This window comes from Amia ocellicauda, chromosome 5 (genome assembly GCF_036373705.1).
Source record: "Amia ocellicauda isolate fAmiCal2 chromosome 5, fAmiCal2.hap1, whole genome shotgun sequence".
Taxonomy (NCBI): Eukaryota; Metazoa; Chordata; class Actinopteri; order Amiiformes; family Amiidae; genus Amia; species Amia ocellicauda.
The window spans coordinates 12,817,257-12,933,487 of NC_089854.1; the positions used below are offsets into that span (position 1 = coordinate 12,817,257).

A 116,231-nucleotide genomic window follows, 5' to 3' on the forward strand; every position below is an offset into this window, starting at 1 on the left:
GAATACACTGATAATCTCGTTATCATGGCACCTGTCAGTGGGTGGGATATATTAGGCAGCAAGTGAACATTTTGTCCTCAAAGTGGATGTGTTAGAAGCAGGAAAAATGGGCAAGTGTAAGGATCTGAGTGACTTTGACAAGGGCCAAATTGTGATGGATAGACCACTGGGTCAGAGCATCTCCAAAACTGCAGCTCTTGTGGGGTGTTCCCGGTCTGCAGTGGTCAGTACCTATCAAAAGTGGTCCAAGGAAGGAAAAGCAGTGAACCAGCGACAGGGTCATGGGCGGCCAAGGCTCATTGATGAACATGGGGAGCGAAGGCTGGCCCGTGTGGTCCGATCCAACAGACGAGCTACTGTAGCTCAAATTGCTGAAAAAGTTAATGCTGGTTCTGATAGAAAGGTGTCAGAACACACAGTGCATCGCAGTTTGTTGCGTATGGGGCTGCGTAGCCGCAGACCAGTCAGGGTGCCCATGCTGACCCCTGTCCACTGCCGAAAGCACCTACAATGGGCACGTGAGCATCAGAACTGGACCATGGAGCAATGGAGGAAGGTGGCCTGGTCTGATGAATCACGAGTTCAAGGTATTGACTTGGCCTCCAAATTCCCCAAATCTCAATCAACAATCGAGCATCTGTGGGATGTGCTGGACAAACAAGTCCGATCCATGGAGGCCCCACCTCACAACTTACAGGACTTAAAGGATCTGCTGCTAACGTCTTGGTGCCAGATACCACAGCACACCTTCAGAGGTCTAGTGGAGTCCATGCCTCAACGGGTCAGGGCTGTTTTGGCAGCAAAAGCTGGACCTACACAATACTAGGCAGGTGGTCATAATGTTATGGCTGATCGGTGTGTATATATATATGTATGTGTATGTATATATAATGCTGCAAATAATGAATAATATATGTGCGTATTGACACCTAACAGGTGGCAAATCAAGAAGCTGATTAAACAGCACAATCATTACACAGGTGCTCCTTATCCTGGAGTCAATTAAAGGCCACTTTTGGCTTTTTATTTTGTCACACAACACAATGCCACAGATGTCTCAAGTTTTGAGGGAGTGCAATTGGCATGCTGACTGCAGGAATGTTGACCAGAGCTGTTGTCAGAGAATCTAATGTTCATTTCTCTACCATAAGCCTCCTCCAATGCCATTTTAGAAAATGTAGCAGTCCAAAATTGTTTTTGCACAAACTGTCAGAAACCATGTCAATGCTCTTCTGTGTGCTCCTTGTCTTCACCAGGCTCTTGCCTGACTGCAGCTCTGGTGGACATTCCTCCAGACAGCATGCCAATTGTATACGCCTTCAAAACTTATTGGAATCTTGAAGTCTTGAAATCCATAGATAAGGGCGTAATGAATTTATTCCAATGTACTGATTTCCTTATATGAACTGTAACTCAGTAAAGCTTTGAAATTGTTGCATGTTGCGTTTATGTTGTGTAGATTTGGAGAGAAAGACAGAGAAAATACTAAAGAAAAGGTAGGTATAGGTAGACTCTCTTGCACATGCACACACACGTGTAATTCAGTCCCCCTCACCCACACAGCTAATCTCCCTCCTGACATTTACAGGGAGCTATGTGCACTTGAGAGTGCGAGGGTGGGGGATATCTGTGCGTCTCTCCAGTCCTGTGCGTGTTGGTTCTCTGAGCAAAGACATTCAGTTTGTGCCACTTGAAAGGTTTTGTAAATTATTAGGGCAAATTATGCCCATTGTTTTACCTAGGAAACCCTATTTGCATTATTTGCGAATAAGATAATTCAGGTGTGATTTCAGGTGGAAATAATCATAAATAACAAACAAAACAACCAACAAAACAAAGAAACAAACAAAACAAAATCCCTTATTTGCAGATTATTAATTTGCAAGCTATGCAAATACAAGGAAGGTCAATAGTGTGTTAGGCAAGTTTTTTGGGGCATGAAAAAATAATAATTCGGAAGTAAAATGTTATTGTAAGATTCAGAGGTTGACTACTTCCTTGTGAAAGACAGCCATGTCTGAGCTGTGTGCTGATATGGACACATATACCCTACACAGCATGTACCCACAGAATAAGAGAGCGTATCAAAGTTCCTCATACTGCAAAGAACTTCTGCTTCTCACAACTAGCATATGTAGCCACACAATACATCTGTGCTTTTGAGCTTGCCAACAGTGCAAAGGAGTGTCTAACACTGTCCCTGTTGTGGGAAAACTTGCTCAGTATGTGGCCCTGCAGTTCCTCAAGTGCAGCACAGTTTTAACAAGTCTATTTAATTAGTCTTATTAAGGGAATAATATACACACAGCTGTGTTCCTATTTGAGCGAATCCTGGATTGGATCATGCTTACCACAGGTTGTACATTTTCCTCTTAGTAACTCTATTCCTCTACACTCACAAGTCCAAGACACAACACCAAAGTACAACATGGAGCAATCTCAAAGACATAACATATCTTTATCTTCGTTCTTTGTTCTGTGGATTTGCATTATTTTATTTATTTTTAATTCCCTCAATATGTTCATGTTATAAATCAAGGCTAGACACTCAATATACAATAGATCAGACTGACAAACATGAATATACTGCTGCAAACATCTTACTGCAATACATCCAGGGCCTGAGGCAGACCCTCATGAAGAAGAGGTGACTCCAAGGCACACTGAAGTGCTGTGAGAAAACACACCTGAACTTTGGTTACCATAGAAAAGTAAGTCTGCTACCTTGACCATCACTTTTGTTCAGCATAACCATCCAGGGATTGCATAAATTGATTAAAATTACAAAAATTTGGAAAATGTATTATAAGTTACAGCAGCCACCTGTCACTAGAGTTGAAAGTTAGATTTAATTAAAATGCCATCACACACCATGACACTTTCCCAGGCTAACAGGAAAAACAAACAAACAAAAATAAAACAGACTTGTTTGAGAACTTTGATAGTTGATTTTACATCAGAGTACCACTTGACATTTCAAGTCGTTATTTCCCGACGAAGGTTTAATATTGCACGTCTGGGTCTTCGTCTACACCTTGTGTTGCACATGGGCTATTTTCCATTATTCACCTCAGGATTAAGGATATGGGATGAAGTTTTAAACTGACTTTCAAGGGGATTAAAGTTGAAGCATTTATAGATTTTTGAAAATTCTACACTGAAAAGTATGCTGTCTGCGAGACACACATCCTCTTGAGTCTGAGGATTTTAACTACATACTGTACATGTAAATTGCACTTACAATAGCTACAGCGCCGAATGGAAAGCTTAGGATGCTTATCTCTTATAAAGGGACTTTACATTTCCCAATCTTACCATGATGCGTTGGAAGCTCTGGAGCTGTTTTCTAAACATGTACACTGGTGCATTAATCTTTGAAACCAAGCAGATCTCTCTGATAAAAGACGCCTGTATAATAATATAGACCAGTGGTTCTCAAACCTGTCCTGGAGTACCACCTGTCCTGCTGGTTTTTGTTCCAACTGAGCTCTCAATTACTTAATTGAACCCTTAATTTAAGTAATTTGATTACATTTGACTCTTTAAATTGTGTAACGGATAAAAAGTTGGCTCCTTAATAATTTCCTTGTACAATTTTATACTTAACTTAAAACCCCTACTATTAAAAATGATTAAAAGGCTCTGATTTAGGAAATTATTAAGGGTTCAATTAAGTAATTGAGAGCTCGGTTGGAACAAAAACCAGCAGGACAGGTGGTACTCCAGGACAGGTTTGAGAACCACTGATATAGACTATTTTGAAATGCGAAAAACTAAAATAATTTCTCCCTTTTTGCCATATAAAAAAACACCACATGAAAAACAACATCAAATGTGTATCTTGATTACAAACAGTTGCCCCCCCACCCTCATTGCAATAAATATATTTTAAAATGGCACCATTAATTGGCATGTACAGGAATATTTTGTTAACTAACCAACTAACTAAATAATGCATGTGTAAAAAATATAGTTCTGACACACATAAGCAACTCCAATACACCATGCTTCACTGTCCCTTTAACTCAAACTACACTATTTGATCTGATCCACTTATAGTCTCCGGAGGCGCACGTCTAATTCAGAGGGAAACGTAAGCACTGCTTTACTTTGCCTAATGGAGTGTTGCGCTTCTTCTTGTTGCCATGCCGACGGATGATTGAGCCATGCAATTTTCTTCCCATAGAGCCGATTATCCTCCAGCCTCGTTTTATACTTCATTTGGTCCCCAGAAAAATGCATGGGGGCATTACACCTACCAGCTTGTTATCAGGGGGGCAACCAGATCCTTATCTTGAAATGTTATTACAATTAATAAAAATTAAATACATGTATGTCAAGATAAACTTTACTTAGCAACAATCAAGTGTGCAGGATACCGTTACAGGTTTACAACCTAATTTTAGGTATGAGGCTAGGGGCTGTTAAGTGTTCGCAATGGAAACAGTACTCTCTCCCTCATAATTACACTTGTCATTTCACATCCATAAGTAAACATACAAAGCAAACATTTAAGGAAACAAAATGATTTCGGTTTCAATCACTCCTATTCAAATTGCATTTACTTTTCTGTGCTGTTGTTAGAAAGCATTAAAAATGACAATTAAAAAAAAACACTCATTACACTGTGGAACTGGGAGAGGATACTGACACGCTTTCATTTTTATGCTTTCTTGAGCAGATTTTCCATCAAAACCAAGCGCAAGTAAACAAATGAAAGCCCACGTTCACACATGCTCCAAGTGAAGTACACTATCAATGTTATAGGACTGACTTAACAAAAACAATATCCTAAAGCAGAGAAGATCATTTTAAAATCTCCCTACAAAAAATGCATGTTACAGAGGCTGTATATCAGTGGTGCAGTGCCATCCAATTTGTGTTCCACCTCAACTCTTAATAACTTAATTCAACCAATAATTTGCTAAATTGAACCAATTAACCCATCTTTGTAGGTGTAAGCAAATGTAAAGAGAATAGAAAACCTACAGGCCTAAACTGCAGCCTACTCGGATACTGGCTTATCCACTACTGCTGGTAATTGTATGGATGCCCCCCACTCCTGCTGGCTAGAAAGTGCCAAAGCAGGTGTGCCTATGTTTAAAAGCCATTGTAAAAACTGGCATCCTAATTTTCATAAGATCAGTGTTGCAGATGGTGCATTGGAGCTCATTATTGGTGATTATGGATTAATTATTTATTTCATTACCTACATTGGCATATTTTGGGTTGTTTATTTTGTTTTGGGGTGTTTTATGTTTTTATGCACTACCTATTTATTTATTATCACTATTGTAATATCTTTTTTTGTTTCATTACCTTAATTAGTTAATTGATTTACACAGGTTTTTCTGTTACACTGTTATGAGCCCCTGAGCCCGAATGTAGCGCATTTGTCGCACTGGGCGCTGGCTCCTGACTGACCAATCTGTGCACCATTTTCCTTTCCTCCTCACCTCTCTGCAGCAAGGACGTGGACTTTAAAAAGCCATGTCCACGTCCTTTTTTTTTTTTGTCATCTTGTCTCGTCTCTTGACTTGTGAGAGAGACAGGAGGGGAGGAATGAGGCTGAAGAGTGACAGCAGAAGCTAAGTGAACTTGTATTAGGAATTTATACCCTCATTGAGATGTAGATGTATTGATTGGTTGGAAGGTGTTGCTGCAGTGGACCTGCTCTCTTCCTTTCTTGAAGCCTCCTCCACTCTCACCTACTCCTGTAGAAAAGGAAAGATTACTCGGTCCGAGAGGAACTTGCATATGACCAGTGACCCGTATGATCTAGACCTTTTTGGACAAGTGGAGTTGGGATCCCTTGTAAGACAACTGTTGGCCTGCTGAAGACGGACCTGTGGGGCAAGAAATGTGATTAAAGAGGCAGAAATGGAAGTAGAATGGAGGAGAAATGAATCGGTCGTCATTCAGTGTGCAGAAGTGATTCAACTAGCTTCTCTGTGTCTTCTGTGCTCCTGATTCTCTTCTGCATTTTCTCTCACCATCTCCTCACCATCATCAGCTGTTGGAGTGAAGACCGAGTGGGGAGCCATATACCAAGAGGGGGGTCCATTCCACCTATTTTGAACAGGGGGGGGGGGGAAACAGCCCTGGCTTGAGTTTCCCTTGCCAGTAGGCATTCGAGGACAACAACTGTGATCGGACAAGGAGGAAGGCAACACGGAGTATGGAGTGATGCGAGACGGTCTTCTGGCTAGGGCAGGATGGGGGAGAATTTGGCTTGGACAGTTGGTCTCTGGTACCGGGCACTTAGAGTCTGGGCTAGAGCTGGCCTGAGTTTGTTTTCTCTAGTTATTTATTTGGGCTGGTTTTATAATTGGGGAAAACTCAATTGCCCATAGTTATATTATCTTGTCTTTAATCTAGGGGCAATGAAAATAGTTTGTTCTGTTTTTAGGATAGCCCCTTCTAGGCTTTTGGCCCTCCTAAAATACTTTTACTGCATACTGCAATTTATTATTATTTTTTTTTTTTTTAAAACACTTGCTGCTCCTGGTGTGTGTGTGTGTGTGTGTGTGTGTGTGTGTGTGTCTGAGATTCAAGCCGAGCCTGTGCGGGGAGAGGGATTGGGAGGCCCCCCTCCTCACCATAATTAAAGGGGGGAGGGGGGTGTATGCAACATCATTTACAAGTTAATGTGATGTGTGGTTACTTTGAGATAAACAGCCATATTGGGCAGACAATATTGAAGAGCACTGTTATCCACACATCCTCCAAAAGTGGGACAAACTCACTACACCAAAATATCAATTCCAAAACAAGTGGGTGGTTTACACTCAATAACCAATAACCTCCCTGTAACAGTCTTATGTATTCTACGAGACATGTTTCACAAATACAAAACAGTCAAAACCATATTTTCTCAGATGATGAAGCCAATACACCCAAGTCAGACGAATATCCAAGTCCTATCAGAAGGGCTTTCAAGTTTATTCAACTACTACATTCAAAATGCTGCCTTGGCTGCCTAAATCAGTGTGAAGGGAATTGGTTGATCTCTGCAGCTTTGATATGTAATTTTGAATACACGGTAAAAGCCAAAAAGCGATTCATTAGCGTTTGCTGTTTAAAGATAAAGATAATTTGCATTCCCTGTTTCACAATGACAGCAAACATAGCAACCCGCCCCCCCCCAACTAAAGCCCTGCAAAATCATTAAAAAGGCAAAGATCAAAGAATTGTTATGCCCTTGATGCAAAAATTGCTTTCAAATTAAAATGTTGCGGTTCCGTTTTTGAAAAAAATAACAAACTCATTATTGTGGTCCCTCTTTTTATGAAGGTGAGGGCACAATAGAAAAAGGAAACCATGATTAAAGGCTGCAACCTTGTTAAATGTTCAAATACAGTTAAAAACATTAGAAAAACAAGATTATCTCACAGTAATGTTCAATTCAGTTATTTCTTTGTCTTTTTATTTTTATAGCTTTTGCAATGGTCTACCTACAATGAATCAAGACATTCTGGCATAAAATGTCTTCTGTTTTCCAACACATTGTGGCCATGAGGATGGTTGGAATTCTACTGTACAAATCATAAAGTGGCAATTCCTGTCTTAGTTCCTTCATAGCCTAATAAACTAAATTTTACTTCATAGAATATGGATACATATTCAGATTCTCTTCAGATACATATTGATTTATTTTAAGAATTAAAAAACACCCAATCATCTCCTCTGAGTGTAGGAGGAATGTTATTCTTGGCTCTGTTCTTAGAAAGGACGTGGCCTGAGGGGAATCTGATGGTTGAAGGGTTACGAGTGGCTGCTGCAGACTGAGAAATGGGGTCCAACATTAAAAGGTCACACACACCAGAAAAAGAGAACAAAATTTTCTATACTTTCATGTTTTGACTTTGTGTCAAAAGCCTTTCGAAGAGAAAATATTATTAGCACTCTTGCGGTTCATTTGAGAAAACTACAACGTAAGTAAAACATTTAATCACATTGAGATTGTGAAAACATACACTACTTCAATACACTACAACATAACAGCTATCTTGTTATCTGATACCTTAACAGATATAGTAAAAGATTATTTCACTGTGTGCCAGGTTGATGAGTACAACATTTAGCAAAAGCACTAAAAATTATAAAGGTACCCATGGCAGACAAGTTTATCAAGCGAACAGGTATATCTGTATTCAAGGTCCAATTTCGTGATTGCAAGTATCAAAGTTCAGCTGCCACAGGGGTCCTCGCATGCGCACTAGCACACAAGTCCAAGCTTCATAATATGCATTTATTAAATTAGGCCTTTATAACACGGCTATATCAAATCTTATTATCTCGTTGTGAATTATTATAACAAGTAAATCTAACGCACTTGCATATTGTTTCACAACTGAAGCATTTTAAATAAAATTACAATAATATTATTTTGCTAACATAAAATAACAAGTAATTTAGTGTTATTTTTAACTATTTTATTTATAAGTAGTAGGGAAGTGTTCTCCTATCTGCTCCACTGATGTAAAGTGTTTGTCTGCACCCACCCCCCCATCTTAAACACACACCGCCGCAGTGCATGTCGGAACTTGAGCCGGTCGAGCGTTTACACTGCCAGGATCAAATGCTACCGATGCATTTGATCCAGATCTGTACCATCTCCCTGAGAGAAACATTTGATCCGATTGCTGATCGTTTACACTGCCATTTCTGATCCTGAACAAATGCTACCGATGCATTTTATCCAGATCAGAAATGGCAGTGTAAATGTACCTATTAAAAACGCATGCTGTGAAGTGATATTGAGCTGTAATGCAGGGAGTAGATAAAGCCCAGACATTCCCCAGTACAAATTCATATTGTGTGAATTCAAAACTCGATAAAGAGAGAAAAAGGAAAAAAAAGTAAGCCAAGAGAGAAGAAAAGCATGACCCATAGGAGGCTTCAAACTTGGATTAAAACTGAATGTCGATCTTATTTTTCTCAGTTAAAAATAGAATCGTTTGAAGTGCAGTTAGGCCCATTACATTAAAAGGAGTACCTCTTGAAATATGTTGCCTATATTTCTCTTAGTCTTTTTCCATCCATGCTTCCAATGTTATAAATGGCACAATTGTACACAAAAGGAAATCTGTTCTGTGCTTGATCCTTTGTCACAGTTCATATCTCCTTATAAAGGCTGTATGGCTTAATTTAATAGAGCAGGGCTCTTTACTTAAATATATTGTCTATATATAAAGTCTAAGGACTTTACACCAGCAGAAAACCTGGTATGAACCCCATTAATTATTGAACTTACTTTTGCTCCGTCCTAAGTTTGAAATCTCAAACTCTAGGCCTGTTGTAATGGTTTCCTCAAGCAAATGTTGATGCATCTATCCCAACAGACTCTATGTTTTAATAAAACAAGAAACATATCTGGTAAATTAGGCCTACTTATTATAATGAAATAATGTATACAAGTGCTACTTCAGAACAGCAGTACCCAACATAAGAAAAACACAACTCTGTAACAGTACTGCCCATTCAAATGTACAATAATAAACTTTCCCACTTTTTCTAAAGGTATAATTTATTTTAATATAAATATGCAACACATATCGAAGCAGTCGAAGGAACAAACAACAAAACACATTGATAATTACAGACAAACACTGAAATGCAAAATGTTCTAAGTTGAATTGACTAAAGGACTGCGCCAAAGAATGCCAGAGATTTTTTTTTTTTTTTTTTGTGCGAGTAATAGGAAAGCACAGAATTGCATGTAGATGCATCACGTTCATTCAGAGAAGGCTGAAAGTTTATTTTATCTTATGGACAAAGGCACAAATCCATAGTAAACTGCATGGAGATGTTTTTCAGACTTTGCTTCTGCCTATTTTTTTTTTGGCTTCATAGAGATTTGGTAGATGTTGTGACATTCCAGCAGAAACGTGAAACAATGGCCTGAGCCCAACCGCCCTGAGAAAATTCTGAGATCTCACAAACTAGACTGCAGGTGGATTTCCATTAAATTAGCAGCTTTCTTAGGAAAAAACTTTACATTTGTAGGTCTTGGAGCGACCCAGCAATGGACAATTCAAACAGAATATGTCTTAGCTCTGTTTCGCAACGCCAGGATTTAATTCAGATCGGCACCTATTAATTAATTTTGAAGCCTACCATTCTTTACATCATGGGAATACCACTGAAGTGTCCCAATTTATACTCAAAGCTGGGATAAGTTAGTATATGGATGTTTGGAAAAATCCCCTGGGGAAAAAAGAGGATAGTTCTGACTTGTTTGTATTATAGCAAGCATGAGTGCTGAGCTCCCTTACTTTGCATTTCTGAAATTTGGTGATGCATTTGTCAATGTGCACAGAAGACATCCACAATTATTATTATAAATGTTATTATTATTATTTTTACGACAGGACACAGACATATTCATTTCTTATATATAAAAACATTAACATCTCAGTTTAGCCTGAAATAAAAGTTCATATTACAGACGCGTCAGACACTTAGCTTAAAATACCTCCATACATTGTGCAAGTTAGGAAACAGCATTAAGTGCCAGACACACGCACACGCACACGCACACACACACACACACACACACACACACACACACACACACACAAACACACTTCATAAATAAGAGTCAGTGCAATGGTTTGCACGTCAAGCCAAGATGGGATTGTTCTCCCTCAAATAGACAAAACACAGAATTTGGTTCTTCACATCGTGAGGAGGATACACATAGTTTAAACAAATAAAATATATATGTGAACTGAATGCAAACATATTTGGTTTCATTCAGAGTGTGGATTTATGCTTTAGTCTCTCTTTAAAACTTAGAACCCCTTCGTACTGGAGTGTAGAACAAAAAGATGAAAAGGAAAATTCATGGAGTCTGCTGCTGCCATCCATCAAAGCCGTTTGCAGTTCTGAGATATTAGAACATTACACCCGGTAATGCTGACCCGTCTCTTGCTCTGCGTTTCAGAAACAGGCACGAGAGTCTGGGTCAGGCTGACCTGCGCGTTGCTGAACGCCGTGATCCTTCCGCTGCCTGCGATCTGCAGGTTGACCGTGGTGGCATAGCTCGTTTTCAGCGGCCCCTTGCCGCGAGTCTGTGCAGAATCTCCTTGCTCGCCATCTGAGCAAGGGCTGGGAATTTCTGGAGGCGGGGAACAGGGCTGGGAAGCAGAAGCGCTGTTCACATAGGCGCAGATGATGCTGCTCCTAAAACTGGCGTCACTCAGATCTGCGTCACCCAACCCAGCTGAGGAAAATGCATCCTGGCCAACACTTTGAGAGCAGTCCCTGTTGTCAGATACATCGTATTTGGTCAATAGTTCCTGCACAGCTGGCCAGGTGATGCTGGTGTACTCTTGTGTGCTCAGGCTGTTCTTGCGAGATCTGGGCTTGCTGGGAGACAGGGTGCCCGGGCTGAGACAGGTAGGAGGGCTGTTATAAGCCCCACTGGGGCTAGGCAGTTCCGAATCATGGTTGAGGCTCATGGATCTCTGAGCCAGGTTTCCGCTGCCTCCCCACGACTTCCTAGAGAATGGTGTGGCAGGGCTGGGAGGTCTGTCTGTCAGACTGATGAAAGGCAGGCTGTTGCCTCGGGGTCTCCTCAGGCTCAGAGGTTGGGGAATGGCAGCCCACGTGTTTGGTGGCACCCCTATAGGGGGGGGCGAGGTGATTCCCGGGCTCGTGCAAGGAGGCGAGGAGCACACAGAAGACGCCCCCGAGCGGTTCTGAGAGAGGCATAGAGGCGTGAAGGAACGAGAGCCTCTGGGGTTAGCAGGGTGAGGGGGCTTGGCTTTTAGGCTTGGGTAGTCTGGCGCTGTTTGCGTCAGCTGGGCGGGGGGCGGGGAGCAGATCCTGGTGCATGAAGGCAAAGGGGACTGGACTCGAGAGCTTGGCTCGGAGGCTGAAGAAAACGGCCTGGCTACTTGATTGTGTGAGCTTATAGACACTCTTGCAGCCTGACCGTGACTGGCTAAAGATGACAGCCGAGCTGTGTTGTAGATACTGCCATTGTTGCTGTTGTTATTGTTGTTGTTGTTGTTGTTGTTATTGGAGTTACTGTGCTGAGAAAGCTCTAAGGCGAGTGCTCTGGATTGCACTGGAGAGGGAGTCTGCTGGAGGCTGACTGGCTGTGAGGGCGAGATGGACCTCTGGCTGCGGAAGTGTGGAGGAGGCAGCATTCGAGAAGGACTTGTGTGGGATGATGAATGGGAGCTCTCAAAACGTGCTGGGGCAGTGTCCCCTGGACAAGTTCTATCAGTCTTGGTCAGAACTGTGCAACGGGAGCTCTGAAGGGAACCCAAAGACAGGTTGGGCGAGGGGGATCTTAACCTCAGACCAGTTCCAGAAGGAGGAGGAGGTAGGGAGACAGAGGGATTTTGGGGACTTGAGTTGGATGGGAGTGTGGGCTGCAAGCGTGCATTCCTTTTGGCCAGGCTTATGGTCTGGCTGATGCAGGAAGCTGCCAGTGATTTGGTCAAAGTGGTGGAACTGGGAGAAGTGCACGGAGACTGGAATCTGCCACTGGGAGACGGGGACCGGAGACGAAGTCCAGGAGTAAAGGTGGGTGGTTTGCTCTCATGGCTGTCGCAGGATGGAATATTTAATGGCTTTTCCCAGGAGGTACTGGAGTTTTGGATTGAGTTTGATCTTCTAGTTGGAGTTTGTCCTGCGTTGCCAGGGGATGCATCTAGAAAGGCACCATCTCTGCATCGAAGGGGGGTAGATGGCAACCTGCAACAGCAAAGAAAGACAGTGTGTTCCCAACCTCTAGGAATGGACCAGGGCTGCATCAATTTTTTCTGCTTACTCACCCAGAGTCATACGAATCAGTGGAAACTTTTTTTAAATTCTGTGCGTCGTTTGAAGAATTTTTTTGTTTTTGTTTTGTTAGCTTAGCACGATTGCTAAAACTGGCTAATAGACTTTTTAAATATTCAAAAGTTTGGCCGTTTGTCATTTGTAGTTTTACACTACTATAAATAGTAAATTAATAGTTAATTTACTGGTAATCATAAGAAATTAATTTCCACATACTTCCTTATTGACGGACTACTTTCGGTTATGCCTGTGCTCTCTGTGTTTACAATCGTGCACAGCGAGCATATCCTTGCACCGACCTCATCACAGCTGATTTTGTACAGACTTGTATAGAATACTTAATGTACAAATGTGCCATCCACCCAGCTTTTGATTATTTAAAAGGTCTATTAGCCATTTTATGAGAGTCTGCATTTTGTGACCATTGACTTACAGCAATCATGCTAAGCTAACAAAACAAAAAAATATATATTTTTTTCAAACTGGATGCACAGAATTAAAAAAGGTTTCCATTGATTTGTATAACTCTGGGTGAGTAAGCAATCAGGCTAAAATGTCAAAATACCAAAGTATCCCTTTAAAGGCACAAAAGAAAATATCAACAAACGTTAAGTACAAAAATAGTTAGTCGGCCCAGATATTTCTGTGTGAAAATGTTCCTTCTCATAACCCTTTGTTTTGATGTTAGTTTTCTTTCACAGTATATTTAGTATTGCATTTTCCATATTTAATTCAGATAAGGATCGAAATGGACTATCAAACAGGTTTCCCTGAAAGTCAACCTCTATAGCTGTATTTCTATCACTTACAACACAAAGAAAACCAGAAACGAAGGTAACCATTAAGGTATAGGATAATGCATTAAAATCCAACAGGACTTAACCTGCGAATATAGCAAATCCTCAAAAGCAAAGGCAGATGCATTTCAGTGCTTATAATTTGCTTCTCATTTGTGTAATAGTACTACAAAACTGCATAAATCAAAGAACAAACCTTGGACTGAGGAATGGCAATCCTTGTCCTTCCATTGTCACTGGTAGGCTCCTTCTACCTCTTGTGGTGGGTAAGTGAGGTGGTCTTTGGCTCGTGAACTTTGGCAGATGGTCTGAAGAAAAATGTGAAGCTGGCCTGTCTGCTAGTTCAGTCAGTTGAGTAGCTAAGCTCTGGTTCCGACACAAACTGTCACCTTCAACAAGGTTAGGATCTATAGCTTCTCTCACATCAGGGGCCAAAGTCTCTTTTGTAGGACATGTTGTAGGTGAAGGGCCAGTTGGAGTTGCCAATGGAGACACCTCTATGGCATCCTCAAACATTGGTGTATGTTGTGGAGAAATGGAGGACACATCAACTTGTCCCATGTGATCGACTTTCAGCTTCAAGGAAGATTGTGCAGCAAGATTTCCTTCACAAGGCCCTTCATCTAACGTGTTTGCTGTGTTCAAAACATTCTCAGAGTTCTCAGTAGCAGAAGAAAGGCAGATGGATGAGGTGGGGGCAGGGCATTGTCTGTTGTTGCAGTCTGTGGGTATTCCAGGAACTTCAGAACTTTCTTCAGCCACCTGCTCAGAAGGGGAAGTCCCAATGTTGTTTACCTGTTCCTGTTCAATGTTGAGCATGCCCATCGTTGTTTCATTCTCATACTCTGGTTCACCGAAGGAGTGCTGTGAATAGTTATCCATTTCATCTTCAGAATGGAACATGCATCCCTTTTCTTCAGTGTCTGTGGAGGGCTCATCTGCCTCCCTTTGCTGCATATCGATACATTCATTTTGGAGCTGGCCCATTTTAGAGGAGGATGGCAGGGGTTCTTCTCGGACTGATGTGTACTCTGCTGTTTCAGTGTCCTTTTCAATAGGTGCTACATCCAGAAAGTGCCTTGAAAGGGGGTCTTCAGTTTCAGAACCTGAAGTACAGTGGACTTTCTTTTCTGATAGGTTATGACTGGCATCCAAGGACTTGGCTGCAACCTGTAGAGGATTGTCGGTGTTTCCCAAAAAAGATTTAGAGCCTGATGAATTTGTCAAAGTTTCACTCTTCAAAACCGATTCACTACGGTGGCCTTTCACTGATTTGTTGTCTGCTGAAGTCCCCAAGGAGGTAGTCTCCAGGTTAGGAAATTCTGCAGGAGAGTGCATGTCAAGGGGATGTGGCGCTTGTTGGTCATCATCAGGGAGATCCTTCTCAGTTTTGTAATCCAGTCCGGATGTTTCCTCTGTCTCTGCAAGTCCTTCGGATTGGTTTGCAGGAGGAGGGGATGGAGGAGGAGAAGGAGTTGGGCAGATGCCCTCCAGCTCTGAGGCGCTCTCCCTGGGAATGGTGATGATACATCTGCTTTCTTGGAGGTAAGTTGGGGACAACTGCTCTCGGATCAGGACATGTCCATACAGCTGTGGTTCCCTGGGCACCACAGGAACACCTGAGAGAACAACAGAAAAGGATCAAATTATAACAAAAACACATAAGGTTATATATCAGTGGAGACGGCTTGCTCCATCTTGCTTATTTGGTTTCACATCTCAGAACTTAATCTAGCCATTTCCCAAACCCTGTCAATTACCTTCTACTCCATGAAAAATAAAAAATATACACACACAAAATTCTGTGAATTAGTAATATACCCCGTTGCTTATATCTAGTACATTCATTTGACAAAGTACAAAAATAAAATGTGTAAATAAATGTAAATATAAGTATTAAAGCGCTTTTAGCCCACATTTAATTGTTTTAAATTTGTTAAATATTATTGTAGGCATATAGATAAACATAATAGAAACTTTCAAGCATTTTCATGTCTTATTAGATTCAAGTCTTTACCACTTCCCTTTATCATTGTACACTGTTCATAATCAATGTTGCAAAATGAGGGCAAAAAGGAATGAAGAATTCATGGCAGGAGGGGTGTGGGGGTCCTCCCCCAGAAGACTTTGAAATTTAGAGACCTGAAATATGCGATTCTGAGTCATTTTGAAGTCGAAACACTTAATGAAATACATTAAATCAGGCAGATTTGGACTCAAACATACCATTGCTTCACAACCAGCAAAAATCACCAGCGAAAAATCACATATCAACCAAGATTATACATGCAAACTAGACACGGTTTCTGGTGCTTATCAATCACCGAAATCTATTTTGGTGGAGCTATGTAATTGTAACGGGTGAGGATGTACAATTTTCTATTTGTGCACCTGCTAGAAATATGCATCTTCATTGGAAATAATCTGTTTCCACCACTGATGTAAGAGTTTCTAGGTGAATACAAGCTATGGCACCGTGAGCTCCCCCCTCCCCGGTCGTCTGTGCACTTCTATATTTTGGAGGTTGAAATATGTCCACACGTCAAACAATCCGCAGTTTAGCTGTTTATTTATAGAAATCAGGAAAACAAACCGAATACCTGTGCTTTGACAAGTACAAAGTGATGCTCTTGCCCCAGTCCAGAATGTGTATAGAGACACCGAACCAGGAATCTAGATTCCACACAATAACAAGCACAGAGTGCAACAAACCTCCTAAACAATACATTAAAAAATAAAAAATAAATCACGATAATAATTTAATTTAAATTATTCTTGCGTTCCATTCAAAATCTTCTGGCGGTATGGATTTGGCCCGCGGTCCACCTATTGACTACTGTTGTAGAGCTTGAGGTGTTACACTTCACACAGCAGAAACAGTGTGGAGAATCATAATATACCTACAAGTTCTCTGCATGTGGCTTACAGACATACAAATAATTACAATTATTTTGGGGGGCATAATGTAAGAAGATACATTATACATTATGATAAGATAAGTGATTATACATTTTGGACAAAACAATTACTATTTAATGACTACTTCCAACTGAATTTTCTGTTATACAATGGGACATTACCCATACTCAAACCTCAGTTTTCTGCATTTTGGATTAACATTGTACAAACATTTTTTTTATCAGTGTAGGCTATTACCAATGCCTATTACCGCTACCTGCATAGGGGTATTGCACATCACAGAACACAGAATAGTTTTCAGTCCCAAAATATGTCATGAGCAAATATTTGCACCTTGATGTTGCTATAGAAGAGAAATTAAAAAAAAATACTGTGGAGAAGGTGGGGAAAAAAAATACTTTCTAGATGACATAGTCCTCTGCAGTATCCAGTCACCTGATGCTGTAATTGTAGTGCTATAGTTATTTCCATATGGATTTCATTATTCTCCTTCACTTGCATCAATGCCTGTGCTCTACATTTCCATCTATATGCCTGTTTTACCTTAATTGCTATTCCTCATTTTCAGAGCATGATTGTTCTATGCAACAGATAAATGCATCAGTGGGGAATTAAATATGGTTGAACACACTCATTGCATACACACTCATGGTTACATTGCAAGTTCTCTAAAAGCAGATCAATGTGCTATCTGCAGGCCTTACATCAAGGAACAGTGGAAAGCCAGGCATTGGCCCCTTTCATTTCTTCATAAGATATTAAGATTAAAAAGCACTGGTAATGAATTGACTCGGAACAATGGCAAGCCTAGCAGTCACAAGCCCAATGGTCAAAGCAATAACGTAACGTAATGTAATAAGGTAACGCAACCCCCCCTAGGTGGCATTTTTAACCAGAATTTGTGTGTAATACAAGTTTGTAGTTTACCCTTGACACACAAGAAATTAAATATCACCCAGGACACACTTGAATCTGTAATTCTCTTCCCCCAAGAGTACTTGAAATGCAATGTTTCAAGTGTAGAGGGAGAACAGCTAAAATGGTGTTTCAAAATGGAGATAAATTCTTAATTTGTGCACAGATTAAATGATATTAAACGTAGAAGATTTGGAAACCTCTGTACCATACCATTGTAATTCAATAAAGATTAGATGCATACTTCTATGACATCTTTACTCATTTCAAATTGAACACTGATTCAGCAACTATAAACAATTACTGGTACAACCAGATTGGATGCTTCTCAGTAGTGATACACTTTAAATGTAATCCTTTTATTTAGTGGTTTAGAAGCAAAAATGCTAAATTTTGCAAAAGAGAAATATAACAGGAAAATTTAAATAAGGCAGGTTTCAAGATTTTAATCTCAAACCAACTGAAGATGATTTAAAATCAATCATACATTGATACAAATTGTATTTACTTTCATGTCCTTGCTGTCCTTTTCTACTAAGCTGCAAGTTGTACATTCTCACCTGTTGGAGTTTGGCTGGGCGCCCTTCTCCCCTGCTGCTGTGGCACTATCTCTCTGTGCTCCCCTCTGCTCCCCGAATGCCCCCTGCCTTCCAATGCTTTCTTGTGAAGCGGTGTCTTCATGCGCCCGATCTTGGCGCTGTACATGCGGGCCAGCATCTGCACCTTGTTCAGGATCTTCTCTGAGTTTTCCAAAAGACAGATATCCCCTCCCTCGTATAAGGAGATCCCGGTGACGTCTGGGGCTGTGCTGTAGAGAGTCCTGTCATTTGGCCCCAGTGGCAGTACCTTCTTGAGCTTTGGGTGAAACACTGCCTTTCCGTGAGCTGTGGTGTCCTCCAGATCCTGACTAAGAACAGTTTTGAGATCACTGGCGTTGTTCTCAGATGGGGATGAAGGCAGTGTTTCTGGATTCTCTGAGCCATTCCCTGTCATGTTCTGGCACTCTTGTCTGGGGGCAGCCTTTGTGCTGGCAGCCTTTGTATCCAGCTTATCAATGATCACTAATGGCCCATTGGTGTGTTTGGGCCTGTGGTCACTGGAGCCTTCTCCATCCTCAGCCCTCTTTGTCCTGAAGTGGTGATGCTTTCCTTCTTCGCCAGGGGAAGTGCTCCCTTTCTTCTCTTTCTCCTTCCAGACTTTCATCAGTTCAGTACAGGACTGGAACTTGCACTCGGGTTCACACTTGTCATCATCTTCCTCGCAGTTTCTTGGTGACTCCTGGTCTTCTAATTCCTTCTCGGCAGGGGCAAAAGCTGCAGGGTTATGCAGCCCAGGCCTCAGTCTTAGCTCGGTGCCATCACTAGCCTGCAGGTCCACTCGAGAGACAGGGTTGGCATCGATCTCGCCCTCCTCTGACCGGCCACTTTCCGACTCGCAGAGGCTGTCCTGCTGAACAAAAACATCGAACCGGGTAACAGAGTCTTTGACCAGGCCGGTGGGGATGTGGGAGATGCTGTTCCTCCTCTTCAGGTGGGCTCCAGACACCTCTGCTGTCTCATAGTAGTTCCTAATCTTCTCGATGATCATACGGTCATTCTTGGTCAGGTTGGCCTCCCTTTTAGATAGGGGCACTCCTCCCACCAATGTGTCAGCGTATTTCAGAGGTTTCTGGTCGGGGGACCCACCAGGTCCAAGGATGCTCTCTGGCTGCTCCTCGACGGAGGTTGTGTGAGGGCCATCACTGCTTGGAACTGGAGACGAGTGCAGGAGGGGCTTTTTGGGCTGATGCTCTTGCATGGCCTCACACCTAGGTTGGTCCATCTCCCTGTGCAGTTCAGTGAGGGTTACAGCATTCCCTGCCAAGGCTGCAGTCTCTTCTGCTACCCCAAGTTCTTCTAGCATATGCAAAGGAGAAGGCCCGGACTCCACCTTTCCATGGTCCTCCTCTTCTGAAGACTCATTGGCTGGAAGAAGTGGTTCTACCGTCTCTGCTTTAGATTCCTCTCCTGTCAGTGGCGGCACAACGGTTTCCCCTTTGTCGACATTTTCTGCACTATCGTTGTCCTCATTAACCCCAACAATCTCCAGTACTGGACAAAGTTCCTCTTCATTCTTCTCTTGCGCTATGGAACCCACTTCTTCCACAGCTGACTTGTCATTCACTGGCTCCCTCTCGGATAAAATCTGCAGAAAAACATAGGTTCCAAAACCTTGTTGTTTAAAAAATGTATAATTAAGAAGCAGAATTACATTTTCATTACATATTTTTCCTTGCTAACTACCTATTCTGCTTCAGAAAAGAATGACATGTAAGCCCAAGTCCAATCGTTCTTGGAAGCATGTGTATTTTAATGATTGAAACAGAAAGTCAGGATTTCTCTTCAGGATTTCTCTTTTTTAAAATCTTTGTATCCTTGCTATGTCCCTAACAAGCTTGACAGACAAATTTATCTTCCCTGATTTTTTGCTCTACAGTAATCTCTCGAATTTGTGTGTGTGTACCTCTTCAACCTGGCAGTCCACAAGGCTCTCCCGGACTTGGCTTTGACTGATGAGCTGCAGGATCTCTTCAGTGATGGACAGGGTGGGGGGGCTCATGTCCCCCTCCAGCCCCAGCCCCAGCCCCAGCCCCAGGCCCATGTCATCCTGCCCAGCCTCCACCTCGATGACTGAGGAGGCCAACGTACTTGCACTGCTCGAGGAGCCGATCCCATCTGCAGAGGGGCACAGCTCGCCCTCACTACATGCCTGCAAGACACAAACAGGAAAAAAGATCTCACACTGGTATGGACAACAATCATCAGATATATTAGCGAGATGTATTGTACTTAATTGCACTATGTGTAATATAAAATGTTTTTAGATAAGTATCTGTAAGTGACTTTGGTTAAAGGCGTCTGCTAAGAAAAACATAACAAGCCATGTTGACTCCCGGAGATATATTTATAAATAAGTAAACAAAGGCTAATGAAGTTGAATAATGAAGCAGAACGTTGTGTGTTGCACACATTAAATCCACCCAGGCTGATCAAGGCAACAGGCTGCATTTAACATTTTTTCAGAAGCTGTGTGTCTGACCAAGAGAAATCTTCATTTACTGATAATTTATCTGCAGGGCTGTGTCTGCACCAATAGGTGTCAGTATCACAGGTTTAGGTTTATAGCCATGCTCCTTTGTGTGTAACCATTAGCCAAGAAAAGTGGTACTCATTAATACAGTACTATTTAAATTCAACATGAGTAAAGAACAGATTAAAACAAAACTTGGACCCATTTTCTCAATTACAAATTACTCTCTATCTGTTCTTGGAAGTCTCTGGAAGAAAATAGTATTCACTGTGCACTTATTGGCAGGTGGGGGGGATTCTTGATCTAATCCAGGTTTAATTATATCAGGATGGGTTGTATTGCACACAAATGGTCCCAACAATCCCAACAGAAGACAAATGAGACTGCTCACCTTCAGCTTCACTGTCATCCATAAGCACACAGCCAGCAGGAATGATGAGACAAAAGAGAACACAGACAGATTAGATTGGAGGATCTGGATTTGTTAAAAATACTACAGCCGGACATTAATAGAGACGTTGAGCATTTAAGGCATATTAGCAAGAATTTTATAAACACTGTTTTTTATGAAAGACTAACTTTTTTTTTCTTCCCTCATATGAAATCAGTAGTTGCATTTAATGTCCATTGGCAGTTTAAAAGACAAAATTCTTAAAAAATATGAACATGGCACTTGAGTGGTGCTTTGTGAATGAACAGCATTCCTATCTATAAGGAGCTTCATAAAAGAAGAAAATATATGCTGTTGCATGAGGAGTAGTGGATCAAATTCACAAACCAGTGGAGGACACACACACTTTCCCCCCCCCCCAGCTGACCACACCTGTGCATACTGCATCTGAATATCTGACAATCTGCCCTCTGACCACTATTGACTGTTGCTAATACATTCGCCCATGCAGGCATGCATACTTTAATATGTATTGGACTTCTACATCTCAGTACACTTTTTATTGCACTGTGAATCACACTTTTTTTGACTTTGATTTCTTTGACTTACACAATTTACCTGCATAAATCTCATTGTAATTTGGATCAATAAGGTGCTCACAGCAGATACGGTTATAATGCTAGGAAAGGTAAAGATACATACCACTCTGCTGAAATGCTGTCTCGATGTCTTTCGCAGGGGCTGAGAAAGACAAAGTTGCTGAGATTTAAAAATAAGGAGAAAAGGTATCATTTCCAAGCATATTCATAAAAGATGCTAGACCAATAGGCATATTTTTTTGTTTACTTCTCAGGAAACACACATTTTTCACAATTGTTTTCACTTTTTTCACATAACAAAATGCCATTATCCTAAAGGGGTTTAATACATTACAGGACTGAGTCTAACCCCAGGATGGCAAAGTCCAAATAAAGGCACCCTTTTTGATATATAAAATGAGAAATGGCCACAGTCCAACCTTCTCACTCAACCAGTAATTTATCAGTTAGATTTTTTTGTGTGCTCCTGGTTTCTGTATTCCATTTACAAAACAGCTGTGTTTGGTTTAAGTGCTGAAAAAGTTCTGTTGTCTGCCAGTGTAATCTTGAAAACAACCAGTCAATTTTTCATCAGTCTCATAACTCACCTGACTGTCTCCTGCCTCTGCGATATTGTAAATTCCCCTCCAAGAGCAGGGGGAAGCTCTTCTTGGCCTTCTCAGGGGTATATATGAACTCTGGAGGCTCTGCAAAAGCAACATTCAGGGGTTATGGGTGGTAGGCCTAGGTCCTGCTATACTAGACTTGGACAACACCTTGACTGGCAACAGTATGCTTTTTCAGGTAGTATTGCTGAACCCTTACAAGCACATGAAATGATAAATGACAGTAATATTATAGTCTGAGCCAAGACCTTTCGGCACAATAGACTGATACCAAGACAAAACTGTTATGAGTGTACCCCCATCACCCCCTTAAAACCACTTGACTTGAATCAATCAAGGCGAGCAAACCTGATTGACGCCGGCCTCGGTGGTAACCCCGGCAATCGTCCAATCGCGGGGAGGGGGCGGACTTCTTAGCCGGCTCCTGGGTGAACTGCAGAGCAGGTGGGACTGTCGATCGGATGTAACAAAGAGACGCAAATCGATGACTCGCATGCCACTCACAGCGTTACCACAGAGATTTAAAGGATTTACAGGTCCCTCAAAAACACCCTTAAAATTATTTTGGATGAAACATGGCCAAATACACTAATTGCAATTAAAAAGGGGAGCAGTGGTTATACTCACATTGACTGTAGCTGTCCCCCAGCACCTGTCTGGCCTGCAAAGACACAAAATTAGAAAGAACTGAGTTCCAATGCAAAAATCCAGCACTGCCACTGACAGTGCAGTCTGAGCAATGCAGTTGTGTTTTAACTAACATCTTCATCACCTGTAGTTCTTGCAGTTCATCTCTCTGCTTTGCGAACTATACACTATTATCACATGTCCAGTGCTTACTACAGATCAGGTTACAGATCAAAGCAGTTTAGTTTAAATTTCACTTCTACATGCAACCTACTAAATAATGCCACATTCTTACACCACGTTTTCTATATTTGCCATTTTCCCATTGTGTATTTTGCTCCACTCTACAACATATGTATTTTGACATATTTCTTAAAATACCGCTGAACAAAATTGAACTTTAACAGCTCCTTGTGAGAAAAAATTAAATGCAATTAACGGTTAGTAAAGGTACCACAACTGTTACTACTATTACTGCTATTTCTTGTAGTATTCATCATCAGCACATCAGCAATTGAGGTTGCAGTGGTCAATCTATCCAAATCAGTCAGTTTATATTTGTATTGGTCAGGAGTATAAAGGGAAATAGTTCAGATGGGATAAAAACACAAATCACCAAGAGAACCAACTCCAGCGTAGTGACAGTGTTTGGCCATTAGGTTGCAGCACGTCACCAGAATGAAGGTTTGCAAAGACAAGGAAAAGGGGAGGGGGGTATGGGGGAATGTCAAGTAAAGAAACAGAGAAGCACAGACCGAATGAGAGCCAACCATAATGGAGTTTATTTAACCTGCAATTGCCTGTTATTTCCTGCCTTTCCTGATACCTGCCTTGTTAGTATGGTTCCGTGATTTCTGTGCAATTAAGTAAGCCATACTCCTGCAGAAGCAAACAGCTGCTGCAAAGACATTCTGACTTTGCATGCAAAGGGAGAGGCATGACACACATGAAGATCTGTGTAACACTGTAAGCACTGAGACTGCAGGGGAAGGGCAGGGGGTGGGTGTGGGTGGGATGTTAAATCAGTTTTATATTGAAGAATCTTTTGTTTTGCACTTTAATGCAATCCTCATTTAATGGACTGCCTTTAAACATATATTGAGGGGATGCTGATGATGGATAAAAAATTCCTTCTTTATATGAAGACATCTTCTCAACTAAGCTTGATACCACTTCTAGGGGTTTATAGGGTGAATGAAAAGCTTTGATGCCACTGTTCTTCTGCAGACCTTCTGAGGCAGCGAGGCTGGGTGATTCTCCACAATCAGTCTCTTGAGGTAGTGGAGCCAAAGCCGCTTCTCCTCCTGGTTCTTCGCCTGTGGAAAGAAGAGAGCCCTTTAGGAACAGCAGCATGGTAGCTGGGAAAGGACCAACCTAAACATGCTGGCTTCCAAGGCTGCTGGGCCAGGTCAACACTTTACACTGCAGTTCCCCACTGGGAACAAGGCAACAGGTTGGGTTGAGGGTCAGCTCAAAAAGCAACAAATACCTACAACTGCGATGATTTCACTAGCCCTAACAATAACCAGAAGCCTAACCCTAGCCAACACCAAAATCTCACATTTTGCCTGGCCTGGAGTTGGTTTGGGTGGTTCCTGGTGGGAATGTCAGGGCATTTAAACTTGTATTTGATGCGATTCTTGGATTTTACAATATCGATCAATAGGTTCATAGCTATCAAAGAAGCATGATGGGTCCAATGACAGTTATAAACTTCCTGATGTTCTCATGCTCTAAACATAGACATACACAGAAAAATAGGAACACTCATCTCACCTGCACAATATGCTGCTGTTTTGGAATTGTCTGGTCTGACACCTTGAAGCTTAAAGGATCCTTTAGGTTTTCTGACAGAAGCAGGTTACAGCACTGTGTGCAGAAGGGAGAGATTCACAGCATCTCAGGAAAGGATCCCACATACTTCTCAAAAAGCCAAGAAGTGTATGAAGGACTGCAAATGTTGAGGATAGACTGTTCAGATGTACTATTGAACTGTACCATAATATAAATAATACAGAAATTAAATTAAATGAAAGGTGGTTGGTAGACATCTACTTGATTTCAGTTACTTACTGAGGAATACACTTTCAGGAGTTTGGTTTTCAAGTCTCAAGTTTTGAGGGAGCGTGCATTTGGCATGCAGACTGCAGGAATGTCCACCAGAACTGCAGTCAGGTCAAAACCGGTGAGGATGATGTACTGCAGATGAGCTTCCCTAAGACGGTTTCTGACAGTTTGTGCAGAAATTCTTTGGTTGTGCAAACCCACAGTTTCATGTGTGCTTACAGGTGTGAAGCCGGTTGGACATACTGCCAAATTCTCTAAAACTACATTGGAGGTGGCTTATGTTTTGTAAGTCGCCCTGGATAAGGGCATCTGCCAAGAAATAAATAATAAATAATAATAATGGTAGAGAAATGAACATTCAATTCTCTGGTAACAGCTCTGGTGGACATTCCTGCAGTCAGCATAACAATTGCACTCCCTCACAACCTGAGACATCTGTGGCATTGTGTTGTGTGACCAAACAAAAATGCCAAAAGTGACCGCAGCACAAGGTGCACCTGTGTAATGACCGTGCTGTTTAATCAGCTTCTTGATCTGCCACACCTGTCAGGTGGATGGATTATCTTGGCAAAAGATCACTAACGGCTGTAAAGAAATGTGTGCACAGAATTTTTGAGAAATAAGCTTTGTGTGTATGGAACATTTCTGGGATCTTTCATTTCAGCTCCTGAAACATGGAACCAACACTTCACACGTTGCGTTTATATTTTTGTTTAGTATATTTTAACCTGCATCTCGGTACTCAGAAGATAAAACAAAAACAAAATGTCTTTCTTTGGGAAAAATAACTTAGTATTGTGTGAGTCAATCACTCGACCGACTGTGTGCAAGTCTTAGCAGTTCTGTCTTGTCACTGTGCACTGCCAAAACACTTTGGTGATGGGGCTCTTACGAAGATGTGGGTGCTGTAGACGAAGTTCTCCGCCTTCTTCTTGGCAATGAGGAGCATCTTGTCAAAGAGAAAGAAGGCCCTCTCTTTCTTGACCCGCTGGACTCGGAAAGAACCCTCGAGAACCAGCTCCCCAAAGCCGCTGAGGTCTGGCCCGGCCCAGTTGAGCAGCAGGTTCTCAATCTCCTGAGAGCCAACGAGTGCAAAACCGAGTAGAGTGCGTCAGTCGTGATGTGGCAAAGAAAAAAAAGTAAAAGAGATACACACAAATCTCACTCTGAGAGCTGAAGAGAGAGTAGTAATCCTAATCCAAGTCACTATTAAGAGCTCAGTAGTCAGACACTGAGCGGTCACCAAGAAAGTCCACCCTTCTTCCTTGCCACTGCGGTGCCCCTAACCTTCCTCAATATTCCCAGTTTCGGGTAAACTCTCTGCACTCAACTACTGTTCAACTAACTGGTCAAGTTAAATGTACAAACCATCTTTGTTTTAAAAGATGAGAAACAAATGCCCAATTTTACAAAAAACTAAAAAGAAAAATAAGATTCTGTTAGCTCTTAGGTAAGCACTCAGATTTATGTGATGCCTCCCCACACCTTTGTCTTTTTTATTTTTTCCCTCGTTAGCAAGAATGGGTGTTAACATATCATGATGGTTAACTTTTTTTGAATATAGCCCTGTGTGCTAGTGATTGCTAAACCAAGTCACCTTGGATAAAGCCACATGATAAATAACTTCATTATCATAATAATAATTCTGGGATCCCAGAGATCTGATCAGGGGGGGTCTACCTGCAGTCTGACCGCATGCTCCTGCTTCCTCTTCATGTCATTGATGTACCATGCCACCGCCGTCATGGTAATGATGGCGTCTTCCACAACTTCGTACCCTGGCTCACTCTTGTCGAAGTGCTTCGAGAGCTCCTACCAGGAAAGGAAAGATCCATTTGTTACTCAAGCCAAAACAGATGTAGTTCCTTTCCCTGCCCAACTGCCTGCAGCAACAAAACATTCAGTTCTCCCAAAATCTCTTTGATTTAATTCTCATTCTCTCGATTGAAGTCTCGGATTGGGACAAAAACATGACATATATATGTGGAACAATAGAGTAGCTCTTGTTTGTACTAAAAATGAGAGTGGCGCCTACTGTATATTATGCTTTTCATTTCAACTTAGGTCTACACTCCTCCCATCACCCCCTGGCACTAGACATTGCATCTATGCAATAGCTACTACTACATCTACTAAGACTGTACAATACACTAGTTAGACCTCGTCTGGAATACTGTGTGCAGTTCTGGGCTCCACACTTCAAGAAGGATATTGCTGCTCTAGAGGCAGTTCAGAGGAGAGCAACCAGACTTATTCCAGGTCTGAAGGGAATGTCCTACTGAGAGACTGAGGGACCTGAACCTTTTCACCCTGGAACGGAAGAGACTACGTGGGGACTTGATCCCAGTCTTCAAAATCATGAAAGGCATCGACCACATCAAACCAGAGGAGTTTTTCCAGATCAGCAGGGACACACACACCCGGGGACACAAATGGAAATTGGGCTTCAATGCATTCAAAACAGAAAACAGGAGACACTTCTTCACACAGAGAGTTGTCATAACCTGGAACAAACTCCCCAGTGATGTGGTTGAAGCTGAAAATTGGGGAACATTTAAAGTGAGACTGAATAGGATCCTTGGATCACTCAGTTATTAATGGAGCACAATGGGTTGAATGGCCTCCTCTCAATTGTAAACTTTCTTATGTTCTTCTTATGTACTAATGCTGCTAATGCTGCTACCACTGGCTACAGTGAGCTTGAACCAATGAAGAATCAAAACAAAGAATCTCTTATGCTCTGTGGCAAGGCAGGTTTCTCCTACAAGGCTGACCTGCAGTAGGAGATGGTACTTGAGGATCCTCTGCACGGGCTTTAGCAGGTATGTCTCCAGAGGTAGTGAGTGACAGAGCGTTGCCCGTCGCTCCTGGAAGAAACGCACCAGGCTGTCATTCTTCATGCAGTCCCGGAGGATAGCCACCGAACTGGACGAGTCGAAGAGCAGGAACGGGAGGAGGAGGGTAAAGAAAAAAAAAAGGGAGATGTGAAGTCCACACAGAGAGATGCAGACACGCATGGCAGCACATGCACAGACGGACACAAACGATTCCAAATTCAGCCCTTTTTTCAGCCGAAGTCTTTAGTTTGACCTAAATCAGAGAATGTTCCAGGACCCACTGAGAAAAAACAGAGTCCTTTAAATAAGGAAGAAGTAAAAGTCTAAAATAATAATGAATACTATACAATACAATCTATACAATACAAATGCGGTGAGAGTGAAAAGAATGGGGTCACATGGATAGTGTTACTTTAATGCCACCAGCAAGTGGAGGATGAAAATGTGAGAGCTCCTAACTTTCAGAGTACTGTGGAACTGCAACAGTAACTGTTTTTGTAAATAGTGAGCCTACTGAACTAAAGGCGAGGGAGACTTACTTTGGGTAATTCATACAGTAGAGAGTATAAATGTCAAAGGCTTCACTCTGCAACGGGAAGCAGAAGAGAGGCAGACATTAGCAACGTAAATAGACACTGAAGAAAAGGATAAACACATCTTTCCTGGGGAAACGAATGGGTTGCAGAAGGTGTCTCGCTGAGTGGCCCGGCTGGCACAGGAAAGAAAGGAGGCGCGTAAACATCAACCAGACTAAATGCGGCATCAGGGAAATCGTGTTTAAAGTCTAAACATGGGGCTGTCAAAACTGCCATGGAGACATCTGGCTCTTTCCCACCTGAGACCAAACTCAGACTCTTGATGGCTGCAAATCTAACAGTAAAAAAATATATAAATAATTTTTTCCAGGATCTCTGTCGTTTTGTTTAGATTTTTAGATTGTGAGGTCCATATTTCAGTTTTACCGTTTTAAAACAGACAGTTAAACAGATCAATTTCCAAAGATAAGCAACGATTTCATTTTGGCCTCAAAGACAGGTAACCCATTCAATGAAGCCATTACAAAAAACATCTGGAATTTAAAGAGTAATCATGCAGCATTCCAGATCCAGATTGGGCCACTCCTGACTGAACACATCACAGAGCCAACACACCCTGGTCCAAACATGCATTCCTGATATGAAGGAAAACTACTCTTCAGATTAACTGTATGGACAACAGATTTTCTTTGTCAAAGAAAGGCTACACAGAGGTTCTTGTAATAGTCAAACTATACTTGGGAGAACCTAAAATACACCCCCACAGCTTAATTGAATCTACTGCACTTTGAAAGGTTAATTTATGCCCCATTTTCTTATTTGAAAACAACACTGGTACCATTCATATGAAGGGACATGCCACAAACCAAAGAGGATAGTTAGCCCTTCCAGGTCTTTTCATGCACAAGCACGAAATGTGTGTCTGATCAACATCTGCATACTTTGTTCTGTCCTGCCACCTCTGCTTCTAAGAGCAATGTAATATATAAAACATGAAGGTCCTGCTTGTCGAAGAAGTGTAATGCATGAATTGATTCCTCTCATAAAAGGAAGGAAACAGTCTAATGTTCCCTGCATCATATGATAAATGTGGATTGTTATTATATATATTTTTAACATATTGGAAAAGACAGAAACTATCCATAAAGAGTACAGTGGATTCAGTTAAACACTTAAATGGGGAGGAGGTATTGTGAGGTTTCCCAAGTATAGTTAGAACATTAAGAGAGCTCTCTCTTTGTTACCCTATTGTCACGTGGTGCTTTCTAAGCACCACGCATTTCTGCATTTAGAAAAGCCAGCTGATAAAACTGCTACTGACGAAAGGTCAGCCAATACACGCTGATGGGGCCCCATATGGTGAGCAGTGTGGGAGGCTTCTTTGCCGTGTCCGGAGATGCCACTGTGCTGTGGCAAGTTCGGTTTTAGACTGGCATTTAAAGTCAAGCAATTTGCCAGCCAGGCTTCCGCTCTCCTCCCAGAACACCCACCCGTTCCACAAAGCACTCTGCAATGGCTGCCGCATGGCTACATCGCTCCAGGTCTTCCAACAGGTCACTGCAAAACAAACCAGACCAGACATTTCAAATTTCAACCCCAGAGAGACACAGACTGACATTTAGGCCATAATTTAATGGAAAAATTGGGCGTTTACTCCAAATAAGGAAGCAGAGGTTATTAAGGTATAATAGCAAATTGTAACTATTAGATTTACCATAGGCTAGGCTATACCTTCAGTATACACACCCTCATTGTTCATGTTTTTAGATCCAACTGGCCCCTGATCATTGATTGTAACATCTAAACTACTTTGCATTGTGTATAAATTGTGAAAAAGTGAAAAATCCAGGGCACATATTTAATATGTAGGCTAAAACAGTAGACTTGATATAAAAAAAAACGACTGCAGATGTCTCAGAAAAAAAAAGTTTTGCAAAGTACTATATGCAGAGACATACCTGCTCTGTTCCTGTGGAGCTAGACTCCTGAAGGGTCTTTAGGTTACTCTAAATCTTCAGTGTCTAAATACCTGGAACAAACTGCAATTTCAACCAATTAACCTCATAACCAAGTCCACTTAGTTATTTAGGGCTTAGATAAAACACAAGCCTGCAGGCGCAACGGAGCTCAAGAAACAACGCTGGCAACCCCTGCTATTGATGCTGCCAAAGAAACTACAATGGCTCCAGTGCGCATTTGTGCTCCAGGTGTACAAACAAACACTTAGAGGTACTGCTGCAAAATGAGGGACCTTAAAAAAATATGATGGGGAAGCCATGCAAGTCCAAACACCATGCTGTGTACATCTATAATGGCACAGAGGAATGGAGATGATTTGATAGGTTTTCTACAAGCACATGCTGTGTCTGGCAGTACAGTTTGAGTTATTGTAGGTTCTAGTGAAGATCTGCATTACAAGAGGGGCGGAAAACAAAACAAAACGATGTGCCCCGATTGAATGGGCCACCCTTAAGTGAAACAGAGGGTCAATTTCAACCTTGTTAGAACTTCAACTAAACAACAAGCACAAATAGAGAAGAAAAACAACATTGTCACAATCAGAAATGGCTGGCTTTGTGCATCGTGCAGGGCCCATGGGAGACACTTGTGCAAAAGGGTGATCTTATTTCTAGGGCCCTGACTTTTGAGAGATTTGCCATATCAATTATATGGACAGATCACACAAAACACAGCGCCCTACCTATCACCAAGGGATTGGGTTTGGCTTATAACTCCACAAGATCCATAAATAGCAGTCAAACCCTGACAAAGGTGAAAGTGGTGTCACTTCTCTCTCAGCCACACTACTCAGATTAAGATCGTTGTTTGCCCACAGCAGCACATTCACGTTGATTCTTAAGTGCAAGAAAGCAATGCATGTTTTTTGTATCCCTTTAAAAGTGAGAGATAGACAAAGACAGACAGAGTCTTATTCCCCCATCTCATCAGGAACCGAGAGAGAGAGAGACACAGAGAGAGAGAGAGAGCCTGGGTATGTCCCAACTTCCACAAAGCCTGTGTTTGTTACTTTTGCTCAGATCAGAGCCAACAGTCTCTTAAATGAATACAGATGGGATTCATCTAGGTCTGGCTCCACATCAAACCTCCTACTAGTATCCCCCCCCCCCGTTCCTCAAACTCCTTCAACTCTTCTGTCTAAATGGGTCGTCTGTCTGTCAAATAATCACCAGCACCGACATTGACCCCCCCACCTCTCTTCATGAAACACACGCAAGCTGAAAGGGATCTGTAAAATTTGATTACAAAAAAAGTGTGTGTGTGTGTGTTTTTGCTGCAATCCTTGGGAGGGGGTAGTTGGAATCTTATTTCAAAACCTGAATGAATTAAAATGAACTGTGCTGGATGTTACTGTAGAGTTGGCGAGAGAGAGAGAGTAGAAGAAGAGTGAAATACCTTTTCCCAAACGTCTGAATGTAGTAAGAGTGTGTGAATTGGGGGTGTAAAATCAAGGTTAGGGGTTAAGGAAGGGTCAGGATCTGGGTTCTAAGCTGACCAATAAAATACAAGTTTGGGACTTTAGCTTTTATAAAGACAGTCAAAGGATTTATACACTACATCGACAGATCATTAACAAACTTAAAAAGCTTCTGCAAACAGTCACTTGGGCTGTGTTTAAAGTGGCTGATTATGAGGGGAGGGTTAAAAATGCTTTCCACTCCTTTATCTCAGATATTTCTCTTATCCATATAGTATATGGGGTTTCCAAGGACTTTATAAATCAATCAAATCAATCAATGCATATGACACAAAATGACAATACCTTTTCAAGACTTTCAGCATGACATGCAAATGTAGTTGCAGTCAGTTTATGTCATATTGTATTGTGACTGACATGGATTAGCCCTGTTTATGAATTAGATTAATTATCCCTTCAACCATAATTGGAGTCAGTCTGTGTGTTCATGATAAACGTTTGCAGGTTGTGGTTAATGTTCCCAGCAAGCATTCATTGAGCATTGAAACACCATGTCTTCTAGTCTGTGGGAGTGATACATGGAGTTTGCTAGCTTTGCGAGCTGGTATCTCTTTCTGCTTGATAAGATAGCTCTTTACCAGTGGGAATCCTGAAAAAATACAGAAAACAGAAAAGTACCCAAAAATGAGGATCTGTAACCTGTGTTTAGGAACAAAGATTGAGCTAGGATTGACACATGATGCATTTTATTCTAAAAAATCCACCATGTTGAAGACTTGGAAAAAAGGGGACCTATTACCTCAACATTATAAGTAGGAATTTTGGATCTTCCTGAATAAATAATTAGTCATCAGATCCTCTAACACCTTGACATAGCCTGGTATCTAAGAAAGGTGTTGTGTTCATTTTCTGAATAAAAATAAATAAAATTAATTGGGAGTGGGTAGGAGAACTTTAAAAGAAATATTAAATCAGGTCCTCTCAAGCATGTATTTTTGCATTGTAGTTCAGCACAAAAGAGGTAATCCGAGGTCGGTCGCATGTACAAGCTGATTTTGTGATTGAAGCTCTGGAAACACTTTTCTACTTGATTTGCTGACCTGGCTTTAATTTCAGATTATGCTACTTTGGTATGTTAACAACCTTGTTATTTACCCCTCATATCATTGATAAAAATATATTATGTATATATAAAAAATATAATAATATTAGTTTTGATTTAACTGTGTTAACTGGCATCTCCAGACTTTTGGCATCAGGAAACAGGCTTTATAGATGGAGAGCAAAACAGTAATCCATCAAACCAAGACACTGTTTAAACTACTGTGTGCAAAATACATGCTGTGCTTTATACAGATCTTTATATGAGGAAATTAATCAATCATTTAAAATGCTCTTGCCCAGATTGTCTATTCAAGGTATCATACCAGGTTAAGGCACATGTTGAAATGTAAACATGTATACACAGACAGCTGTCATATTAATGAGAAGCAGCCAAGAGCATGGAGATAATATATCTACAACAAAATACAAAGAATGATGGGGAGGGTGAAGAAGAAACTGATAATTTATACACAAGTTGTGGGAAAATGGTCTCCATCATTTTGGGAACGGGGCATCTTAAAATAAATACCCAGCTGTCCGAGATGTCTTTTTCAAAGATGGAAATGGCAACAGCGGAGCTTTGATGCCAACTGGAAGAGAGACACTCATCTCCTAGTGATGACCTCTGTTAAAGCGGGAAAATTAAGAGGTCCTCTGACAAACATAGACCTGTGCATCCACCAGGTAACTACGCTCCCCCCAAACCCCAGTGATGCCTGGAGACTCCTGGATACTGAATAAAGCTGTATTCCAACTAAAGATCTCCAGGCTGTATGAAACAATCAGGAGGACAGCCTGAGTCTCTTAAATGAGAACCAGTCCCACAACCGATCAGACGGACTGGGGACAGCAGCTTTTTTCTCAAAATGTTCTGATTCATCCCACACTCGCACATAGAACAAAAGCCGCCTGTAGTGTTCAGAACGTCATACATTTACTGCTCTGATAATTTTAAACTGGCAGGTGTCTGGAACAGTAGAAAAGCTCTCCGCCTGCAACAGCCCCTTCAATAAGTTGCCCAGCTGACTGCTCCTTCTCATTTTTACAGCCCATGTGTGGATTACACACAATGGGAGAATCAACTACTCCATGTCTTGGCAGGGGTGGACAATAAATGACATCCGTATGTTGCAAGCTAGTTTGCCAACACCATAAAGTAGACATAATAAGATCGGTGTGAACGCTGAGGGCTACATTCTTCAGCAGTTCGAGGGTGGAAGGAAGGTTGTTTTTTTATCAAAACTTCAGATTTCGACCTGGATTCTATTCGGGCATGGTTTAAAAAAAAGAAAAGAAAAAAGCAACTGAAGAACAGAAGGTTTCAACTCAAATGGCCTCGTGCACATGCAATTATAATTACTTGGAAGTCACACCCAGTAAAGCTAATGTTAGAGCAGAATTCATGCAGGGAGGCTTCTAAAGACATGAGAAAGTATCACATCTATGTTATTACATGCACTAAGTTATACCATAAAAACTGTGTTGTATACTGTGTTATGAAGAAAAAAAAAAAAAAACGTATTTAAAAGAAATGTAAAACCGAAGGCAGCTCCTACAGATGCCGAAATCTGAGTCATAGAGGGAGAGGGTGACTTACGGCTGTAAGTCGAAAAGTCTGCCGATGTTAAGACAGTTTTTTCGGATTCGGGATGCTACATCAAGCGGCTTTAGAGTTTGTGGGGGAGAGCACAATTACTTGTCACACTCGGGGGGGTGGTGGTTTCATGAAATGCACTCACAAGGTCACTCTTGTCACCAAATCTAATAACAAGTGTAACCAAAGTAGTGCTGTGGGATGTCCCACATCTGTGAACCTGATTAGTATTATCTCAACTTTAAGGCACTCCCTTAAAATCAATGAGGATTTTTATTCCCTTCAATTGCAAAACAAGGGGGAATTTTTTCATCAAAAAAAATGAAAGCTGATTCTCAACAGGGAAAAAATTGAAATGACTGCCTGGAATACAGCAAAAGGAGGGATGTGGAGTGATGTGTTAAAGGCAATATTCTTTTGTTCTTCCCTGGGTTATTAAACTCAAGTCTACACTGCTTGTATTCTCATCTCTTCAAAGCGGAAAAACCAGCGTACTGCACTTTGGGTCATAAGGCTACGAGAAGGTATGTGAAACGAGAGATTGGAAGGCAGAACAAATTAACAAGCCAAAGCAACAGATAATGTTGTCTGTGCAAACACTTAGGGAAGATTTCACATTTGTAAGCCTGTTTCAGTAGTTTCAGCAAAAAAGGCAGTGATACCAAACAAAAACAAAATAGTAAGGCAAAGAAGAGCCACAGCACCAAATTGACGATGGCCCTGTGTTCTGGTTCATGGCAATTGAATAAAAATGATTGTTTGTAAGGCTTAACCCAGGTGGGGGATTTTGCAAGCCCATGTTAAAACATACTAGGCACTCAAAGGTCTTTACATGACCACTGGCAAAGTTTGGGAATTGATATGAAAAAGTAAAAACCGCAAAACAACACCAACACAACACCCATGGACAACTGTTACGCTAGATGCTTAGGAAATTAATTATTAAAACAATATTTTATTAATCAAATGGCAACAAGACTCAAATGAAAAAATAAATCTCAGATAACATTTAGGATAAATATGGACTGGACTGTCAAGATCGAAACCGGGTTTCGAGTTTCAGATCTATTGACGTTATATAAAGAAACCTGGTTCGACACTTTTCAAGGTAAAACAGACAGGTCATTACCGAGTGCCTTTACAAATGCATGTGATGAAGTGTAGCCCACATTCCCCGTCAAGTTACAGCACGTTTTTACAGTGGGGGAATAATAAATGTGCTGCCAACTAGCTGGGATCTGGAGAGCGTCTGCATCACCCTTGCTCTCTGCTAAGCGTCTCTGCACAGCTCTACAGTGGAGCCACCCAGGTTACTGCACGCAAACAAGACATCCACAGTATTTGACAGCCAACGTCAGTAGAGGAGCTGGCTGGCAGGCTAATGGTGTCCTTCAGAACAGTCACTCTAACAATCAAGGTTCTGAGTGGATTTAAATGCTCACCCACTCCACAGGAACACAGAGACTGTTTTCCTTACTGTAAATAAGCCTTCATGGTCAATAACAGTGACACAATCGGAAGCCATAGCATTATTTTATGTTCAAATACATTTGATACCCATCCTTTATTCAAAGCACTACTTGGAAGATACAATGATATCGGTCTCCCTTACTTATCATCACTACCAGGATTTTACAGATTTTGCACTGATTTCAGACACAGTCTCTGGCTGGAGCTGGGTGGGAAAACAGCGCTCAGAATTCCAGCACGAGTCATAGTCTGATACTTTTGCTTAACACTAGAATTAGACACCACTCTCATGCAGTACATAGCTGCACCAGCTGAATCAGCTAATTGTAATCATTCAAACATGTTCTGCAGATTTTTCTTGTATGGCACACAATGCAAAGCTGCTGGCGAAACTCATTTCTTGTTTGTTCAAGAACTTACCACTAAGAGCTGGAGAGCCTCACCAACACCCCCCCCTCCTTCTTATCCCTCCATCTCTTCCACAAACCCCAAAAGTGTTTTACACTCCAAGCAGGACAACACAAAAAAGGCTTGGTTTTCCTGCCGAACTCCAGACCGCAAGACATTCCTCCCTGTCCACAGTGAAGCATTTCATATAATTACATGTCACCACCTGCATGCAAAACAACACTTACAGTCCCGATATGTCAACCCACCCTGCCAATCACTACTTACGAAACCCAGTGGTTGGGATGGTGGTTTTGTATGGTGTGGAACAGAGAGGATTAAAAAAACTCTGGTAACCAAAAAGCCACCATCTAATTCTGGATTATATACTTTGGGTTTAGTGTGAGGGTTGATGTTTCGATTTAATCTCAGCCCTACATACATTGTGATAAACTGATGCTGGGAACCTCATCATGATCTTTATCAGACACATCCAGTACATTGTTATTGTGAATGTTATTATTCATGTATATAGCCTATGTCTTTATCCAAGATGACTTCCATCATTTACAGTCACTCACAATATACAAAATATCAAGGTAACAAAATCACTGTGCAAATTCATCCACACGTGACAGTGAGTATAATTTAGATATACTAGAAGATTGGAAAGGTCTACAGGTGATAATCTAAGCATGCATCTTAAGAGGGCCACTGTGCACTTCTAATGCTCATTCCACCAGTGTGGGGAGGGAGACTCTAAGCAGATGGACACATGAGGAATGGCATGACTAACTAACCAGTAGAAAATGAATGGAGGGGGCCAAAGGGGATATAGGAGGAGACAAAACCCTGGAGATAGGATAGCTCATGTATGGATGCAATAGTGCTGCAACCGTCATCACAAAGTAATTGCAGACTAGGCTGCTGGCAGGACAGAAGACTGGGTTTAATTTTAGGGTCTGTATTGAACAGGAAAGGGAGCCCACTTACCTGTTGAACTCGTAGATGTCCTCAATGTTGCAGAAGAGACTGCCGACCTCCTCAGGCTTGAGTGGCAAATCCCCACAGTCTATGATGCATCCCAAGTAATCCTGGGCAAAGTACAAATGAAGGGTCACTGACAACCACCCTGTAGCAGGACTGGAGACAACATCCTTAGCACACCCAAGGTTACAATCTCATTTCTCATGGAGTTTTGAACTTGCTCCCAAATCTCCAGCTAAACTAAGGCCTAGACCAAACCAATTGACCTACCTGCAAATCACAAATTACAAGCCCGGTCGTGTTTTTTTTTTCTTTTTCAGAAGCCACCTTCCCCTTCTTATTCATTCAAAAGTGTTAGGGTACAAGTTTATATTTTGCAATTCATGGATAGGTAAAAATTTTGAATAGGTCTAGTCCCAAGTAAAATGTATTTCTGTGTTGCCTTGTGGCAGATCTTAAGACTGAACATTTTATGTTGTATGAAAATATTTTGTTTTGTTTTGCACTACTTGCTATATGTTCTGTGACATGTGTATATTTTGTGACAAGTTGCCCTGGGTAAGGGTGTCTAATGTAATTATAATGTATAATTCCTTTCAGTTTATGGAAAAAATATTTTGTCCTGGATAGTTGAAGCCAACCTTTAAAAACCCCCGAACATGCACACAAACTGCAGCCTTCATAAGGACTGGATAGTTCATTCACCCCAAGGATTGTGGAAGACTGTGTAGTGTACCTCACCCTATGACCGTGGATACAGAAAACCCACCCTCCCCGACACAAACACACACACACTTGGCATAGAGATGTTTAGATATTTCTGTTACTTCCATAATCAAATTAGCTTCCCCTCGTGAGAAGTATATGAAACTACTCTTCACTCAGATCCATGAAATAAACACACAGTTTGACCCAAGAAAGCAAACTCTGCAACTGATACTACAAATGCAAAAGAGGCCTCCCTCTCATGCAATATTTGTCTTTTATTTCCCCCCCTTGACTTGGGAAATGCACCTCCCTATTAGTCTCATGAGAAAACATTTTCTTGACTCAGCGCTCTCCAAAGGCAACCCCAGGCTGACACAACCAGCAAACCCTTCGAGGGGCTTCCAACCTGGGCTTTTAATCACAGACCGGACATCTGGGTGTCGGTTACAAGCTCAAAATAAAGTTACGAAACATTTTGGGACAGTCTTGGTTTGGACCCAAGAACCCTTAGTTACAAAGTAATGATTCCTAATTTGCTTGGAAAATACTAAACATACTTTATTTTAGTTGAAAAAGGAAAATAATGTTCCAAATTTAGGCCCAGACTAAATAAAAAGAAAACTTGAGCAACTCTCAACAGAAAAAGATAGACCTACATATTTGTGGTTGGTTTTCATTAAAACTAAACTGTTATCAAGCGTTGGGTTTGTAATATCCAAATAGCAAGTACATAGGTCAGCATTTTTATTTAATTCTACCTTATATATATATATAACGTTTACAATGGGATATGGAACTACCCCCTTCCACCGCACTTGCAAATGTCTGCTTTCCAGTGTTTAAGGCATTATGAGTTACGCAATTTCCTATGAAGGTGATAACTCATATGAAGTAATTGCTAACCCCTAAACCCTAAACATCTTTATGAGCAAATGTTTCAGTCACATCCAATAAATAAGAAAGAGGTTTGTGAGAATGTTCTTCAGACACGTAACAGGTATGAAAAACCTGATGTTGAAGACATTAAATATAGCATGCATTCCTAAATTAGGCTTGAAATATTAGGTAGGCAGCAAAACAAAAAATATTCTCCTTTGAAATTAACTGCGCTGCTTTTCATTCCAGCATTTCTAATCAACATAAAATATCGGACTTTGTCTATAACTGATTAATAACACAAAGCTGAAACAGCAACGCATTACAAGGGTAAGGAAGGGAAATAAATTATGCACACTTCCCAGAGCAACTTGATATAATGTAACATGATAGAATACATTTCACTCTGAAGTGCTTTAGTCCCTCTGTAAGAACTTTACAAGGAGAAGTGCCAGTGTGAGGCTGTCACTCGGTGCAGCTGCAAAGCACATTTTTAAATTCAGCTGGAAGAGCTGAAAGATTTATGGGCAAAAAACTACCAGACGTTTCAAAAAACATACCGAACGGTTTTTCTATAGACACCCAAATGTATGTGCTCTTATTTAATGACTGCAAAACTTCACAATTTAACTAGTCGCTTATTTATTATTATTATTTTTTTTACAGCATCACAGGGCCAGCTTTGTCTTTTAAGGCAATGTTTAGGAGCTGGTAGGAATTCAGAGCCTGCCAAGATCATGATTTCTAAGTTGTTAAAGGCTACACAGTAATTTTCTTTGAATGGCAATACTCTGTCTTTGCAGTAAAAATGTCATAAATGTTATCCAGGATTTTCAGCAAATGCTTATCTGAGATTTTTCAGCTCCATTTACACCAAATTGCTGGACTTCTGCTCCATTTCCAAGTGCCTAACACGTGTGTCTGATAAACGTCTTTGGCATCAGAGGACGGATGTTTCCAGGCACCCAGTGAACGAGGAAACAAAGAAATGTAGGTGGTGCTTTTTAGGTGCACATTGGGAGTCTGTGGTCATATCCTGACCGAGTTTCCAGAGTGAAAGAAATCAGTCGATCTCCAGTCAGCCCTTTTGAAAAATACATCGGAGTGAATTAACAAATAAACAAAGTATGTGTGGGGGGGGGGGGGGGATCTGGGGTGATGAAGAAAAGTCCAAAGTGAGGGATTGTGGGACTGACAGGGCATGGTGCAATTGAGAATGGCGTTTTTTAGCACGTTCCTTCCAGCAAAACATTCCTAAGATCTTTCAAGAGCAATCAGCACTCCCGAGAAGTCAAACAAACACTCGCCCCAACGTACTCAACTGTTAAGTAAGGGCCGGGTTTTGAAACTCATGATCAGAGCTTTAAAGGCTGCAAAATACTACATCTCTGGAATCAAATGGACATTCTTCCACAGATGACAGGAACAACACCAGGCCCCTCTTCACCCCCCCACCCTCCACCACCCACCTCAAGGAAAAGGGCAGAATGCAGAACTGTTTTCAGCTCATGAAGACAAAGAAATAAATGAAAGAGTGAATAAAAAAGGATAACGAAAAAACACAAAAAGTGTGAAAGAAACAAGAAAACAGCTGAAAGAGTAAAAAAAGAAGGAAGCAATGTAGAGGGACTTATTTAGGGACTTTAGGGGAGTCGACAATCAGAAAGTAGGTCAGAGTTTCTAGGAACAGCTGCCTTGTCAGATCCCCCTTGATGTGAAATATGAGGGCCTCTCACCCCCCTTGTTCCCCCCTTTCCCAAGAGCTTTCCAACAGGGGTTACAGCCAAAACCCTTGCTCCCCCCCCCAGTTTCCTGTCCTATTTGGCAGCGATTCAGGGGAAGGGGGCTTCTCTTGCGCTCTCTCTCTCTCAAACTAACCCCCCTGTAGACTCCCCTGTCATGGTTGGTTTTCATTACCACCAACATTTACATCATTCTTAGCCGAGTCCTCAATTAAAACCAGGCTGCTTCAAGTGATATACGCTTTAAAGTAAGCCTGGTGTACAGCAGCACTAGATACACAACGCACACATTGTTGGCCACTGCTCTTCAATATTAGGTCTCCAGTTGCACATTACAGAAGATCTACCTCAGTGAGTCTCTTGTCCTGTACCCCTCTGCTTCCCTTTTTTTCCTTTTCTCCCAGGTTTTGAACTCTTGAAGGCCTATTGTGGATCAATCTGTATGTTTGTGTTACTGGCTCTTAAAAACGTCCACAGGCCCCGTACGTGTCCTTTGAGGCTACTCGGTTCTATAAAGCCAAGCATGAAAAATGCAGCATAATGACCGTTCGAACTTGCAAATATGAAACCCAAGACAACTACTGAACCACTGGATACATCACACACATTTACACGTGCACACATACACACGCGCTGCATTAAGTGTTAACTTGTCTCATGTGGGGCCGATTGAGAGCTGTCAGGCAACTCCAGTATGACACTTGTTGAATGTGTTCCCCCCCACCACACTTTGGATTAGAACCGCTGTCTCAGGCATACCTCTGGGTGCCTGAGCCTCACCAGCAGAGCGACAAAACTGTTATGCCAAAGACAGGTCTCCTGACACAAGAGGGGGGCTGGAACACTCTTCCAAGTTCACAGGGATGATGTCACCGTTAACTGGCTCAAAACTCTATGAGCCCTGTTATACTCTGCCAAACAGGATAGATCAAGTCTGAGCTCTCTTCCACTGCGACTGGGTCATCTGTCGTACGTACCCTTAAATGGGGGTTTTAGACAACATGTAGGTCAAATTCTCCCACTGAGATCTGAGTAGCCTTTGAGCATGCTCTGTATGTCTGCTGTTACAGGGCTCGTTGAGAACAGAGCACTAGTGGAAAAGAAACAAGAAATAAAACCTCATCTAATTTTCCTCTTTCATAACACCCTTTTGTGCCCCCACCCCATTTAACCTCCTTTCTTCCTCAAAGTACGCCACTTCCTTTTTCAACTTAATAAACATGTTGAAAGCAAGACCCATATACACCCACCGCCAAAATCCCCAGCCCCTTGTCTCCATTACCAGTAATTCTATTAATTACTCACACTTTAGTGCCAGGGTAAGTCAAGTCAACAACTGCTTCAATGTAGCGTTAAGCTTCACCCCAGAGCAGAAACCACACACATTCTCCTCAGGTGACATGGGAATCTGGGACAGTCTCAGTTCCCAGTCTACCTGCTGTCATTCCCTCAACGATTGTCTTCAGAAAGCCACCGTTAGCCAAAATTAAGTCAAGGTTTGAAGTTAAAGACGGAAATTTAATTAGGCCCTTTCAACTCACCTCGGTATTGTTCTTATTACTTTTTCTATACCATTATTAGCACACTGCTATACCCTAAAACTGACTCAAAAGAAGTCAAGTATACATCATGTATACTGATATGAACTTCACAAGGGACACAAATGGAAATTGGGCTTCAAGGAATTCAAGACAGAAAACAGGAGACACTTCTTCACACAGAGAGGCATCACAATCTGGAACAAACTCCCCAGTGATGTGGTTGAAGCTGAAAATTTGGGAACATTTAAAAACAGACTGGATAGGATCCTTCGATCACTTTGATACTAATGGACACCAACCGAGCACGATGGGTTGAATGGCCTCCTCTCATTTGTAAACTTTCTTATGTTCTATTGTGAAGGGCGCTCCACTAAGATTGATTGATTGAAGGATAAGAAAGGAAAGAATATGGCAGGGCTACCATTTGTCCAAATGGTGTTGCTGCTTTTTATCTCTAAGACTTACCTCCACGATGCTCTTCAGGTCCCGCACGTAGGCCTGCTCCGTCTCCACGATCTCCAACACCACGCGGTCCAGACGGGACAGCTTGCCCCTCCCCCCCTCTCCACCAGCGGCTGAGGGCAGAGCTTTGAGGAAGGTAGCTACCGATTGCCCCCTCTCCTCCAGCTGGGAGAAAGGTGTGAGGTCCAGGCTGATGTCGCTGCCATTCCGCTTGGGCAGGGGGTACTGGGGTGTGCTTCCGTAAGGTAGGGATCCACCGCCACCAATGCCACCCCCCCCACCTCCACCACTACCCCCGCCCCCACCCCCACCAAAAGACGAGTGGCCGTCCTGCAGGGAGGCGGAGGAGGCGGAGGAACTCAGACTGGCTGTGCGGTCACTGTCAGAGCACACAGTGTTGACAGACGTGCAGCTGCCCCGACTTGCTGGCTCAGAGGACGCCATCCGGCCTACGATGCCGCTCAACGACGACACGGAGGAGGGCCGCTTGGCAGCTGTGGGGAGAGGAGAGGAGAGGAGCCTGGGTCAGGTGTCCAGTTTTGTGTAAAAGAACTTATGTGAATGTGAAGTTTCCACTCGTTAGTTTTGTCCACTTCTGAATACCATATTCATAAAATTATTGAGAAAAACAAACAAATAAAAAATGCTAAGTAGGGAGGTGTCACAAACAGGATTGGGAGCTAATTTAAGTTTTGAAAAGGAACTGGTTTTGATTGATTGATTTTTGCAATATGTAAGGGTAGCTGGGGATTTTCCTATAGCTGCTTTAAGAATCTTAAAAAACACATCTCTAAATGTGAATCCCAACCACCATATCACAGTCAGCTAGTCTGAACATGATAAGGCCCCGGCTCAAGCAAATCATGTATTTTTTTATTAATCTGGGACTCCCAATGATCCTAATCCCTGAACCAACCAACAATGCACATTGTTTTACATTCTGTATAACCGCTGTGTGTCCTAGTATGGATATGGACACTCCATTATGGGCAGAATCCAGTTGTGGGTTTAGACATGCAGAGGTTAGAGTGCTTGCCATGTGTCTTTTCTGCTACAGCCTTTGCCTTCCAATTACTTCGGTCTCTCGTATGATGCAGACGGTCTATGATGCCACATCCTAGTACTGATTTTATGAATTTATTTGAGCCTCTGTCTCCCTGTGCCCTTTCCCTCCTCAGGTTCACCTGATATTACTAGATCTTCTATCCCTTCCCCCAACATGATGTCAGAGAAACTGTATTTGTCTATTCTTTGTTACATTTATCATTGATCTCTTGCCATTTATATGTTGGCTGAAAAGAGGTGATTTCATCTACTTATTTTACAGGGAAGATTATCCCATGACGGGCCAGCTCCGTTGGATCTCTCTCTAAATACACAACCACTAAACACCTGGAACATTTTGCCAAATTATGCCCACTAATTCAGTCAGTTAAAATGTAATTTGAACTTTCTTTTTCAAGGGTTAGGGTAAACACCAATTTCTGCAAGCATCAAGTGTAACAAAGTCAGTAACACCTCTGAATGGCCATAGCTGTGGAATTCTGAAGCCAACAAGCCTGTGTCAACACCTGAAAGGTTTTTATTTTTATTTTTTACACTTCACTGCAAATGCAATTGTTCAGCAGGAAGCAAAGCACAACCACAAAGGTGTGAGAATATATAGTGTTTTATGATATTTAATTCTTACAGAAAAACCACACAGACCAACTGGCAACTCAGCTCCCACCAGCCAGCTATTACTGTAATAAAAATAACTGCACCAAAAAACACTACCACTTGTGCAAATTGTTATGCACTGGAAAAAAAATATGAAAAAAATGATCATGTTGTACAAAATTGCAGGGGTGGCTTCATTTGCATAGGCTTTAATTCCTCTAATGAACAAAAAGATCTACCGACAATGTGCATGAATCTAAGACTTTTGCAGACACAGCATCAACCTCCATCCTGTTTTCATGTGTCAACGCGTGTTCTAGTTTTCATTGTCAAACATCCCCGCATGCGTTTGACTCGTTCTTACACAAAGGAAGAAAAAAAGATGCTGAAATTGGCTGGGCGTTGAGAACAAATGTTTCAAGAAAAAAAGCAAAATGTTAACATTCCCATTTCCCATCCCCCTTTTAGACAGCATCTGTGCTTCATTTGGCATGTGAAGTAAAGTATTGAAGAACAAAAGGCCAAACAAATTAAATCCTACTAAAAAAAGTAGAAAGCTTTAAAAGTGGTAACCTTTAGATCCTTCACTAAAACAAACACGTTGCAAAGTTGTCCCTGGCCACAACTTTACCCTTTCGATAGCAGTTACCCATGGAAAGTCCACAAGGCAATTTCGCACTTTTTTCACTCATTTAGTAAATGGACAATTAAGGTTTTGTAGTATAATGCAGTAACATACAAGTTAATGCATGGTCAAACCACAAGAAACTGGACTGAAAATAAAGTAAGTTTATGAAATTTAAACATAGAGCATAAGAATGTGTGGCAAAAATGTGATCCAAATTTACACTGTGAACAGGGTGCAGGGGATTACTGTCTTTCAGTCGGTCTTTGAGGTGTAAACCAAAGCAAAGTGAAGGAAAAGTCTAGATGTGGTTCAAAACAAATCTGACTTCTCCATTGAATCAGCCTTAAAATTGATTAAGTTGGACATGATTTAAAGTTGCATCTCTTTAGGGTCATTTCTAAAACACCATGGAAAGAGGGATTTTCCTGAATGCTCATGCTCTGACTATTCTAGAAGCCCAAGTGGTCTATCACGTTTGGACAAGTCAGCGTAGTACAGTAGGGGTTCGTGGGAGCATTTTTGAAACTGGAACAACAAAACCAAAAAAGGTCTTCTTACATGACCGAGGCATGATCTGAAAAAGGAATTGATTATCGCAGGCCAACTTCTCTCTGAAGCCAACCAAGTTCCAGTTATATCCAAAGCCTCTTTGGAGGTACAGTGTCTAAAGTAATAAATCTGTCAGTGAGACCAGTCCTATTTTCCTATAAATCTCTGATATTGCATTTGAATGCAGGAAAGAAACAAAAGATGTTCTCTCTCTCTCTCACTCTCTCTCTAAAGTGCCTACGCAAGCAGCTTGTAAAAATAAATCAAAAACTTTGTCCTGTAACATTTTTTTATTTTTAACAAACATTCCATTGTAGATTCGGTCAGTTATTCTGACAAACAGAAACTGTTGGGATCCAGATGTTGGGGGCAAATATATGGTCTTATACAGTCTTCTTTAAATGTGCCCTGTAGATGTCTCCATTTGTGTTGCTTCCTAATAGTATCTGACACCTGAAGCTCATAATGGATCTTTTTCATCTTGGTTCGCCATGCGTCACACTGTGCTGCAGAACAAAATTACTTTAAATTCTTCCAATAACTTTCCCTACATCATTACTCCCCCATCTTAGCTGTATATACAGATTGTCTCATCTTTTGAATTGACTTGATAAATGAACTTCTCACATGCTGGAGTCATGCAGACTATAATAATAACAATCTTTCCTCCAGGAACCCTAATCCGAACCCCAGAACTCCTCTTTTTTTGTTCTTACTGCTTATGCCTAAACCTCAAAACCATATTTCTCCTCTGCCTGCTCTTTTGCAATCCAAACCTTTCATATGTTGCACCTCATTATTACTTTTAATGCATCTGGCATTAAATCCTCGTGACAGTTTTTGTTTATTTTATTTTACTGGTTGTGCACCATGGGATTGACTGAATGTATATTAAATACAAATTAAAAACTCACTTATTTGTGGCAGGAGATTCAATACAAAAACAATTAAAAAGACAACCAGAAATACAGGAGAGCAAAGGCAAATGTGGCAAAATGCTGTTAAGACTCGTGACCAATCGGCAACATGCATTAACGTGGTTGCGTTTTCTTGCAGAATGTGAAAGGTGGCGGAAACTGAGGCGCTGCAAAGCAACATGGCAGCAGACAGGGCATGTGCAGCCACACAAAAACAAAACAGTCAGCTGCTTCCTTTTAAAGCAACTTCCTGCACCACCTTTAGCTTGCTCAGTGAGCCATTCTGATCTTCAACAGCACAGAAAACACCACCTCCAAGTTTAGAAGAAGATGTAGGTCCTGAAAATGGCCCCTAATGGCCAGAGAGCAAGGCCATATAGAAGTACACTGACTGTTGTCAGCAGTTACTAACCTACACATTTTGTCTTTCTTCTTCACGGATAATATATATTTTTACATTGTACTGCAGCCCTTCTCTAAAACACCATAACAGTTCACATTTACATTACTAGTGCTATTGATAGATACTATGAACATACATTGCTCCATACTGCACAGAATTCCAAAGCCTACACAACTGTTAAACAGTGGATGAGCTCAAACTGGAGAAAACACCCAAAGAGTATTATTTTTTACCAATATTGTACCGGGTACAGATTAAGAAATTATCAAATTGCTTGAAAGTGCAATATTTTTACAATACTCAGAACTCCATGAATAAAACAACTTGTGACATGACTATCAAACCCAACATAGAAACACTTGCTTCATGTCAGTCTTACTGAATTTCTCAGATCATAGCAGTTCTAGTTTTGAAAAGTAATTTTCGGTTTCATCGAGTTACATTATGTCTGAAACATTTAATCCAGACTAATCTGAAATATGCAAAAGCCAAAGGCATGGGTTTAATCATGTGTGCAGTGAAGACAAAAAATACCTATTCACGAATCTGGAACAATTCAGTTAATCAAATCAAATCCCTTATCCACTAAATCTACAGATCTATCATTTATCTGACATAAGCACATTGTATAAACATTTGCCAACTTGTCTCCAATCCCCTAAATTACAGTTTCTCCAAGACTACAGGACATATGAGATAAGGCCAGGATTATGCTGGTTAAGTCTCAGCCTGAGAAACTTATAACTGCTTCAGCCAGTGACTAATCAACACCACATTTAACTGCTGCTATGCTGTCCCTTGAGATGTCTCCAGCACGGCTCAAACTCCAAAACCCAGAGAATTTCCTTTCAGAGCCAACCACAGCAAAACGTCAAGCACACACTTACATAGGCTGCATTTTCAAAAACAAACTAACTCAATAAAATAGAAGTATTATGATTATTTATTCACCTCTGTTCACTTGGACAAGCCGTGACCTGATGCTGTTTTGCCGTTGTGTGTGTGTGTCCAAGTCATCCTGAGTGAAGGTGTGCCCTTTTGCCAGTCACAGGGAGAGAGTGAGCAAGATGAGAAACCGAGTGAGTGAAAGGGAGGGAGAGAAAGAGAGTGAAAGAAGTACCTTGGAACCTGCCCTTTTTTTTTTTTTAAACAGTTTCCTGTTTTATATAAAAAAAAAATGTTTGTATTCAGTAAAAGTGTGTGCCTGTTCCTCTTTGAATGAATCAGCACAGAAAAAGAGGGAGGGAGGGAGAGACAAAGAGAGAGAGTAAGCTAGCGTTGTTTTGTGTGAGAGAGTGACTAATGATGCATTTCTTTGGACTAGAATTAAAAAAAAAAAAAAAAGAGACAAAACAAGTATACAAAAATAATAAAAACATTTACTGCCTGGGGAATTTGACAGAAATGTCAGCTTCACTTTTTGGACTTTATCTCTTCAAATCTTCTTGTTCACATTACTGTATTTGCATTGCATTTCATATGGTTGTGTATTTTTTTGTCTTATTGAAAACCAAGTAACAGAGTCTGCAAATGAATGAATCTGTACCTGAGGATGTCACAGTAGGATGTGGCCTTGAATTCAGCCTCCACTTTCAACTAAAAAAAAAAACTTGTGGTCGCTAGGCGACATGATTAAAGGGGGAGAAGGAGTTGGCTGAAAAAAGGTTGCTGTGATGGCTGTATAGTAAGCTGGCCTTTATGAGGGCCTTTGAAGATCTATTCAAATTATGAAAACAACACACTTACATACATATACACACAAACCCTGAAGAAAAACAGACACTCTTGGACAGAAATAGTGTAGTTCACAACATAGCAGCTTTGTTGTCTCATTATCTGTTGCTCTCCTAAAATTGTTTTACCTGAAATAGCCAGGCTTCTGTCTGGATACGTGTAAACAACAACAAAAACAACAACAACAGAACAGGCATACTGTCTAAATGAGATTTAAATTAATATTCAATAAATGTTCTTAGAATTGGTATGACTTGAGTTGTGAGGGAAACAAATTTACAATACATAACGAATGGGAAGAGGGGCTTAAGATTTCCCAAAACATCTCATATAGCTCTTGTCCACAGTCTGACTTGAAAACCTTGGTTAAAAGAGCAACTATGTAGAAATAAAAATTGAAGTTTTTCCATGATTCCTTCCTAAATAAAACTACATAAGAGATATAGTGAGTGCAGATTGAGATGTGGAAGCGTTGAACTCTGACCTTGCTTGCTGGGCTTTTTCTGGCTGCCACGGCGCGCCCCCTCAGGCATGGTGTGATGCGGTCACAAGAAGTCGAAACCTGCAGATGAGGAGGTTAAAAATAAGCAGCTGCCCAGGACCTCAAAGTGAACAAGCAATCACAACAACAAGACAAAAGAAAAAACATAAACTTGTACTATTACAGAAAAGACTGCTGTCCTTGGGATTCCCATTCTACTTATTTTGGCTGTGAAAGGTACCAATAACATCGGCCAGGGTTTGCATCCAGTCACACATGCGAAAAACAACATGATAAATGAAGAATAAACTTATTCATGTCAATTCAATAATTTCCAGAACTGAACAAACATTTGCATACCAAAACATTTTAATTTAAGCAGGGGTTTCTTATTGCATTACATTGAGGTTATCTCCCTACCATAAACAATAATTGACCTGGCACCTAAAGAATCAACAGAATGAATGGTGATACTGCATTGCAATACAGAAAAGAGAGACACGACACTGTAAATAATTGTTTTACATCAACAGATTACTTGCCGCCAAACATCAGCCCAAACCCAAACCTTAGCTAACACCAAATAAATAAGCAAGACCTATATAAATCCACACCTGATTTACTTATGTCAGTAGAAAAGGAAATTCCCAATGCCCCAGGATGACTTCAGCTGACGCAAGTAAATTTAGAGAACCCAAAAAAAGACCAATTGAATAACAAAACAAACCACAAGTTGTCCCCTAGGTAGGAACACAAATTGTACAACCCTGATCCAAAAGGAAATGTAGAATAATTATTAGCTATTGTCACTGACAGCGATGGTTAACACATCATCCTCATTGAGACCATCATTGCCAAGTTTATTGGCTTCTTCGACTCTTCATTACTTACATGCTGTTTCTGCAGATCGTTTGAATACCCAAAGTTTGAAACCCCAGTCACAGAGGGCTGGATTCCTGCTCGATTTGAATGTACCTTTCAATTAGCAAAGGATTGAGACCTTGGAAAGCTCAGATGGGATTGGTGGTTATCAGAACCATGAATAGCATGAAGTTATTAAGATGTGAAGTAAAACCCATACCACTGCTTTAGGCAGTCCACCCCTACTCAGATAATAAAGATCAACAGAATAGAGGTATTTCTCTGTAAACCTCATCATGTTGCACACATTTTTATTATATGGCTATTTCAGTAGTGTTCCCTACATTTAAGATTTGCCATAGTATACCATGGTAAAACAGAAGTAAAATGTAGACAGGCAAAGGACAAGTATGTTAAACAAAGCGGTATACTAAATCATGGAAACTTACTCACAAAACCTTGTTAAAACTGACAATATATTGTGCACATTGACTAAAGTTAAGCTTCACTGGGGTTTCTGGCACGAGAGTAGAATGAAACTCACGAGTTGTCTGACACTTAAAACCAAATAACAGCTCAAATAATTTGTTTTGCATCATCTGGGAAGAAAAGTGGGAAAGTGACTCACTTGGGGAGAGAGTAGAAGAATTCTTCACACGACCGCGAGTTTGTGGTTTGTCTGTGGGTCCCGATTAAATCCCCCCAAAATAATGTTCTGAAATGCAATACTAATTTTCCACTTGATGTTTCATGACAAAACAAATCCATAAAATGACTGCAACATGGATGTGTGGGTTCTTAAATTTGAAAAAGATTTCGTCATATTCTGAAACACACACAAACGCAGACAAATATGTAGGCCTATATAAGTAATCTATTAGTACCTGCATTGCAGCTCCATTCCATTCACATAATGTACAGTGTCAAACTATTTACTTACCATATTTGGAGTTTTTACAGTCACTGCCAGAATGTTGACACCCAATGGAATTCAGAAAGAAGTGAGATAATCCAGTCCCTAACCGGACATTACTCGTACAGATATAGGCTGCATTTTATTATTTTTATTTCCACAATGACTGGAACTCAAAAGCAATTATAAAAAAAAAAAAAGTGTTAAAACACCGTTTATTCAATCAAACAGGAAAACATAAAACCTTCATTAGTTACAGCAGATAGCCAAGACCATTCAAACTCCAACTCCGATAAAGTGCACGACCACAGAGACAAAAGCAAACTGATGAAGGGTCAGTTTTTGGTATCAGTAGCTCTCACTTCCACTGTGTGTTCGTTGGATGTCCCCACCCATGTCCTCACTCCCTCCAGCATAGGCTAAACCCAGTGGGGATTTCTTTTTAGCCTTAACATAAACTTCAAGAAAACCCATAAGGCTTAAACAAACAATCCTAGAAGTGGAAGTATTTGTTTATAATATTTAGATAGCCCCCTTCATCTGCCAAGCCCTGCTAGCCATTAAGCTTCAGGGACATTTGACTGTTCACATCACGTGTTGTCTTGAGTAATCCAGTTCCTTTGCAAACACTCAAACAGCTGAGAAAGGCAATAAGTACTATGAAGAGCTGCCTGTCAGGGCCTCATTTATATCCTTGCAAAATGAGATCGAAAGGAAGTTATTCAGCTGGGGAGAGAATACCAAGCTGACAGTACTGAAAAGGAAAATATACTAAAGGCAATTGCAAGATATCCAATTTCTAAAACTAAAAATTAAACAATTATAACACAATGGAGATTTTTGTGTGTGCTTTTTTTATGGTAATCCCACATTCTTCGTTTTTTGCTTTTCCCCCTTGAGGGGGCTGATTCAAGCACAGCCCAGCCCCCATTTACTAGAGCATCAATCCAATTCCATTTTAACGGAGTGGACAGCATGTGCGTTTACCGTTTATGCAAATGCAATTGTCATTTGTTCCGAGACATTTCCAAATTCACCTTAATGGCGGAGACAGACGCTCCAGGCTTCCATTCTGCAGCATGAAAAAAGACTATGGCCTTTTGCCCTGGACCACTGTTAATGGTAAACAAACCGGATCCTGCGGCCATTCCTGATTACTTCCTCCAACAATTCCCCCACTTTCTCCCCAATAAACAGGTCTTCTCTGATGTCAGGAAGAGTCTGTTTCCAGTTTGTCTAGCTTAATGAAGTATTATCTCTTTTGATTATGAAAACATCAGACGCATAACTCGGGGGTCCTGGCCCACATGTGCTTCTTTGGCTCCGGAGCCAATTTGTGGGAAATTCCCAGAATTCCAGAATGGGAATTGTGGCCAGCACTTGCCCAACATTACCCCCTCCACCCTCCCCTTCCATAATCTGTGGTTTCCCAGAACACGAGGGAGGGGATGGAGGGTTTGGGAGAATGGAAATGGTGTAGCATCTGGCAAGAAAATTCAAAGGTGAAACTGAGGTCAGTGGGATTTACCCTCCTCCAAACCAATTCCCGTTATCCTCCACGAAATTGGTCGGCCTTAATTGTTTTAAGGTCTGATGACACTCTATGACACTCTAGGCACTGAAGTGGCATTTTTTCCTCCACTCCGTCTCTGACCTAAGATGACACAGCTATATCCACCAAGATTTAAGATTGATCGATTGCAGTCTGATCCATGACAGGACAAGGTGCTCTACCAAGCCAGTTCAGCAGTAGTGATGGACACTCAATGACACGTGATTATGGACATCAAATTGCATACAGACTAAAGGTTATTTTGAAACTTTTCAGGCAGTAAAAGTGGACCGTCTAGGTTCTGCAGTCAGTTTTACAAAGCTGCACCTTTCTGCACCAAAAGATCTCAGGACAAGATCATGGTTGTTGAGGACATGGGAGCATGTCCTTGCATGTTGCTGCCTCAACGGCAGATGTAGACAAGCATGTTGAACAGCAGTTGGCATCTACAGATTGGGGTGTGAAAAACAGAGCTGTGCTATAGATTTAAAAAAAAAAAAAAAAAAAGTAGGAATTTGTACATCAGCCTTTTGAAAGAATCTCAGACTCAGTACCTGCATGATCCCCAAGGTGAGTCTGTGGGATGCGGTCGATTACCTTTTCCCTTCAACAGATTTGTTGAAGCTTAGTAAACTGAACGTGCAGAGTGCTCATTGTAGTAAGGCAGGGCACCGTCAATTTAACATTTCGGAAACACAAAAATTAAAGAGGATCCCAAACATCCTCTTATGTTTCACGTCCTGCCTTCTTCAGAATCATAATAATTTGTATAATTACAATTTTACAAAACCACAATTGCAACATATGAGGGCCTGTAACAAGTCATGTATTGGAAAGAAGTCAGACGGAGATGCTAAACAGAGATAGGTATGGGTGGCTTTTTTGTGTGTCAATGAAAGATAATTTGTTTTTGGTTTTTGTGTCAGAGCATTTCAAACAGAGCCTGAAGAGTGAGGGGCAGGAGGGGCGGGGGGGAGAAGGGGGCAAACCCAGTTAATGGCAATGAAGCGGGACAATGTTGGGCAGGGAGAGGTGAGGCTCTGACAATGAGGCCGGCCTAGTGGAGACGCCAGGGTAACAGCAGCAGCAGCTAAATTTGAAAGGCCTCCATTGTTCCCATTCCAACTGACCTTCACACTTCCTCTAGGGCAGCCACCAGCCACCCATACGGTCCATTTGAAAAGGGAGGGCTTTTCGTGTGTGCTTTTTAACAAAAAAAAGAGAAAAGACAACATTTTTCTGTAAGGACAACAAAGGCAGCCCATTGTGTTTGGAGCTGTGGTGATGAGAACCTGTAACAATGGAGCATTTGCAGCTTTGTTTTGCCAAAACGCAATATATATATATATATATATATATATATATATATATATATATATATATATATATATCTTCAAATCATGCCAGAGGGTTACAACTAAAGCATGCCAGACATAACAGACCCTTAAGGGCAAGGGCTGTCCTGCTGGAGTTGGGGACATCTGTGTGTGTGTTTTGTTAAAGTAATTAATAATTTTACATTAAAACACTAGTAAACCAGTTTGGGTTGCATGAAGGAAGATGCAGGAAAATAAGCTGGGTCCTTATCAAGCCCAGCAGAGGCAGAGAGACAGGGGTGGGAGGGAGGCAGGGAGGCAGCAACGCTTACAGTCAGCACTAAGACAATGGGGGAACCTCAAGCCCCGTTTTGAGATGGATATTTCTACTATGAATCCATTCATAAAAGGTCACATTATCTCGAGACTAATGTATTTGGGGAAAAAACAAGGCAAAAATGACTAAATGACTTATTTGCTCTGTTTACATGACAACCCAGTCGAAGGTCTGATACAACTTCACTGTATGCTAACATAAATCCTGTTCCACAAAAGAGAGCACACCGACTTTTTTAGGCCAAGTAAAAATGTATGTCAGTTTACATATTTGCAGTAGGCTACCAGAATGTTTATTTTATTTATTTCTGAGAAATGCATGTTAACATGACAGCAAATATGTTTTTTTTTCAGTACTGTCAGGAACCTTGAGGTGGTGTTTTTTATTAAACTGACTATCGGATTTATTTTTCTAAATGTCAGTTTGGATATCAGAACTGATTTGCAGAAAACTGTCCTTGGACAAATTGAAGTTCTAATAGTCAAGGTTGTTGTACACATGGGATTTCTGCCTTGTAAGACTCCATCAATCAATCCATCCATCTTCGAAACCGCTTATCCTGGTGAGGGTCGTGGGGAAGCCGGTGCCGATCCCGGTAGGCATAGGGAGCAAGGCAGGAATACACCTAGGACGGGACGCCAGTCCATCACTGCACAACACACACAGACACAGACACACAGGGCAATTTAGAGAGACCAATCAACCTAACTCGCATGTCTTTGGACAGTGGGAGGAAACCGGAGTGCCCGGAGAAAACCCATGTGGACACGGAGAGAACATGCAAACTCCACACAGACAGGCCCCCCAAGCTGGGACCCCGGAGCTGTGAGGCAGCAGCGCTAACCACCGCGCCACCGTGCCGCCCCCTTTTAAGACTCATCAGACTCAAAAACTAAGTGTCTCGGGAACTGCTGAAGCTGAAAGATTCTTAATACTTTCACTTGCTGGGTGGCTGAAAACAGATGGGCTTTTCCTCCAGATCTCAATGCTTCTCTGAAGAAAAAGTGCTGTCTTTCAGATGTGTGGAAACCTGCCCATTTTCCTTGGCGGTTGATCTTGTTATCATCAAGCAATTCCCAAATTAAACCATACAATGTTAACATGGCTTAGAGGAGGACTTATGACAACAGTGGCCAGTCTAGTCTAGGTGTTTTCAGTTTTTATTGTTGTTGGGGATTAACAACTGATGGCTTTGAGACTCCCAAAAGTCCTGCTAAATTGGAGCTTCACAGGGAGTTAGTTGTCCACTCCTGATATTAGGCTGCATTTTGAGAAACAGAAGATGAGGAGGTAGTGATTCACAATTAGCGTGACCAATGGATTTTGAGTTAGTGTCCAGGGCCTGGAAGGGAGAAGAGGAGTTTGCACATGTGAGAAAAGCAGCAGCACCACCACAAAAAAAGCAAAAGAGAAAAAAAAGTTTTGGCATCAGGATGTTTGTAAAATGTCCACAAAGGAAAGGAAAGACAAAAAAAATAATCTCTGATGCCCAGTGAGAAGAGAAGAAAATAATACATTTTTTTTAGAAATATGCAACACCCACATCTTGGAATCTCACAGCCATGCGAAGACAGCAGGACCTTTCTCAATAAGTCGTGGGCTATATTTATAAAACATTTCCCTGTCTCCATCTAATTATAGAAACGCAGCTTGCCCCTAATCAGAGGTAATAAAATGCATGAAACATAGCAAGTATTTGTTTTTTTAAAAGGAAGCACTTAACAGAAGAAGGACCGAGAGGGAGGAAGTTTGGTTTTGTGATTAGCTGAGGGACAGGGAGGGAGAAAATGAGTTAAGAATAACTGACTGTCACCGGGAAAGACAGAGACAGGCTAGACGTTGTAGCTGGTAAACGTGGAGATGGAGATAGACTAACGGTAAATGCTGATAGATTGGGAGAAAGGGCGAGGAGGGGCTCATGGGTAGAGGTAAGAGTCTGGGAGGGAGAGAGTGATTGAAGACAGTGTGGTCTAGGAGACAGGGAGCAGGGCAGATGTGTGGGAGGCAGAGAGGAAGAAAAAGCAAGATTGAGCTTGGGGGATCCATAGTTACTTTGGTTTCTGATGCAATCCTGAGATGGCTCAGCTGCCTTACCTCTTGTCACACATAAAAGATACTCATCCTAGACTTGTTCTGAGATGCCATCAAAGGATTTGCTTCTTTTTATTTCCTCCATTTATACAATAAAGCTTTTAACATAACATAATCTGCCACACTAGCTGCCTCTCACGACTGAAACTCTTCCAAGCTGAGCTCTTGAAATGCTTCACGCACAGGGCTCGAAGAGAGACAGGAAATACTGTGGTCTTGTGATGAAAGAAAGGAAAGAAACGTGATCTTTTGCTGTGCTGGGATGTTGCTGGGGTTTTTTTTTAGGAGGTGGGAGGGTTAGGACATCAGAGAAGTGTCCCTGAGGTCAGAAAAATATTAAGCGGGAAGTTGCAAAATTGTGCGTCTGTGGTTCCAATAAAGCTGTCTGTGAACACTAACAAACAATAGGAGACACAGACAAGCCCTATGAGGTGACGCTGCTGTATGGTTAGGTTGTCTCGTCTGTCTTGTGTGTCTGTAATTACAAGATCCTTGTCATTTTATAGGGGAGATTAAAACAACAACAAAAAATTGGTTTTAGAATTATAAAGCATATTAGTCTATAATGAACCACAATCTCTTTGTTACGTACTTCAACTCAATATTTATTCAGATCTTCTTGGAAACTCACAAATAATTTGATAGCAAATGGACACAGCTGCCACTGTTCAGCATTCCAATGGAATTCTTTACAGACTGTGGCCGATTAATTAAAACATGGTGCAGCGCTCCTATACCTAAAAGATGCTGTTCAGAGAAGTCCCTGAATGAAAAGTAGACAGAATTGGTCAGGATGGGACATTTGTACTAAGGATGATGCACAAGAATTTGATTGGACTCTTGGAAACAAGCAATAGCCAAGCAAAACATATGACAGCATAGTAAAAGCTAGATAGTTTTGAGGAAAAGTTCAGCAAATAAATTAAATCTGAAATCCCATAGTGCACCTTTAAGGAATGAACCTAGGGTGACAGCTTGAGATATCCTCCCATAAGAAAGTGCTGCCTCCCATCAGGGTCTGTCTTCAGAAACTGCAAGACTTAAATTTTGCCAGACGCACGCTGGAATTCCCCAGTAGCCTATCTAGTCTCTGTGGTGCTGACGTCTGATTTCAGAAACAGAAGTCCACAATGCAAGAGCTGGGGAAACTATCAGTGTTTCTCCTGACACTGGGAGATGTATGACACAAAGAGGTGGGGAGGGGAGGCTGATGGGTGAGGGTCCAGTCAATGCCATTACTTCATTCTGCAGACGTGCTTGACGGAACCATTTATATATATATATAAACACATATGCAAAATAACACAAAAAACATTTGCTGTGACACTATTGTTTTAAACACAATGGTCTTTGGTCTACATCAGTAGGTTACAGTTTGTTAAAAAAAAAAAAAAAAGACTCATTATAACTAAAATGGATCTGCGTGAGTCCAGCTCCGAAACCTTCAAAATGGGGATCTCAAAGGCAACTTTATATGTTTCTTTTAGCATTACCTCCACTGGTTGGAATTCCCCTTGTGTAAACAGCATTACATGAGGTTTAGCATCACCTTGAGATTTGTTGCATAAACACAGAGAGCTATGTTCCTGTATAGAAAAAAGTTGCGTGGGGGGGGGCATAGCCTCAGAATCTTTTCCGACGACCTACTCATGACACAATGCAAGTCTGTGCTGTTGCCGGCCAAATTTCAACCTGTCCCTGCTCTGGTTCACATCGGCTTCCCAACTGCCTGCTCTCACTCATTCATTTAAGTGAGAGGGACGTCTCTATCGCTTACATTGCAAGTGAGCCATGTAAGAAAAGAAAAAGAAAGACAAAGGATGATGGACAGAAGTAGAAAGAAAATGATAAAGGAATAATGAAAGACGGATAGAAGATAAAATTAAAATTAAATGGAGGACGTGGTTGTTTCCATCCCATCAACCACCTTTCTTGATATGATCCTTCTATCAATCTCATAAACTCACCTTACCCAAAATGCTTTTGATAAGGTTCCACACAAGACTGATCCTCAAAGTGGAAGCTGTATCATTCAGAGTAATGTACAGTGAGGGAAAAAAGTATTTGATCCCCTGCTGATTTTGTACGTTTGCCCACTGACAAAGAAATGATCAGTCTATAATTTTAATGGTAGGTGTATTTTAACAGTGAGAGACAGAATAACAACAAAAACATCCAGAAAAACGCATTTCAAAAAAGTTATACATTGATTTGCATGTTAATGAGGGAAATAAGTATCTGATCCCCTATCAATCAGCAAGATTTCTGGCTCCCAGGTGTCTTTTATACAGGTAATGAGCTGAGATTAGGAGCACTCTCTTAAAGGGAACTCTCCGAAATCCTGCAGCGCCCGCAAGGTCCGCCTGCTCAAGAAAGCACATGTACAGGCCCGTCTGAAGTTTGCCAATGAACATCTGAATGATTCAGAGGAGAACTGGGTGAAAGTGTTGTGGTCAGATGAGACCAAAATCGAGCTCTTTGGCCTCAACTCAACTCGCCGTGTTTGGAGGAGGAGGAATGACCCCAAGAACAGCATCCCCACCGTCAAACATGGAGGTGGAAACGTTATGCTTTGGGGGTGTTTTTCTGCTAAGGGGACAGGACAACTGCACCACATCAAAGGGACGATGGACAGGGCCATGTACCATCAAATCTTGGGTGAGAACCTCCTTCCCTCAGCCAGGGCATTGAAAATGGGTCCAGCATGACAATGACCCAAAACACACAGCCAAGGCAACAAAGGAGTGGCTCAAGAAGAAGCACATTAAGGTCCTGGAGTGGCCTAGCCAGTCTCCAGACCTTAATCCCATAGAAAATCTGTGGAAGGAGCTGAAGGTTCAAGTTGCCAAATGTCAGCCTCGAAACCTTAATGATTTGGAGAGGATCTGCAAAGAGGAGTGGGACAAAATCCCTCCTGAGATGTGTGCAAACCTGGTGGCCAACTACAAGAAATGTCTGACCTCTGTAATTGCCAACAAGGGTTTTGCCACCAAGTACTAAATCGAAGGGGTTAAATACTTATTTCACTCATTAACATGCAAATCAATTTATAACTCTTTTGAAATGCGTTTTTTTCTGGATTTTTTTGTTGTTATTCTGTCTCTCACTGTTAAAATACACCTACCATTACAATTATAGACTGATCATTTCTTTGTCAGTGGGCAAATGTACAAAATCAGCAGGGGATCAAATACTTTTTTTCCCTCACTGTAAGTAGATGGATTATGAACTGCTTGATGTCTAGGAAACAGAGGGTGTCGATTAGAGGAGTCGCTTCTAACTGGAGTGAGGTTGTTAGTGGAGTTCCACAGGGATCAGTACTAGGGCCTTTGCTTTTTCTAATCTATATTAATGAGCTGGACTCTGGGATAGTTAGTAAACTTGTCAAATTTGCAGATGATACTAAAATAGGTGGATCATCAGATACAATCTTGGCAGCACAGGCTATTCAAAGGAACTTAGATAATATTCAGTTGTGGGCCGACACCTGGCAGATGAAATTCAATGTGGACAAGTGCAAGGTATTACATGCAGGTACCAGAAATGTCCACTATAATTACACTATGGGAGGTACAGATCTAGATGAAGAAACGCATGAGAAAGACCTAGGAGTCTATGTGGACTCCTCACTTTCTCCATCCAGACAATGTGGGGAAGCAATAAAAAAGGCAAACACAATGTTAGGGTATATTGTCAAAAGTGTAGAATTGAGAACAAGGGCAGTGATGTTCAGACTGTACAATGCACTAGTTAGAGCTCATCTGGATACTGTGTACAGTTCTGGGCTCCACACTTCAAGAAAGATATCGCTGCTCTAGAGGCAGTTCAGAGGAGAGCAACCAGACTTATTCCAGGTCTGAAGGGAATGTCCTACTGAGAGACTGAGGAACTGAACCTTTTCACCCTGGAACAGAGGAGACTATGTGGGGACTTGATTCAAGTCTTCAAAATCATGAAAGGCATCAACCACATCAAACCAGAGGAGCTTTTCCAGATCAGCAGGGACACACGCACCCGGGGACACAAAAGGAAATTGGGCTTCAAGACGGAAAACGGGAGACACTTCTTCACACAGAGAGTAGTCACAATCTGGAACAAACTCCCCAGTGATGTGGCTGAAGCTGAACATTTGGGAACATTTAAAATCAGACTGGACAGTATCCTTGGATCACTTAGTTATTAATGGAATGGCCTCCTCTCGTTTGTAAACTTTCTTATGTTCTTATGTTCTTACCCAACTGACATGCCAGCATGCAGCTCAGTTCAATCACAATACCAAACCTTCAATACATCAACACAACCATGATGCCACCGCTAAGCCACACAGCTCCCAACTGCAACCGAAGCACAACAACAGAGCAACTCCTGTTGCAAACAAGATTATCCTGCTGGTTTCCAAGATAAACTCTGCAAGTCTCCATTCACAAGGGATCTTCAGCAGTCTTTTGCACGAAAATGAATACCCAACATGTCCGACCATATTCAGAGAGAATAATGTTCACAATGATCCATGTTGTTGGTATCTATGACATGGCACGACCTCAGGGTGGTGACACAAACCAGACAGTTTATGTGCACATAAAATGGAATCCTAAAAAAATGTAATGAAGATGTGCATGACAAAAAAAGAACACGCACAAACATCGAATGGATATAGATAGTATATGTGATGCTAATGACCTGATAAGTCTTGAATGACCAGTAATGTATAATTTTGTATACTTTTCATTCCATGACTGAAAGTTAATGCCACATGCATTTACAAAATGGTATATATAAATGGGAGATATAAACTATGAATAAATTGAACCTAACGCACCCAGCTACACTGAGTCATTAATGGTTATCCCAAAACAGGTGCAGGTGGGGTGGGGCTGGGAGATGCATTCTGCACCTAACTGCTGATGTCTTCTCAAGTCAAAGTGACAACATTTGACATTGTGAGTGATAACTTTGTGACAAGCCACGGCTGCTACACATAATACAGGACACGCACCATCTCCCGCCCCGATCATGATAACGGAGGCGCAGCGCATCATCCGGACATTATACCCGGCCGGTTTAAAAGTCTAATTTGTTATTGTAGTCAGGGATAAGGAAGGGAGGGGCAAGCTGGAGTGTGAATTGAGAACATACGGGATTCATTGGGATGCTTTATCGGGCTCTGAATGTCTGGCATTCTTGCTATTTTGCTGTTGAACATGTTTGCTGGACAAATGAAACCTCTTGGGGTGACGTGCCTGTAAAAAGTCCATTGTTTCGCTGGCCGTGACTAATATCCTGGAATCCACTGTATTCTGTCCCCCTTATTTCTAGGACTTACTTTCACCAATGCTGGTAATAGGCAGGAAATTGGAAAAAGAAAAAAAAAAAAAAAAAAAAAAAAACCGGCGACTTTTGGATAAAGTACTTAATCATAGTGCCAAGTATTGAGGATTAGGCACGAATAGGGCTTACTGATACATTAATTGCCACAGTTTTTGTTTTTCACAGGGTTTTTGATTGACATCCACGATACATAAAGAAGAAGCAAAAGTCTAGTACAACACCTCCAAAATGTTTAAATTTTCTTGACCAATCAATTTCTACAACTTGCCTAATGTGTAAAGTTATGTGTAACACAATCTTTAGAATTGAAGTGGTTATGCCACTGTGACTGTGAGAAGAAAATTCCTAGGTGTCCCGTACAACGCATGGATTTTATGCGATAATATGCAAGACATATTAATGTGTAACTTTCTGAAAGAAAAAAAAAAAAAAAACTAGATACTTGTTCAAATGCTAGAGTTAGTGTATGTACCTAATCTCAGTGCGACATGTATTCTTATTATCAGTGCTTTCTTCACAGATGAAGCGTCCTGGGTTCATTCTACCACAACAGCCAGGCATAGCACTCGGTTAAAGAATAATTACACTTAATTCGTGTTAGTTTATAAGTGTCCTTCAACTGTCTAGCCTTTACAGCACTTTAGTCTGTGTGCGCGGAGACAAGGCCAAACGAGGGCACCAAAATTGCACTTTAAAGTGGTGGCGTGTCAATCCATTCTAGCTCGGAGTTGACTTTCCAAATAATATATAGCTCTGTTAAATGCTCGTCTTTGGTGTACATATACGTTTTTTAAGATGCCTGCCGAGAACCCAAGGCCAAAATCCTTCACAGTGCTTTATTATTTTAAAGACCATGACCTCAGTCTCCAAAGTATTCACCCTTTGCGTGCCAGACACACCAACTATGTGTGCGCCGCTCGTTGGGTGTCAGTTATGCGTCACTGTCAAATCAAATCTACCTCCAACTAGCAGAACAAATTGTTTAAGTAATCGCAAATGTACAACCTCATATTTAATGTTTCCCATACATGTACCGAATGCATAACACACTCAACACCGTGTCTGTTACATTGTCACACTTTTAAATTCAAAAGCACCTATACATTTGGATCAATTGTGCGTGTGGTTATTTGCATGCATGGATTTGCAGGGAATTTTAAGACAGAGATTTGTTTTTGAACAGCTGTCAACATGTTACACGTACACTCTGAACCAGCACATAGTATGACAAGACAGTAAAAATTACTAGAACTTTTGGGGACAGTGATTCGTATCTTTTGACTGGAGAGATGCGCAAATGTGCGTCGGTCGCCAGTAACTGGGTATATTACTCAAACTGCACACCCCGTTGAAGAGTCAGTGCTCAGTGTCAGCCAGTCATGAGCGCAAATGATTGCTCTATTGTTGTAAACGCGCAGGAAGGTGCGCCAATTAATCAATTAAGAAGCAAACCAGTTTTACATTGTACCGACCACAAACAGTTTCTTACCTTAGGAGGTGAGGTGAACAGAGTCATCAAAGACTTTCTCCACAATATATCGTCGTCCTTATGCCACACGACTCAGATAAGATCCCCTTTCACTCCAGGCGTATTCCCCAAGTTTGCACAATCGATCATTTCCCAGGGCAATCGCATTGGGTTGGATAAGTGCGCTTTTATCCGCACAAACCAGAACACAGACCCAAGCGTCCAGGGCGTATTACCGCACTCTGACGTTCAGTCCAAAACGGACAAAAGAATTGAGCTCCTATTGATTGCTTGATTTTTCTCTCTGTCACATAATGCTATTGTTGGATTGGAAATACTTTTTTTATTTTTTTTTATTTTGGCACGGACATTTTTTTTTAAATCCTAGCTTTTTTTCTTCCTCTCACGGAGATTTCGGTCTCCCAAGTTAGTATTAACTGCAAAGATCTCAGATGTCTTTGCTATGTTTGTGCAAAGCTGTTAAAACAAACCCTAAAAGTATAAAACAGCGAGCATTTTTTGTAAAGCTTCTCCAACATCAACTTTTCAGAACAAGTAGGACGCTTCTGGGAGCTGCGCAAAATATCCCGAAAAAAAAAAAATCCCCCACGATTTATTTTTTCTTCATCCAACAGGATTCCTCAGCAAAACGTGTTTGTATTTAAATATAAACAAATACATATTCGCCCGTCGGCAAATAGCACAATTGATTTGTTCTGTTCGGTATACAATAGTTATTAGAAAGATTATAAAAAGTCCCTTTTGTAACTCTCCAAAAAACACATTGCACAGCACAGTTAAGTCTGTCCGGGGGGGGAAAAACATGAGAGACCGTGCAGTTAAACAAACCGAGGCTAGAACAGGACAGACTCTGGTCTCTGAGTATTAGGAAGATCCCTGCTGGTAATGTAAGAAATGTGTGTGTGTCCACTAGCCCAAGACAGATCCGCTAACTTCCTGCGGTGCGACTGGCTGGAACAGGGGTCCCGTTCGTGTAGCGCAGATTTCCGCAGTTCTGCGCAGATCTGGAGAATTCCGCCGATGCCATTGGTGGAGCCGCGCAGAAGTGCGGAAATCTGCGCCACACCAACGCGGCCATTAACTCTTCCAGCGCTGCGTTTCCAATTCCAGCATGACCTCATTGCAATAGAAGCCACACCATGAACCCACACACTAATGCACAACACTGTGAGATATGGATTTAGTTGTATGTGTGTAGGCTATACATAGCCTACTTAAAAAGCGTAATTTAAAAATCCTGTTTGCAAGTCAAATTTGTGTCAAAGGTCACTCGCTGCTGACATGTAAGAAAAGGAATGTCAATTTATCAGAATAGATCGACAGTTAGTATTCGCATCCTGGTGTAAAATAACGAGCAACAAAGATAAATCTCGCGTTTCAATTACGCGATTCATTCGGTTGAGCAGAAAGGCAGTGATGGCCGGGTCAGGGGTCAAGGACAAATTGAACTCAATCGCTTAAGTAGGCATGACAGGACTTGGAGGAATAACGTAATGGCAGCAGACACGTCTTGGGGGTGACATCACTCACATCATCAGAAGGGAATCATTTGGGAATATAAGCATAATTGTCATGTTTTACCATCTACAAAAAGCAACCATGGATGATGGTGTCTCCTTTTCTGACATTCATAAGGTCTGGGAGCGTGCAAAGCTCAGTACTGCTTATCAAGCACAGTTTATGTAAAGGTATAAATACAGCAAATCTTACAAAGCCCACTGAAGACATTTGGATACATTATCATGATCATATGTTATACGTGTAAGAATGCAGAAACATCTGTGCATGCCAAAAGTTAAGCTTAGTGAGGTGCAGAGCAATGTAAGGCAAAAAGAAAGTCGATTTGCCTATAAACATCTCCCTGTATCAGATCTAAGTCTATGTTTACTGAATGTCAGTATGTGTCACGCTGACTTGGTGTACTATTTGGTGATGACGTTATTGAATGTGGCTGAGATGAGTTTGCATGTCTGAAGCCGTCTGTGTTGTACAGAGCTTAAAGTGATCACCATGATGCTTAGTCAGACTTGGAGCAGACACACGATTGTAAATGGCTGGATTGTGTGGTAGGACTGGTGCCAGTCGAGGTCTAGTGGACAGCTGCTCTTACCAAAGCAAGTCATCCTAGCAGAAGAGCCAGAGCTATACTCACTGACCACAGGATTATAAACAGTATGGCTTCTGGAAGAGCATGGAAGCTCATTTGATGCATTGAAAAAAAAAATAATACTTCAGGGATGATCAGTTATGGTACAGTAAATGGCTGGAGTGTTCTGAGAGGGGAGGGTTATACAATATCAGAAACATACAATAAAATAACACAATTAAGTATGAAATCAAATGTAAAAGTTGCTATTTGAACTCCTCAATGTAGCCCATGTAGCATGACATGTTTGTAATATGTAACATATGTTGTGTTTTGCAGGGAAGAGGTGTCAGTATTGATGGCTGCTTGTCCAACTGGTCCTTATTTCAATAAGCATTTCTTAGGTTCTTACATGTAGGAAAGTGATGAGCTCTGAGGAGGTGAAAGGTCTGATTCCGTCAATATATATTCTGTAGTTTTGAGGATCTTCTGGGCTGTTTGTATTTCTTAGCTCTTCTTTTACAGCCTGGGTAGTTTACTAGCTTTAGGAATTGCCTCATTACTTTTTTATCATGCTCGCTCTCTTTTGGACAAACAGACTGTTCATTTCTGTGTTATTGGGACCATTCACCTTCGACCTCTTGTCGAACACTGCAGTGTGTTTAGGGCAGGTCATTGCGTGTGCGTGTCTGTGTGTGTGTGAGGGCCAGAACACAGTAGAAGGAGATTTATGACGAGAAGGAGAAAGAGAGAGACAGGGAAAAAGAGAGGGAGAGAGAGAGTTGCATTCCAAGCACACATCTAATCCTAAAACAAACAAATAGACACATCAGGAATGGGTTCAGATGGATTAGGAGAACAGGAAAGTGACCGAGAGAGAGGGAGAGAGGGAGAAGGATATAGGAGGAGTGTTTTTTTCTTTCTGGAGAGAAAAGAATATTGCCACGTTAGCACCAGTTTCTTTTTTTTTCTTCTTCTTTCAGGAAGAGAAACACAAATTGAGCAACTATGATTTTACTCTCCCAGTGGGAAGATATGAAGAGTGAAAGGCACTAGGCAGTGATGAAATTGACATTTTTCTTTAACTTTGTTTTTTGAGCTTGGGTGACTCTCAAAGACAATAATCCTATTACTTATTATGTTTAAAACAGGATCCAGTTCATACAATAATCAGCTTTTTTGCTTTCAGAACTTGGGTAAGAAGAACACGTAATTACTCATGTATTTCAGCCAACAAGTACAGCACACAAAACAGCTGGGATTATACCATATGGCTAAAGCCTCAGATTTCCCATACTATACAGGCAAGTCTCTGATTTACAGAGAGGATCTAGCAATATTGAATCACTCTTACTCTCAGAATTGTTGACACTCCTCCCCATGCGATAAGTTGGCTTTGAGGTGTTAGACAATACCTGATTTATTTATTTAAGTTTGCCATTGCTGTTGGTAAATTATATGCACTGTGGTTTGGGATGATTCAAGTTAGCGTTCCAAACATGTAAAAACAGTTTAATTGTTCCAATTAAAATGAGTAACAACATGTTTCTAATTGCTTCTTAATCATGCCCACCTGCTGTGGTGAAGGATTTATTGCAGAAACTGTTTCAGATTTTTACCCTAACATCCATTTCTTATTAACCACAATAAATATAAGATTTTTTTATTTATTATTATTGAACTGTGACTTTGGATCGGTTTGCCTGCACCTCTTTAAATCACTCTAGTTTGACATGTCTCCTCCGAACATGAATCAAACAAATGTCAAAAAAGAGAAAGAGAGATATAAATTAAAAGCCACAGCTGCTACTGTGGATCATTCAGACAGCTGTCATGTGACATTCCCTTCAGACAAATGCAATTTGACAGCAGTATCTTCACTAGGGACCTGCAAACAACACATACTTGAGAGAGCGAGAGAGAGAGAAAATGAGAGGGATAATATATATTCTCTGTTACACAGCACACAGCATACAATGGAGCATGCACAAACACATCAGTACCTTGTGTAGCTTGTACATGTACATCCTGCAGGACCTTATGCATGAAGCTGATATTTGTGCACGGAAGCCATGGCAGATTGGTGGGAAAAAAAACGAAGATCATTCAACTATGAGGTTTGAAGGCATGCAAAACACCCAGCTATGTTCTGTGTGGCCAGAGCCCCCCCGACCCCCGCCAGGGAACTCGTCACAAAAGGTAGGCTTGTCAGACTCAGCAGCTCCAGTGACTTAACTTGGCATTTGTTAAACAGGCTGTTTAGTATTGCTGTGTAGTCCGATATGGATGGTTTAATGTAGCTAAAGAGTTACTAACGTCATGTGACAATTCAATTTTATAGCTTGCACATTTTTTGGCACTTCCAATTTTTGGGGCATCTCTCAAATTGTGGCACCCTAGGTAACCACTTATTTTGCCTAATGGTTGCCCCCCCCCCAGTGTTGGGAAAAGCAAAAGCCAGCCAACCTGCCTGCCAATATTTGCTGCTAATCTGGGTGATGCCCACTTTCTCATGCCCTACATTTTGTACTCCTGTGTACTATGCACCTTGCCAAGACCTGAATTTCCCAGTTGATATTTTCATTATTATTATTTTATCAATTGCTACTTGGCCTGGATGGCATAGACTCTGAGGACTGAACTAAATGTGTGCTAATGCCAGGGCAATCCTGTGCCAATGGTAAAGGAAACTGCAGCACTGATTCAGCACACAGTCAAAACTGGTTTAAGGAGACAAAAGGTTGTGCAGGGCAGTGATTTCAAACCAGGCCCTTACCAAAGCTGACTGTAGTATACTGTGGTAAACCCACAGTTAAGTATAGACAAGCAAAGTGAAATTGAGGTAAAGCTCAAAGAGATATAGTAAAGTTAACCATGACACAAACTGGAAAAGCATGGTGAAGGAAAGGACATGCATAGGTACAGAATTAGACCCAGTCAATGAGTCATCAATCAGTAGCCCAAGATCATCCTTCCTAACAAAGCTTATGGACAATCAAACAAACAGTGCCCATCCCACCCCAAAACCTTCCAAATGTTTATATATAAGAAACCCCCCAAACCAACAGTGTAGACAAAAGCCCCAGTAATGTATATGCTGGTGAACTCCAATCTCCCAGCTGTGTGAGTGGAAGCCACACAAAGGAGCCAGAGGCCAAAGGACCAGCGGAGCAGCTCCCAGCACTCTCCTCGAGGCTGTTTCTGTGGTAACGGAGTGTACAGGAAGTGCCTCGGCGGCTGTGTTTTGTTACCACAGCTGGCGACAGTTACAGTGTTTGTGTTTCCCTTCAGGGCACTAAACTGGGCTCCTTGGTCTGTGGGAACGCTTGAAGGAACTGGTGGGTGGGGAGGGGTGGGGGCTGAGGGGAGGCTGGAGAGGGCCTTTGGCTGGCACGTTGGCAGGTTTCACGTTGTTGTTTTCTGATTTATTATGGGGTTGGGGGTAGTTTTGAAGACCATGAGCCAAGGTTAATTTGCCACTCAGAAGCCCCATACACTATACCATTTAACACCACTTTGCACTGCAAATTTGAAGAATAAATGACTGACATTATTACGTGTTGCTTTGTAATTAACTTCATAAAAAAGAAAATATAAAGAAAAAATATAAAACATTTCAGTTAGATGACCGGTCGTGCAAGAGAGTCTAAGTGACAGGGCATCAAGTATTAATAGCTGCATTCCTTTCAATATTCAGGAAAAGGCTGCAGAATCAAGCACAGATGATACAATCTTTCCAAACAGGTCTGGACCTGACAGTGGACCTGTTTTCCTTCAGCACGATAAACAACATCGATCACATTTCCCCTTTTGTCTAAACAGGCATCAGTTGAATCAAAACAAAAAAACAAAACAAAGACTGTGTTTGTGTCACTTGCAGGTCTCCAGGAATCATCCCAAAGAATCCGACTGTCTGTCAGAGAGTGTGCGTGTGTGCGGCTATGTTTTCCAAAGTTGTTGATTCCACCTCCCCCCTTCCAAATGATGTTTTATCTGCTCTATTTTTAGGGGACGCTGCTAGTCAATGGTCAACAGAAATCCTGCTATTTCACAGAACTGAAACACTGGGGGTCTGAATCATACACTTGGGGAGGGGATACACATGGGGTCTAATTTCCATCCCCTCCTCCTGCAGACGAAGCTAAAAAGACACAATCATCCGTCATTCCCTCCCAACACACACACATGCACAGACAACCTAGGCCAAACCTCACTCCAGACACTCCTTCACTTCCTGAAGTGCCACGGAGCTGTGTTGTCAGACAACGGTAACAAAGAAACGCAGGACACACACACACACACACAAACACAGACACAATTACACACAGACATGCATGCAGACAAACAAAAAGATACACAAGATAACCACACAGCTTGCAAAAGGAAAGACCCAAAGAGAGAGAGAAGAGGAGGAGATGGAAAAAGATGGACAGACAGATGTGTAGTTCGATAGACATAATGATTTGAAACAGCCAGACAGCCCTACGAACTGAATTGAAATAGACCGAGTCAGCAGACAGATGACTGGAGAGACACCGTGAGCAATATTACTGTGTGCAGTAACTCGAATTCTTTTCTTCCGCAGTCTGCAAGGGGGGGGGGTGAGTCACTAACATACTGTGAGAGAATGGTTCTTATCTCTCTCTCTCTCACACACACGAACACGCACACACATGCCGACTGACACACACACACAGTTTGCACGACACATGTCCTTCTACGGTCCTGTTTTGATGGCATTAGACTGTACTTTCCACACAACATGATGCATCACGCAGTGTAATAGATGATTACAATAAATCAATAAATAATAACAGGAAAAAACAGGAAAAAAAAAAACTTTTATCTATTTTTTACAGCTTACATCACCCTTTTGCGTCATGCACGGCAGTACATTATTCAGAAGAGATGTTATTCATTTGCTTGTTTAATGTTTCACTGCACTGAGTCTTTGTGGGAACCCAGTGGGTCTTTAACACAGAAAATGATGGCAGGATCCTTACAGATATCTCACTTGCTCACAGCCTATTTGGTAAGACCACAAATAGAGTTGACTGAATGCTTCCCGCTGCTTATCCAAGCTGAAGAACCCGTGTCACCACCCTGAACTTGTGATTCATCAGACCAGGCCACCTTCTTCCATTGCTCCGTGGTCCAGTTCTGATGCTTCGTGCCCATTGTAGGTGCTTTCGGCAGTGGACAGGGGTCAGCATGGGCACCCTGACTGGTCTGCGGCTATGCAGCCCTATATGCAACAAACTGCGATACACTGTGTGTTCTGACTCCTTTCTATCAGAACCAGCATTAACTTTTTCAGAAATTTGAGCCACAGTAGCTCGTCTGTTGGATCGGACCACATGGGCCAGCCTTCGCTCCCTACGTGCTTCAATGAGCCTTGGCCGCCAATGACCCTGGTGCCGGTTCACCGCTTTTCCTTCCTTGGTCCACTTCTGATAGGTACTGACCACTGCAGACCGGGAACACCCCACAAGAGCTGCAGTTTTGGAGATGCTCTGACCCAGTTGTCTAGCCATCACAATGTGGCCCTTGTCAAAGTCACTCAGATCCTTACGCTTGCCCTTTTTTCCTGCTTCTAACACACCAACTTTGAGGACAAAATGTTCACTTGCTACCTAATATATCCCACCCACTGACAGGTGCCATGATAACAAGATTATCAGTGTTATTCACTTCACCTGTCAGTGGTCATAATGTTATGGCTGATCGGTGTATATTTAAAATTATTTTACAAACCTTTGTTCTACAAAATGTATCTGCAGCTAAAGTCTGTTGCTTTCTTGTTCTTGTTGGTTTCTCTTAGTTCCTCCTCAGTCTCTTTGCCTGCATTTAAACTTTAAAAAGTTAAGCAAGGCAGAAGAAAAATCCTTTTCAAAATCCTTCCTGAAAAATTAAGTCAAACAAGTCAACAGCCAGTGTTTGACGTGATGCAGCAACAATGCACTCTGAAGGGCCTGGTGTCCTTTAATTGAACGCAGCAGGCTGGACTACACACACTGAGGGGGGAAACCCATTAAAGAACCCCGAATAGAAAATAAATAGCAAGTGAAAATAATATGTCTGGCATTCCCCACGTCTTTGTCACCTACCTCATTAAAGCGGGAATGTGTGGGCGCTCTCTTGACTGCAGGGCTGTGAATTACTGCTCAACCTCCTCTCACCCCAACTGTGCCAGTCCTCAGCCCTGCCACATAAAAATGAGCAGCATTGACACAACACTCAGGATGAAACAAGAGCACGTTCATGATAAAGCCGAATGACAACTGAACTCTCGGAAGAGACCTTATTGAGCCCAGCTATTGCAGTTCTGTCCGACATCAAGAATCCAAGGTCCAGCTCTAGACTGAACAATCATAATGAAATATCAGGTCCACGGTCCTGAGGGGAAAAAGTTATTTGGACTGACTTGAAATACTTGTAACAGAGCACACACATTATTGTATGTGGGACACAGTTACAAGAAAGGGGAAATATGCGGACAAAATGAGATTCTCTTAAATGCTCGCAAACCACACTTCACCTTACAACACATGGTTTCCTCCAAAGACTAATGACATTTTTGAACCAGAGTCAAGCATTCCGAACGGCTGATCGCATATTGTAATGGCACAATGGAGCTCTTATATTATTATTCTTTTCTCCTTTTCCCCCCCCTTTTTCTCACATCTTCCGGCAGATTAGAAACAGAGACTTGTAAAGATGGAGGAGTGTAGTCTCTCTTAAGTGGCATAAGTTTGACAGTGGCAGCCTCTTCTTTAGCCTGGACATCCGTCTCTCACTGAGGGCCATAAAACTGTGCACATGAAAGCATTTTATTTGGTTATTTGTAGGCACCACACTTTTTTTTTATTATTATAATTTTGTTTATTAGAATGCCAGTGTTTACTTTTATTTACTCATATAAAATTCTCTCATTGCACTGCCTGGACTAGTGTATTGAACATATTGCATGTGTCCCTCGGAAGTTACGTCTACATCATATAATAACCTGCACTGTGTTTCTGAGCATTGTGCTTTATTTAACTTCTTCAGCTTTTATTTGATTAAAATGCGTAATCTCATTCCCTCATTCTTCTCAGGCACAGAGTATACCCCGCGGTAACCCTTGAGAGAGTCGCATGGGATAAAGACGTCAGCCAACACACAACGGAAGCAGCATGATTAAAAACCTGAGTTCATCGAAATAATGCTAATAATACGGTCTTTAGAACAAAGCATTTCTGTTTTCTATGACATCATGGGTAATTGCTGACATGCTGTGGGCAATCATAAGAGACCAAAGTGTTTGTTTGAAAAGTTAGAACACCAGAATGGTAAGGATTTTACTTACTACAGCTAGTTTAAAAGCTACACACAATTTTATTTCTCACCGAACCCCTCTATCTGCCCTGTAAGATAACTAGGTGGCGTGCTCAAGTTTGTGACACCCTCGTAGGTTTCAAAGAGGAGCCCCTTGATGTTATGCAATGTCTTGCACGTAGACTAGTGATCAACTGTTTATTCAGCCTGCAAACCTGGCCTGGGTAATCTGTCATCCCTGACAATTATGGAATTATATTTTGAAGCTACTCATAATTAGGCAGAAGAATTCCATTGATGTTACTAATTTATTCCAAACTTTTCCAGTCTATTAAAATGAAACATTATTTCTTCCCCCTCATTTTTCTTTAAAAAGTAATCATGATAAAGTTCTAAATAGATTTTCTGTCCCCCCCCCCCCCCCACGATCTTTCATTGTGTTTTGTTAAGCATGATGTTTGAATTGATTGTTTCCAGTGGTTTACAATGAATGCACTCAAAATCGTTCATCGTTTTGAACAGGAAGGGCTGCTTTTCCATTCTTGAACCAAGTCAAAAGCTGAATTAAACAGGCGTCTCCTAGCTTCCTAAGCTGTATGTTTACATCCAGTATATGGAAGCAAATCCTGCTAAGAAACTGCTGCTCCAAGCAGAGCAAGAAGAGGGGGTAGTGCGAGATGGAGAGGAGACCAGAGGAGTGGAACGGGGCGGGGGGCTAGGAAGGGGGTTTCAGAACTCCGTCTCGCCAGCAAGAAGAGTCTGAAATGATCTGGCTAAACTATTTTCCATTTCATAAACATTTTTTAATTCTCAAGGTCTGGTCTCTTTTTATAAAGTGCAACTGCAGTGCTCCTTTGCCCTTTTAAAGCAAGACAATCTAGACTGTGGTTTGAAAGCAGTCATCCGAGTTGCCATTTATAGGCATTTGGCCTTGGTCGGTACTAAAGGGAGAAATTGTGAGTGAAGACTATACACACACAGAGAGAGAGAAATTATATTAAGGAAAAAAAAAAAAAAAGGTGGAGGTCGTGTGGTGTCGTGGGAACTGCATGTGAAGTCTAGGCCGCGCAACTTCACCTCTCTGGAGGATTCACAACTGCTTTCAATTTTAGCCGAGGTCACTCAAATTACAGCCCCCTTTTCCGCACAAATCCTAGATCTCCCCCCCCACCCCCTTCCCCTCGGGCCTAAGACATTACATCATACATAAAGGGGGTGGTGGTGGGGGGGAATCTATTTTCATTCTTTCATTTTCTCATTCTTTGTTGCATTCTTTCCACATCTCTCTGTTACTTTGTCTTCCTTCCTTCGGCTTTGCTGTGCCACCCATGCGATGGTGTTGTATGGGCGTGAATCGCAGGATTAGTCGAGTATGGTGGCACAGGGCAAGCATGGTCAGAGAAGAGGAGAAAGCAAAGCCACTCGAGAGGAGGTTGCAGAGGAAAACCGTGGTGAGAGAAAGAGCAACATCGCCAGGCAGGGTCAAGACTTGCATTGAAAAAGAAACGTGCCTGTGAAGAGGCTTAGTTTCAACAATTGACTGCATCTACAAAAAGCTGTGCAGGATTAAAAACAAGTCAATAAATAAATATGTGAATGAACAAAAAAAAGTTAAAATAAGCATGGTTAGACAAACAACAATGGGAGAAAAAAAGATTACCCCAGCTGCCAACACCAGATGTGGGACAGAAGGGGAGAGGGGGTGGGGGTATTGGCAGTCTATTGCAAACTGCAGCCCATTTCCTCCAAACAATCCCATGTATCCATTAAATCCCTGAAAAAGCCTCATTCCCCAAATTCAGCACCTATCTGTTATACATATATCAGAACCCAGAGGAAAAGTTACGGGTGAGATATTCAGGTTTTAATCCCTGTGTTTTTTTAAAATGACTCCAGTGGTGGCCAACCCTGTTCCTGGAGAGCCACAATCCTGCAGGTTTTACTGGTATCTCTAAATCGCTGATCGCTGGATACCTTGAACACATGGAAATTGTTACTAATTTCGTGCAACAATTGCCTCAATTAAGTGATGCAATGACCATTAATTACATTGCATTAATTCATCCATGCAATGTTCAGGCATTACTGTAAAGTGCATGGGATTTTTTGGAGGTGGGGGTGTTTGGAAACCTATGTTCCCATTCTAAAACTATTACCAGTTATGCAAGGGGTTTAGAGTCAGGACTAGGGAGGAGGGTAACGGATTTGAGTTCAGGGTCAGGGTTTATACAGGAGATCAGCATCAGAGCTCAGAGGAAGCACACAAAGACAATAAAGCATCATTCCTGTGGTCTTCGTACATGAATCCAGCGGGAAACTGTGGTCCACTGATGAAGTGATCCCCCAAAAAGTTTATCAATCTTCCCATGCAATAAACAATGCAGGGGATTGCATTTCAGACCGCAGCTCCATCCATTAAGCATCGGCCGGAATTGGAGAAGTTTTCCCTCAACTCTCGCTCACTCTGGCACACGTCCAGACATCACTGCACCAGAGTTGGTTAATTGTAATGTTTATAATCCCCCCCCCCCATCTCCCGTTGTTTAGAGAAAGTAATGTAGTTGAATGCCATTGCATTTTGATCTGGCTTGCAACACAAACGGGAAGGAATCTTAACCGTCAGGAAAATGAGATAACTTTACAGTTTGAGGACCCAATTTTAGAACTTGTCAAAAAATAAAAAAAAATAAAAAAAAATGTAAATGTATTGTTGAAGAGACTTGAATTGGAAAATATCCGAATTAATCTGCCTTCAGACACTGCCCCCTTGTGGTGACAGACATTTCAGCCGTCTAGTGAAAGCTTCACAGCAGGAACAGTTGCTGTGAAATTAAAAGGAATGGAAGATATTAAAATGTTACTTTAAGTTAGTGTGCTAATGGAATATTTATTTATTTTTTAATTAAGGATTACAGGATAGGGGGGTTATTTTAATATTGCACACAATGCATCTAACCTTTTTAATGAATCCAATGTTGGCAGAACTACAGTACATACACTGAAGAAATAGAAACCTCAGAAAAGGATTTACCAATGTTAAACATTTTCCTTAAAATTTGAAGTTTATTTGAATTACAGATCAAACAGTAGTGGAGACCATGATTAAAGTGACCTTACTTTTAAAGCTCCAATAGAGAAAATCAACTCTGTACGGCCATCACTTTATCAACATTCGTTGCACAACAAAAATCACTTCAAGCAGTTTTCCATTAACGTTCACAACAGCTTTTCTGATTTTCTGCTAGGTCCTCTAAACAACATATTCCAAAACACAGTGTCAGTATTCCACTTTAACCACCAAAGCTAGGTCACAAAAATGACTCCTGTGTGGAATCAAGTAAAGCTTAGCTCACATTAAACATTCAAACTTCATCCAAATTGCAGAACCTTAAGTTACACTTTAAAAAGCACATACATCTTCAGTATCAAATATAGAACTAAAGTCTTAAAAACTCAATCCTCTAGAATACCCGCCACCACTAGATAGAGGTGAATATGAGATGAATGCGGTTAATGACATCCTGCAGTATATGGATTCATTTTCGGTCTACACTACGGTTTCATTTTCAAACGTGAAGTAAATGCAGTCCACATGTCTCGTCCTCTGTGTGAGCCTCATTCAACAATATTGCAGGGGAGATAGGAGGTGCAATGTGATAAGGTTATCTCACAATATCAGGGGCTGCCAAATTCCAGTCCTGAGAGGCCATAGGGTGGTCTTCTGGTTTGCATTTCAACTCACAGCACAGAGCCTTTTTTGAAGTTCTCCTCATAAAAATGAGGAGCAGGAAACCCTGGGAACTTTCAAATAACTCAAGTATGGCAATTCTATGTTAAATTTACTGGGGAGAAGGTACTTGTGGGAGATCTAGGTATTGTACCACTTATATTTAGAAATTTGCACCTCCATCTTCTGCTTTAACATACTTTGCCTGCCCAATTAAAAGGAGCCTCAGGTGGTAAAATGACAGTAGCTTTTGAACTGCTGTGATTTGTTTATTCCACCGAGCACCTGGATCTCTCTCTACTCGCACAATCCCTAGCAATTGTATTCCTTGATTTGCTTACCAAATTTAAAACAATATACATAAAAATACTTTATTTGATAAATTCCTTAAAAAATCCAGCACATCTGCAAAATATTTTTGTGCCTTATCTTTTGGAGTTGTCGGTGTCAGTAGTATAAAAGGCCCATAACTGACTAGCGTTTCATGGGACTTGAGCTTGAAAAGGACGTTTTTACTGGCTTCTATCTAGGAAATTGTAAGAGGAAACAATGCCGAAAGAACAAAATGGCAGATTATATAGCACACATTCCTTGTAGACCATTTTAGCCCGTCTCAGATTATTGTTATGATTATATTTTTAAATGGAGCCCAGTGTCTAACATGAGGAAATAAAACCATTGACAAAGGAATGGGAGGTTACTCCATGCCAAGGGGAACACAAAATATTGGCCTCCCTGTCCTCACCACAGATATATTCAGGAAAAACAGCGTTAGAAGAAACAGGGAAGTCTTGGTAAAATAGAATAGAGGAGAGTGCTGTGATTAAGAAAGACAAATAAAAGAAAAAAAGTGAGAGGCTGCTGGAAAGGTTATAGAAGAGAGTACAGTAGTGCAAAATAATGCAGTTCCGTCTAGTGTAGTAGAGGGTGTTTTAATGTAGCTCAGTTTAATATAGTGGCCTTGAGTAGAGAAGCGTGAACGATAGTGGAGTGCAGTGTAGGCCTGCAGACTGAGGCCTGTTCTAGAGTGTTCTAGAGCCTAGGGGAGAACACTGAAGGCGACAGAGAACCATGTGATGGGGAGGGGGGTTGTGGTGCTCCTGGATTAGGCCTTGTCAGCAGACTGCTCCTTGGGCAGCAGGAAATCTTGGTCACTGTGCGCACTGCTCATACGGAGACGGTACTTCTTGAAGGTCAGGAGGATCAGGCCGATGACCAGCATCCCCGACATCACAGCCAGAGCAGTTGCCATGATAAATGCTGGAACAAAAATGGGGAGGAGAAGAACATTTTTTAAATAAGGAATTCACAGAAGCTGCATCCCCGAAGTGCAGCTTATCTCTGCTCTCTCCTTCTTCGCATGCCCTATGTGCCTATTTACATTAAACCCTTTAGGCATTGAATAAGTTCAAAATTAACTGCTGTATAGGTAACAACATGCTAAGATCTTATACAAAAAAATTCAAAAACACATTCAAGATAAAAGCATTACGGATATTTGATGAAAAAATCTCACCAGGGGTCAGATGATTCCAGTGGCCAAAGTGCCCGTCGAAGTGGCCTAACAGAAAATTCAGGAACAAAATGTTTACAACCGGAATACAGTGACAAAGGTTAAAGACAGCTGCTATACTCAGATCTGCCCAGTTATGGTGTTCTGTTTGTGTGTGCCATTATATGACAACAATGACAAACTGGAGAGACTGGATTGAGGGCTTGAAATAGTCCTTACAAGACATTACTTCAGTGTAATCAGGATGAAAGCATCAGAAGTGCCCCACTCCCGTTTAGTGACTCATGAAAAAATAATCACTACTTTAATGTCAAACTAAAAGAACCCCTCTAGCACACTGCATCATTGTAACTGAACTGAATGAAAATGAAACTGAAGTGTAGCCTAGAATAATCGATAAACAATAACCATAATTATAGTACACCAGCTACAGGATTTAATTTTTTTGGGGGGTGAGGGGCATGAATGCAAACCTAATCAAATGACTACAGTATTTATTTTTTAATGACTAATGTATTTGGTTGATTTATGCAGGTGAGTGCATTGTCCTGGCAGGAAGCAGTACACACCTTGCTTCCCCTGGCAACGGCTCATGCACTCCTCCACAGAGCTGTAGCGGTTCTGGTTTCCTTGGCAACCTCCATAGATGAAGGGCAGGCAGTTCTGGGTCCTGGGGTCGAAGTAAAAACTGGGGAAGGCCCCCCGACAGAGCCCTGTCTCAGGCTCTGCCATGCAGTACTCTACAGGGGGGGGAGGGAAAAATAGGGTAGTAGTGGTTATAGCCTCTGAAAGATGTTCCTGGCTGTATGGTGTAATCGGGGGGTGTTCTGGATTAAGATTAAGGCGTATCTTTTTGTTTTATAAGCACAAGAATAGCTAAGAATTCAATGATTGTTTCATATTAATAGATTTGGTGTCAATGGTTTACGACCTCTCTCTTTCCAATTGTATGCATTTGGTTATACTATACTTGTCTAATACCTGAAGTGTGAAGATTTTGTGCAGCTATATAGAGAATTGTTTCTTATGGTTTTGTTTGCATACAAAATCGATTGAGAGGTTTAAGGTTTCTTCTGGACTCATTAGATAACTTGATTAATTAACTGGAACTGGATTGGTAGCTCTGTATGCTAACAGACCTAAAATATGAGGCTGAAACCATTAAAAAAAAAAAAAAGGAACACATACCATTATACTCAGACGTAACATCGATTTTGGGGACAGGGATGACGGTAGCTGTAGGAAAAAAATAACAAAATAGAAATATAAGGCAGTGACTCAAGACTTTTGATATCTTTGTTCAAGTCTGGTAGTTCATTTGCATTGCAGTGCATTCAGGCTGGGGTGAATTTTTTTTTTTTTTTCTTTCCCCAATTGCTATTCTGTTTGCAATTCCTTTTTCAATTCAATTCTAATTCAAGGACAGCTTATCATGTCAATGGAATTGGAATTTGGAATGGGTCTAGAAAGGGATATGAAAAAGTGTAACTGTCCCCCACCCTGGAACTGTTGTATGGCTTGTTCCAATCATAAAGAGACAACACCCACCTCCACACGTGGAATGGCACTCTGCCTCAGACCGGTAGTTGTTCTTGTTGCCACGGCAGCCCCCATAAATGAAACGCTGGCATGTTTGGCTGGTGCGGTTGTAGAAGTAACGAGGCATTGAGGCCCGGCAGGGACCCATCTTCACCTCTGCGTGACACATATCTGCGGGCACATGATTACAAGGTGAAACAGGTACAGGTACAGGTACAGGCACAGGCACAGGCGCACACACACACACACACACAGAAAGACAGACAGAGGTTACACAGAGTGAAGGCAAGTCTGGAACTTACCGGCGTACAGGTCCGCTGGCATCGTCTTACCAATGCCCCTGGGAAGACTGGCTGGAAAGTCATGAGAGGGGGGGAAAGACAGGGTCTGAGTTCACAAAAGGCAATAGAGACCTGGAACATGTAAGATTAGGGCTTCTAAAAATTACAAGGCTGCATATAAGCATGTTACATAAAACAATACCCCTCATGGGCTAATGTGCGGATGTTAACACCACTGGGACTCCAGCGACTGATATATATACATATAAAAACAATACATGGCAAAATCCACCCCATTGACAGCTGTAGTGAACTAATGTTCCAAGGGACTCGGCAGGTGTAGGTGAGTATACAAGGAGCTTCAGGTTTTAAAATACTACTCATCAATGTGGGTTCTCTAGATCCCTTGGTCACAATCCAAGAAACGAAGGGCACTGATGGATATGTCTATGAAACTAAACTTTCATATTGAGCTGGGAATAGAAGAAACAGCCCTCTGCAATCAGAGCACAGAAATATTCACCAGTAGAGCGGCAGTGGCCAGAAATAAACCTGGACACCACCATAAGTCAAAAGGTTTTTTTTTTTTTTTTTTAAAGCTTTGATTGTCCTTTTTGAAGACGTCTTAAATGTTAGATATCAATCAGTTTTTCATATAATTTATTCAATTAAAGCAGGAATGGCCAACTCAGAGGTCAATACGGGGTCAATATAAGCAACCTTCCTCCTCTAGGTGCTTTGAGGACCAGGGTATGGAAGGATTGGCAGATGCAATAGGAGCACTGAAATGCTGACAGTACTCCATTTAGATGTGGGATCATCTCCTTAGTGGGTCATGTATTGGCTGGGCACCATCTGATACCTACCACCCTCCCCTCATCCCCACCTCAAGAATCCTTCATTGAGACTTACAGCTCTGCAGGGCAGACACATCTCCTGGGGCCTCATCTGTTTTGACATGGTCTGGAAAGAAACAAACAGAAAAATATAAACAGATCTATAAATAAAAGGCACAGCATTGTGAATCAGAGGGTTGTCGTCTATAATCACGGTGATTACCAGAATCAGTACACAAAGTCTATCCCTTGGCCAAAGCAGAGAAGTCTCTCCAACCTGCTACTAACCAGACCCTGCACAGTTTGTTTTCTCTGGTTTGATGCTTTCAGGGGTGGTTATAACCATAAGGGATCTTCATCTTTTTATTGGTGTCCAAATTTAGGATATTGTTTCACCCAATTCTCCATCTCTCTCTTTGAATCCTTAGGTTATATTATATAATGTTGGAAATACTTTTGATAAATATTGATTATGCTGTGTTTTTCTGGACCTTAGATAAAGGCATCTGGCAAAAGATCAGTAAATATAAATGAATATCCAGAAAAACAGGGATGGCAACATGTCAAAAGAGGGAGGGGACCTTTGTTTTTGTTTTTACAATACAACCTTTTCAAGATGTTTGATGGCTCGTCACTGACAGAATACATAAAGGCAGGGGCGAGTATTTCTAAGAACTCTTAAATGCCTTTCTTAAGCCACCATGGAAAAATTGATTACTTTGAATACGACGTATAATAAAGCCCACAAGTACTCATATCACCACAACTCAAAACAATCAGCCAAGAATGCATCTGTTCTACTTATACAGCAAAACAATATTTGTAAGTGATTTTTAGCAACGAACAGGGACTTGCATGATTACGTGGAACAAAAGAAGAAGAAAAAAAAAAAAAAAGCTGGTCTGAAGGTTCATATTTTTGCAAATAAAATGAATTCAAAATTTTAATGTCGAAAATCAGATACAGATATAACGGCAACACGTTTATGAGGATTTATGGAGGACGGCATCTTGATTGCAAGCAGACATCTTAAAGAGGTGGAGCTGGGAGCAGCCTGGGGGAAAGTAAATACCTTTACTCCCTTATATTCACCCCATCCATCAAACGTAAAGCTCCTTCTCACACCAGTTCCAATTCAATTCAACCAAACACGCAACTTCTCTCCGAGTTGGTTGTTTTCAAATGCTTTATAAAAGGTCACAAACAGGTGGGGTTGGCCGAGCTGCAGAATGGATTATAGCTATTGTTATTGTTGAGCTCTCTGTGAAAACTCCCTCAAATGTGTTTTTGCGAACACGTTTAAACCCTCTAGTCTGGGTGGGAGATTGAAACGTTTCTCGGACATGCGGCCGCCATCTTATGGAGTAATCGCAACCATTGTGGCGCTCTCAAGTTTATGTCAGGAACCACCAGGGGGACCGTGAGGATGTGGACACATCTGCTTGATCTCCTCACACTAGCACACAATCTACGCAGAAACTAAAAAAAAAAAAAAAAAAAAAGAGAGCTGGTCTTATGACCGGCAATCGCACCATGAAAGACCTGTACTAGTAAATCGGCCGAGTGTGACCAAACGGGCTGATCTGCTTTGAGAGAGGCAACAAAAACTTGAGCCCCGCCCTTTGGCTTAACTATAGTAGAAAAATAAAAAAAGTTCACCTGGGTCTTTGGTTCCCTTGCAACTCATTATGTAGACCGTATAGTTAAAAATCACAAGGACACCTCCTGTCTATTCATTTGAATAGGGAAACCAATAACCATAATTAAATTTTTCAAGCTGGGGAGGTTAATGCTCTTAGAATTGTTAAGGTACCCATTTTTCAGAGCTTAGTTACTGTCAACATAATTGGACAGGATTCTGTTACCAAGGACTACACTGACGTGACACATGACATACTGGGCATGTGATCAATGCACTGGATGGCTTAAAGGACTGGTCCGAGTAAACCACACCTTGCTGACCAGAAAGGGGCTGCGGACGCATAGTTTTAATTAAATGTTATATACCAGTGCTCAGCTGACCCAGCAACGAAACGGAAGAGAAGGATTTCACTTGGGGGGGGGGGGGGGGGGGGGGGAAATGTTGGTCAGATTACTTTCCAGATATGCTGCACAGAGGTTATCGCTAACTATTCTGGAAATTACAGAAGATCCATCTTCCCTAGTTTCTCTTTTAGTTTGTACATTTTTAAATCCAGTGTTATAGTTGCTAACCTATAAGTCACCGGTAAGTATAGAAAACATACAATAGTCCCATTTCCGAAAACACCTTCAAAATCAAATGCTACTTCTGAAGTTAAAAGACACCTGCAATGAACTTTACTGAAATTAAAAAGGCAGTCGATCACATTTTGCCTTATTCTTGGAAAAAAAAACATCAACAAATAGTAATGGTGAATTTTCTGGGTTTATTTGCCTCTCTTCACAAACAGGTGAAAAGGTACAATCAGGTACAAATAATAATGACATCCGTGTGCTACATAAACATGTCTTGCCATTCACTCAGACTTATTACACTATAAATGGAGTCAGCATTCAAAAGCCATGTCAGACAACAACTCCAACTAACTTGGAATAAAATGGCCTCGACTAAAATTAACAAAAAGAAATCAAAAGGTTGAAATTCACAACTTAAATTCAACCGTGCAGTATTTCTGCTTTTGTACAGTAACAAATGGTCATTGGTCTTAAAATGAGGGTAATAAGTTTATTGAATAAAAGGAGAGGCAGTTTATTTCCAGAATTGGTGAAGCCTTTTATTTCTTAGCTGGAAAAATACCAAGACAGCTCCCGGATCTGATCATAACTGAGTTGATACAGGCTGCTGGGTATCTATTCGAATCTTAACCTGCAACAGAGTAACAGACAAAGAGGCACACTTAAAATCATTCCTCCACAGCTTCCATAACCCATCACACACACAGACACCCATTACAGACAGAATGAAAGAGACAACCCCCCAATCCCTCCAATCTTTAAAGCTGCGCAGTGTCCGTCTGTCTGTCAGTCTGTCACAGTTCAAAAGAGAGAAAGGAGTCATTGCGAAACGCCTAGGTCTGACTCATCACAAAGCATCTAAACCAGACTAACCAGAATACTAGCAACTTCCCCCACCTCCTACAATTGAAACATATAGCTTTTCACGTGGTATGGCTGTAGAACTCCAAGTCAAAACCGATACCAAACAAAATATGCACAAACGTCCGCTTTCCTCCATGTCCTCAAAGTTTAATACACCAACTGCTGTTTGTAGGATCACGCGTTTCTTTCTGCCATACATTACAAAATATTTCCCCACAGATGTGCATAAGCTAATTGTAAATAGAAATGTGCAAACATATATTTGACAAACCAGTACCAGCTCAGCAGGATTCAGTCAAGACAGATTTTAAGTGGCACTGAACCGACGTAGAGTTATATGATCAATAATCACAAATCCAGATTTAACACTTTAAAAATAAACAAATGAACTGTCAGTCAATGACCTACTGTCCTCTCCAAATCTATATACAAAAAAAAGTGACCATTGAATTAAAGTTTGGGTTGTCATCAACAGCTCTCTGTTGAGGGGAATCGGAGCTGCTAGATCAGCCTGATACAACAACAAAAATAGTTCCCTTTAGCCGACCCAATCTCACTCACAAATCTTGGTTACTGACTATAGAGTCCCTGTTCATGGAAAAGGAAACATCATATAAGCACTAGTTAATACACAGGCAAGCCAAGTGGTCTGAAAGCTCATATCAAAATAAGATGTGTGCACCTGTGGAAGAGTCCAGGGAGGAAAGAGAAGAGAAAAAAAAAAAAAAAGACCCTCACAATTCAGGAGTTACGACTAGAACACAACAATTCAGAGACTCTGAGGCACACAGTGAAGACTAAATTTCTTCCAGCTTTTGTTCCAGCCCAGTTCCCAGTTAACATCTGAATAGCTGATTTGAATACCTCTCTATTGGAAGCAAATTATGTGATAGGTTGTATTAAAGAATGTTTTCAAGCGATCCACTGTAAAACAAGGTTAAACAAGTCAACTTGGTGACTCAACTTGGTGACTCAACTACACTAAGAAATCAAGCGGTCTCATAGGAAAGCAAAACCTAAGCCCTGTGGGATTTAAAGATGAGACGTCTGCTTTGCAGCTGTAGTTGTCACTAAAACATAGGAAGGGTGCAACAAGTGTCAGTGGGGTTTGGGGAATTTATTTTCTGGCTGGCTCACCTATGACTCCATTGCAGGCATTGATGCAATCTTCCTGGGAGGCATAGTTGTTGCCGTTACCGTCGCAGCCTCCATAGGTGAACGGTATGCAGGTCTGATTGGTAGGGTTGTAGTAGAAGCGTGTAATGGAAGCACGGCAGGGACCCACATGTGGCTCACTGAGGCAATTCTCTGGGGGAGGAGAGAGATGGACACAGGACAGGGTTATACCTATCCTGCAGAACTGGGTTACATGGAGGCCCCCAACCTCAGAAACAGAAGGGAAGGCATATCATCCTCTCAGTCAAATGGAATTAAAAATGAATAAAGTACCTTCCAATTAGCAACTGAGTAAGACTGAAAAAACAGGGGATTTTACTTTTCATCCCAATCCATTAAGTTAATGAAGATCCAAGGTGTAATGAAAACTAGAAACTCTCGTGGCCTTAATGAACTGGAAGTGCCTACCACCGGCCTACGTGAGATAGGGAATTTAACATGGATGGATTACACCTTTTGGGAGGCATTTAATTTGTGTCATGTACACCTTCCACACATTTTATTCATCTTTCAAGACTATTATACTTGAAAGGTAAGCATTTCCAACACCAAAGGGAAACCAGGGAAGAGGGACGGAGCGCAAGAAAAACTATTAAAAAAAAAAAGTAAATGAAAGCTTTGGTACAGGTAGTACAAGTCAGTCTGATAAACAGATCAAGAGATCAAGTGCTGAAGAAACCAGTCTGTCTCCATACTGGTGGCTGTGACCAAGTTCAGGTTTGGAAACATTCCTTCGGGGAAGAGCTGCACGCCTCTCACACTACACTCTCACAACAGCGACAAACCATTAACCACTTCAGAGCCAGCGTCTGTGCTTATGCAACGTGATGGGGACTGATGTATATGTATATGGAAGTTCACAAGACTGATGCTTGTTTGGTTTTAAACTGAATTGTTCCCATTATTGTGAAGGTTCTCCTGTGAATAAGGCAAGGCTCGGCCTAAATTAAACTTCAGCAGTCAATCTCGCAACGAAACAAAAACAGATGTACACTAGTTCTGATCTCTTGTGATTCAAGGCTACTGGAAACCTACATTCCCGAAGTGCACCACACCCGTTTTGGTCTGTTAACAACATTATAATCTACAGCCAAGCTGGCATTTATTAAAAGGACAATAGGAGGCTGATGGTATGTGCTGAAGGCATGAAGAGAAAGAGACAGAAGTCCAAATTGTTGTTTTCTTCACTGAGCTGGGGAGTGGAGTGGTGGGGGGGGGGGGGAGGAGGAGAGAGAGACAGTCACACCCAAACACCCTCTGTACACACCAAACCAAGAATCTACCAGATTTGTTTATGTGCCTTTTCAATGGAAGAACCCTGCCCAGCTATGAAAACATTTGGATTTAAGGCAAACAAATACCAAAGAGCAGTCCAGTATGATCTGCTTCTGCTTGTTGTTTTTTTAAATATAAACCTGAGAATTAAAGATCATAAAGTGATGTTGCCTACATATAGCCTGATTTTGAGTTCTATAGTTAGAGAAATTGCTAAGCAAGGTCCTGTACTTAAGTTATTCAAACTCTCCACCAGTTTACTTTTCCCTTTGTCTTTAAATGTATTTTCTAACTCTGGGGCTTATTTCAATTTAAAATACAATTGTTCTCAAACTAAAAGAAAACGTTGAGAACCTGTTGATGGGTCTACCTGGGAAGAGAGAGTGAAAACATACTACATCATCACAATAGAAACTTGAAACCGCATTGATCCCCGTTTGTGCAAACCAGTTTTTCTTCCAGTAAGGGGGGGGGGGGGGGAACAATTGCGTCACTCCAACAGTAACAAAAGTAACAGGACAGGAAGAGATTAAGGATTGTTCAAACATTCATCATGCCATGGGTCACGGTTACATCGAGGATTAATTTGATAAAATCTCAAACCTACATATCCAGTAATTTGGACAGCAGAAGTGAATTGAGAAACGTACGTCTGCAGATCAGGCCTGTGTTGCGTCTGTATGCCAGACGCTGCCAATAAACATTATATTCGTCCTAGCTGACCTGGTGCAAACACTTATGGAGAAAATAAAGACATCTAGCTATGTAGAGGCTGAGAAAGTACGACCCCGACTGCTTCAAATCTTGAAAGGCTTTTACAGTAAATACAGTCGTGTGGACACTTATACAAAGGGCATGATCCACTTGACCTGAAACACAAACTCGGGAAGAAATGGGGACGGTCGCCAGCGCTCCGGTGTTTTGTTCTCTGTAATGACACTGGACCGACGGCAAAAGAACATCTAATGACAGGGTGGCAACATGTGCAGCAGCTGCGCACGTCTATGCACAAAAACACTGAACGAGATCGTGCTTTATAGACACAAAGTTTCAGGCACGTCGACTAGTTTGCAAGACGGGCAGTGCGTTTAAACCACCAGCGCACTTACTATCCCCAGCGCCGCGGCGTCCGTGCGGGGCAGACCGGGGTTGTTGTCTGTCCAGGGAGGCTGTTAAACATTGACCACGGCACAACATGGCCATACTTGTAGGTATGGCAATGAAAAGGGAAACCGAGGACCGGGAGACCTTGTAGTGTTATAGTTTATAATAAGTATAACCCCCAATATATATATCCACCTGTTAACCCGCCATTACATACGGTAGCGCTTTACGCACAAAAGGGACCCATACCTGCATATCTATCTGCCAACCCACCTACCTGTTTCTCTCTCACCTGCGGTTTCAATGGAGGCTGTAGCCTAACCAACAAGGCAAACCTGTCGAGCTCATATTACCTGCCGTGTCGTTAGCGGTTGTCAGCTCTTGCGCCCAAATGGCTCCCGTCAGCAGCAGAAAGGAGCCGAGGAGGAGGACGACGCCGTGATAATCCCGTCCCATGATGTCTTCCGAGCGAGACTGTCTGGAGGAAACACAGGTGCTGCAGCCGGAGCGGAACAGATGCAAAGTGAGCCCGTGTGCGCCAGATGCGGGGTTATCTGTGCGCCGCCGCTTGTTTATGCGCGACACAGGTGTGTTTCTCGGTTTAACAAAGGGAACCGGACTGAGCTCGTCTCGTCTTGCAGCACTTCCTTGTATTACGTCAGATGCATTAGCATTTTCACTAAAGGTTCCTCATTCCTATTCCTATGCCCTCCCACGCCCAGCATGATGTTAGAAACTCCTGGTGTTGATTGAACCATCAAATACACGTTCCTCTGCACCATTGACTATTCCCAACATATCTTATTATATGTAATATGATAGAGCCTATCTGTGGATCAGCTGTTTGAGTTGTAACACCTGCTTGGACAGGTATAGCCTCTTTAACCGGAAGAGCGCCAAGGTGTGGTAGGACCTATAGGCTACGTCATCGGCATCATCATAATTATTATTAATAATAATACATCATTATCACATCAAAACCAATATTAGCCGTAGTGCAGTACAGTAGCATTGATGTAACTGTTCAGTGTGAGTAGCCTATACTTGTTTCCTGATAAAGCTCTTACAAGACTGTGGGTGAGACAGATCTAGAAGAAAGTCTCAGGAAACTGCTTATTGTGATAATCGGATCAGCAAACTGCACACCGAGCCAGGCAGGCCGTGTCGCCCCCGTTGTGTGTCTCTGTAGGTCACTCAGGCTGCGGTGTATAAAATGAGGGGGGAATTCCCTATGCGACCACGGGGCGGCAGCACCAGACAGGTGTACATTTCCGTCAATACAATTATGCGGGAGGGCAAATTCAAATCCATATTCGTATAGCATGTTAAAAATGGTTTGCTACAACAAGAAAACAAGCATACAAATTAATAAACATGTCATCCTGTTGGATAGAAAATAGTCTTTCGTATATGCTGACACTCGTTTATACCCACAATGCATTACATGCATTCATTATTTTTCTATTTGAAGCCTACAGGTAAACTTAGACTCACAGACTAGTGGTTATTGTTGAATTTGAGCATTGCATTATTTATACTGGATCTGCCAACATTAAATAAATCAACGACAATGATTTCAATTCAAACAATCAGTGTCCCATGCCATCTCCACAATTCATGACACTGAATCAAGGGGGGACTAGGGGTCTTCCAGTACCATATGACCCTTATCTTTTGGAAGAGCATATAAATACAATCTGAGACATAGCCACCATTCTGGAAGTTTGAAGATCATACGGGTTTTACAATTTTGGGATTCCAAAATATTAGTATACCTCCATCATAATATTGGGACTCATCAGTCGACTTCAGCCTGGCACCACGACAGGATCTGGAAGGTTGTGTACATGTCTTTAGTTTGCAGGGAAATATGGTAACAGTTACTAATTAACCAAATGATTATGTTATATGTGGTAGTTTACACGAGGCTCACAGTTCCAGGCATGGTTTTGGCACCACTGCATAGCCCAGGCTTCACCAACAGTCAGCAAACTCACTATTTATTATAAACTGAAAAAAAATATATAAAAAGAACATTTCATAAGATGATTAAACTGATATCCTTATATGAACTGTAAATCAGTAAAATCTTTGAAATACCAGCAATTTCAAAGATTTTACTGAGTTACAGTTCATATAAGGATTTCAATATACTGAAAAAAATAATTAGGTCCTAATTTATGGATTGCAAGTCTCAAGGTTTTAGGCAGAATGCAATTGGCATGCAGATATTTTAGAGTGGGGTTTTATCGGTGGTGCACCTGTGTAATGACCAGGCTGTTTAATCAGCTTCTTGATACGCCACACCTATCAGGTGGATGGATTATCTTGTCAAAGGAGAAATGCTCACTAACGGGGATGTCAAGAAATTTGTACAAAAACTCTGAGAGAAATAAGCTTTTTGTGTGTATGGAAAGTTTCTGGGATCTTTAATTTTACCTCATGAAACATGGGACCAACACTTAACGTTGCATTTATATTTTTGTTCACTATACTATTCAAAATCAGCACCTAGTATTAATGCAGTCCTCTGTGGAAAGTGAATTAATTGTTTTGTTGGGTGGAATTATGCACCACCTGTTAAAACAGCCAGTATACACATCGTTATTTTATTTTTTTGGATGTATGTCTTTATGTTTATGAGTTCCATAACTTGCGGATTTGGGAATTTTAGAATCGGAACAAGTAGGCTCCATCCCAGAAGAGGAGTTCCCAATCCCATTTTTTTTCCAACCAAGCTCTCAATTACATAATTTAACCTTAACTGAATCAACAATCTGCTTTGATTTGACTTTAGATTTAATAAAAGAGGTAGTGGGTCCTCCAAGACTAAGGTTGGGAACCACTGTCCTAGAAGCAACACCCCCCCTGCACATCCTTTCATGCACGCAAAATTGGTGGGAGGGACGAAAGATAAACAGAAAGAAAGGAATGAAGCAAGGACGAGCATATGAAATCAGTGCTGTCATAATAAAGTGTCCGATGAATGCCTAGGCGCTAGGACCTAGAGCTCTTGCACCGGTCCTCGTCTCAGTCGTGTGCTGCTGGCCGGTGGTGACGGTGCTTACCGCAGAGCAGAGCAGAGCAGCGCAGAGCAGCGCAGCGCAGCTCAGTGTCCGCCGCCGTGCGCATCTGTCTTTCAGGCTGGACATGGCAGCCAACAGGGTCGGGAGGCGAAACAACCACAAAGTCCACTCCCCGAACAGGGGTCCCAGGGAGGCCGGGCTCAACATACAGAAGAGGCAAGCCCGGGTGACGGTGAAGTACAACCGAAAGGAGCTCCAGAAACGCTTGGATGTGGAGAAATGGATCGACGAGAGGCTGGACGAGCTGTACCTGGGCAGGGTGAGTCTGAGCCGCATCACCCCAGACAAATAGCTCTGTAATGCATCTGTGTTTCAAGCCATGCAGTGTATTCAGTCCTTCTTCATATCACATACAGCTGCACAGGAGGGCACTGAGACAGGGGCGCGGATTTATCTTTGCTGTCCAGTGCAGCGTGATGCTCATACTGCCTGTCTAGTCAATTAATTCTGATTGAAATAGGATAGTAAATGGCTGGATATTGGCGCCTGCTCTCTTTTGGTGATGGTATAGCCATCGAAGAGCCAATTTCATGTGATTTTCTTATGCATACCATTTAGATAGGGGTCTGGATCAGTCAAGCATACCAACACACATAAACAAATCAAGTAGCCTGTCGTTGTAGTGGAAGGGGCTGATGAACTGTCATGCAGATATAGTGTTAGTCCGAGGCTGCAGTTAACCCCAGCCCTTGAGATTCCTCAGCAGCTCAGACAAGCGCACAGAGCTGCAGAGACGAGGGGGGCTGCATCCCTCCACAGTACTGTACTGCATCAGCACCTCTCTATGCCTCCTAATAGAATAGCATCTGCTGCTCTTTATTGCACGTTTATGGGGCTGTGCGATTGAAAGTGCCTCGCCTTTTTCTTTTCTTCTTTTGCTTGTTTTTAAGTGTGTTCCAGTTTAATCCCAATCAAGAATGAATGAAACCGATCATTAAACTGCCACGTAATTTTATACATTTTGTTCCCGGTATGAAGAGCCCAGAGAAAAAATTATAATAATAAAACACCCATACTTTTCAGATTCACAATCTGGTCTTCATATACAGTGAGAGGAAAAAAGTATTTGATCCCCTGCTGATTTTGTACGTTTGCCCACTGACAAAGAAATGATCAGTCTATAATTTTAATGGTAGGTGTATTTTAACAGTGAGAGACAGAATAACAGCAAAACAATCCAGAAAAACGCATTTCAAAAAGGTTATAAATTGATTTGCATGTTAATTTGGGAAATAAGTATTTGATCCCCTATCAATCAGCAAGATTTCTGGCTCCCAGGTGTCTTTTATACAGGTAACGAGCTGAGATTAGGAGCACTCTCTTAAAGGGAGCGCTCCTAATCTCAGCTCGTTACCTGTATAAAAGACACCTGTCCACAGAAGCAATCAATCAATCAGATTCCAAACTCTCCACCATGGCCAAGACCAAAGAGCTGCCCAAGGATGTCAGGGACAAGATTGTAGATCTACACAAGGCTGGAATGGGCTACAAGACCATCGCCAAGCAGCTTGGTGAGAAGGTGACAACAGTTGGTGTGATTATTCGCAAATGGAAGAAACACAAAATAAATATCAGCCTCCCTCGGTCTGGGGCTCCATGCAAGATCTCACCTCGTGGAGTTTCAATGATCATGAGAACGGTGAGGAATCGGCCCAGAACTACACGGGAGGATCTTGTTAATGATCTCAAGGCAGCTGGGATCATAGTCACCAAGAAAATGATTGGTAACACACTATGCCGTGAAGGACTGCAATCCTGCAGCGCCCGCAAGGTCCCTCTGCTCAAGAAAGCACATGTACAGGCCCGTCTAAAGTTTGCCAACATCTGAATGATTCAGAGGAGAACTAGGTGAAAGTGTTGTGGTCAGATGAGACCAAAATCAAGCTCTTTGGCATCAACTCAACTCGCCGTGTTTGGAGGAGGAGGAATGCTGCCTATGACCCCAAGAACACCATCCCCACCGTCAAACATGGAGGTGGAAATATTATGCTTTGGGCGTGTTTTTCTGTTAAGGGGACAGGACAACTGCACCGCATCAAAGGGACGATGGACGGGGCCATGTACCGTCAAATCTTGGGTGAGATCCTCCTTCCCTCAGCCAGGGCATTGAAAATGGGTCGTGGATGGGTATTCCAGCATGACAATGACCCAAAACACACAGCCAAGGCAACAAAGGAGTGGCTCAAGAAGAAGCACATTAATGTCCTGGAGTGGCCTAGCCTGTCTCCAGACCTTAATCCCATAGAAAATCTGTGGAGGTAGCTGAAGGTTCGAGTTGCCAAATGTCAGCCTCGAAACCTTAATGACTTCGAGAGGATCTGCAAAGAGGAGTGGGACAAAATCCCTCCTGAGATGTGTGCAAACCTGGTGGCCAACTACAAGAAACGTCTGACCTCTGCGATTGCCAACAAGGGTTTTGCCACCAAGTACTAAGTCGAAGGGGTCAAATACTTATTTCCCTCATTAACATGCAAATCAATTGATAACTTTTTTGAAATGCGTTTTTCTGGATTTATTTTTTGTTATTCTGTCTCTCACTGTTAAAATACACCTACCATTAAAATTATAGATTGATCATTTCTTTGTCAGTTGGCAAACGTACAAAATCAACAGGAGATCAAATACTTTTTTCCCTCACTGTAGGCAGATATGGAACACATTGTAATAGCCTCTGCTGGACAACTGGTTATTGTTATGCAAATTTCAGTTAAAAATATATTTTTTGCTGTTTTATTGGGATTATTATAGTTTATAACACACCTAAAGTTCATTGCAAAACAAACGTTTAAATGCCCGGAGGGATTGCGATAAATGATAGCCAGAAATGAAAGACTCTTGTGACAGTATACATTGACAGGATGTCTGAACAAAGGCTTACTGTGCTTAACGAGTTGTGTAAAGACTGCAGTTATACTTGTGCAGTATTGCCTAAGAATTACTCACAGAGGTGTATTTTTTTTTAATTTAATTTTATATATTGATCATAAAACCCATAAGGGGTTTCTGGGCACCTATGTTGGTATTGATCTGTAAAATTAACTGGGTTTTTCAGTGTGACACAGCCTGTGCTCAGCTCTGTAGGCACCAAGGAAAAAGCAGGCAAAAACCAGCAATGGACCTGTAATTCTCAAATCTCTATTAAAAACCAAGTGTGCTTTTAATTCAGATCTGTTTTTGATTGGAGTCAACAAATTGACTGTCCTCTGCTGTCAGGAAAGGAGTCTGTTCAAGCTCAAATCACCTGTAAGGGTGGGATATCCCTGTACTTCTGATGGCCCCTGTCCCCAGTCTTTATAAAGGGAGAATTTGGTGGCTTTCTGAGGTGGTGTAATTAATGACTGGCCTGTATGCTCTTGTATAGATACTTCAGTGTGTACAAAATCTAGTTCCCAGACAGCAATTTCTGGCAAGCCTTTTCAGACTGATTTTCATAAACATCACAGGGAGGAAAGAAAAATGGTATCAGGCTGAGGGGGACGGGGGGGTGGTGTCTATAAAAGGGAAAAGGCACTGTGTTCCCAGGGGGAGAGAGTGGGAAAGAGTACAGAGACACTGAGAGACACTACCTTAAATGGCTATCGAGGCTAATTTGCTCTGACTGGGGGATGCAAAAAAACAATCTCTTACAATAACAGTCCCAATATGAAAACTTTCCTGGCTTTTAGGGACCGAAATGTGTCGTGCATCTGTCCTGGTGTCCCCATGGTGGCTGTGCTGAGCCCAGAGAATTATTGATTTCAGCTGCCATCAGCCCTCTTTTCTCTCATGTATGTTCTATTGTTTCCTGTTGTTCTCAAGCCCATGTGGACAACTTGTGCTGTTTTTTAATTTTGTTCATTTTGTAGTTTTGTTAATCAAAGGTTTGCCTGTTTTTTTTTTTTAATGAGACAGCTGGTAAAGAAAAATAAGATTTTTATCAAACCCCTCTGCAAATCAATTTTTGTTGTCTTGCAAGTTCTAGTTTCATGTTGCATGATGTCTGATGCTGATGGCTCCGTGGATCTGTAAGGAGATGTGTTGAGGGAGTGACAGCCCTCTGAAGGCTATTGCTTAGGCACTCATTCAGGATAAGTCATCTAAGAACGGCAGGGAGGGGGGTTGGGTGGGGTTATACATGTATATATGTATGGATGTATATAGATTTATAGAGTGCTGGACTATTGCTTTGCCAAGAAGTTAGCGGAAACATGCTCTGTCACTTTTACCAGTGAGTTCTGCAGCTATTCAGTGGCATGGTGGAGCATGGAAATTACTGACTTCCATGTCTTTTTTTTTTTTTTTTTTTTTACTGCAGTTGAGCTCTGAATGACTTAACTGAATAATAATTTGAAGAATGTCTCTAATTTGTTGTTCTAAACTGCAGGACTGTTGCCAGGATCAGGTGTCCATGGTGTAGCTTTGGTCCTGTTATGTTTTTCTGTCACACAATATTTATTGTTTTGTTTGTTTTTGTAGAGAAGGCACATGTATTACAAAAATCGCACTCCCCTCAAGGCACTTTTCTTGCATCAAAAAATGCACTTTATCTGCCCTGAATGATCAGTACATGCCTGCGAAAAAACTTTCATTTAGAAACGAGATAAGCAGGATCTGGAGAATCTGAAACTGATGCGTTACTGAACATGATCATTTACAGCAGAATATGAATCATAACGTAGTAGTAGTAGACCTCCATGAAGGAAAATAACAAAATAATGTAATGGATTTTCCCACAAAAGGTTCTCCATTGACTGTCCAAACAGCAGGATGTAATGTCATCCATTATGTACTGTTTACATTTAGAAATTGTATACTAGAATAAAGTATGTCCTGCTGTAGAGGTTTCAGAAATTCTCAGCATACACTGGTGAAGAAGTAACAAGTTTATTACAAAAATAACCAAAACCGGTTAACCCAGAGCTCTCATGTCACATGTAGTGGAGAAAAAAACTAAATGTGATCCCTTTTTATATCTTTGGATATACAATAGGTTGCAGTGTTATCTATCAGAAGTGACTACACCTTGTTAAAATCCATTGTACAAATAGAATTAGGCTATAATTTGCATAATAATTAACATATGCCTGAGGTTATTTATTACTGTTGTAGTTAGTTTGATGTGTTCAAAACTGCTTATGTGTCACTGATCAAAAGGATATCAGACTTTACTGCTGGTCAGCATACTTCAGGCAGTAGATGTTATCAAAGCCATTGTTTTAAGTTTTCAACTAAATACCTGTGCCCCAAAACACACATCCTTTACTGTTTGTGCTGATTGAAACCTAAATACAATAGCTGTATACAACTCCAAGTACAAACCAATGATTGCTTTACTGACAAAATGGAATGAACAACATGAAACCATTAACAATATAAATAAAATAATAAACATAACAGTTCCCACTACAGTGCAATCTTCTGCAGAGGGTCCCCCTGCATAAAGCAAACCACTCCCAGATTCACTTATCTTTCAGTTGGCAATGATGACACTGCAAGCTGTAACAGAATGCATATGGAGACTCCCAAAGGCTGCTTAATTAACCAGAGGTTTGTATACAATCATATCACAGAACCCCACTAGAAGCTTGTGCAGCCAAAGACAGCCCTTGGCCAGGTTTGATCAATCGAGGGCCATGTCATGCTATAATGAGTAGCCCTAGCTATGCAGACCAAACATAAGCACAAAAGGGAGCATACACCAACATATCAGGAGGTGCAGCTGCTTACAGGATTGCAGATACAGTTATAAATAACTCTGGATATCTCAATTTGTATATGGTGTGTGTGTAATTTGACAGAGACAGAGTTAACTTAATTTTCTAAAGTAAGCTGTGCATCGAGAGTGTTATTCTGAAATTAACTGGATTTATTAGTGACCCAAGCTCCATATTGTCTTTGGCTGTGGTGCTACACAGACATGATTAACTGTGACCCCATGCTCTGTGTGTCTATTTTAGATTCTAATATCATGAGGGGATCGTCTATCTAATATTATAATGTGTAGATTCATTTCATAGAGGTGAAATATCGTCTAGAGGTAGAACATTAAATTACAGCACATTAGCGCTTTCTCAAACCATTGTAAGTTGCCTTGAATGAAGGTGCCCGCTAAATGACTTAATAATGAGCAGCTGCACCATAAGTTACAGCAGTACATTGTCCAGAAGATCGATGCGATTAATTTGCCTATTGATCCCACTGGCGACCTTTAGACAGTCAATGGCAGAAGTCTGCGTTACTTGACACGATTGATGTAGAGACGTGCGGCATGATCAGTCTCCCACAAAACTGTTCAACGAGATGTTTTCCATTGCGGACCCACTCGGCCTTTTGCGTTTGGGTAGAAAAGTAAAAATGATCACCGTTATCATCTGAGTACAGGAACAGTGGGCGTTCGTAATGGCTACACTGTGGTGAAGCGTTGTAGTCTCGGAGAAACCCTGTATCCAGTTACAAGACTGGAAAGGTTTTATCTTGTGATTCTGCTGTAGGGAACTGTATACAAACTGGGATCTGTAATTTATATGAATGTATTCAGCTGGTTCAGCTTTCAGACAATGCAACCTACATGGCTACATCTTTATAGAGGTGTTTATTTGATCAGATTTTTACTGGAGCAATGTGGGAAAAGCATCCACTGAGATTTGGAAATCCAGAGCCCTGACCACAACCCCCTCCCCCCCCGGCTCTCATTAACACATAAGAGACGCACAGTAGAGGATGGATCTCCTTCTTCTATGAGTGAGGAATGATCAAGAGTTTTTCTGACTCGGTGAGCACAACAATTCTTAGCCTATTCCAGGGCTGCAGATTTTTTGCAGGTTATTCTAGGATCTGTAGTTCAGGTTCCTGCACCAAGGTTGGTCCTCCTCTTCATGTGGAGCTGGTTCCCACTTTCTCTTAGAAGGGGAATGTGGTGCAATCTAATGAACCTCTTATTGATTGATGTGAATTTGTCTCGCTTGACAACATACAGAAGTTCAAATGGCTTCAGGATCAAAGGAGCAGTAAGATAAAATTCCTGTTTCAGCCCCATATGTCGCTGGATAGCATTAAGAGACCTCCTACCAACCCCCCACCTCTTTTCAGCCTCCATCTCTATACCATTAACAGCAGCTCACTGAAGAAATGTCCAGTACACCTCTGTTTGAGTTGGGTGGGTGAGTTTGTGGGGGGGCGGGGGGGGGGCACACTAGGGGGTCGACATTACCATTTTAATGCCCTTTTAACAATTCAAGAAGAGATGAGCTGATTACATGCTGCCCTTACACCCTCCTCAGAGATTCATACTCTCACACATACATGCAGCTGTGTTCCTGTTTAGTTTTGCTATCTAATTTGGTCTATCTATTAAAACAGTAAAAGTCTTTATCGAGGCAAGTTCCAAGCCAAATAAGTACATTTGCAAAGAGAACACATGAGTAATCTGTAGCAGATGCAATTGCCCTGACACCAATTGTCTGTTAGATTTATTGAAAATATAACCAACTAAATGTATAATTATTATTATGTGAAGTAGTAGTAGTAGTAGTAGTAGTAGTAGTTACATTATACAAATGTATAAAAATGCAGCTGCTTACTTCGTCCAAGTTACTTTACACAAGTCACAATAAACAAAATCATAATTATTTACACTCAAACAAAAAGCATTGCCACCCTCTATTTTCAGTTGAAACCATGCCATTGCCTCTTTTGGTGATGAAATACTGTTTACAGAAACCCATACTTTATTTCTGGTGTCTTTTTTTTTATTGCACACTGATTTGATAGAGCACAGCGGCAGCCCACAAAGTAAGTATAGCACACTGTCACCAAGAGTATCTGAGAGGAACTGTATGCGTTACTGACAACCCACTGGGCTGGAATTAATGGGGAATAAATTACAGATGATGTGTCAAGGGAATTTAATAGACATCCAAACTGACGGGATGCTCTTGACAGCAAGTAACTCGGAGAGCTCTTGGGTAGTGTGGCTGCCACTTACGGGCATTGCAGACGGTGAGTACGACTATGCACTGTGGCAAAGAAGATACTAAAGACTGAATAGCACAAGTGAGACATTACTAAGGCCTGCCAAGATAAAACGATCAGCCTCTATAAGGAGAACTGCTGTGATATGTGTAAGGCACAATGCCAAGCACAAAACCGAGCATGTACTAACACAGCAGTTTGTGAAATTTGATTTATTGCAAAAGGCTGATGTTAATATAGTGGATGCTGAAGTATGATGAATTAGCGTCTACTTACAATGACAGACCTGAAATCCACAACTTGATATTGCTAAATGTGTGACAGGATAAAGTTTATTAGTAATTTGTGGTGAAATACATTTCACCACAAATTATGGTCTTATGTCTTAGTGCTGAAATCTATTTGAATAGATTACATTTTATTTTTATTTATGTATGTTTTTATTTATCCTGATGAAGCCAGACTTCACACCACAGATTTGCTTTTGAGATAAAAAGCTTAGGTGACTTCTGTTGCCCTGGCATCCTGAGACCGAGACATACATATATTTGTGTGGGTTGGTGTCTCTTCCTGGCCCACGTGTTGAAAGAAAGGTCAGGGAAGGTTGGTGGCCTGAAATGTTTTAATACTACAAAGTGGAATATGGCATTGGCCTTTCTTTCTGGCTACCCCTTTGCTCTGGTAACCTTTCAATCTGCCACGTGGGAGCTGACGGCTCCATAACACTTCCACACAGCACTCGTCAAACAGCCTCGGTGTGTCAAAGACAGGACCCTGGCTTGAACACTTTCTACAGTACACATCGCTTTTGGTCCATTGTTCTGTCCTTCTGTCAAGGTTACTTGCAATGTCCAATTTCTTTCTTTCTTTGTTGTTTATTGGGCCACAAACACAAATGTATTAATATAATATATTCTGAAATATTTGAATAGACTCTTAATCACCTGATATAACTGGCTTAGAAAAAAATTAAAGTGGGCAATGCTAACTGCATGTCTTCGTAGTGGACATCCCTGAAATCTCTTCTCAGACAGGAAATGCAAGAAGCAGGGATAAGCTTTCCATGGTGCATATTGATTAAATGTCATCCCTCAGCCCCATGCAAACACAGAGATATACATTATTGCGGCAGCCGCAGTTTTGTGAGTGTGGTGTACAGTTACGGCAACGCTGCTTTATCTCTGGTTTGTAACCCTGCACCCATAATCTCTCCTCCCAGAGAGTTAGAATGCATTCCTTTCATCTGATTTTGCAATAAAAAAATTCAAGCAAGCAACATGGCTAACATATGGCATGATGTCTTAACTATCCAAACCAATAACAGTAAAGTTTTAGTTTGTTTAGTTTTAAATTAAAAATACACTTTGAATACAATCCATTTCTCTAGTTTTGCATCAGCATACACTAAAACCTCAATGCTGTGCACTGTGTGTTTGGCCTTAAACATCTACAAGGCTGATGTTTGATGAGTATCGAAGGATATTTTAGGTTCAAAAAAGCCTGTGTTTCATGTGTGTAAACGGAAAGAGATGCAATCTGATATAGCCTTTCACAGTCTGTCTGTGTGAGATGGAACTGGTATTACTGTCAATGTGGGGGGAAAAGGTTTGATTTAAAATGCCTCCTCCCCAAAAAGACTAACTGCCTTGAAAATTAAAGATTGGTAAAAAAATATATATATATATGTTGCAGTTTTTATATATTTTGCCCCCTCTGGTGTGGAGTTTAATTTGACTGTAGTTAGGGTCTTGCATATGACAATCCAATGGGAGTTTAATGGAAAGTTCCCACAATGGCAGCAGCTCCTCAACTCCTTTGAGTTGTGTGTGTGCGTGCACTCTCTTCTATAGCTGTGTGCCACTGAATTGGTCTACAGAAACAGGAGATGAGCAGGAGTAGCCATGGTATTTCAGGGGCACTGACATCCATCTTCTGATTGATCCGTCTTCTGTTTGTCCTGAATGACAAATGAATTACAGTGGGGGGAGGAGGGATTGGGGGGAGGTGGGGGCTGGACAGCTGGTCCATTAAACTTGGATGAATGGAGAGCCCTGTGCAGAGTCAGACCTCCAGGGGCTATGGGATTTGCAGAGTGGTGTGGGTAGAAAAAGCTTTGAAATAGCTGATGGTTTTCAGAAAGAGGCCAGTACTGTAGCTACTTCCAGACGTTAAGTGGAGCAGAAGCCACTCCCTTTGAGGATTGTGTGACGCCAAGTAGAGAGTGGTCTTTGTAGAATGGCTCTTCAGACTCCCCACTTCAGTGTCTATGGAAAATTAGTTGTATTAGTCAGCCCTGTTTTTTTAATTATGGCCTTAATTATGGTTTTTACTAGATTAATGTCCACACTGATTTAGTGCTGTAGACTCCTTTCTTGGGTCAAAACATTTTCTCCATCTTTTATTAAAATGTCATAGAAATAGAGATCTGCTCTAGTCACTTTTGTTAAAGTTAAACTATTTTCTGTAGGGCTTTTTCTACACTTTTGGATAAAATAAAATGAGGGAAAAAGTTGAAAGGTGCATGGCTCATATTTTTCATTGTGAGGTGCAGTCAATTTACTTTCATAGAAGGCAAACAAAAGAAAGAAAATGTGAGCCTTGGCTGATAAGAGATAAGAACGGATGAGGTTTTAAAGTGGTACTTGCTGGAGCTGCAGTCTGGCCATCTTATCAGTGAGAATACAGCACTGGAAAGTAGAAACCTAATTAAAGTTTTAAGAAGCAAAGGACCACATTTTCACTTTAAATACCAGGGACCTGTATTGAATACTTCAGAAGTGCTTGGAAGTATTTTCCAAGTATTATCTTCTTTTCCTTCTTTCTTGTTAATCCCCCCCCCTCCCCTCAAAAAAAGTTTTACATTTTCAAATTATTTCAAGTGCTTCACCTTCCTTTAACCTGTTCCTCTTTCGTACAACCAGTGTTCCACTCAATCTGACACAGCTGCCTCTTTTTGACACCAATATGGCATTCTGTTTATCTTTTGGGATGTATCGTAGTTGAGAAATCTATAGCATGTAGTTAAACTTGAGCACCTTGTAAGGCCTGGTCTCTGCAGTGCTTGTGTGCTGAGTCATTGCTGTCCTGTATGTTTGATTTCATTTAAATGTTTGACCCTGGTTGGCTTGAGACTTCCTTACTTTACAACTTGTTTCTCCTCTGTGGTACTTTGATGTACACCCCTAATTTCACAAATTACCAGTTACAATAGGCCCTACAAGCCACTGTGGCCCTGACTGCAGCACACTTTCAAGACGCACAAGTTGCCAGGGGGCAGAATGACTGATCGATTGTATTGATCGATTTATTGCACTCTTTTGTGTGTTTTCTCACAGAATGGTGTAATGTAAACTCATTCTTCATGTCATTCCCAGGGAGACTTAGTTGTCACTATAAACACATTATACTTTGTAATTATTGCAAAATGTGAAAATAAACGTTTCATATAAATCATAATGAAAATAAATTAATTGAATCTAAAATTCAACACTCCTCAGATCCATTTCTGATCTCATGCGATCTGACCCAGATTTTCAGTCTGACCATTTGCCCTATTTGCAGGAGGCTGAGATGCCAGAGGAGGTGAACATCGATGACCTGTTGGACCTGCCCAGCGATGAGGAGAGAGTCGGCAAGCTCCGGGTACGCTACTGTCATCCCCTGAGAGAGAGCATGCCAGGGGTGGGGCGCTTTCACTCAATGCCCCTCCATTAATTTGCAAGACTTGTATCCCACCAACATTTTCATTAGTATAAGGGTCCATATAAACCTATTAAATACTTTAGCTTACTCTTCAGGATCCTGAAATTATTATTATATATGATTTGACCTTGTTCCATACATTAGCATGGCATATTTATAATCTTATTATTATGACTTAAGTTAAAGAAAATTGAACAGCGATATACAAATGTAAACCATTGTTGTGTCTGTGCTAGAGAAACCCTAACACTCTTAGTTTCAGATGATCTCAAGAATGGTTAACCTAGTCCTGATGGGGCTGATATCTTGGGCAGGATTTTGTGGATCATTTGACCAGCTTGTATTACAAGTTAACAGAGCATGTCTCCCACATTTTGCAGTCAACGCACCCATCACAGCTTGACTTCAAACAGCCGGATTGCTTCACTAAAGACTTAGCAGACATATATCAGTCCAATAAAGATGTGATAAAACTTGGCTTAGTTAAACAAAACACAAACTGTGCTCTTTTTTAAAAATAAATGTAAGTTTCCAAGCTGCAGTGTATTACTGAAAAGGAAACAAAATTGTATGAGGTATCTTTCTTTCTTGAGGCAGAGAGTCAGTAGACTGAAGAAGACTGAAGGCAAAAACATGCTGACTGAGTCATGGGTTGGGGGGGTAAAAATAAATGTGTATTTATGTTTATTGTTACATTTGTGCTTTCAGGACATCCTCCTCCCCTGCAATAATAACACAGATGTAAGTGAATTCTCCTCTATTTCCCCTTTTCTTTGCAAGAATGAAAATCAGCATGTTTCTTTAACTAACTGTTCAGATATTAACTTCATACATCATTGTGTATGTGTGTGGGTTTTTTGCATGCAATGCATGCTATGTTCTTATCAATACATATCCACACCCTTTATTCACTTATTAAATACCACATATTTGCAGGGGAAAAAACAACCACATTAAATTGGGCACACAGAAAATTTAAATGAAGTGTAATTACCTTCCTGGAAATAGATTGCTTATTTGTTTATAAAATATGGTCAAAAGCACTCGATCTTCTGCTGTATAAATTAGGCAGAACAGGGAATAATTTGTAAGCATATAATTAAAGGCATGTGTATACAATTAGGTTACACAATCTGAAAAAGTCTGTTCTCTTCCATACCACGCGTTTGCTTGGTTGATATTGCTTACATTATGAAAGAATAGATTACTTGCCTTTGCACGCTTTTGTCATCACTATTGATTGTGTGCATGCATTAAGAGTACAAGCAGACAACGGAGGTTTTGAGAAAGACATAGCCTGCCCTTAAGGCAAAAGTAAAGGTGTCTGAAATGAGTGGAGAGCAAGAAAGTGTAGGGCTATACATTTCAATAGCAACTGGAGACAGAATCACTTGTCAGTGTCTGTGACAAGACCTGACCTTGCTTTAGGCATGCATACTTTCAATTAGACACTTAATTGTGGTCCTATGTACAGAGAGAAACGGGGCTGGAGGTACAATAATGTAAGCATTTATTCTCTTTAGACTCCCAGCTTTTTAACATGCCAGGCAGGGAGCTACAGCTCTCTCATAATAATGTGCAGCAGGATGGTGTTGTCTAGAATGTCATCATTCATATAGGAAGTCAATATGAAGTATGTTTCCTTCAAACATACCAGTCTCTACATAGGCCCATCTCCCCTTGCTTAACAGGACCCTTCACTGACTGAAATAGGCCCATAAGTTTATGTAATGAAGTGTATGTTTCCAAAAATGGAATGACCAAAATACACTTTTGACAGGAGATGCCCTGTGAGACTGCAGGTGGGAGAGATGACTGAGAACAGACTAGGGCTGTTTTGTACAAAGCGGGTTGGACTTTGATTTTTATTTCGGCATCATGTTTATGCACTGACAAATCAAAGTGATTTGTTTCAAAGTTGTTGTTTTCTGCTGCCCGGGTCCGGTGCCTTTTTTGGTCTGGTTCTGGCAACGTAACGGGAATTACACAGCTAGCAAGGAGCGAACGTCAAGGCTAAAGAAGGGCAGCCAGTCTGGCTGAGTAATGATGCAGGAGTGAAGGAGCCCTCCTCAGCACCGGCAGGCAATGGGTAATGTTTTCCATATGATGGAAATAAAGCTCCCACAATGTGCTGTTCGGCTGCAGCTTTTCTCCCACGCATGTCACAAATTGCAAATTTCAAATTTGTTTGTGCGTGTATCAATATATCAGTGAAACGGTGACTTCCAAGGTCTACTGCTGAAGTGGGGCCCACACCTTGTAGTGTAGCAGTGCCTCTGAATGGCTCTAGGGTGCAGGCAACACAATTATTTTCCTTTTTATTTTTATTTTCATTTTTTTGGCTTTTCACAGAACAAGTTAGATGTGTTACGATGACAAAAGGGTCAAATCTAAGGAGGTAACAAAAAAGGCAAAAAAGCCTTTGATCTTATAGGCCAGGGGAAGAGTCGATTCCTTATTCAAGCATGCAGGGGAGACATTCTTTGAGGAACTCTCACAGAAGGTCTCAAAGGTTTACAAGTATGTCTTAGGTTTTATATACATTTGGTTCATGGGCTGGGACATGAGCTTGCCTCAGCAACACAGAGTAACAGAAATCTTTCTATATTTGGATGTTGCTTCTCCAGTAGCTCGCTGGTTGGCTGGAGTGGGAGCTCGGTCCTGTTCTCAGCCCACCATGTTGGTAGTGGTGTACCTCCAAGGAACAAGTAATGGAGACATCACAACAACTTTGTTTTGACTCCCTAGTTTTTAGGAATTTAAAACAGGAACTACACAAGCTTATTCAACAGGAGTGGGCTATTGCAGTCCTCAAGGGTTGGGTTCCTTTTGGTTGTATAAGTACCATTCAATTACCAGTTGATTTTGCCTGGCGTAAATACATTTTCCTTCTTATCCTACCAATGACTCCAGTTAAGTAATTAAGTGAAAAAACAGAAACCTCTCTAGACTTGGAATTGCCTACCTGTTCTACAGGCCATACAAGCCATGGTGGCCCAACAGGACATGGCACACCTTCAAAACGCACATTGCCAGAGGGCACCAAGTTTTGTCTTCACTAGCAGATTTGCAGACAGCTGTACCTTGGATTGCTCCACTCACACAAAAACCTCTGAACTGACTTGCTTTCTCCGCTTCACTCTGTCCTGCGTGTACTTTTTTGAAGTGATTCACTTTCATTTCCATAAATTAATTTATCTTTGGTTATACTATTCTTAACCCCTCAGCGGTAGCTGTACTTTTTGTATTGAACACTTTCGTGGTCTTGCTCCTCAGTCTAGTGAGCTACGGGTTGCTTTACCAGCAAAGAAAGATTTGTGCCAAAACCTGCCGGATTTGAAGCCTGTTCACACTCCTGGGAAAATGATTAGGAAGAGATGGCACTTGGGAACCAGGCTATTTGCACTCCACATGGTCTACCAGACATAATGAGGTGTAATTAAAACAAAAAAAAATTGAAAAATGCCAGGATAATTCCCACACAGTTGTGAAAATGTTTGAATAATTGGAAATGTAATTTTCCAGGTCATGGAAAATTAAGGCAAAACTTTAAAAAATTACTTTTAAATCCTATGGGTGGATAACCACGTTTATTGTATTGTGGAAGATGCATCAATTAATATGAAATAAGAATTGAGATGGCTGGCCCAAATATAGCATTTAAAAAGTTATTTTCCCCATTAACACACACACACAAACAAACTCTTAGTAGAACGTAAGAACATTAGAATGGAAGGAGACCTTTTGGCCCATCCTGACGTGATTTACTGGGGGTTTTGGGACACGTATACGTCTCTGCATAGTGACACAGAGAAGGGGTTTCTGGGTAAGCGTAGCACTCCCCTCCAAAATCTCAACAATGTGTTGTGCGTATCTGCGGTCCTGTGTGTCAAACAAACGCTGATTGGTTGAGCAGGGAGATTTTGAGAGCCAATCGCTCAGCTGTGCTTATTGGTTAAAGTTGCATTTTATTTCGTGGTTGAAATGAAAAACAAGTTACAGATATTGTGCACGAAATGATGTATGATACAAACACACCTTAGAAAACTGGTTTCCATATCTGTTTTCTACAGATTCTGATTTGGTAAATGCAACATTAAGGTTATATGCAAGTATGTTGGCAGACACCTATGCAAATGTCTGTGTACGACACCCACGCAAGATGCAGATGCAGAAGCATAATTCAGCTTTTATACCACTCATGTGAAAACAGAACAAACCAAATATCTTGGCCCATTGAAAACAAAGGTTACTGGGGAACCATTTTATTATGCATTTGTTAAATATTATTGGTATTATTTTGGCTATTCTATTAATCAGTTGTTCAGTTTGTCTGTGAACACCATAACACCCATTATCCATTCATGAAGACATATCTTTAATTATGTTTCCTTGCATTGACAGCAGTACCTGAACACTTGTGCTTACACACACAAGCACTCTTTCTCACTGATGTCTGTAACTGTCACTTCCTTCCACAATAACATTGGTATCACTAAGATGCTCCATTGTTCTTTTTGGCCCACACACACTGCAATCCTTTCATCTCCTTTGTTATATAAAAAAAGGGGGGGTTTGCTGGATCGGCTGTTGGTTCTTTTGTCTTTGGAGAAATTGCAGGGTCATTGTGAAGGATAAGGCCCTGACTACTTAAGACAAACAATTCCAGCAATTATGTGTTATATAGTGCACAGTCATGCAAGGACTCTGCTGTTAATGGCAAGTGAAACAAAGCACGTTGCAATCTGTAGAAGGAAAGTCCAGGTTGAAGTTTGTGAGAGGGTGACGGAGTACAGGGTGATAGATAGTTTGCAGAGTGAGTCAATCCCAGTTAAATAGCATGGAATGGAATTAGTCGAGGGGAAAATGAATCATGGTCAAAGCCGTGGCATGTAGGAAGATGTATATGAGAGTTGATGGTAACCTTCAGAAGGACTGGGCTGTTCACTGGTAGTGGAGATTTGAGCTGTGGATTTCTGAACAAGCTGACCACTCCCTGTTGTAGAAGAGAGGAGCTTTTGACTATTTCTTCTTCATCCTTCTTCCTTTGTATTTGTTTATAGTATAGTATAGTATTCATTTTTTTTCATTTTATCTACAAACTATTCTGAATAAGTAAACTCTTTTGTAAGTTTTTTTTTTTAAGGCAGGATGCTATATCAATGTACAACAGAAAAAAAATAAAACTGGGTCAAGTTTCCAGGTATGTTTTCAAATCTAAGATTTCAAATTATTATTCCTGCAAATGTAATACAAAAGTCCTCTCTTAACAAGATATAAATGAAAAAAAGCTAAAATCAATATGAGGAATTATCACCTTCTTGCTTCCATGATTTTAACTCTTGATTTTGGCTTGATTAATTTTTAGTGTGACTTTCTTTTAATATATTTTAGCTACCAACTTTTATATATTTATATGAATATATGAAACAGTTTGGAGCTAAAACGTATTTAAAAAATGCTGTATCAGTTACATCTTGTTCCTTTCACTGGGTTGATCCAGACTTTTAGGTTTACTAGTTCACTTCTTCCAGTTACAGTCAAGGTTCCCTTGGACACATGAAACATACACACACAGATCATTCGGATTCTTAGTCCATTGAAGAAAAATACATATCAGATTTTCTTTGTGTGGTTCACGTGCACGGATATAAACTGGTCTCAATCTACCCTTGGAGTGTGTTTAATAAAAAGGCAACACAACCTGCAGAAGGGCCCCTTTGTATAATTATAAAGTTATTTTGTTTAAGATTTATTTCTGTTTTAATCCCTTTGTTGCTCACTGTAGGGTAAATGTTTATATGGGCTCTGATTGTCAATGAGAATGAATTCCATGTGGTAACATAAAACTTGTGCCGTCCCTGATCCACTTCAGTCACTTGGTAAACAAAATGTCAGCCTTCCACTTGATCAGAAAATAAGAATAAAAAAGGAACAAGATGTAACGTCCCTTTTTATAAACACCTAGCTGGATCTTTGCCTAAGCCTCTGCTGTCAAGTTAAATATCAAATCGCAAGCCAAACAGAAACCATGCAAGAAAGACAGGGATAAGTTAGAGGGTGTTTTGATTCTGTATATCTGGTTATGATGTAGTCAGCCAGGACTCATACTACCATTATTAAAAATGGGGGGGCAAGGTATTTTGTAGTCTTGTATTTTAAAGCATACCAGGAAGCTTGGTCCCTTGATCTTGGCATTAGTTTTGTTTATTCGGATAGGAAGTGAAGCAAACAAGACTAAAATAAGCCATGTTGAAATGTATTCATGTGCCTGTGCATTTGTGTATGTTTGTGTGAAACATCTCATTTTCTCCACACAGGTCTTCATCAAGGACCTGATTGTGAAGCTGCATGGACTACAGAAGCAAGAAGATTTGCAAAATGATGGCATTGAGCATTCACACTGAGGTTTACAGGATAGAAGTGGATGGGGGGGATGCTAAACAGCTGCTCCCAAAACTGACCCATAAACCAGAAGAAATTGGACAAAGAAATGCTCACATACATGAACACCTACACACACTCACTCACAGTCACACTTGCACACTCACACACTTACCCAGTCAGTCCCACACATGCGTGTGTGCGCCAAAACACAAACTTTACTAAAGGAAGCAACCCTAACCACACTTAACCGGTTACTTGTATATATATCTATTTCCCACAACGGGCTTTCAGCAGTATGAAGCATAACCGATAAGAAGTGGTGCTGTCACAGAAGCGAAATCTACCCATCCTGTCTTTCCATGCTAAGAGGCACAAATGGAGAAGGGGGGGGTTATCTATAACACCTGCTGTTTCCTCTCTATACCACGTTGGACTTGTTTCACATCCTGTAGTTCATTGATTGTCCTTTGTTTAAATGCTACTGTAATTTCAGTGCTTTCATTAAAAAGCTAATCTGTTTCCCTTATTAGTGCTTTACCAGCCCTACATAGATCATTGGTCTGCCTGTTCCTGAACAGCTCCAGTCCTACGTTTCAAAGGTATCTTCAAATCAGTGGCAAATTATCACATTAATTCAGAGTTACACCGACAACTGGTCAGTACTCGGTACCTCATAACGGTGAGAACCTCATCAAGTCATTCCTCGAAGGGTCACCATCTGATTGCCTTGTTCCACACACTCATAAGCTGGCATCCTATCATTAGTCCTAGGATATGAAACAAGTCAGACTTAAGAAGTGAACCACAATACTTTCTAAAACTGGTCTTCATTCTGGGATGGAGGGGTTGGGGGTACCACATGGTGTTCTGTGTTTGAAGCAATATGTTTTTACACCACCGTGGAAGATTGTGAAATGGGAAACAGGTCTCCAGCCTTAAACACTTATTGGGCATACTTGCTTGTAAATCGGTCACCAAGTCTCATTCTGCTACTCCATTGAACTAACACCAAAGTCATCAGTAAGGTTTTCATGTGTAAATATGACAGAGACAAAGAACATTGTGCATGTTGTTATAAAGTACCAGTCTCACATGAGTGGGTTTGTAAAACGCTGGCTTCTCCATGTTTCGTATTGTTAAGGGATTCAACTAGAGGTCCCACCACCCCTTATTAAAGTTGTATCTGTTTCATAGTGTATCTGCCATTCCACTACACAAACAGTTTTTATATAACTCATCGCTTTATTTCAGGATTGTTTTATACTGAGATTTTCCTACTGATTGTTTTGATATAATTTGTAAATCTGTATTTGTTGTCTTGATTTTTTTTTTTGGTTTGGTTTTGTACATTCTTTGAAATAAAGATTTACTACTGCAGTACTCGTCTGTCACTCTGAGGTAAAATGTATTTAACGGGTTGTTTGTATTGCTTGGGTTTGGCAGGAAAACAGGATTTAATTTTACAAATGAATGACATTAGTAGATTACTTGCTGCATTTTGAGAGCAAACAACAAGCTATACCCCAACCTTAGCCAACAATTTTAATTTCGAGCTAGGCCCTTACATATCTACACAGGCATCAGTTATATCAATAGAAAAGCAACCCTAACCTTTGTGAAAGGCTAAGTTACTGGGGACTGTAACCTTTACCCTAACCCAGACAACATGTTTCCCTAATTTTAATATAATACTTCACTTAAATGCAAACGTTTGCTAAGTTACATTGCTCAGGTGTACATATTAAAAATATGAAATATAGCCTATATGGTGTAGTTCCTATTCAACAAACATTAATTAAGGAATAGACCTAGGACTTGAAATGAAATTATTGATATAACTGGCATGTACATTAATAAACTATCTGTCTGACATAATCTTACTGGAACAGTAAGTTAGCCTAGTTGGCTAGTAGGGATGTTAAATTTGGTTAAATTTAGTAAATGTTTAAACATTAAAAATAAGAATTTAATCTCTGTCATGCAATAGACTGGCACATTGTGGCAGGAAAGTGAAAGGGGCTACTGCTGCACAATATTTTTGGTTAAATACACGTCATGCTGGTTCACTTCATAAGTGGAGGATCATAAACACAAGCTCCTGACTTGAAAAACCTGTTCACGTCAGCTTTTGAGTCGTAAATACTACTCGTGAACTCAGACTTAGGAGAGAATGTAACTTGTTGTAATTTGCATTTAATTCCCAGACTGCACAACTGCCAACATTTAAGAAGTTATCATGCAAAACTTAATATCTTAAAGATAGGCTTTAGGACAATATAGTCTAAAAATAAACTCCCCAATTGTTGTCTTCAATAACAATAGGAAACCAACATTCCCCCCTTACTCTGAAAGTCAAACCATGAATTATAATGCATGGACTTGGCCCTACCTTCAGTTATTCAGCTCTGGCTTCTCTTCAGCTTAAATCTGTATCAGTATAAATCTTTCGTTTGTTTATTTGAAGTTAAGTATTTTATTTTTCGTTAAATCACAAAGATTTTAATTTTTTTTAATTGATCTTAAGAATTGTATTTTTAATTTTTTTAATCACAAGTATTAAAAAATTGAAATGTTTTTATTTGTAAAATGTAAAATACTCTAAACAATAAAACAGTATTTTACTAAAGACTGGAGAGGAGCATTGATGAGTTTCAATACATTTTATTGCTGCCCTGCTTCACAGTGGGGCTCATCTTGCTGGTAAATAATACACTAATATTATGTGTGTATGGCATAAGATCACTGTTAAAACAGTCATTTAGAATGCATGTAAAAAAATCTGTACGCAGACTTGAAATAAGCATAAAATGTGATGGATTCATATGCATCATGAGGGCACCCAATCACCCAACGAATCAAGAAAAAACAGTGCATTAAAAAAATAAAGAGGTTTCAGTATCCATTATCATTTTTATATAAAAAAACTAATATATTCAGAAGAGTACAACAGGAAAAAAATAAACTTATACTCACAATCACACACATGCGAGTGCAGGAGAGAGCAGAACAATAAACCTACTAGCATATTCTAAACTAAAGGCTTCCTTTAGTGTGTTTCTTTAAAATAATTTACTTCCCAATAACAGTTAAAGTATATTATTTTGTTATGTAAATTTCTCCTTGATATTGTCTTATTTTCATCATTTTAATTTCTCACAATTTCCCTCAGTCCTGCACCACACCAGTCTCACACAATCACTCCAGGATGGCCATCCTGCAACACACACAAACAGGATTTTTTTTATACCAGTGCAAAAAGCTGTTCCCAATTATCCAATTAAGAATCAATTAAAAGGTTTGCTAGTTAGAGCAGACAGGGAGGGGAGTTCACATATTGAATTAACATTAAACACAAAATAAACCATGCCATAAACTAAAGTGAATAAATATAAAACTAAAAAAACTGTGAAGCTATGTAAACAAAGTAGAAATGTTCTAAAGTTTAGCACATCACTGTACTCAATCAAGTTATCAGTTGTTCAACCAGACCATTCATTAATCACTTTCAGCTGAAATAATAATTAGAGCACAGCTAGAAAAAGAAAACCATGTATAGCAACCTTAATTTTAGATTGCTGGGAAAATAAAAAGAAAGAAAATGTCTATGATGTTAATGAAGGAGTGGACTTTCACTGAACCTTTTCTCAGATCTTAAACATCTCATCTTAAAACACTGAAAGCTTTTCTGGGGCCGGGCTCTCCAGCTTGTACTTTTCTGAGTGCTTTAAGGACTGGGCAGAATTAACAGCTCTGAACATCACAAGCACATGCTTCCTATACAAACAAAAAACAGAAAAAAGCAGAGAGGAAATGCAAAATAAAGGTGGGATGAGTGTCACCTTGACTGCTGCCTGTACTTTCAAACAGGATCAGATACAAGAATGCAAACAACTGGCCGAACGACATTCCTGCCCTGGTCTTGTGGAACAGCAGAGAGGGGACAGATATTCTTGTCTTTGAATACAAAGCAGTTTTCGAAGCAGGCTGATTCAGAGATAATGATAAGGTCTTCAAGTGTGGGAGGAGCACAAGGAAGCTGAGTTCATTCACCCTGCATGTTCCTGCTGCTGGGGCATAATTATTTGAGTAATTTAGAAATTTAGAAATAATATATATATACAGTCCCTTGTTTCTCCCCCATTAGGTGACGTTTAAGGATTCACATCCAAGACGGTGATTTTCAGTAAGGTTTATTATAGGCTACAATACCTATTTTAATACTTAATTTGAGTGACTGTTGTATCTTGTGCTTTGTATGAATCACTTAATAACACTGTCATACAAAAACTCAGTTTTACTAAATGCAGATGCAGTTGTTACAGAAATATATATATAGTGTACATGATATTTCTAACAAATATGCAATATAAAAAGAAAGCACCTATGATTTCAAATTGATCAAAATTATTTGTGTTCATATATTTTAAATTACTTTTTACAAATATATGTCATCATGTTTGGTGTATTTAAGTAAAAAATAATAATTGGGGCATTCAAATAAAAAATACATATTTAAAATATATTAAACCATACTGTAATATATATTTGTATGGGTTATAAATATGTAGTGCTTCTACATGTGAGCAACAAATGTGCTACACCGCACTGCCTGTTCCCCTGACAAAGGGGGCTAGAACAACTCTATCAAAAATCAGGGAGACATGACGTCACTATGACGAGCTCATCGGCTATGATCCTCTATACACAGGGATGGGCAACTCCAAGGCTTGAAAGCCACAGTGTCCTCTGGTTTTCACTCCACCCCATTGTAATTGAACTACTTATTTGCATATGGCAAATCACTGGAATGTTCCATATATTAATTTTCAGATTTGCTCATTTAAAACCACAGGAATCCATCTCTCTATGGCTGGAGTAACCGATGTGTTATCTATACCATATGCATATTTCTGAGTACACTGTGTGTTTATATGGTTTGTACAGATAGTATCAACCAAATTTGATCACAGAAATGCAGTAAAGGTAAGCAACAGCCCCCCCAGGTGGTCAGTGCTTCCACAGCGCAGCACTCTGGTGCTGGAGAGCTACTCAAACTAGCAGCTTTTATGGGTCTTTTAAAATCAGCAACAGGGACGACCTGGGGACAGTGTTAAAGGACTGCAACTGGTGAACTAATTGGTTCAGGTAATTAAGCACGACTGAAAACCAGAATACCCTGAAGTGGAGTAGGTAGTGCACAGATGTTTGGGTTTGAACAAGACATTGTGAAGGAAAAAGGTTATTTGTATAACAGATTTGTACAGGAAATGTACACACAGATACAAAACATAATATTTGAGTGAATTCATGTATTGATTTATCGATTAATTGATTTTGTGACAACAGCAGACTTCAGTGGAAGAAAAATGTCTTGCAATAACTGCTTGTCAACACATTTCTTTGACTTTTATCAGGACGTGCAATGGCTGGGTCTTGTGTGCTGTGTGTGAGCCAATAAGGGGGTCACAGCATTTTAACTTTCAAACACATTAACAAATATATAACAGTTGCCAAAACATAGTAACACAACTAAGGTGGGCAGCACTGGTAGCATGTGGTCTGAAGTGTGTCTAGCTTGTTTAGCTTAAATAACAATCCACTAGCAAACTGAAATTCTTTTAGACTCAGAGGGTCTATGAATTTCTATTTGTTACTTTATTTCTACTTTCTAATGAGTTCTTTTTCTGATTCCCAATTCTTTATTTCTTGATAAAAATATGTATTTACATATACACTCACCTAAAGGATTATTAGGAACACCATACTAATACTGTGTTTGACCCCCTTTTGCCTTCAGAACTGCCTTAATTCTACGTGGCATTGATTCAACAAGGTGCTGAAAGCATTCTTTAGAAATGTTGGCCCATATTGATAGGATAGCATCTTGCAGTTGATGGAGATTTGTGGGATGCACATCCAGGGCACGAAGCTCCCGTTCCACCACATCCCAAAGATGCTCTATTGGGTTGAGATCTGGTGACTGTGGGGGCCAGTTTAGTACAGTGAACTCATTGTCATGTTCAAGAAACCAATTTGAAATGATTCGACCTTTGTGACATGGTGCATTATCCTGCTGGAAGTAGCCATCAGAGGATGGGTACATGGTGGTCATAAAGGGATGGACATGGTCAGAAACAATGCTCAGGTAGGCCATGGCATTTCAACGATGCCCAATTGGCACTAAGGGGCCTAAAGTGTGCCAAGAAAACATCCCCCACACCATTACACCACCACCACCAGCCTGCACAGTGGTAACAAGGCATGATGGATCCATGTTCTCATTCTGTTTACGCCAAATTCTGACTCTACCATCTGAATGTCTCAACAGAAATCGAGACTCATCAGACCAGGCAACATTTTTCCAGTCTTCAACTGTCCAATTTTGGTGAGCTTGTGCAAATTGTAGCCTCTTTTTCCTATTTGTAGTGGAGATGAGTGGTACCCGGTGGGGTCTTCTGCTGTTGTAGCCCATCCGCCTCAAGGTTGTACGTGTTGTGGCTTCACAAATGCTTTGCTGCATACCTTGGTTGTAACGAGTGGTTATTTCAGTCAAAGTTGCTCTTCTATCAGCTTGAATCAGTCGGCCCATTCTCCTCTGACCTCTAGCATCAACAAGGCATTTTCGCCCACAGGACTGCCGCATACTGGATGTTTTTCCCTTTTCACACCATTCTTTGTAAACCCTAGAAATGGTTGTGGGTGAAAATCCCAGTAACTGAGCAGATTGTGAAATACTCAGACCGGCCCGTCTGGCACCAACAACCATGCCACGCTCAAAATTGCTTAAATCACCTTTCTTTCCCATTCAGACATTCAGTTTGGAGTTCAGGAGATTGTCTTGACCAGGACCACACCCCTAAATGCATTGAAGCAACTGCCATGTGATTGGTTGGTTAGATAATTGCATTAATGAGAAATTGAACAGGTGTTCCTAATAATCCTTTAGGTGAGTGTACTTTCAAAATATTTTTCAAACATCCTCATCAGGATGTAGATATGTAGATTATTAATGCAATAAACAGTGTTCCATTGGTTTATTCTGAACTGTGGTACTGTATTTGTGGGCAAAATGAAAGGTGAGAAAACGCAATGGACTCTAGGTGGCAGAACTGGACAAGAAATGCCTGGAGACAAAAATCCCCTTTCTTATTCACTCATTCTCATTCACAAAACAGCTGCTTTTTTTCAAAGGATCTAACAGGCAGGATTGTTAAAATCAATTCCAAGAGCACATAACTCCAAGAGCAAACTGAATTTGCTACAAAGCAGAAGATTTGTAGAAGGATGTAATGAAAAACAGACACTGTGAAATCGATTATTACATATTTTGTAATATATAACAAGGCCTCTATCCTTCCTGTATCAGTCTTAATGCTGTCAGACTGAGGTTACATTGACATCACAACTGCATTCTTAAGTTGAATACTAGGATGCAGTACCAGTAGGTGACTCATGACCGAGTGACCCATCAGAAAGATCTTTTGGAATTCAGGCAGCACTGTGGAGTAGTGGTTAGGGCTCTGGGTTCAAACTCTGGGCGGTGCAGTGCTGTTGTACCCTTGAGCAAAGTACTTCATTTCACTTCACAGCTGTATAAATGTGTATTTAAAAGTTGCCCTGGATAAGAGCATCTGCTAAATTACAAATAATATAATATAATATAATTCAGGAACGGAACAGAATATAGCCAGTTTTGCCCGAAGAAGGTTCCTCTCAGATGCTTCTTTGAAATGTAACTGCTAACTAAGTTCTGATGAGCTCGAGTCCCTAATCCTAACAGCTGGGATGAATTAGTGTGCTTATTATGCAACACAACAAGGAAACAACTAGAAGAATGTGCAGATAATACAGCAGGGCAAATGAATGTCCCCTACATGTACTTGTATTCACTTCAAGCCCGGGTTGAAATTGAGGACCTCTCTACAGTGCTAATGGAGACAGAGATGCCAGACTTGTGAAGATGCCAGACTTTATTATTTAGAACTGAGAAGATCTCAAAAGGATGTGTTTGAAATAAGAATAAATAAACACTTTGCTGATAATGAGCTATTTTTTCCTGATTGTTTTGCTTTTTTAATGTCCTTGGAAATGAAGTCACAAACAGAACAATTGTTTCTCATCATCTGATTAATAAATAATATTTATACAACAAATTGATAGTTTACATAATAAGATTCTAGCTTACAGCAAATAAATAGTTGATAGTGTATTGGCAGAAGAGGCTTTTAAAACTTAGAAACTTCTTATTCAGCATGTTATTCCCCCAGCACATGGTAATAGGCATTAAGAGAGTTAGACCAACTGGGGTAAAGTGCCTTCCTCAAGGATTCAAGTGCAAATAGAACTTAATGGGAACAGAAGAAAGGGTATAAATGAGGAGAGAACAGTGGCACACAATCCCTTTGAAAGAAGTGACCCTTTACTTTTACACCTCCAAACATAACAC

General features: G+C 41.0%; 3 protein-coding genes across 4 annotated transcripts; 1 reads left to right on the plus strand and 2 right to left on the minus strand.

The window, feature by feature from the left end:
- Positions 1–10,334: 10,334 nt before the first annotated feature.
- On the minus strand, positions 10,335–63,644 carry plekhg2 (pleckstrin homology domain containing, family G (with RhoGef domain) member 2). Its single transcript, XM_066705717.1, has 20 exons — positions 62,726–63,644; positions 48,842–48,919; positions 42,471–42,961; positions 37,145–37,245; positions 29,651–29,717; positions 28,164–28,210; positions 27,562–27,712; positions 26,468–26,599; positions 25,680–25,862; positions 24,497–24,589; positions 23,950–24,036; positions 22,721–22,754; positions 22,442–22,543; positions 22,076–22,174; positions 21,592–21,648; positions 20,890–20,900; positions 19,932–20,177; positions 17,990–19,613; positions 13,792–15,214; positions 10,335–12,711 (listed from the first exon to the last, which is right to left on the minus strand). The coding sequence occupies exons 2-20, from the start codon at positions 48,888–48,890 to the stop codon at positions 10,872–10,874; spliced, it is 6,837 nt and encodes a 2,278-aa protein (XP_066561814.1). The 5' UTR covers positions 48,891–48,919; positions 62,726–63,644; the 3' UTR covers positions 10,335–10,871.
- An 11,527-nt stretch (positions 63,645–75,171) lies between these two features.
- Positions 75,172–87,443, minus strand: spint2 (serine peptidase inhibitor, Kunitz type, 2). Of its 2 annotated transcripts, XM_066703883.1 has the most exons (9): positions 87,014–87,407; positions 84,243–84,413; positions 80,101–80,151; positions 79,210–79,260; positions 78,917–79,078; positions 78,557–78,604; positions 77,938–78,108; positions 77,372–77,416; positions 75,172–77,115 (listed from the first exon to the last, which is right to left on the minus strand). In XM_066703883.1, the coding sequence occupies exons 1-9, from the start codon at positions 87,114–87,116 to the stop codon at positions 76,961–76,963; spliced, it is 957 nt and encodes a 318-aa protein (XP_066559980.1). In that variant the 5' UTR covers positions 87,117–87,407; the 3' UTR covers positions 75,172–76,960. The 2 variants fall into 2 exon arrangements, with proteins under 2 accessions (XP_066559980.1, XP_066559981.1); XM_066703884.1 differs by lacking the exon at positions 84,243–84,413 and having other exon boundaries at positions 87,014–87,443.
- A 2,190-nt stretch (positions 87,444–89,633) lies between these two features.
- ppp1r14ab (protein phosphatase 1, regulatory (inhibitor) subunit 14Ab) lies at positions 89,634–109,162 on the plus strand. Its single transcript, XM_066703885.1, has 4 exons — positions 89,634–90,005; positions 101,258–101,338; positions 102,107–102,139; positions 107,719–109,162. The coding sequence occupies exons 1-4, from the start codon at positions 89,811–89,813 to the stop codon at positions 107,803–107,805; spliced, it is 396 nt and encodes a 131-aa protein (XP_066559982.1). The 5' UTR covers positions 89,634–89,810; the 3' UTR covers positions 107,806–109,162.
- The last annotated feature ends 7,069 nt before the right edge of the window (positions 109,163–116,231 follow it).

Bases quoted from the DNA above. Each gene is read 5' to 3' on its own strand.
- ppp1r14ab (XM_066703885.1), top strand. From the start codon at position 89,811: ATGGCAGCCAACAGGGTCGGGAGGCGAAACAACCACAAAGTCCACTCC. The intron at 90,006-101,257 runs GTGAGTCTGAGC...CCCTATTTGCAG, and splicing joins ACGAGCTGTACCTGGGCAGG to GAGGCTGAGATGCCAGAGGA. The intron at 101,339-102,106 runs GTACGCTACTGT...TTGTGCTTTCAG, and splicing joins AGAGAGTCGGCAAGCTCCGG to GACATCCTCCTCCCCTGCAA.
- plekhg2 (XM_066705717.1), bottom strand. From the start codon at position 48,890: ATGCCTGAGGGGGCGCGCCGTGGCAGCCAGAAAAAGCCCAGCAAGCAA. The intron at 29,718-37,144 runs GTAAGTGGGCTC...TTTGTTTTGCAG, and splicing joins GACATCTACGAGTTCAACAG to TGACCTGTTGGAAGACCTGG. The intron at 26,600-27,561 runs GTCAGCCTTGTA...CTTTCCTGGTAG, and splicing joins AGTACCATCTCCTACTGCAG to GAGCTCTCGAAGCACTTCGA.
- spint2 (XM_066703883.1), bottom strand. From the start codon at position 87,116: ATGGGACGGGATTATCACGGCGTCGTCCTCCTCCTCGGCTCCTTTCTG. The intron at 79,079-79,209 runs GTAAGTTCCAGA...ATGTGCCCGCAG, and splicing joins GCCAGCGGACCTGTACGCCG to ATATGTGTCACGCAGAGGTG. The intron at 78,109-78,556 runs GTATGTGTTCCT...CCCCCCCTGTAG, and splicing joins TGTTACGTCTGAGTATAATG to AGTACTGCATGGCAGAGCCT.